The sequence below is a fragment of the Echeneis naucrates genome, chromosome 10, assembly GCF_900963305.1.
Source record: "Echeneis naucrates chromosome 10, fEcheNa1.1, whole genome shotgun sequence".
NCBI classification, from domain to species: domain Eukaryota; kingdom Metazoa; phylum Chordata; class Actinopteri; order Carangiformes; family Echeneidae; genus Echeneis; species Echeneis naucrates.
Window position 1 is genome coordinate 4050860 of NC_042520.1, and position 121422 is coordinate 4172281.

The window sequence follows — 121422 nt, forward strand, 5'->3', positions numbered from 1 at the left end:
CCCAAAAAATTTCTGGTGGCATCCACCTCGCTGCCCCTGGAACTTGGCTGGGGCTGGAACTTGAGCTTGTATTTGGGGATCCTCTTCGGGCTCCTCATACTCATGATGCTTCTTCTCTGGATGCTCCTCAAGCAGCTCAGAAACTCGGTGGCAAAATCTATGCTGCAGCCCGTCCGCTCTCTCAGGCAGCCTTGCTTTGAACAGAGGTTTCAGCAGGTGTTGTGAAAAATACAATGAGACGAATTGGCCAAAACACGGGACTGAGGCTGAGTCAGAGACATGATGGAGAGCTTGAATGTGCCTTTGCAGATTCATGTAAGAAACTGACTTTCAAGAATTGTTTGTTTTTAGGATGCATATGCTTCTATTCCTTCAGAAAATAAAAACTCGAGTTCTTATTTATAGGAATCATTGTCTATTCTTTTAACAACATTGCTTAAGCGTTATCTTGTCCATAATCTTTTTAGTAATTAAATATGTCAGAGCTAAATCTTTGTCTCAGATTAATCAAACATCTAAATTGCGAAGTAAAAGCACAAACTGAGATTAAATCTTAATTTTGATTCATGCTGATTAAAGCCATGCATTTGGGTGTGCAATTTGCACTCCCCTCCTCTTACTGGAGATTTGGAAAGAGGAATATTTAGGCTATGCCACTGATGAAAAATATGAAAGGAGCCATGGGCCACTTGGTTTCTTAACTCCGATGTCCTTTTTTTTAGGGGGGGCAATATAAATGGAGCCGTTGAGGCAAAAGGAAAAAAGTAAAAGAGCCCAGATGCTTGTTACTGCGCTGTTTCTTGGGTATTTCCAACACAGGTGATTAATCTGAACCCGAAAGGCTGCTCTTTTTCTTCGGTATGACCTTTATAAATACACCTTTTAATACATTTTACTTCTGCTTTTTTTCAATATCATTTACAAGCCACAGGGCTGTGTTTGATTGAATAGTCTGAGAGGAATCGATAGCCTCTTGGCCCCAAGGGGGGCATGTTAATTACAGCTCGACAGTTGATTTCCTCACCCCGCAACACTTTGGCTCAGACAGGAGTGTTTTCGTGTGATCCCTCTGCTCTCTTAATATTATAAAGGGTGTAAACACAGAAATGTTTCTGTAGGGGAAGAGACTATGCTTTAATTGAAACAATAAACTAATTAAAGTTTTTTATCTTTTTTTTTTTTAATTATTATTTATTTAAGGTGATGTGTATCTCACATGATGCACTCCATTCAACATGAAGCCACAGCCAGTAGCCTAGTTAGCTTATTTTAGCATGGAGACTGAAAACGGTGAAACAGATTACCTTGTTTTGACTGAGAGGCACTAACAGGCAGCATCTCTAAAGTTCACTGACTAACATAATGTTATTTGATAAATTTGTGCAGAGCTAAACTAGCCGACTGCTTCATATTTAGAGTAAAGTAAAAAGAGAGGAATCAAACTCCTCATGTGGCACCTGGCATATTTGTCAAAATGTGAACTCCAAATTATCAATTTATCATCCTGTCATTCAAAACGCAATGTCCTCGCATGAAAACCTAACAATAATCTAAACATCATGGCAATGTCTTTTGTATTCCAGCTGGGTTTCCTCTGCAAACTGTGGAAAGTCACAAAAAGATAAAAATTCTCAATGGGATATGGTGAGAAATGTTCTATGAAATGAAGCTAATAAAAAGGAGTTTGGAGATACTAAAATATAAACAGATTTTGAAACTATGCATCTGAGAAAGAGGAGAAATTATCCTTTTATAGTCTTGCGATGGCTGACATTTTGAGGGAATCACGTTACATTAGCAATAAACGGTGATACAGTTAAATTAATATTCCGTCATTGTTGACAATTTTTCTCATTGACACGTTATACATGACATTTTTTGTTCATCCACCTAATTGGGACACTTTGTTTAAAAAAAAAAAAAAAAATCAAAATCTGCCTTTATCCTGAAAATGTTGCTCATCATCTTTCATGGTTTTTGACATCAGCACTATGACCAGCTCAACAAATTGATATTCCCTAAATGTCGATGACATGGTGTTTTGAAATGGATTTTGGTGGATGTGCTGAAAAGGTCTAAGAAGCCAGGTAATATTTCTTGATTTGAAGTTACACTTTCTCAGTATAGCAGAAGACAGCCAATAGGGAAGATGAGTGGTGGCAGCGAGAGACCTTTGATTGATGTCGGAGGTTGTCTGTCAGTCAGCTTCTGACAAATTGAGCTGTCCACAGCTCTGTATACCAGCCTGTCCCTCGACGCTCTGCTCATCTCACTCTGAATCTAGCAACTCGATGATAGTAGGAAGTGAAAGAATCAGTCAGTAATTTGCTGCTTCAGCAACTTGGTTTCCAGAAATTGGAGTAATGTCGTAGCTCTTTCTCTTCTCGTGAGAAGGAAAATGTATTTTTAGCTTCATTGTTTAACCTGGAAACTGGACTAAACAAAATGAGGTCCATTCAGGAGTTGTTCTGCAGCTTTGGGTCGTATTACATGATCTTCCTCAGCAGATGGGGAAGTTTCCCTGTTATGTAGTTGTATTGTGAATGTAAACTCTCAGTGTAACATACAGTATGGGAAACTCTACTTCATCCAGAAAGCGCCACATTGTTCACACTTTCTGCACACAACAGCTTTTAGTCAGTCGACAGTGTGAGTAAAATGAAATTTACATCATCTACAAACTCGTGTCAACTACTAATATCATGTCCCATGCAAGTACTGACAAACTGAGATGGTAAGTAACATAAACACGAGTCCTCCTTAATATCAGCAGGGCCTTTTGTCGTTGTTAGCTCTGCGCTCTGCAACTATTTTGATAATTGGATGGTTGCTTAATAGACATTGAACACAATTTGATCATATAATGCTTTTGGCTGTTCAACACGATGGTAATTATCGTTTGTTCTCTCGGTCAGACAAAAGCAATAAAAGCCACCTTGGATTCTCCTAAATTGCAGTGGGCACTTTTCATGATTCTACAGACCAAACAATGAATTAAGAAATTATTAATAATGTAATTAGAAATGATGAATCGTTGATGAAAGTCATCGTTATACAACCGATATCAGACCAAAACCACCATGAGAGCACTTTACGCCACTGACCGGCTGCCAGTCAATCACTGGGATGACAGGCAGCCATTTACACTTATGGGGGCTTTCAGAGTCACCAGTTCACTTAACGTGCATGTGTTTGGACTGTGGGAGGCAGCCAGACGACCTGGGGGGGGGGACTCCATGCTTTTCTGTGAAGAGTGGACTGAAGCAGCATGCCGTTCTATGAGTGGAACAGTTAAACCAAATAGAAATGTCAGATTGTTGTATCAAGTAAATGTAGCTTTCGGGGGAAGGAACAAAATAAATTAGGATAGGATGAAGCAGCCGCATCATATTAAGTGCTTAAACTGAAGCATAATAAAATTCTTTTTATGTCGCTATCATCAAATTTATAGATTCTCTAAACTGAAAATCCAAAGAATGACAATCCATTCAGCATGGTCTGATTTTACAATTATGTCGAGGAGATACATTTCCACTTAATCTGATAGGTTTGTTATTAGCTGCTGGTACACTTGTTTATGTGCGCTTACAGGAAATTGGCTCCACGTCAGTCTGGTAGGCTGCAAGATGAAACAGCGAGCTTCTGTAACTGGATCACATCTGAGATGGTGTTCACACTTTCATCCTCTCACATGTGCTCACTTTAATTAAGGTTTGCAGGGATGACGACAGCAATCATGATATATGAGCTTCGTTCTGCTGAGCCCTCTGTTCCTCTCAAGCACCAAGCATTATCTGTCTTATCTGTTTCTGCCATAATACACATTTACGTACGATTAACTCTGCGGAAAAACATCTTGTCGTCAGAGAGGCAGAGCATGGATCACAGGGTGAATGACAGGGAGTAAAAGGGAAGGGGCACCTAATTAAAAATAGCATGTTGGATGATTTATCATTTGAAAAGAAGGACAACCTGTCCCACAGAATGATTCAGGACGTTGGACTAATTATAGACTTATGGTATTAATCACATAAAGACATTTCCTTGCAAAATATAATTCATGCTCAGTGATGAAAATTGAACCTAGTTTATTTACTGCCATAATATTTTAAGATAAATCTGAGAAAGTATTGTTTACAAATCCCAAAGGACTGGCTAGTCATTAGAGTGAGTTTGATAAGGTTCAGATCACCCATCCATCATAGGAGTGATGTAAAATGGCAGCTCTCCAACAAGAGCCTGAAGATAAACAGATACAAATACTTATCATGTCTGTCTAGGCAGAGAGGATCGGCCAGCTTTGACACACAGAATGCATCAATCATTAAGCATTGTCAGGGATAAACCTAACGGGAGGGTGGGAGCAGAAGAATGCCTCTTTACCCCATCACGATCATCCAGAACGGGAAGAGAAGAGTCTTATTATTCCAGACGACTGTTTTAGCTGTCTGCACCCACACCAAGTTGCTGCCCTCCATACCCTTTAGGAAACGACGCTTTATCAGTTTATCAGCTGACTGTTGCCGTCTGGGTTTTTTTTTTTTTTTTGGCAACCACAGAAGTGTGGAGCTGAAGAAGTGTGGTAGTTCAGTTTGACCTGTTTTGCAGTCTATCATGTTAGTCGCCGTTTCTGCTCCAGCCCAGTGCTGTCAATGGCCTAATGCACACGCCGGTTTATAGTCCATTTTCCCCGACGAGACCGTAAAATAAACATCACGTTGTACTGAAGCAGACTTGAAATTAGAGACTGAGACACCTAATTAAGAAAGTGTTTACTGGAGTAATAAATCAAGTGTAGCTTTCACAGCAGTCTGGACATTACAGAAAACAGCTGAATAGTCTGACCACCAGTTCATTTGGTATTTTTTATCCTTCGGCTGGTTAGTTCAGAGGCAACAGGTTAGGCAAACACAGACCAGCATATGTTATGTGCAATTACCTGGCCAGATCGGGTTTATCGTTGATTAGTTAGAATAAGTTAGAGTTGTTTTGAGAACTCCTTTCTTTTTTGCTGTTCTCTACACAGTCAGTTTATAAATCAATGCCCAAATATGCCCAAATTTTACGCATATATGAATATGCAAATGTGCCCTTTTATGTTTTTTGTTTTTTCTTTTTTAATTCTGTCAATCCTGATCAAGGATCCTCAATTGCAAAGAAACAAATCCTTTTGTAAAACTAACCTTTGTGGAAAGACTTTTGCATTAGCTGCCACTTAAAATGGAAGAAGCACAGCTGGAAAATATCATCCAATCTTAAAAAAAAAAAAAAAATTATATCCACCAACATAAACACTTATTCATTTGTTCTCAAACTTAGATTTGGAGAACACTTTAATCCTTGTCATGCTTTTGGAGGTGACACAACTGAGCACAGATGGATAAATTAGGTCACGAATCTCCAGCGTGACTGACAGTGAGTGAAAGATAACGCTGGATGAGGAAACGTGTCCTGTCAGCTTTCTCCTGTGACACTGCAGCCTCTGTGCCAGAGAATCAGGAGCGTCCACCTGAGCCACAGATCACCTGCGAGCGACACAAAGACACACACCTGCTGGTAAGATCCAAACCAAGCTGCTGTTACTTATACCTTTGTATTGATTCTGAATTGTACACAATTTCATGGTACGATGAATGTTTCTCTTTAACCTGTTCCATTCTCTTTACAATTTTCAGAAAGCTTACCTTCCATCAGCAAAAAGGATGGTAAGTGCTTTCTTTCTTTTAAATTAAATGCCTCCAAGATACAAGAAATAATTTGGCTTCTGTTTTGTATCGAATAGCTAAAATGAAGACGAGTGTGTTTGAGCCACAGCAGCAGAACTAACCCACATGTTTGTCTAATGAAGTGTGTCTCAACTCTTGTTGGTCACTGCCTTTACCAGCAACGGTGAAGCCCTGCACTGCATGATCAATCTGAAAGAATGCACATCGCAAATAGCTGCCAATACAATCCCCTGATTTACATGCAGCCTCCAACTTTTATTTTCCATAAATGGAACACAATTGCCAGGAACACAGAGTCCTCATTTTTCAAATTTTTGTCTTGCTGTGAACTTGCTGTGAAACCTGATTAGTGCAGCGACTCAGACTCCAGAAAGGACTGTCTGAGAAGATGCATTAGTTAAACATTCATACAACTTGTGCAGCAAGTAGCAGCATCACTTGATATCGTTGATTTGATTTCATTCTAATGAGCTTGTTAAGAGACTTGAGACTGTCTGATGAGGATAAGTTGATTTAAGGATTAAAGCAAGAGCACGAATTCAGTTTCAGTTGATCACGGCGGTCTAATTTGTGCCATATTGTATTACAATGTGGAAACTACAGGTATGAGTTTCTGTTGTCTCCTCACCAGGTTACAGTTTCGTCAACAGACAGCTTGGAGACAATGCACACTGATGGTGCTTTGAATGAGTGCTACACCTTTTAAAAAAGTAGAAAAAACAAAATAGCTTGAGATGAAGATGGGCTTTAACAGCTGATCCCTCAGATCTGCCCATTAGACGCACTTCACATTCGATGCTTAGTGCGAGTTTAAGGACACTGCTGGCTGCGAGGCAAGAATTAAGCAGGTGTTAAGTGTTCAGGAAATACGAATAAATACGTTTAAAAACTAAATCTAGCTTCCTGCTTTGCTTGCAGCTCTGCGTGTCATTTGCTGAATCTACTTTCTCTCCTGTATTCAATGTCCACATCGACATCCATGTCACAATCTGTCGAGCTGCAGAAATCCACAGACCTCATCGTGGAACTACTGTTGATGATGAAGTCAGTGAAACAAAGTCCAGAGACACTTGGACACATCCTCTGGGGAACATGAAAGTCTGTATAAAAATTTAATCCATCCGTCTATTTAATTGTTGTGAGGATGGACTATCGCTGCTCACGGAGCCACAAGATAAATGGTGGCGAGGGGGAATTTTTCCAGCTTGCACTGATGTCTTTGTAGAAGCTTAATGTTAAAAATAAAAGTTAAATAAGTGCTGATTCACCTCCTAGTGCTAAATTGGGGTTTAAAAATATCAAATGATGAATTCCCACTGCAGGTAAAAGTGTGTATTCATTTCCAAAGACAAACTGAAGTGTAATTTTCAGAACTCAAGACTGCGACACTTCAGTCTAAACATCCTGGTGTTGGCGGAAGAGGATGTTCTCTTGAATACATCACAACACACACAAGCTTGTCTGTGTTTGGAAACCTTGACTGCGAGGCGGTGGAAATAATATTCGCCCACCTGTGTTGAGGCTGCAGCTGCGGCTCATGTTTTATTGCTTTTTCTTCAAGTAGCATTTCCCCAGAGGACGATCAGGGCACCGACAACTGAGACCAGGCACCCATTTTTTCTTTTTCTATGAATAATCAGTTTGACACACATATTTAGGTAAAATCTTTGGTGCTTACAGTGCAGCCACCAACGGTCAACAACAGCAATTCTCAGTATTAATGTAAGTAATGCCCAAATATTGAAACACACATTATGTTAGTTTGGGAGATGCTTAAATGTCAAAACACCTAAAATGTCAGCTGAATTGCTGTTTTTTCATCATTTAAGTTGGTTTATTTTGCTGCTTTTAAGTTAAGGGTAAATTTGCTCAGAATAAAATGAAACAATGTGCAAAAAAATGGAAGGCCTCCAAATTCGAAAATTACCTTCCAATATTGGGTAAATATTTAAACAAGCCAACCTGTTGCTTTGGTGGAGTTGGCAGTTGCTGTGCGAAACAGGCAAATATTGAAATCACATTCTGTCCCCATGAAAAATGTTAGCCGTGGTAAAATAGCCTGAAGAAAAGAAGAAAGCTGCTTGATAAATATGCATTTGTTACTTATTTTGGTCTCTTCCCACAGACGTTCAGAGGCAGCGTGAGACCATTCGTTAACTTCAACGCCAAACATGATGCTGAGGTCCTCCATAAAGCCATGAAAGGAATTGGTTAGTTTTTTCATAGCATTTTAATATAAGAAAAAAAGCATTTATTAATCATTTAAAAACATAATCTCAATTCGGACTGGTCAGAAAACTCTCCATTGTCTCGGTACAATATCCACATTCAGATCCAAGTCATATCACCCTGCATAGAGAAAGGTTTTTTCATCCACTGATGGTCTGATGGTTAATGATGTCAGCACATCACCTGCATCAATTTTCACCCCTGCAGGACGTTTTTCAGAGCACAGACACGAGAAAACAGACCCATTACTGGTCCAGCTGTGCTGTTAGACCATTAACGCTGCAGGTACACTGATGGGAAGGCTGAGCTGCAGTCCTGAAGTTAAAAAAGACCCAATCACTGATCAAAGTGTCTCACACGGTGCTGCAGACACTTCAGCAGCACCAAATCGGGATGAGATGTGACAGATCTATTTAATCAGTTTGGACTGCAGCAAGCAGCTCTACGCGTGTGTGCTCTGTTGGTGCACGTGATGGCAGAGTTCCTCCATTTGTGAGCAACTCCACCAGCAGAGGAAAAATAGTCAATTAGCTCTAGCAAGTTCATTCAAATTGAATATATCAGTACATTTAGGTGGGAAAGCTATTTTAGTCACACATTTCAGACAGATTTATTTAATATGACTTTATGCAATGTAAATATTTACTAAATGCACTAAATCGCTTTAAAAAAGTTTAATTTGCTTCCCTCTAAATTCAGTACAACAATGAAACAAACAGCACGTCTGTCAGGAAATGCTTAACCACGTGCCTATCTCGACAACGCGTGCAATCCTCTGACACATGGAAGTAATTGTGCTTTAGGGTGTGTGGTCCAATTAGAGGTAAAGTGTCACCAAGTTTGAAATTTAAACTGTATACGAACATCCAAACAGAGTCCACAGTGCAAAGTTATGTCCACAAACTGCTGTGCAAAAAGGCAGTAATGAGCACTTACTGTGCCATCGCCATCATCACAGGGAGACAAATAAAAAACAATATGGGAGCACAAACAGAGAGTGGGCCAGCGAGCAATCCCAAACGCTAATTTACTGATGATAGATAATAATATGTAAATGTGACACTGAACAAAGACATTTTTAACTGAAGTAATGTGACGTGAGGGTTCACCGGTTAGAGTGGAGTTTTCTGTTTCCAGTTCAGGCCTGTTCTTCCAGCATTTTCATAGACGTTATTAATTTCATCGTAATGAGCAAACAGCTAATAATTACATTTAATCACGCTGTGTTCAGATGGCCGTTAGCTCTGTGCCCGCAGATGAAGCTCCCCCATTTCAGTTAAACGCAGCAGATCTGATGAAAGAGGCTTCCTGACGGACTCGAGCTCGACCTAACGCCATCACTGCAAAGCACAACATTTACCTCCGGTCGACCTTCCCATGGTCAAGAGAGGCAAAAAACAGCCGCTGCTTTCTGATAAGCCTTTAAAATACATTTCCTCATCTGATTTTCTTCCTCTCTCGGGTCCCTCCATTGCAGCTTTGCTCCTTTCAGTCTGTAAACAACTCCAAACCTGTCAATTTTATTTTCACGCTATCTTAAAATAATCCTCGCACGGCCATAAGTACAGATTTAAGTGGCCTTAATCACTCTTGTCCATTCTTTGCCAATTAATGTTAATCTCTGCAGGCATTTGCAAGAGATGAATCATTTTAATATTATGACAATGTCAGCATCTTGTGTCATGCGGTCTTTGTCTTGGCTGAGAGCTGTTCACATTTAATAAAGATTCATATTTAATTGTTTGGCCCTTGATCTCATTTTCTTTTCTCACGTGACCGATGTTTAATTGCAGAGATACACAATTAGAAACTCAAAACATCTTTCCTAAGTCATTAGTGGGAATCAATGGGCCCGATGACAATCGCTGAATTAAAGTTGTGCTGCAGGCGTGTTTCAGCTGATGCATCCCCAGTCTCATGTAACTCCACTGACCACGAGCAGCTTTTCTCCCTCTTTATCTTCGACTCCTGCTTCCTGCCGGTTGTGTTCCCTCGCAATTAAAATGTGCAATAAAAAAAAAGAAAAAGGAGTTTAGAGGAGGAGAACCATGTTAACCTACAGTCTGGCTGCCTTCCCAGATAAGTGTGCCGTAATTATCGTGGAGCAATTTTGAACCTTAACTGAAAATGTCACGTGCTGCTCTATTTTTTTTGTCCTCATAGTTTAACACCACAGGGTGTCAACATTATGAGATTGATGCAGGTGTAGCTGAATATTTTATTATTGCAGTGTGTGTGTGTGTGTCACCATCAGCAGCCCTCCCTGGAACCTAGTTTGTTGATCTTTATTGGGTGGAATGACCTTTGTGTGTCAGGGAGGGCAGTGCTACACCTCAGTGAATACGGGGGGGAATAAAGGACAGAAGACGTAGGAGGATGGACAGGGGAAGGGAAGCTGCTGGTGGAGTGAAGGATCCTGTGCTTTTCCTGCCACCTCACTCAGGATTAAGAGAGTCCAGAGGGTTTCTGTGTCGATGTCTGGAGCGGTGAGTGAAGGTGTCCCAAAAGAGGAGCTGAGTCAAAGACGGGCTACATAGTGATGGAATGAAAGAGCTGCTCAGCCCATTTTAGGCAGGATTCATCGATTCTTCATGACGTGACACCACACATGCATGTGGGAATTCCCTAAATACGAGTGAGACCATCACCAGGGCCCTCGGCTCCCCACGCTCCCCACCCTGTGTTGGGAGAGGCCGTGCTGCTCTGAAGCTTTTTTGTCCAGCTGAGCCGTTTTCCGCGAGGCGCTGGTGCCTTTCATTAGTTATTGATTACAAGATCATGGGTCTCTTAAGTCCTTAAATCCTCATCTCTTGCTTTAAAGGGTTGGCGCCTCATATGGGAATATATACCAACCAAATGAGTTGTTGGGTGTTAACACACTAATTTGCTATTAGCTCATTGTTTATGGGAAAATGAGTTTTGACCAAAGGGAGAGAGCCGAGGGAATTATTTAACGCCTCTTTGATTTTTTTTTTTTTGTCCAGGTACTGATGAAGATACCATCCTCATGCTCCTGGCGGCACGCAGCAACGATCAGCGCCAGCAAATTAAAGCTGCGTACAAAAAGGCCTATGGAAAGGTGAGGTTGGCCGTTGGGAATGGCAGCCAGCAGTCACATGGAGCATCTGTGTCCTCCTCAGCCTGAATGTCACGAAAGTGTAACAGCACAGAGGACACAGATGTGTGTTAACGTTGAGTTTATTATTTTTGCCTGCAACCCCATTATTAACCCAATTTGCTTAAATAAGAGGCTGTTGATGTTCTTTTTTTTTTTTTTTTTGCAGTTTCACAAAAAGTACAAATCCAGTCTTCCCAGTCAAGCTGACAATAATCAGCCATGCAGTCATGACAGAAATGCTGCCTAAGCATTGTGTGCAACTGTATATATTTATATAAATATATAGCATCCCTCCCCGGTGCCATTTGTCTGCAGAACGAACAGAGGCAGGAAGATCAATTTCCTCTTGGTCTCCATGGACCAGAGTGCGTCACATTCAGTTACACCATAAAGGCATTTCTCCGTCCCCTGTCTTTACTGTTCCAGCCGCTGTCAGGCCGTTTTATGACCACCTGTGGATTGAAAGCATCGAGTTAATTTGCTTTCTGTGGAGGTTATTGAAAAGCCTTTTACCAAATGTAATTGCTTCCTGGAGTATAAATAGATGATGCAGTTGGAACGATCTGAGGAACATCGGAGAAATCACAGAGGAGCCCCTGGAAGATCTCTGAGCATCGCCTGTATTTTTTCAAAACGAGCCACAGAATGAGCTCAATTTGCTTTTATCGCTAGTTCAGCGCGCTTTTATGGCAGGTCATAAAATGCAATAATTGCTCGAGACATGTCCTTAAACTGCTCACTCGCAATAACGTCAGAATCCAAACCCGGTGCAAGGAAGTTGAGAGATAAAGTGATAATGAACTCCATAACAATGATATCTGTTGGAGTTCAGTTTTCTGAATGTCTGTTTGGCTGTCTGGTGCACCTTTTTTACTCTGCCTCTAATTCCACTGACTTTCAAACCAAAATGGGATAAAAAAAAAAATAAAAAATGTAGAACTCAGTTTGTATGTTGAGGAGCTACGGCCAAGCACAGGAGATCATGGAGTTTATGCTGATATGATATACACCAATCAGCCATCACATTAAGTCTAACAATGTGTAGCTTCACCCTTTGAAGCCAGAACAGCTGCTGAACCATTAATACAGTATTGTTAACCTGCTGAGAGAGGCTGCTGCCATGAAGGAATACTGATTCAGTAAAGAGCTGGATTATTCTATAAGCTCTTGATCCTGCCTCTGGATCACCAGTTTTCCTTCTTTCGGCACATCCCAAAAGAGCTGCAGTGTCAGCTGTTCTCTCTCGCGTCCTCGTACTTTCCTAGTTTTTAACAACTTCATGACAAAAATGATCCCGTAATACCAAATCCACGTCCCCTGCAGGTGGTCATAATGTTATGGCTGATTTGACGCTGACGCTGATGTTTTCATTTAGGCTTCAGGTATGAACTGACGCCACGACACCAGCGTTTCTCATCACTGATTCTTCTGCTCCTGTTGTCATGAATCATTATTCGACCCCAGGACCTGCTCAGCGCGCTGAAATCGGAGCTCGGCGGGCTGTTGGAGAGTCTGATTGTGGCCTTGATGACTCCACCTCGATCTTATGATGCATCTCAGCTGCACAAGGCTCTCAAGGTATGTACAGTAGGTCCACCGTGATGCTGCACCTGCTGATTTCTGATGTATCGTCTGTATCTCAGTAGGTTCACAATCACACGCAGCATTGCTAATCTCAATTAGAAAAGAGAAAATCATCCATTCAACAGGCACCAGCAGCTCATCAGACTCATTACAGAAAGACAATTTTCAAGGTTTAATAGTATGAGCAAAGGTGAGGTCATAAACTGATTCATCAGAGACATAAAATATCCAAACAGAAAACAACCTTGTCAACAGGGGTGTTGTCGTTGAGGATAAAACCTAGAATGTTGACCCAGGTCTTCATATGTTGTTATTTCCATAAACTGATTCATCTGAACTTTCTTTTTGTGTCTCATTTAACCCTTTGTCAGAGGTTGTTCAGGACCTGAAAGCTCATCTTACTGCCCCTTTCATCTGGTTTTTAAACTCCATGACATCATTTTATTTTATTCTTTATACTATATTCTTTTTATGTCACATTCAAGGCTTATAAAGTTTGGAGGAAATGGGATTTTGCAAACTCTTTAAGATTACAGTGAGCTGTTTTTTTTTTTTTTTGCTCTCATTACTTTTTCAGCACATTTGCATCAGCAGTGAAATGAATGTTCAATCAAAGTCAAGGCCAGGCATCGAGCACCGGCCCTCAGTATTCCCATCACGCTCGCTGCTCCATTTGTTTTGGTATTTCAGACTTTTTTTTTTTTTTTTGCTTAAGTTAATTACAGCAAAGAGAGGAAAACCTCAAAGCGAACTACAGCACTGAACCTGTTCTTTCCCCGATTACAGAGCTCAACGGGGACTTCAGACTGCCTCCAATTTTCCACATTATCCCCAAAAATTAGATTTTTTATTTCGATCACATGTATAGTCAAGCCTGGAAGAACACACAGCCACAAAATTGCACGTTGTTTCATATTGAGCCCTTCCATATATCGTGTTTGGTTCCCAGGGCGCCGGGACTGATGACGACGTGCTGATTGAGATCTTGGCCTCCAGGACCGGAGAACAGGTCAAAGACGTCATCAAAGTGTACAAGAAAGGTGACTTCCTCAGCCGTGAAAGGCGAACACAAAAACAGATGGCACTTTTACTGTTTACTGTTTTTAATGGCCCTCAAGGAAGAGACAAAATTAATATATTTGGCTTTGCTTAGCTTCAGACACAAAAATAAGTTCAGACACATAAATGACTGACAATTGAAAGAAAACGACCCGATTAAGAACAGGAAATGATCTGATTGTTTGGTTAAATAAAACCACTGAAACAAACTGTTTAGAGGTTTAACACATTAAAATTTGTTTTCTTTCCATGAAAATGTCAGGGTTTCTCCACCAGAACAACTGACTATCCTGATTTGTTTTAAGAGTGATGCAAAACCAAGATATGAGTGTTGGACACTTAAATTTCAAGTTGTTTCCTGATGTTAAGGGTCTGAGATTACAACGACTGTAATAACAACTTCCCAGATCTGAGTTGAGCTTTTTAGCCGGTCACCATCTTTAATTCGTTCTGTTTGATATAATTTAGACCATCTCGTTCTGGTCGTGTCTCTGCTGTCTTTGGGTTCTATGGGGCAGAAGAAAAGTAGCTGACCTTTACATAGATTTTTTTGTTTCGTACAGCCTTTTAATATTGACCATATTTTCCCCACAGTAGAGCAGAAACAAGGCTTCTGTACGAGCACGAGAGCTATTTACAGTATAGATTATTGTATTGCTTTTCCAAGTTTGTCAGCGCTTTTCCATCAGAGTAATGAGCATGTCTCTCAACATTATTCATACTTAAATGCATCGCTGCAAGAACGTCTCTAAAATAGCAGCTTTAAATTGTAACAAGCCGCAAAGGAAAATTGAAGCCGACAACAAAGGCCCAAAGGCGAAGGGGCCAGTTTATTTGATCTGGACAAAAGAGAAGGCCATTCTGGCTGTTGGCTGACTAATCAAATCTTTGGTGTCAGACATCCAGCTGCAGAACAGAGGACGGCCCACGAGCTTCGATCCTAACCATTAGCGCCTGTAGTGAAGTGTAAGCAATCTTCTGCTCCTTTTTCTCTTCTTTCCTCCAGAGTTTGGCAGTAAGCTGGAGAAAGATGTCTGCGGCGACACCTCGGGACATTATCAGAAACTCCTGGTGATCCTGCTCCAGGTAGAAGAGTGTTTCCTTTTTCCCGATAATGAGAACCTCTGGTGATACCTCTCCAAACTCACGGGGTTCAGGTGTGGGTTTGGAAAGTGGAGGAGGGGTGGGAATGTGTTTTGGTTTACAGATGGAAATGCAATCCTCGCAGTTCGGGGGCACTTAGAGGATAATGTGCTCCCCCGGGGTTACCTGAGTTGACAGAAGGTCTCGGCTCACCCTGTTTCCATCCAAGCTGACCTATTTTTGCTCTCTGTTTGTCCACCTGCTCGTCTGTCTGTCTGTCTGGTTGACAGGGGAGCAGGGAGGAGGGAGTGGATGAGAGCAAGATCGAGAAGGATGCTCAGGTAGGGGGCAAGACTGTGAGAGAAAACCAGGACGGAGCAGAAAGAAATGTTGGCTTTATATATCTATAAGTTTGTGGTTATTGCAGGTGATCTGTTGTCTGAAATGTCTGACTCATACTCCACTTTTTTTATTTAAAATTGATGAGTCTTCTAAACAAATATCATGAATGCATGGTGGATCTTTTTATTACTTTTGGTAGAGCTATTAGACTTCAGATGTGTGTACACAACTCATTTGAACTGATTGATTTTGAATGATGGTTTTAATGGCAAGCAAAGTTTCAATCAACCGCGGAAATCTATTTTTTTTATTTTAAATCCAATTTTAAACTGAACGTATTGACCATCAGATTTTTCTTTTCTGCCACTGTCATATCTTGCAGCACAGTATCCATTCATAATGACCTTTTTGTGGTTATTCTTAAATTGAAAGAACTTGGTTAAGGTCTTGGAAAGAACCTGTTTTGTCTTTCATTGCCTCTGAACTTAATCCATCCAGAGTGGGTGACCACAGATTGGGGAACCATTTTGTATTACATTATAGTTTCTAGGAGAACATGTAGGTGCTAAATCTCCAAAAGAGTGGTAAAATATTTGCAATTATAAATTATCTTTGATGTTTCAAAAAACAAATAAGAACATATTTGAACAGTTAAAGCCACCGTATTATTTAAGCATCAAAATTCAACATGCTTCAAACAGTGAAAACGCAGGACGGACCTTTACAGCAGGTAGATGACCGCTGCACCAGATTTATCTTTATTTCATTTTCGTCTTTCAAATGTCAGCGTGCTGAGGATTTGATCATGTCTGTGAGCTTTTCTCCAAAGTGCAGTGAAGCTAAAGGCCAAGAAAGGCTTGAGCAGGTTTTTCCCAGAAGAACAGTCAATAGAATAGATTCATTAAGCTTCAGGACGGGAACATCCTGCTTCTCACGAACTATCCCATAATATCACCATCACATGTACACTTAGACACATGTATCTAAACGCACAACGCTTGTACTGTGGTATTGAACTGTTCTATTCAATCTATCTATTCAACTGAACGCTTAAATTTCAGTTACCTGATTACTGAAAACTACCTTCAAGGTTTCTGCAGAAGGACTTGAAATCTTTGCAAAACAAAGACAAAGTGAGGAGAAACAAACTTTTCTGTTTTTGTTTTTGTTTTTTTGTTTTTTGGCGCAGTAAAGGATCTTCTATCAGAGCTGTCATTCCTGCTCTGTCTGAGCCAACCAATAAGTCATGTCACAAGGTTGATGAGTGTGCTCGAGTGTGTATTTGCCCCAACAGGACTTGTATGCTGCCGGCGAGGGCAAGTTTGGCACCGATGAGGAAAAATTCATCACAATTCTTGGCAACAGGAGTGCAGAGCATCTCAGGAAAGGTGAGTTTGTTGGTGTCAGTGCGTCTGAATGTTGTGAATGTTGTCGGTCGCCTGCAGGAGAGAGGAAGGAAAAGTTACAACATGTTAAATATTATTTCCTAAAAAAAAAAAAAAAAAATCTGAATGGGCCAGATGCTGTTGAAATACATGTTTTACCGCATCAACATACCAGAGAAGAAATATGGAGGACACGTACATCCAGAAATGTAAGGGATTTTTTTTCACATAAGAATAAAGTAATAAAGAAACATAACTCACAAATATACTATTTTAATGGTAAATAGTGTGATAAGAGGTCAACAGAGACTGACAAAAGCTAAAACTTTCTCAAAAGTCCTCAGAACATGACACATTTCTATGATTGAGTTATAATTATAATGATAAACTCTGTTTAGTTGCAGGCTTTTTAGAACCCTTAGAGCCCTAATACGCTTTAAAATGTGTATTTGAAAATACACAATGTACATGGGTCTCTTATTCTGAAAGAGCAAAGCAGTAGTTCAGAGGTCACTGTGTAGTTTAGGCACACACGTACACACCCCTCCCATCTGGAAGTGAATGAATTCATATCGCCTTTGCAACAATACAAGTCCCTGGGACACGATTGTACGTAACGGTAGTTAACTGGGGACGTGCTGCTGCAGGTGAGCTGAGACGTGTTGACAGGATTCAAGCTTCTCACTCTTTTTGTGCTCCTGTAAAGCCTGCGCGTTGGAACTGAAATTAATTGGTCCGAGTCTCTTGCATTGGAGAGTTTGGTCCTTGAAAGTGTGGAAACCTTGTATGTCCTTGCCCAAACAAAGTTTTAGAGATGAAGCATAAAACAATATAATAAAATCAGACTCATAATTAGTACAGCAAAGATTACACAGAAAATGGAATAACATGACAACTTAAGAAAGGAAAAATAAAACTTTCAGCTGGAAAAAAATCTGATGAATTGATAATATATCCGATGTAATGGAGGAAAACTTTAGTCTCGGGCTTTAATGACCAAAACATCGATTTTAAATTTCTGTAATGTCTTCCCTAAAATATTTAACAAAAATATGATGAAAAAAACATGTTGAGTCAGGAGAGCATGAACGTTCGTTGTGTGTTTGAGCAAATGAGCGTCTGTTGTTTTCCTGCCTCACTCCAACATTCAGTCTTCCTCTTAATCCTCTCGAGGTGGTTTGGTGCCGTGTGGAAGCCCATTTCAACTACCCTGCTTCCCTTTTCACTGGACCTGAGGGAGTTTAAATTTAAATGTCACTTTTAAGGCTTTAGCAAATGCAGCATGTGGTTGTGTGTTTGGGTATTATACCATTATCAATACATGTAAAAGTGCTACGCAATGAAACGTAGAAAACGTTTGGTTAGCTTTCAATCACAACAACAAACCGTAAAGTGAAAAAGCACTTATGTTGAAAACAGCCCGACCTTTTTAATGCTGCAGTTGGAGCACATTTAAGCATCCCTGCTGTTTTGTTTTGTTTTGTTTTGTTTTGCTCTCCAGTGTTTGACGCCTACAAGAAGCTCTCTGGCTCAGATATAGAGGACAGCATTAAAGGAGAGACAACTGGGAATTTGGAGGGCTTGCTGCTTGCTGTTGGTAAGCCCCGTGATTTATCCAGATGATACTTTGCAGACCATAAACAGGAGACAGAGAGAAGTGACCTTTTTCTCTGATGTCCTTGTTAAAATGACATACAGCAGATTATAACACTTGACAGAAAAAAGAAGAAGAAAGAAACAACACAGATATCAGATTAACATGATAAACATACAGTGACTGGGTTCTGTTTTCCTCCACAGTGAAATGTGCCAAAAGCGTCCCTGAGTATTTTGCTGAAAGCCTGTATAAATCTATGAGGGTACGTGTTTTATTTCTCTCCATGAAAGGGTTTACTCCTCAATCAGACATCGATAACCCAGAATGCACAACGTATTCTGTCCCGTCAGTATGCATTTTCTGTCAGTGGTTTCTGCCATGAAAGAAAACAGTGCATGATGCATAACTTATGGTTAGGTCGCATTGTGTTAAGTTGTGTATGTCTACAGGACTTTACTGTGTGACTTAATACGTTGTTATTTTTGAATTTGGTTGAATGTTTAGCGCGCCGGGACCGATGACGACACGCTGATGAGGATAATGGTGTCCAGGAGCGAGGTGGACATGCTGGACATCAGAGCCTGCTTCAAGAAGATGTACGGGGAGTCACTGCACACCACCATCCAGGTACCGCTTCCTCAGAGGAGGTCTTATCAGCCTTCCTCAAGAGGATGTGATGTCATTCTCTTCACATCTGCCCTCCTGGCGTTCTGTTAACACACTCATGCATCTCACTGTCGGCCTTCAAAGCAGCAGATGTGTGTACGACGGCTTTGCTGCACGCACGTTATTCATTTCAGTGATGGAGCGGAGATTAGTCTTTATTTTTAAAGCCTTCTTCATCCTGATGAAACTGCTTCACTGCCTTTCCCACCAGCCAAAGTGAATAAATCTGATTCTTCTGGGGCCAGATGTTCCTACAGAGAGGAGTTACTTCCATTCTCCTGTGAAAAATGCTAATATTGAATAGTTAGATGAGCCTTTATGACAGAACCTTTTAATACAAGCTGTACAATATATCACTGAACCAAAATGTAATTTAACAGGTTTAGTAAAGTGCTTTTTATTTTATTGTGGCTATCATTGATTTAAATTTCAAGACTTTTCAATATTCAATATTCAATATTAATATTTCCGGCAAAAACCTTTTTATTGAAGTTTTATGACTTTTCATCAGAATAAGGTCAACCAAAGATGTTACAAATAACCTGACAGACAGCTGATGTGACGCTCATTTCATGGTATTACGCAGAACAAATGCTCTGAAATTATCAATATAATGATTTTCTACTATCATGCAATTATAATAAATAATATAAAAGTTGTCTAACTTCCATTCACATCAACATCCGTATCTTGAAACTTGGATTTCAACAATTTAAAAAAAAAAAAAAAGAGCTAAAAAAAAGAATCTTAAAGCTGCCTTGATACGTCTTGTGATCATAAGTGCCAGACATCGGAGACTTTCCCATCACCACGTTCCTTCTCTCCCACGAGCTGTAAATATCAGCAGTGAAAAGGTTTATTGTTTTAATTTTTCTGCCTCAACATTTTTCAGCCATATTCCATCTCTCCGAGCTCGTGGCAAACTGTAGGTCTGAGACACAGCGAGCTGAGAAAAAGAAACCAAACCGTCAGCTTGCCATGTATTTCATTGTTCAGGCTGCAGATGTGAGCTGCTGAGTGATGGAAAGTGTGCACTTCAGTCTCTGAGTTGTAATTCAGCTGTAAATCCATGAGCTGGAAGTGACACGTGGATAATTTGTAACAGCTAAAGATTTCCCACTTGCAAAAACAAGATGAGTCTAAGTAAGCTACAGAAAGTTATTAAAAAAAAAAAATATTATTCAAAAGCTCTACATTGAAAAAATAAATAAATAAAAATAAGATATGAAATCTTTATGACTCCTCTTGACTATGAACTACGACAAACGTAACACAAAAAAAGCAAAAGTAACTGAAATTGAAACTCCAGCAAGCAACATTCAATTAAAAATAAATGAACATAAAAAAAAGAGAAAGTAGAATAAATTAGCATTTAGTAAAACGATTAGATTGCTCTGGTATCAGATGGTCGTCATCTATCATCATGAAAAGCAATAAATGATGACAACAGAAGCAATTTGGAGTTCAGGAGAAATTCACCATTTCGAGAGGAGGAGCAGCAAATGTTGGAAAAATGGGCGACAGTTGGCGTGTTGAAAGACGGCACTGATGTCAGTGTATGAAAGGTCCTCACCGTACATGGGAGGGACTCTGATACGACCACGTCTGTTCTCTGCAGGAGGACACGAGCGGAGACTACCAGAAGGCTTTGCTCTACCTCTGCGGTGGGAATGACTGAGGCTGCACAGGAGAACTGGTTATTGATTCGGTTGTTGACTCTTTCTGACTTTAGTGTGTTACTGTTTGAATCATTGTCAAATATCCACCTGTCATTTGGAGATATGAATATATCTGCTGTGTTAACAGAGGTTGGTTTGTGTGTTTGCGGTGTTAACACTTGATGTTAATGTTGAGATTAACGATTTGAAATGACTGAATATTGGATCCATTTGAAAAAAAAGTTGTTGTTTGTTTGTTTTTCTTTGGTGTCATTTGGCTCCAGTATCGGCAGGTACTCGCCTTATTTGTGCACAGCTCTCACAGCTCGTGTTAAACGTGACTTAGAAAATGCAGCACTGCTGCTGAATTATTAAACCCTCCGTGCACTCCTGCTCTCATTAATCACAAATGAACCGATGAGCTGGACTTAAATTACTGTGCAGCTGTCAGTGATTAATAAATAATGGGACACTATTAGACATTTGTTGACTCATATAAAGACGTCGACAGCATCCATGTCATTCTGAATGGAGAGGCCTCGTGTCAAATTGGCTCCTTTGTGGACACGAAATTGGAAATGACTTCATTTTGCTGGAGTTGCACCACAGGATGGCAGCAGAGTTTGAAACCAGCAGGCTGTTTCATTTACAAGAGCAACCCTGAAGTGAAACATTCAACGTTGAATAAACTGATAATAATGTCATATAAAGAAATAATCTTTCCATGTAATTCTGCTGAAAGTAGGAGATTGAGAAATGCGTACAATTTTTCTTTTACGTTTGTAGATGTGTGATACTTTTTAGTATGTTTTTCTGTATATGATTTCTTCTGCAGCAGTTTGATATATCAAGTGAATATAAATATATTTCCCAATTATTTGTTCCGTTTTTATTTCTATGCTTCTCGAACAATTGCACCAGTTTCTCTGGATTTCTATATTTGCATTCAACACATGAAGCTCTTTGAAGGGAACACACCGGTTCGAACATTGAGCTTGTTTACTTTCTACACGCTCTGTGCTGTGAATAGAAATTTAAGTTTGCATTCATCACTTAGACATTGAGCTGGTCTGTGTGACGGAAAATAAAAGCTGAGTGGTGATTTCTGGGCACCTTCATGGTTCACAAGTACTCATTATGTTTATGTCCTGTCTGCCAGATGTTCAAAAACTACCTGAAGGTTAACGATGGAAATTTTTTTCATGTATTTACATGCTTTTTCCTTCCAGATTCCCAGTTTGTCTGCAGACACGGAATCCATCTCATCTCATGTTCCGGTCAGAAGCCGTAGTTGTATTTCTGAGCTCCTTATTGCAGTTGAGCTCTTACACATGATGAGATGAGAATCATGAATATACATATTGTTTTATATTAACGTTGGAGACTTACCTTAAGAAGGTCTCTGCATTGATGGTATTTTATCTATAAACTTTATGGACGAATCTATTCATGTGTCACAGAAAGAAAATACAGTTTAAAAGGAAGGAAAATGGAAAATGTCCAACTTTAATGTTTTCACTCCAAAATTACAATACAGCAAAGAGAGAGGAAAAAGTCCTCAGTTCACAGAAAACAACTCAAAATTTGAGAGGAATTGATTTACATTTGAATTTATGCTGAATATCTGATTCTCTCGTGCAGTGTGATACATGTGATACTGCAAACTGATCTTATGGGATTTATTTCAGCATTTTTTCAATCAGGACCCGTTCTAGTCCACGTAGTTACTGTAATACCTTACAAATTCAAACTAAAAGCTTCAACACAACACACCCTGTCCAATCCAGGATGAACAAAAACACAAAAACAACTTCGACATCTGATGATTTACTCCTCATTTAGATCACAGATGTTTTCGTTCACAGGCTCATTGTCGAACACCTCGGATGTGCTATGACACAAAAATCCGTGCAGGAGGTTTGTCAGCAGACTGGTTGTTTGGTTGTTAGTCTCGGAGCATGAGTCTGCACTTATGTGGCTGGTATCTGTGAAACCTGTCATAAATCACTTGTTGTCTGTCCTGGACTGTCGTTGAGAGAGAGATGCTGTTAACAAACCTCTGCTGTCACGTTTCATGTCCAAAACGACAAAAGGTGGAAAAATGTGTATTATTTTAATACCTGAGAGACTTCTGTTGAGTTTCTGCTGTAATTTTCTTGTTTTCTCAGCTCTGTTTTAAAGAGGTGACTTTATATCTCCCTACTTTGAGTTTAACCAAGCCCCACAGCTCTCAGCCAATCAGGAGCCACGAGCAGTCAGGCCACCGGAAGGTCTGCACCAGTCAAGGTTCACCAAGGAAAGATGATTTGGCTCCGCTAACGAAAAGGAAATGAATGTTTCTGCTTCCAGAGAAATATTCCTTTTCTAATATGTCTTTTTATAAGGCGTGAAGTCCGGAGATAAGAAGTTCCTCTTCTTATGTGCCACATTCTTTCATCATCATTTTTATCAAATCGTGGGTTGGCTGTTTATTGTGCTATCAAACGGTGATGCTTTTAGATGCCTCACCAGAGGCCGTCTCATGGCCACCATGTTGTTTTTCCTCAGCTCTTAAGATTACAGTAACAGCTCAATGCTTTCTATATTGCAGCAAACATAAACCATTAGTGGATGCTTTTAAAGCCAACTTGTCAATTCGGAATAAAAACTTCTGTCTTGATAAAGTTTTTATAGGAACACAAGATCATTGCATCGCATTTCACAAGCAGCCAGCAGAATCAGAGTGTTGTGTTTTCAGCAGCTTGGGTCTTAAAGTTTTGCCTGAAGGAATCAACTCCATAAATATACGACTGAACTCGCTGCACCACCTCAGTTATTTTGCGACTACCCTCTAATTAACCTTTTCTTCAGTGTGCCATATCTATCACCAGCCAAGAGCGTAGTGCAATTTGTTCGCCTTAGGCATATAACCACTGTTCTATAGTTACAAGTTCATCTACATTATCCGAGTACAGTTGCCTGGCTTTATGAATAGTTATGACAGGTTACATTGCCATGAAGGATATATTATGTCAATGCCTGCTATTTATCATGGTGCTTTGATCAATAAAGAAATACACGTAAAAGAATATTTTTCATGTCAAACACAACGTCAACCAGATATTATCAGGTTATCGTGGAAATTACGCCCATTAAAATACAGATTTAGTTTATTTGACAGACTGGGTATGATTTATTTAGCATCAGATTAGAGTTCAGATGAGAATTAAACAGGTTTATTAACACAATGCGGCATTTCACAGTGTGTTACTTTAGAAAAGGAGAAGAACAAACAGAAACTGACACAAGTGTCGGAACAACAACACCCAGCATCCTTTGCGTCTGCGCAGAGTCAGTCGTCGCATGCGGATGACGTCAGTCCCGCGGGGACCGTGTGTGTTAGAAAATTAATCATTTCTAATATTTATTTTTCACCTGTTTCGCCCCTTCTGTGACTTTTTTCCACGTCGGAAACATCAAGATTGAAAGTTTCTGCGACGGAAATCCAGGAAGTGGTGAGTTTGAGGAGTTTATCTGGACTTTACTGTGTCGATAGAAAAAACATGACCTGTTATTCATTTATTTATTTATTTATTTATTTGAATTTCGGCTCTCACCGACAGTCAGCAGATCAGTAGTCAGATATCGGTCACCTCATGGTGGATAAACTAACAAACTAAAGCCAGATGGACTTCCACTGGGTCTAACGTCTAACATCATCAATCAGCAGGTGGAAAATCACAATTTTACCAACATTTCATAGATTTCAATCCCAGTATTTTGTGATTTTAAGCTTTTACTTTGTTTAATTGGCTCCCTTGGATGACTTATAGAGTACTTAAAATGCTTCAGAAACCCAAAATGTGTTGATTATCACTTCACTTGGAGGGAACCCCCCCAATTTATTAGTGCATAATTTCAGCGATTCCATATGACAATGTGTTTATTCCAACATGGGATTTTCTGTAAGGCTGCTGAGAGGCTGAGCTTTAATGGATTTCAGCTGTGGGTGACGAATCAGCTTACAGCAGGAGATGGAGATGGAATCATCAAGATAACGACAGTCATTCCTCCTTCCTCTGCCCTGAGGCGGATCTGTGGGTGGAGGAAGCCGCCTCTGCCTCCTGACATTTATTTAGCTGAACAAGAGCTAGATATCATCAAAAGATTCGTGTGTCGTATCCAAGCAAACAAATAATGTGCTAAGCACCTTTTGAAGACGGCTTCCTCTCTGTGTGATTGTTGAATGTTGACACCGACGCCCGTCTGTTTGCTGTTGGTGTTTCTTTTTTTTTTTTTGGTTTTTTGTTTTTTGTTTGTGAGAAAAATCCTAAAGTGACATCAGATTATCAGCAAGAAATTCCCGAAACAAGTAAAAGACTTGTTTGTGTTACGAGACGGGTCGATTCAGAAAAACATTCATTAGTTTTTCACCACTTAGTCCAAATAACTCTTAACACAAAAAAAATCTGATTAAGTAGGTTTGAATATGTCAAAGTAAATGAGTTCAACTTGACAGAAAGTAGTAAACATTCCATTCCAAACTGTGTTATTAACATAATTTGACATGACCATAACTAGATTCACTATTGACTGAGTTCTTTTTATGATTTGGTGGGAAGTTTCTCTGAATGTGTTACAAATGCCAAGTGTAGCATTGAATTCCCTGCTGCCGGAGGTTTTTATGATTTCACAATGAGACAGTAAATTCAGAGGCTCGTCTGTGCCAAAGTATGCAAGCTAAGGCTTCAAAAATCACGTTCCCTCTGGTTAAATTACTCTGTCAATACCCACCATGCTCAAACGTCTAATCCCCTAATAAATACCTTTGATAGGAATGTACACGCACGTTGGGATGATCAGAAAGAGGCTTTGACACAGAAGGAGGTGTTTTAGAAGGACATCCCAGCTCTGGTAACGTTTTTGGAGAAGCTCAATGGAAAATAAATACCTTTAAACTAAATTATGCAGAAATCCATTGCAAAGAGATGCATTGATTGTACTCCAACGTGTATTTATTCAAAGCCTTATTATGTCTCATTATGTTTGGCTTTTGTGCAGTATTTTATTAGAAAAGCAAGTTATCGCCCCGTTAAATCTCTCTCTAATGGAAAAATCATTAAGCAACATTAAAAATAGATAAAAATTGTATTTAATAAGGCAATGAGCACTATTCACACACTAGATCTGTTACAAAGGTTTGCACATGCAAAATGCAACTATTCTTTTGAACTTTTTGCAAAGCAGAAAGCATCTGTAGAGTCTATGAGAAGAAGATATGTATTGATGTGACAGTGTAGGGAACTGAATATATTTTATGAGAGTAGTTCAGTTTAGTTCCCTTTTTTTCTGCATCAGCAATCATAATCCTGCACCATCGTAAAGAAGAAGGTGCAAAAACTCGACCAGTACTCCTCTGCCACCTTCTCGTGCCTGGATTGGCCGGATTTGGATTTGACAGCTCGGGGTGCCGGGGGTGAACTGTGCTTTATTTAATCTGAAATGAGCCTCTAGCAGCATTCCTGCACATCCCTGCCCTGACCAGTGCCGTGCCGTCCTTGCACAGCTTTCTCTGCTTCTTCAGCGCCCTGGCAATTTGCTTCCAGTAAAGTTTGTCATTCGAGGTGTACTGGGGACAGACGGAGGGCTGGGCAATGTATTCGCAGCTGAAGTTCTTGTTTCGCTTCTTGCAAGTGACGGTGAGGATGACGAGATTGTGGCCTGTCGCGGCCCACGTGCATTCAAACCTGCCTTTGGTGAGCAGATAAATTAGGATTAAGTGATCAGAACCGTAATCCCTTTCATTTCTTTTCTCACAGAGAATAATTTTAATCCCTTATTAAGCCTGTGGTTTAGGAGGAAACAACTGAGTTTCTTTCAAAAACATTTTGAGACAATTCAGTGCTTCACCCAAGACATGACTTGGTGTGAAGAAAAGCTATAAAACTCGTATATATTAGATAAAAAAATGAATACATCAGAAGGAATAGCAGAAAGAATTACAAATTTGAATAAATCTAAATTTATTCAGAGGCAAACTAAGCTTTAGTAGTGAACTTAATAGATAGTTTAGGATGGATGGTGACATCATTATGTTGAAGGAATATAATGTAAAATGTAATATTAATCATAATAAATCAGCACAGATAGACTCCTCCTACAGCAAGTGTGGAAGTAAGCGGAGAAAATATAATCAGTCATCTCAGTGAAAACTGAAATATCAGTCAGTTCAAGTTCCAAAAGTAAAAGCAAACAGTCAGTCTTATGTTGTTAATACTATAATGCATCCTATAATGGGATGCAAATATTTCCTCTTATAAACTGCCATTGTAGCATCATATTTTATAAGGTCCTTGTTTGTTCTGTACATAAAATCTTCTATATTATATTTTCCTTCAAATATAGTGAGTTATAAGTTTAATGTTGCATAAATAAAAACACTGAAGTAGAATTGGTCTCTGAAACTGTACCCGACGAGAATAATCACTCTTAGTTGCTTTCGTAGGATAATTACAGACACATTAAGGTAACTTATTGTTTTAATACATTTTAAAGGAGCTACTTAAATAAGAGAAAGCAAAATCTGATGAGATCCACTACCGAGCTGTAATAATATACTAATACCCAAGTGAGTATTAATCAGGAGAGACCAGCAGCAGATAAAACTGGTGCCTTACCTGAACCCTTCAGAGTAAACTTCAGTTCAGAACTGAGACACTTCTTAACCTGCAGCTACAGTTTGTTGCTGCAAAGTCAGACTCCCCCTTCTCTCTCTAACACACACACACACACACACACACACACACACACACACACACACACTGCTTTTTGAGATCAGATTGGTAAACCACTGAACCAGTCGATTTGTTTTCCTGAGATTACTGTTTGGGAAATATTTATATATTTTATGTTAATTGGTGTTAGAAACAAACCTGAAAGTCTTAGAATACAATTTTCAACATATAAAATTGAAATACACGTAACAAACTGCTCTTTTAACTAATTTCACTTTATTAGAGTAAAGAAACATTTTTGAACATTGCTTTTTCTCTTTATTCATCAAGATTTATCAGATTTAGTTGAAATGTCAGGATTTAAAGTAATTTGTGCCAGCTGTGAGAAGTGAAACCAGCTTTGTGATAAATTTGATTTATTTTAACGCCTTCATTAGACATCTACAGATGAGTCAAACACAAAATGACTTGAATCAAGTCAGACGTCCCCGCAGAGGGAAAAATCACTGACTGGACTCTGAAGTTTCTGAAACCAAAGCAACAGGGACACCTGAAGGTCCCACAGAGTACAGCAGGGGATTCTTCCAGCTTAAAAGTAACTCAAAGAGACATAATTTTTATATATGTTATACTTGTTGCACTTGTTGCAAACTTTCACTAGATGTGGTACACCTGAAATGTATGCAAGTCATTTCTCATATAGAGAGATCAATAAATGAAAACATTTGTCTGTTAAGTACTCCAGTACAGGAAAACACTGCCGTTATAGACCCAATTTAAAACCTAAGCTTTCTCCACAAAGAAATATTCAAGTTATTATTAACTGATACAATTAGATCATATATGAGTAAATACGCGTAAACACAAATATGCTTAATATTTATCTTGATCCCTGAACTTTTGAAAATGCATCATCTCAAGTTAAAGTGGTGGAAGTGGAACTGCATAATAATGATGATGATAATATTAATGATAATGACAAAAACAATAATAATCATAATCCCAACTAAAGCCAGGTGTTGGTGTTTTTCCGTCTGAGTATTTCACCGTAGACCGGCTCTGGACGGTGGATGATGACGGGTGTTAAGCTTCGGTGAGGAACATTTGTTTGAAAGTCATCGCAGTGTCATCCCTTCCCCTGAAGAGCGCGCTACAGTTCTATCCCGCCGCTTCTCTCCGAGGGCTGCTGTCTTCGGACATTAGTTGTTTATCCTCACCAGGATAGTGGATATGTGGAGTTAACAGGGAGTTCTCCATTCACCACCGTACTGTTGGAGTGGTCATAAAACAGCGTGATGAATGTTGTGTTTCTAGCGAGGATGAGTGCCTTTCTCATTCATTTTGAAACAACCCAATGAAAAAGGAGCAGAGGCCTTGAAGGGATTCCCAGCAGTGCTGCCGAGCCATCCTTTTGGCGTGGCTCTCCAGGGGGGGTGTTTGCGGTTTTGTAGTGGTTTCCTGCGTGGTGTTCACTCTTGGTGGGAGTTTAAAGGATTTTGTGGAAACTTGTCTCATGGTATCAGGCCTGGTAGGCTCATGTGTAAGTTGAGGTCTTGCAGGCTGCAGCGTTGGCCTTCGTGCTGTCCTTGAAGAATCGTCTGACCACGACTGGGTGAAGGAGGAAGATAAGAATACCATCTGAGCGGCATCGCTAGCTTTCCTGCACATGTGAGGTTTGATTTGCCTCGGCCCCTGGCAGGCGTTGTGGAGTTTTCTGAAGTCCCACATCATCTGGACAAAGAAGTGTCGAGGGTTTTTGTTGTAAGAGCGGCAGGTGTAAGGCTTCCCCTCGTACTCACACCAGTAGGAGCTCTTGCTGGCTTGGCATTTCAGCCTCAGCCTGGTGAGCTCTCCGTGACCGGCGATGACCATGGCACACAGGTCATCGGCCTTGGTGTTGAATTTGATCGGCTCATCCCAGATGCTTTGTCTCCTGCTGCCATCGCGCTGAGCCTCAGTCGACCAGAGGCAGCAGGCGAGCAGCAGCATCAGAGAGCTGGCCTGGGTCCACATGATAGAGAGTGGAAGTGCTGGACCTCCTGGTACCTCCTGCTATTTATTGGCCAAGCAGACGAAGAGGGAATTCAGACTATTAAAAAAAAAATGTAGTCAGACCAAAACAAAATTGCTGTTCAACAGCACCATCTGAAGAAACCAAATGCCACATGTCAAACCACCTGTTCATTTTTACCTAGTTGTTAGTTGTTATGTAAAAAAAAAAGAACATACTGAAAACATCAATTATGTCAATTGCACCTTATAGGACATTTTCCAGATGCATTTCTATGTTGCCGGAGGGTTCATGTCATCCTGCAAAACACCAGACTTCTCAGCAACCATCATGATGGTTTGCTCAACGCGTCTCAATTAAAACAGAAAATTGGCATGTCTGAGAATGTGCTGAAGTAAGCAAGCCTCCTCAGGCCCTCACATTCTTTCTGCTTTTAAAAGGCGTTCGTAACCAATCGTTTCCCTCCAAACGTAAACACCAGACCGCTCAACCGCATGGAAGTGTGAGCCGTCCGAGTTCAGCGTGGTAATTATTTTCTGAGGTAATTAAGAAAGAAGAGGAGATGCCTGTATTAGTCGTGGGCTGGGTGTGAGCATGGGCATATGTACATCTGTCTATAGTGGGTTTATTTTGTAGGCCTATATGGAGAAAGGCTGTGAATGATGTCAACATATCTGGAAGAGATTAGCTTCACTAAGAGGAGTGGAAAGAATTGTTAGATCTATTTCTTTTTCTTTTTACAAAAACACTGAATGCTCGTGCATCTGAATTTAAAATCACAATTTAGTTTTAGTTGGTTCTTTGACTAATTTTGGTGCAGTGCTGGATGCGGAGCAGATCCACCTTTTCTTTGTCAAACCACATTCAAAATCTTCACTCCCCGACCCTCCAGAGTGTTTCCCTGAGCCTGCAGCATGCTCAACAGCAGACTTTGTATAATGCTGCTTGGTGAGGTGCATGAAATTAAATCACATATTTTATTTTGCCAGTTTGCTGCGTAATTCACACGAAGAAGAAAATAGAAAATAACTCAAAGTGTGCTCCAGTTATAAATAAAGGTTAACTCACTTTCAGAGCAAATAGCCTGCGAAAGCTTGACAAATATATTAAGAAATACAATTTATTTCACTGCTGACTCTTAGTAAATGTATCAAACATTAATGTATAACTTAATATATAAATAAATTCAAATGACCAAAGAAGTGCATATTTTATCGACTTCCTGCGCTGCCCTTCGAGCTGAGGACTGATTATACAACCTGTGCAGAGCTCTGAGCCTCCGCTTCTGTTTTCGAATAGATTTGGTCTTACACAAGCGCTTTTTACAAGCAGTGCTGAGGTGCCATGTGGTTACGCTGGTGGTGTTTATTCACATGTTGTTAGACGCCTGAGAAAATATCAATCAATATGAAGCTTGTGGAAGGGGATAATAATCTCTGCTGATGACTAACACAACCCTGGTCAGAATTGGCAGCACCGCATAAGAATGTGGGGTCTTGTGTTAAAGTCTTAACATACATAATGAGCAAAATGTCTCATTTTTTAGTTTTCAGTAGTATATCAGATGAACTGGCTCAGGTTTTATCTCTATGAAGCAATAAAATAACAACAAACTGAAGTCCAAAGTTTATTCACAATTTGTACACTCTTTTTTTCACCACCACATAAAAAATTCCTCTTCAGTGGCTCCGTCAGTGTCCAGTTATGGAGCACCACAAGTTCAAACCAGTTACCACATCCGTCCTTTCAGCATCCATCCAGGGCTTTGTACAAAAGATCTAATTTAAGCACTTAATTAAATCACACCCCTTTTTCCTTTCCCTCTCAAGGATCACATCCAGCCTCTGTCAGACAAACCAATGATAGTCCGGTCAAAGTGTGTACACAGCTGCTTTAAAAAAAACAACAACAACAAAAAAATCAAATCCATCTGAACAAGAAACCCGGGACTGTAATGAGATAAAGTAAATAAAAAAAGAGTGGACTGTTTAAATTTAAGCTTTACGCACGAAGCTCTCACTTTGTGGACAACTTTAGGGAGCTACGTGCTGTAACTTGACTTTCTAAGTAGCTGCTGATGTTAATATTAGTAAATAAAATAACTTGTTTTCACGTCCCGAACTGAGTCTGCTGTGGCCTTGTTGGTGTAATCAATCAATCAATCAATCAATAGGAAAATCGGTTTCTTGATTAAAATGGACGTTATTTTTCCAGTGCTCATCCACACCAGCTGTGTAAAAGCACAAAGCATTGTTCAAGCTTGAATGGATTGTCTAATTCTTCACCATCATTACTAAACTGACAGCAGCTGCACTTCTAACCTGTAAACACGGAAGCGAGGTGGATGGGATAAACGGATAAATGGGTTAGCTTGCCCGATGCGTTTCAGTTACAGTTCAGCACATTTTTTTCAGCCAAAAGCCAAATGAAGCAATACAAAACAAAAATAGCTCTTGAATACATTCACTTATTCAGTATTTTTTTTTTTTTACGCATCCAAAGCTACTGTGGGGTCTTGAAAAGCTGAAACAAGTAGGCGCATAAATGATAGACCACTAAAAGACCTGAGACCTACGGTAAAAAACAAACAAAAGAAAAAAGGATTTGGCTTGAGAAAGTAATTCTCCACTTTAACTATGAAAGCAAGAAAGATCTCAGTGAAAACGTCATGTTAGTGAACTCAATATGAAGCTTTTTTTGTTAATCAATCCATCCTACACTTTAGCCGCGGCGTATTTATGAAGTCATTCTGCACCGAGTTTACTGTGTGGTTTAAAGGGAGAATCCACCTTAGGTACTTCCACTGTTAAAAAAACAGCACAATTTTTGATTTTTTTGATTTGTGTAGAAAATAAGAATAACTGTCTTCCTTTAGAATAAAGAGTAACTTCAGATCGCAATGGGTCAAAAAATAAATTGATTCCAAGATGATGAACTAGGCGGAAAAATTTGGATAATATTTCTGCTGTGCACCAATGAAATGTTAAACATTTAATGTTTTCATTTGAAGAAAATGATCAAACAAGTTTATCTTTGCAGAGAAAATTACTCTCCGGTGAAATTTCTTTCTGTTCGCTTCATTTTAAAGAGTTTTTCTGCAAAACAAAACCCAGCAATGTGCTCAAACTCTTTAGAAAATGAGTGGCTGAGAAGAAACAAGCATGGTGGCACAGCAGCAAACTCATTTCTGGGCTATTTAGAGGCATTATGGGAAATGTAGGAAACAAAAACGTTGCACAACAGTAGATGACACAGGTTGAGGTAAAATGGGTGATTATTTATATATATAAGTGACATATTGGTGATTTTAAACGGTGTAAGAACATCTGATGGTGGATTTTCCTTTTTTAAAGGAACATCTGTGAAAAACCAGCATAAAACATATTTCTGAAAGGCAACCATTCATTTTCAACGAGCTCCAAACCAGCACAGATGTCAAACTCTGGATGTTTTCTTATAATGTAAACAATTCGTGCCAGATTTCCTCCTTAGTAATCTTGAAAAGTCACCCAGCAACAACTTGCCTTTTTATTTTTACCCCTTTTGCTCAGTAAAATATCACACACCCACCATCTCATATGGCTGCAGTTAAAAAAGATGTGCCTTTTTCAACATAACACATTGTGTTTCGTCTCGCCCTCGCTTTGACAACTTTAGCTTGTGTTGAATCTCACACTTCCATTTTAAGTGCAGGAGAAAACAAAGCATTTCCTCTAGCAGCTTGACTTCAGGTGACCTCTCAGCCACTGTTTTCCTAAGCACAAACAAGTACATTAAAAATCAAACAGGCATCACATTTATCGTCATGTTCTCTGCTGAATACATTTTCAGCTCGGTTTTTTTGTGTCTGAACAAATGTAAACACAGACACAGCAGTTCTTTGAAAATGCAGAACGAGCCTGGCTCAGATTGATGCTGAGGGAGGAGAGTTTGATGTCCCGCAGGCAGTAACTTGGAGGGGACATCGAAGAGCAAGTAGCTGCACTGCTGTGTGACCGGCCCGGTAGAGTTTTTGAGTTGTTCTTTCACTGATCTTCGTCTGGCCGGAGGGATTATGAGACATACGGCTGAAAAATTAAAAAAGAAAGAAAGAAAAAAAAAAACAACAAAAAACAAGTTGTTGTATCAATTCGTGATAACGCACACATCGCATTACTCACAGCTAATCAATACTTGCATCGAAACAACAAATTACATTGATAAAATAAAAAATTCACGTTCTGGATGTTTTCCTCACATAAACTTAATTTGTATGAAAGTGTCAGCAGAAATGCGACAAACTCTTTTGGCAATCTTTTTCTATTTGTTGATTGCTGATTTGTTGACTCACTACAAGAATAAATTATTCGTTACAGCAACAAAATGGACTCATAGCAGCAGAGTCAAGTACACGGACACCATAAAAAGTGTGACGTGATAAAAACTTACTTTTTTAGTTCCAGTTTTCGAGGGCACTGGGAACACACATATTGGAGAAAAATGTATTTCAAGTTTTAAGAAATATAATTAAATATCATTCAAACATACAATTCAAAATATAATGCAATTCTTTTTCTTTCTTTTTGAAATGACCCAGGTGAATAATGCAGCTCTGGGAGGGTTGTGAAATAAAGAAGGGTTAGGAGAAACTTTCATGAAGATCCACAGAGGATTTCAAAGGACTGCTTTTTGCTTTTGCCAAAAACAGTTTGTACAGCAATCCCATAAAATCAGCTTTTCTTTGGGAATACTGCACCTCCCTAACATGTCATTTAAAAAGATATGTGAAATATGTGCGGTATGACTTTCAATAGTAAGTACTTTTTTGAAATCTACATAATTATACATATTTTTTGTCATATATATATATATACATATATATATATATCCTTAGATTTTTACCTGTGGATATTTTTATGGTTGTGTTCATTCCCATCAAACTATGTGAAACAAAATCAACAGCTCTGCACTACAACAGACCTTTTTCACAGAAGACAATTTGACAAACTGTTAACATCAGCTCTGCTCTGTTCGAGCGTCCCAGTGAGTCACGACAGAGCCAGCAAAATATGAGCATCGACGTGAAGCCATTTAAATATTTGAACTGCTTTGCCTGTTGTGACGAATCAAAAATGTTTTCTGTGAAAAAGTGTACATCAGCTACGGAGAAACTAAAGCTATGAAACAGCAAGTGCACCAGCCCCTTTTCTTTTACAGTTTAACACATATCATGTTCTCGTCATTTTTTTGTGAAATTTATATCAATACCCATGAACTGCTATCAATGTGAGCACAAGCAGAAACTGACATAGTGTGGACAAAGTGTGCCATCTTTAAAAAGACTCTTAGTACAAAAAAAAAAACATTTGGGAATTATCAAATACGTCATTGAGAAAGTGCAGTTGTAAGCAGAGCTCTTCCAATAAAGGCAGGAAATGATAAACAAAGCAGTTTTGAAGGCCAAATTATTCTTAATAAACGAAGTAATGGAGCTGAAGTAAGGAGGAACACACACATGCAGCTTTTCTCCTCTACAACACACTGACTAGGCAGGCACAAGTAGTCAGACATTAATACTGGGAAGACTTTTATGGCTCATTAGTGATTCCAAAGTTAGCAAATTCTCACCATGATGGTTCTCCTGCAAAGTCACTGTGAGCAGAAAAGGACTAAAACAAGCTGTAAAGAGGCGTTAGAGAGTTTTGTTAGTGTGGCGCTGAAGAAAGAACAAGAACGTTTAAAAACAGGACAGAGACAGATGGCGTGATGGCAGCAGACGAGATGACAGCTGTGTGAAGGGAAGGTGGCGTTAGAGAAACACGAGGCTGATTCATTTATTTTTTTAAACTTTTTTCCCTTTTAGTTTTCCGATACCTTTCAGGAGCCTGAACAAGAGCCGGCTCTCTGTCACCAGTCGATGTGCCTCGGAGGAGCCGAGGCCCGCGGAAACCTGTTCACCGTGTCATAGGTAGGGATGCTACCAGCATAAAAACACACACACACACAGGACACAACATTAACTGCACAGTCAGAATATTCAGCTATGTCCTTGTGAAACTTAGAAATCTACTTCATTCTTAAGATGAGCAGCAGGAGCAGATGAGGCAAAGAGCAGAACAGTTTCTTTAACGTCACGACAGCGAACATTTTGAGGCGAAGAGTTCAGTGTCAGCGTTAGAGGTCATATAATAGACCACAGAGTACCCCTATAAAACCTCAGTTTGAACTTGACAAATTCATTTTGGAAAAATGATTTGCAGACAAAGACGTAAAAATATCAAACAAATTCAAACTGGTAGATAGTTCCACTTTGAAGGAAATTCGAATACGCTTCAAAAGACGAAAACGTGTAAAAGGTGATATGGTGGATACTTCTGGAAACAAACATTTATCAGTGTCCTGTATCTTGACTGTTTTGCTCTCGGCCTGCAGCCACTGTTACATTAGGTTGGTTGGTCCAAAAGCAACTTAAAAGTATAAAACATGCAGTTAGACGTTGTGTTAAAATAAGGAGAAAAATCAAAGGAGCGGCGTTTTTCAGCATCACACCAAAGCTTGACATGCTTGCCTCTCTCTGAACAAAATGATCAGGTGTACATTCATCGGACTTTGGCTGACTCTAAACGAGAGGAAACAGGAAGATTTTTCTTCATTTCACACAACCATGCGAGCGCGTAGACAAGAGCGTGCAGCAAGAAAATTAAATGGTCAGTTCCCCCAAAACCACACAGACAGACATTTGGCAACAACACGGACAGAAGTAATGGTAGCAGAAACGCTGAAAAGGGACGAACTGAGCAGACAGCTTTACGGATAAATACAATATATTGTTGTTCATGTATTGTGTTGGCAACAAAATGTATCCAAAATGTTTGTTTTATGGTTATTTGAGAGTGAGATGAGAAGACTGACACCAATCCAACTTGTGTTTGTTACGCACAGAGCTGGAGCCATTTTAATGACTGTAAACACTAATTAATGTGTTAGATGTTGTATATTTAATCTGTCCTCACAAAACAGAGTCTGCAGCCACGCTAGTCCCCAGTACTTAGGCGCAACGATGTATTTAGTAATAAATTATACTTATTTACCACAAAATGATTTTTATTTTTAGGAAGTAAATTGGCGTTAATGAACTCAGAGCATTAAGTGTTTTGATATTTTGTCCTGATGCTGGTGCTGGATTAAAATAAAGGGATTCCTAAAGTCACCTCAGGCCACGGTGAAGGAAAACATGAATCTGTGTGAACAGTCAGTTGGTTCATTCTCTGGGGACCATGAAAGAAAGATGACAATTTGGTTCAGCGGGAGCTATGTGCAGGAATGTTTTCTTGGCACCACAGTTATTATGCCTGACACATGCTGTTTGATTAGTGATCTTTAGAGATAAGCTAGTCGTTGTTCAGTCTGGATGTTTAACTGAGATAATCAGCTCCTGGACCCAGCTCCTCTTCTCATCTAACTCTTGGAAGACAGTGAAAACGACCTTTATTGCATTTTATGACATGTTCCCAAACATGATTAAAAGTACTGTTAGTTTTTTCTGTACCAACACAACACATTAATATTAATATTGACTGAAGAGCTACCATTACTCGTCAGGCTGTTATGTAATTTGCTGACTTCCAGGTATGTCTATACATGTATATGAACTCTTTAAAAGCCATGCATTGTGTCTCCAGCTACATAATTATGCTCTTCATGCCTCCACTCCCCAACACATGCAGTCAACAGGATTAATTTGACGTTTACCTTGTCATCATAGGATTTGGGATACCTTGTGAACGCTCACTATGATAACCATTATTACCAATTTCCATACTGAAAACAAAATATTGTATACAAAATGGGGTGAAAAAATGTAATGTGTGAGACACGGCATGCTGATCAAATTTCAAGAGTAAAAATGTGTTATGTTAGAAGAATGTTCGGAGATATACATTTATTTTTTTGTATAAACGGGTGTCTTATTTACACTTTAACTTATACAAAAGAACAGGTGGACTTGTAAGGTAATGATTGCAAGAGCCCTTCGTGAAAGGTAAGGGGCACTTTTCAAAGGTAGCACGCAACAAGAAGCCACACCATCCACCCATAAGAGCAATTCCAAGCTTAAAAACATAAACCAGCACCAATAATTTAGTAAACAAGTCTATGTACAAGTTCCAAGAGAAAAGCACAGAGTGATAGTAGTTGAAAAGGAGGCGGTGGGAAAATGTCTTACGTTTTCATGGGAATTGTTTCAATGCTATAAAGATACACACACAAAAAAACAAAACAGAACAGCAAAAATAAAAATATTATTGATGAAGATTGCACCAGAAGGTTGCCTGGTCATATGGCAACTGTCATGTTTGTGCAAATCAATGACAAAATAAATCCAGAGATGGTGAACAAAAGCTCCATGAAGAAGTGACAAATGCATCAATGTTTCTTTTTTAAAGTGCCAAGTGCTTGACAGAGAGAATAATGAAACCAAAACAAAAAGGGATGTGGAAGATGGAAATAGTAGAAATGGTTATCACAAAGTAAAATGCCAAGTCCCAGAAACGGAGGAACTACAAGGGAAGAAAAAAACAAACAAAAACAAACCCAACAATAAACCAGTGAAGCTGACGGAGGCACTGCTGAAAAAGGTCACTCACCTTTGTACAGAAACTCAACACGGTCAAATAATAGTTCAGTTTAAAGTGCAGTTAGCAAACTACAAATGAAAAGTTTTCAGATTACTCTTAGCAGTGAGAATGAATGAACAAAAGGAAGGATGTCCTGCAACCATATGAAGTTTACTGGACAGTAAACGGGTCGGTGTCCACTCTGTATCAAATTATCTAGAGTATAAAACAAGTCCACACGAAAACAGAAAAATCAGAATAAGATTAAAAGCTACTCACTCGTCGTAAACATCCTCTGTGTCCATCCTGCGGTAATACTTGGCTAGTTTCACTGCCAGGATGATGCTCGGGAGCAGGAAGAGCGTGCTGCAGCCCAGGCCCATCCAAAAAGTGTTCTGATATTAAAGGCAAACTATTAGACCGGATGGGATTATTCCTCTAATCAAATAACAGAATATTATATGGAAACAATGTTGATAATCTATTAATCATTGAAATATATTCCTACAAAAATGGCAAAAAGTCTCTAACTCCAGATTTTTTATTTGTCTCGATAAAACTTTGACTGATGTACTAAAAACTGTTTAAATAATTTGTTATCCTTTTATTTGAATATTTTTGGTCTATATCACCGCTGCGGCAAATGTAAATTATATCAGCTGAGGTTTTAAAAAGCACCTGTGGGTTTAAATCCAGCTTTATAAAGATCATAACTAAGTCTCACACTGGCCATGATTTACCACGTTTATTTGCCGTCATGAGCCTAAAACAGTCACCGTATACTGAATAACCCAAATGATTGACAGGAAATTATGTTGTGATCCTGCATTAAGTGTGACAAGTATGTTTCCCTTTATCTCCAAAATCATTACCATAGAGTCCACCAAGAAGCTGCAGGTCATGATATCCACTGTGTCCACCATGTTGCTGAAGGGCTTGCATGGTGCAACCTCCAGAGCCAGCTTTAGAAGAAAGGACACAAACAGGGATGGTGAGCACATGCAGGATTCGGGAATACAAATTTTAATATACAAACAGTGACAATTTCACTTTACTCTGAGTGTCAAAATTTGGTTTCTGTTCGCCAGCATGAAGTTGTGTTATTGCTGTGTTGTTACTGTGTGTTCTTGGAAAAACACAGGAACAAACTTATTAAAATGAAAATTATGTGCTGAGAGCTCCAAGATTGACAAAACAGCTTCACATTTCAGCCACTTTGGTTCTTGGTTTGGTTAATTTTAATTTCTTAGCTCAACTACAAAAGAAACCGTGTGCCACAAAGCTAATTCCTTTAATTTACAGAGACTCTAACTTAAATTTTTCTTCTCTGTATCAACTCTGAAACTCTTATGTAACATTTAAAGCTTGTTTTTCTGTAACTCCCTGAGCTGCAGCAGTGTTTCCTTTTGATTTAATGTTTGAATGAATGTATCAGTCAACACTTTACAAACAAAGCAAAAGCACGAACCACGTCAGCTTAAGAAACACTTACAGATGTTTTGACCCATTCTATGTATTGACGGAAGTAGCCAACTATGGTCACGGTGTATTTTCCTGTTTCCTGAGGAAGATTATGACATAATGTGAGTCACAGATCCCTTACATACTGGAAAATTAAAAAAAAATAAAAAATGTGCTTACTCGATTAATTATATTAGTAGCGTTGTGGGAGATGAGATACTGGGCAGCTTCAATGGCATCGAGAACTGCCAAGACTTTGTTCTGCAGAGGAGGAATAATGAGTTTTCTGAATCTAATCCTAAATCTAACTCTAGATTTCAGATTTGAGAAATGGGAATGCTGCTTCACTTACAGGGAGATCTGAGGCCGTTCGCTCCAGGAACCTCATACTCTGATTTAAAGCACTCTTTAAAGTAAAAATCAAGAACACAAGTTAATGTCAGAAGTAAAAGTCTGTGAGTAATTTCTGTGCCTGGAAACAACTTGTCTGTGAAGCACAATGCGAGACCAGGAAAGACCCTAACTGACCAGCAATTGATGAGCAACATTATGTTTTCATTACAGGCATGCTGATGAATTTTGTGCCAAATTAAATATCCACCAAGCAAAGAAAGAGACTATTCAGTTTACTGTACTTTCATGGCTCACTTCTTACATACTGTAATGTGCTGTAACAACTTTCTCACCGATGCCGATGATGGAACGGATATGGTGGATTAAAACACTTCTTTTCTTAAAGTGGATATTTTTAGTATTTTGGTGCAAAACTCATCATGTGCAACACCAAATATGATCTTTATGTGAAGCACACACCGACACACACTCACACACATACGCATACACATATTATATCCTCCAAGACAATCCAAAATGAGAGATATTTTTTAAAAATGACTAAACTAAAGTTGAAATCTCTGTAAATGTTCCAAATAATGGAAATGGAAAAGATGGACACATTTCTGCTTACCCTTGCTCTAACATATTTCTTCGAGTTGAAAGAGGAAAAAAAAAAGCAAAGAAAAAGATGAAAAGAAATTGTAACTTTCTAGTGGAAATTCATTTTTAGTGTTATTCAAGAGAATAATTCATTGACTATGACATGTTTGATGACATATGCCCGAGGATCAAAAACTTGCATACTGATTCTGATTATTGTTACGTTACAATTACATTACATAAACTACATTTCACAATGCTTACAGTGAGTCCATTAGCTCAAAAGAGGCTAACATGCTTTTAATTTTTCCACATAGCAGCTTCATGTGATGCCCAGGCAACGTTCAGTATGTGCAGTGCAGGAAAACAACACAACGTGCCCTGTGACTGCATTGGATTCTATTATGCACAATTCTAGCTGCAGTGTAAACGTCACTACATGTTAGTCTTAGACCAGTTGTGTGCTGGATGAATTTTTAGATTTTGCCCAAATGCATCCTGAAAAAAGATGAAACCAAAGTAATTTAACCAAAAACCAGGAGTCCAATCAGACATGACGATCCGTACTGAAAAACAGAGACAGCGTATTACCATGGACTGCTCCATGGAGGTGATCTGCTGACTGTGGATCTGTCGCAGAGTGCCAATGTGGCCCTTCAAAGCGCTCTGCAGAGGACCCCTGGGCTGAAACAAACAGACACACGATGTTGGTGTGATATCATTAATGAGAGCAGTGGAAGAAATTCTGGCTCATGTAAGAATGATTTTTGTAATTTTCCCTTCACCCAAATATTTTTTCAAGTTCTCCGATTATCGAAAATTCCCCTCACATAGTCGTCGGTGGCATTAGAGGAGCTTTGCAGAACTTTGGGCATTGGTTTATAAATTATTTGTTTGAATTATGAAGAACGGGTAATTCTGTATGCAGCCCCATATGGTGCCATAACATTACTTATAGACAACGGAATATGAAATCAGACCCCATTGCTCTGAAAATAAGTAACTCCAAACGCCATCTTTCTGGCGGGTATATTGGACTATTCTGAGGTGAATAAATGTGTTGTGTGTCTTGAATCACCTGAAGGCATGGCATTGCAGTCAGACCTCTCTGAGAGAGAGTCTGTGTTTAGGCAGGTCTGCTGAGAGAGCAAGGACACCTGACCCAGCATCATACCCCCATGGCATTGTAAATAAACACACAAATCCAATTATGTGGCTGCTCGGAGTGGATGTTTGTGTGTCTGGTGGGCACCGAGGTGTTCTTACCATAAGATCTGTCTGGGCCTCCAGCTCTCTGGCAAATGCGAGCACGTCCACCACAGTCATTCCTTTATTCACCTAAAGATAATAATGTGTAAAGAGAAAAATATAATCCCAACATTGTGGTCTTGAATATCAAGGCTGGACAGTAGGAAAAGGATCAATTGATATTAAAAGGTTTTGGTCAATGTGTTGCTTCTTGTTTGTAAAAGCATCTTGGACCAAGCAATGAATAAAATAAATAAGTTTAATATGAAGAAGACTAAGGAGCAGGATTAAACATCTATTAAAATCACATCAATGCATGTTTCTCATAAAGAAACCTTACTATTCATCTTAATGAAATGCAAACATTTACTATTTAATTAACAAATTATTTAAAGCCTTTTCAACAACCCTAAAAACAAACAGAGCAGATTGAACTCAGTTTAAGTGTCCAATGCTGTATCAAATAAAACAAAGGAGCAAATGAAATGCCAATGAACTGTTGCTGTAAAAGCATACATGTTATCCTGATAAATAGTTTTATCTCCTCTCATAGGTTTCCTCCAAACAACAGTGGAAACAGTGTTTCACATGTGTCTGTGTTTGTCATCCATGTTTACAGTGTTTAAAATGCGAGGACAGAACAAGAATTTTTTATTTCTTCTTAGTCACATTAAATGCAACAGTACATGATTTCTCAGTATCATACATTTTCATCATCTTCAATTGTTTCTATCAATAAAAATCTTCCGGAAACACAGAGTCTGTGAGTCGTGTATCAGGATAGGTGATACTCTTGAATAAAGCCCTTAAAGCCTTTTTTTTCTGTCTTTCAGGAAATAAATCTAAGTGAACCTGACAGGTAATGTTGGAGAACACAGGGAATGACTCGTCCAGACCTGTTCCTACACACTCTTTGCCTTGGCAGGATGACTGCTGGATGATGAAGCTTCAGTGGTCCTCAACACAACCCAGTGTACTGTGTCATGTTGCAGCTCATATCAAATAAAGAATGAATGCCTGTGGTAAGTTACGTGACAGCAGAGCAGAACGTTTTTTAACTGAGCTATTTCTGGATTAAACTACAACTGTAATACAGTTAATATTAGAATATGTCCAGAACAACAAATTACATTTACATGGATGTTTCATATTATTGTTATTTAATGACCACATATATCTATCTCACCTGGCATAATTTTCTGCTGTGTATAGTTATATTTATTTTATTTTATTGTTTTTATATTTAAATATTTTTTATGCCCTTTTCTAAAGGTAGTATATACATATTTGTTCTCTTGCATCCCCAATGTATATATTTCCCTACTTTTTCATCTTTGATGTACATGTTTCACTTCTATCTTAAATCTGTCAGGAGCACCTGTGACACAAACCATTTCCCCCTGGGGATCAGTAGTTATTCTGATTCTGATAATTAACACAATGTAACAGAGATTTTTCTGTCAAAACACGATTTTTATTTAGATTTAGTCACTGAATATATGCACTTGTCTTTCCTTGTGTTTTATGTGTTGTAGCTCTTTCTAATTCCTGTCCCTTGCTATTTCTGTGTGTGTGGTTGTGTGTCCATGCCTGTCCCCTAATGTTTGTATTTTCCTGTTCATTCGTGCACATTTTGAGAGTATTCAGTCTGCCCTTTCATAGTTGTTGGTCTGTTCATTAAGATGTGTTGCTGTGTTTGTGTGTGTGTCACCTCTTCCAGGTAGTCAGCGTAGTTGATTTCTGACAGCCCGACTTCAGAGAAATCCAAGAGGTTCTGTTTCCCCTCTGCCTCTAACAGGATTATCCCTCTCAGGTCGATCTTAACGCTGTCTAGCTGACCCACCACATCCTTAGTTAACTGCAAACAAAAAACAGGTACAGCAATACGTTTGACTTGGCCTGGAGGTGCTGATCACAACTCTTTTCGATCATCTGCAAATCAAAAGTTTTTCTTCTTTTGCTAAGCGCCTTGCCTGTAAATGTTAACTTGTGTGTTTGTTTTTCTATTTTCTGAAACTATCATTTTTTTTGTACTATGACTATAATTAAGCTTCCAACTTTTATTGATGTTTGTTGCAAAATCTTGTATGTTAATCTCAATTTATATGTTGTCTATGTATTGTATATGTCAGTAAAATGAAAGCAAAACAAATGTTGTTACTTGTGTGATTACTTAAGTGGTTTTAGATTGAGGTCACTGGAGTTCTTTTTCTTAATTGATTTTCCAATTTCTCCTTGTTTTTACTCTAAATTGCAGCCCCTGTTGATGCGTTTGTGCACACAATCGTTTGTTATTATTGGAAAAAATAAATAGTTTTCTAAACTTTGTAAAATAATAACTTATTTCTTAATTGTTTGTCTGTTCTGACTGTAGACAGATGTAGGCTGCCAAATATGAGTTTGACAAAGGATGTCTGTAACAGAAATATAAAGTTTCACCACTGAAACATGAGACATAAGCTTTTGTGGCATTATTTAAAGGAAACCAAAAGAAAATACTGTCTTTATAATCTTGTTTTCTCATCAGATTACTGACGTGGTGACGTTGTATATTCAGACGGTTTGAATTTTAAACCATATTTTTTGTTTCATGTAAATAATATTTCAACCTCTTCAGTGTAAAAACTTGATATATTTACTTTATTAAAACTATTCATTAACTGATTAACTCGGCGTGTGCGAGTCTGCTGCGTCACTTCCGGTTAACGGGTTTTTTTTTTTTAGACACGGATGTAAAGAAAGTAACATAACGACATAAAAGTCTGGAGTTTTTTTGTATACGAGGCTTAAGTTTGTAAAATATTGCCCAAACTTTTATTCTCTGAACTCTGAATTAGGAAATAACTAGTTTTGTTCCGAAAGGCCGCGCCCCCCTGAATCTTATTGGTTGACAAGGCGAGCCAATCAAATCCAGCTAAAGTTTATTTTTAATTGAGCGGCAAAGTTAAGTGACTTTAAAAAGACAGTTTCTGTCAAATATATCACCAGATTTTAAGAAAACTGTTATTTTTTTTATATATATATCAGCCGTGGTTTACTTTTCTCGAGGATATTATTTTGTTTTTTTTTCCACTCTAAAGAAACAAATCGTAGCAACAAACCGGAAGGAAACAAAAAAAAGAAAAACGCTCCTCAACTGGGAATAATCCGATTTTCAAGTTATCTCCGATCGCCAGGTGATTAATTTGTGGTTATCAGTGTCTGTAAAGATATGTGGCTAAAACGAACAGCTAATAAACATTTCGGCGCATTTAATGTAAACATTGGCTAAGTAGGTTCGCGTTAGCTAGCTAGCGTTAGCTACCTTGTGTTAGCTAACCTGCTAGCATGACAGCACTTAGCCGAAATTTGTTGACATTTTAGAAAACTAAATCAACAAGACCTGATGGGCTGTGCAAGGAAAATTAATTCCACCAACTACACTAAATTAAGGGGTATTCAAACGATGGCCCCTTTGTATTGAGAGAACTGTATCATTTAGTAAGATTTTTTTTTTTGTAATTTGGAGCTTATATAGATGTTAAACTAACTGACACATTCATGTTGGACTTTTGGAATCTTAAACCATTTGCAGACATTAAATGAAGACAAAATGTGCTGAAACAGATGCAGCATGGGGGACATTATCAGCTGTTGGTTGAAATGAGCCAAGGCAGACCTTGCCAAGTTGGCAGGGAATTACTGAACATCTTAGGCAAGCAGAAGTAGCTGGCTCAGGGTCAGAAAGAAATAGAAACTTGCATCAGTGTACACAATGTGAGGTCAGGACTGAGGCAGGTTTCAGGTATTGGCTGTCAACGTATGTGCTGGTGTGTTAGTGAAGAAATCCACAGATAATGTTAACCAAATGCTTTCTTGTAGCCGAGGATGGAGAGCTGGACACCAAAGCCTCGAGTTTGCACATTGCACCATATTTAATTTCTTACTTACTGTGAGCTTGAGCTACAGTCTGCTGATTCATTGCACAGTAGCTTTTAATACTTAATGCAAATTGTGATGTCCATATATCCCGTATGTGTTTTAGAGATATGAATAATTAACAGACACAGATTCATTGTGCTTTGCAGTGAAACTTAAATTTGGAATTTGTGTTGGGCTTTTTATATTATCAGGTTCCACTGTTAGGTAAAGGAATAAATCAATACACGTATTGGGCCTACAGTATACGGCAAATACTAATGCAGTGTTTTGTGTTGACTGACCACTGTAGTGTTCAGGAAAGAGGAGATGTTGAAGACTTTATCCAGGCGCATGGCCAGGTAGATGCCTTTGTTCTCTTTGCAGGTACTAAAAAAGGCAAAGGCAAAGACAAACACAAGTGAAAGTTAAGTGTTGGGCAGAAAAGTTTTAGTGAAAATATTTGCTGCCACCAAGTGAAATTGGCTGGAAGTACACAACACACTTACAATGTTGACTGATAGAAAACAGCTAATGTTCCTGAAATGCTTGGATTAGTTTGTAATATCTCAAAGATAAATGTTCCTTGAAAATACCATATAGGCTCATATGCAGCAATATACACAGCATTAGCACTGCTCTCTTTTTAATATATGCAACACTGCTCTATTTGCAAACATAATGACTGCGGGTCTGCTATCGTAGTTATCAAGGTTATGCAGCTTCTCACTGGAGGGAAATGATGAAATCTGATGTAATCACTGAGAAAGAGGCTGAAGAAAAGAAGCACAGATAGTGCAGAAAAAATATGCTGATTAGCTAGTCGGGTTAATAGCAATTCTCACTCATTTGCATCCCTATCAGTTGGTATGAAATATTTATTTGCATGCTTGATGCCTTCATCAAAACAAAAAGCGAAATCAACATTATGTGCTTCTACAGACTAATTAAATAAATGGTTTATGTTTCTGCAATATCAGTTCAGCTTTTGCAGGGAATGCAAGCACCCAATATAGAAAAGACAGATATGGAATTTGGAGTAAAGAGAGTACTCCCCACCACAGAATTGGTTCTGGAAGGTGGCAAGGATAACACAGCCACATATAAAAAAATTGTTTGCTTTGCCTGTACAAGCTCTCTGCCGTCAGCTCGAGGTCGGAGTCATTGTACATATAGCCAGGGATGAAGTTCTTCCACTCGGGGTTTACAAGATATGGGGTGTCCAGAGCCTGGGAAGCCAAGAGCAGAATGTGTGACTTGTAATTCTCATGGGAAACACACTGGATTGATAGTAATACATATATATTTAAACACAATTGCCAGTTATCCAAAGCAGAATTTCAATGAAGACCAGGGTTTTTTCAGCCCAAGTTTTTCTGTTATGAAACAGGTGGAAACCTGAGAGATGGGGGGGGGGGGGGGGGGGGAGTTCCATTTATTTAAGTTTCATTCTCTCCAATTTCAATTTACTCAAACACTTCAAAATTAGTGTAAAATGAGAGTTCATGATGAGCTGACAGTTTTTATGTAATTGTCTAAATTGCACCTGCCTTATAAACCTGAGGAAAATATCTAGGTGGTGTAAGTGCAGCAGAATCCAAACTGAATAAATACAGCATCGTGCCACCAAACAAATGGGAGCAAGTGCTGTTCTCACAGGCCCACACAAGTCACACTAGCTTGTTTGCGGTAAATAGTATATAGAGGGAGAGCAGTATCCAAATTTAAGCTGTTTGACAGAGGTGCTCAGATAGGGGCTTATGAAAATGAGTGTGGTTCAGAGAGCCCAATACATTGTCTACCTATTTGAGGTTCTCTGTGAAATTAAATTACTGTTTGACATATACTTCCTGTTTCTGTGGTTCACACTTGACCATGGTATCATTTCTATCCAGACTCATTACTTGCCTTGAAGAGGTCTTTGCTGTGGAAGGGCTCACAGACGAGTTTCTCGATATTCCCTCCTGCCAGGAATAAGACGGTCACCACTCCCATGAGCACCCAGGAGAAGATGAAGCTAAATCCGACACCACTGGGGAGCAGAGCAGACACGATCTCAGGTACAGCAGATGAACAGAATAATAAGAGATAGAGGTGCAGCAGCTGTAGTGTGGGTGTATTGGGATTTTCGTTACAATAAGCAGTGTCAGTTTAATGTGACATGTAAGTGAGATATAGTATATTAAAAGGAGTAGCAGTAATTACAGAATCATGTAACTGTGTTGGACACACAGGCCATAATCTAAGACTTTAATATAAACTGGGGTTTTTGCTTTGTATGAATTTTAAATATATTACTTTGTCATCCTTTGGGGCATTATTATATTACTGTGTAAATTGTTTTGGGAACACAATGTTGTGTACAGGATTCTTACGGAAACAGGTTCTGCATGTTGTACCAGTGAGATCTGTATTAATTTGGTCATGTATTACTTTCCAGATGCTTTGTTTGCATAAACACTGCATAGTTTGTGTGTTCTTCACATATTTCATGTAATCATAATCAGATAAACTGGTCTTTACTTTTTTTTTAGAAGCCCTGAATCTTGTAACGCAAATAATGTAGTGGAGTAGCAGTAGAAGTGGCAGATATGTTGTTATAGTGGGATTATAGTCTCTTGTTTTGCCACTGCTTTCCTTGTTTTGGAACTTGAAGCTCACTGGGTTTGTCAGGTGCATCATTGACTTACGCCATGAGCATTGTTCCTCCTGTGTTGGAGATGCAGCCTCTTGTTGTAGGTGATGCGTGCTTGTCGTAGCCCAGGGTGCCACACAGCAGGCCTAGGTAGTTAAAGGCCAAGATGAGGACTACCATGCAGCAAAGAGCAATGCAGCCAATCCACCTGTGTGAAACAAGGCAAAGATGAACAGTTAGAGCTCCTACTGAAGGGCTTAAAATAGCAAATCAGGCGATATGATCCTATGAAACAGCTTTAGTGTCCTTAGCAAGACAGTGAAGGCCAAATCTTCATATTATAGGACAGCACATGTGTTAAATGGGGTGGGATGAAAAAGCAACTTACAACTGATATATTATCTTAGGTTTCTCCCTGCTGAGCTTTTAAAGTGAATTCATGTGGAAGGGAAATTAATATTTCATAAATGCAAAATATTAGTTCTGGGTAATAGGGTAGACATTAATTTTGCAGTAACTGAGGAGAACAGTCAGGCCAAGTCGGATATCATGACGCTAAAAATGACATTGTGTCCATTTAAAATTTTTTTGCTATTCAAATTTCCATGGTATATTGTTTAATAACGCTTCTTTTCTGCAATCGAAACTTGACTCCTCTGAGCTTTGCTAACAAATGAAGAAACTATAGCGTGAATGTTATCAGTGTACCTGTAGAAGTCCAGCTGGTCGATTTCCGGGTAGTAGTCCTCAATCTTAGCATGAGCGTGACTGATGAAGATGGTGAAGTTGGACAGGCAACTTTGTACTGGAAATGCCTTAGAAAAGCTGCTGATGTTATTGCCAATGCCATCCACCAAATTCTGCACATCTGAGAGACAGAACGATCAGTTCAAATTGTTTTTGTGAATAGTTTATGTATATAGCTTGTGTGTTGATGGGAAAAATAGCCATCAGCTGCATAAGGTAAAACATCCAACATAATAATAGTTTAATAGTTTGTCTTTCATCAGTTTTAAATTATATTGCAATAGGTGAGGGAGCTGGTAAATGTTGAAATTGATGAGGATTTCGGACTAAAGTCCGGATAATCTTGGGCAAACTCAGAAGCAGAAGAAGAATAATAGAGCTATGGAGAGTGCAAGGACAGCAAGAAACCCCCCAATGATTAATGAAATCACATTGGTGTAGTAAAAGGAACAGTTGTGATTAAATATTTGTGTTTTCTTTTCTGAAAAAAAAAAAAAAAGTGTAAAATATCACTTACTTTCTACAACACTTCTGGTCTGTTCAATCACCATCTGTGGAGTGTCATTCAAAGAGGAATAGCCCTATGAGAGGAAAAAGAAATTGTGTCACATTAGACATCTGGATATGTATTGACATCCCAAACTGTATCTGTCCTTAAATCATTCACACTCACTTTCTGGACAATGGTGCTGAGGTCTGTTTTCACAATGTCATTCATTTTTTCCAGCTGAGCATTCACTCTGGGAAGCTGAAATATAAATTGACATTAAAAGTAAATGATCCAAAAGAGGATATGTGTTAGAGGACAAAAGTTTGAAGAAATGAGCTTGTTCTTCTGGCAGCCATCATACTGTCTGCTCTGGAAACAGTCTGAAATAATTTTTTTAAAGTTGTTACATGAGCATCTCCTTCTCATCACATTTTTCCTAAATCATAATAATAATCTTGCAGTATCTTTAACCAAACTGCTAAAGCTTTCAGATCTGGACCACAGCTTTACTTAAACCGGCAGAATGTAGTCTGTACTTTAGGGGTGGGAATCTTTTACTACCTCATGATTCGATTCGATTCCGATTTTTGGGGCTGCGGTTCAATTTAAAATTGATTTTTGATTCAAAATAGTTTGAGTCATAATCATTTCTGCTTCAGTCTAAGGATCAGTGTGCAAAGGATCCTCATGATCTACTCCAGTCTGCTTTGCAAGACACAATGACAAATGGAGACATTAAAGTGTCTTTTTCACATTTATTAAGTTTTCAACATTTATCCCAATTGTTGCATAAAAACAATATCAATTATTGCTTAAGTAACAAAAATAAGTGTCTCTTTATAAAAAAAAAAAAAACAGTGCAGTAGAACATGGGTTCCTCATTTTGCAAGCCTTGCACACTGTGAAGTTCATGTCAAGCTCAGTCTTCTCAGGCATTCGGTAAATAGGGCCCGATAAAATCCACCATGAAAAACAGAATTCATTGAAAACACGGAATAACATGGAACTGGCCAACATTTTGCATCAACCCCCCAAGGGACAGCGACCCCCCCCTCCCCCCAGGACAGAGACCGGACCGGACCAGGCTAGACTACAACAAACCAGAGACTGGACCAGATCAGAGATGAGAACTCTGCAGAGAGTAGAGACTAGACCAGAGATGGGACCTCCCCAGAGACTAGGGTTAAATTTGCATAAAATGCTAAAAACAGAATTCTCAAAAATTAAAAACTTGAAGAAAAAAAAAATAAATGAAACGAATATGGGAAAAATTTTAATGGAATTTGGGAAAAAATAAAATGGATTTTATAGGGCTCTTGGTAACAGCCAAAATGAGTCCAAATCGTTGCCTTCAACGAGGACGGGGCCGGTTGAATCTCTTTCCTCCATTATTGTTTCCTCCTTGTTTTGGTGCTTACCGCGCATGTTCCAGAACCGGCTCTAAAATGGAGGCAGACAGCCTGCTGATTTGTTTTATTTAATTTTTTTTAATCGAGTTTGTGACATTGCAAATCGATTCTGAATCATAGTAAATGGGAATCGCAATTCTTATATGAATCGATTTTTTTCTTTTTTTTTTTTTTTTTTGGCACACCCCAGCTGTACATCTGTGTGTTTACTATTCAATTATGTACCCGAGTGAAGTTGGCGCTGATCTGCAACTGGGACAGTGACTGTCGGATGTTGCGGCACAGCTGGGCAGTGGTGGCGTCTGACTCCTCGTCATGACAGCCGGGGTCATTGAGTGTACGATTGATACTGGTCCGGACCAGGCTGAGGTTGAAGTTGAGTTTCCCTGTTCCCTCTTGGAGGACCTCCAGAGACACACTGACGTTCTCCAGGGCCTCCTTGGTTTCACGCATGGCTGTGTTGAAAGGGAAGAGAACGAATCATGAATAATGTAGTAGGATCCTTTGGTTGCGTCCTGGGACATTCTGTCAAAGTGTTGTAACAGGAAGTGCATGAATACAGATTTATATTCAGTGCACTGAAGGAAGTTTTTTTTTTTTTGCCCTAGTATCAGGCAAAAGCTTCTGGGTAATCTGCAAACTTCAACTCTAATAAGTAGTACAATCAAGTATTGACCGGTTTACTATCAAAGTGGCACAGTATTTTAGCTTATGGGTTTAGTTACAATGTGAGCATACGCAGAAAAAGGGAAGTTCATTTAGTATTACACCAAAAGAGACTCATACAAGAGACTCATACAGGACAAGAACTTGATTGTAAGGACCAGGCCTGAGCCATGAAGAGAAAGACTGAGTTTATGGTCCAAGCCTTGGTATTTGCAGTGCTTTCATATGCTGCTGTGACTCTAACTTCTAAAATTAGACTTGTGGCTGCCAAACATCTTTGCCTCTGGCAAACGACCAAACAAGAATGCTATGTGAGTTTGTTAGCTCCTATTAAAGATGTAGCTGTTGAGTAACAGACTCATTTGAGATGCATCACAAGACAATAACTAGTGTTGGTTAACGATGACAGTAGCCTGCAGCAGACTCTTAAACACGATTAAGATTGCCAAAAACCCTAGCATCCTAAAACAGCAGTATTAAACATGCAAGAATTTACCATTGTGTCACTAAATACTCAGCAGCTCAGCAGGAAATGAAGTGCTAAAAGCACAAGCATCGTATTTAACTTCTTTTTTCCCGTATTGGAAGATAGAATATATTAGTGAAGCTACAAATTTCATTCTTTAGCCTTGAAGCAGTTTTTCTACTCAATGAATCACTTAATATCTGCATAAGATTCTTGGACTGCTCAGCTCAGTCCTCATGGTAACACAGTAGTCCACAAAAATTAGGGACAAAAACCGAAACCACAGTCATATCTGAGCTCAGCCATTTTGTCTCCTGAACTATCGACATGCTTTCTGACAGTTGTTTTGTTTCTGTTGAGCCACAAGTGTGTATATTCCTTGAAGCCAAACACTCTTATACAGCTGTTTGCTGTAAATGATAGTCAGTAAATTAAATAATATTTAATTGATTATCCAAATGGTTGATTAAACTGAAGTATCTGGAAAAGCATAACTTTTTATGCTCACTTCACACTGGAGGAACACAACTGAAATAAAAGAACAAAAACAAACAAAACAAAAAAAGGGGAGATATCCAGGTACAGGTTGATGTCTGGTTTTATGGTAAGATCATGTGATTCCATTAACGTAAAACTGCACAAGGCAAGAATTTCGATGGACGTCATCTGGTGAGTTAAGTTTCAACAGAAATGTAATTGGGGATGCTTGAGGCAGGAGGTGGAGAATTTGACCTTAGGAGAAAATGGAAATTCAACACTGAGTCCAAAGCATGCAGCAGCCAAAGAAGACAGCAGAAGCTGCCTTAAAGGAATGGCAGGGATATCATCTTATATCGTCTCTGGATTTGTTGGGCACAACTTTGTCGACAATCACCAGAGTGAAAAATTGCATTGTGCAGTTTTAATGTATTAATTGGTTGTAAGGTTGTGATGGGTCCAAGTGCTCAAGGGAGATCACAAGGGAACAAAGTTCACAGGGTCAGAGGTCAAAGGATTGTGGGTCAGGGTTTATTTATTAAATTACTGTTACCTTTGATGGCTCTCTCGATTTTCACTTTACAAAAAAGCATAAAAAGAAGATTGGAGGGGGGAAAAAACTGAAAGATTATTCTCAATAACATTTAAGCACAATGTACATCTTCGATCATCTCACTGAACGTGAAAAAATAAAACAAAAAAACTAGCCACATATTTTATATGCCACAGTTTGTGATGCCTCTGCTTTGTGGGGCAGCCATATCCTGCATTCAGCAGCTGCCAGGAACCTGATTATATTGTAACTGAAAGAGGAAATTAAGAGTGAATGAATGCACCTCCAGCCATATTGAGCACTCTGTCCAAGGCGGGATGGACCTCCTTATCCAACTGATCGTGTATCCTTCCACCCAGCAATGGACCTATATCTGTAGAGGAGATAGCATCAGACCAACAGAAAAAAAAAAAACTAAAGAAAACAACAGATAATAGTGGATTTCATTTTTTTATGATATGTCTGCTGCTCTTTCTTCCACTTTCCTGGGTGTGCTCTTAATCCAGCCATCTGAACATCAGATCTAATACTTGTCTGTAAATGGAGACGTAATATTTTTGCTTCATATGAGCAGTTCAGCTCTTATAGGTCTTAACTTTCAGGAAAGCTTTGCCTGGATATCTAACACAGGAGAAAAGTAGGATGAATATTCAAGAGATCCTCTGTAACAGTCACTGGCGGAGCTGCGTAGACCCAGTTATGTCACAAATGTGCTATGAAAACAAATCATAGAAAGTAGACACAGTTCTTTCAGACTGTGAAGCGTAATATACACAGCCAGGAACAATTAACCACTGAGTTGTTTCTGTCTGCTTAATTCACTATCAAAGAGAGAAAGAAGGTCTACTTACGATTTAGGTCATAGATGACTTTTTTCTTGGCTGTGGCGTATTGGGATATTAGGTAATCAATTTGCTGCAAACAGGAAACAAAGCAGAACGGAATTGTTTTACAGATGGTTGCTTACTGAAAATTTGTTTATTAGCCTAGTCATAGACCCCAATGCCAGAGCAGAGTAATGGGCAATTTCAGTATTATATTAGTCATCATGCAAAAGATAAAATGCCCAAAAAATAGTGCAGGGCTTTATTTACATATAATGTTTTATAAGAAGCCACCAAACAACTATACGAGTGAGACTGAAAGTCTGGATTTCTGACATGTCATGGTATGAGAATTATGATTTTAGAAAGCAAATTTGTATCTGACGCACTTACAAGAGGTGAGAAAATTGTCTTTTACTCTGCTTGAAGGGATTACATGAAGAAGGCATGGTGAGAAACAGAAGCAGTCGTGATGCAGAAAAACACAAACTGCTATACTTTTGCCTTTAACCTCCACACCCTCAGATATCAAGAATATTTGTCTCTTGAATGAATTTGAAATTCCAACCATGACTGATTTTTTTTTTTTTTTTTTTTTTTGGACCAAATTATTTCATTCGCCTAAATTTAGCTGGTAGGTCACATAGAAGTCAAATGCTTGACTTTGTAACATACGATGTTACATAATTCAGTTCTGAGGGCTGTCACACAGTATGGTATGGTCACATTTGTTTTGTTAGCACATAATCATTTGTGTTCAAACTAAAGCAGAGTGATTGTGCTTTACTCAGACCCTTTGTAACTTCTGGCCTTACCATTGGTGTGTCGTTAACAAAGGTGTGCAAGTCCCTCATGTTGGTGTTGACCAGTCTGCGTATGTTCTTCACCTGAGAGCTGAGGTTTTGGTTGGCAGCATATGCACACAGCACGCCGATCCTATAAAGACATGACGAGCACAAACACTGTGACCTTTCTCTTACCAAGTGACCTTTTTTGCTTCTGCATCAGTCAAAACAGAAGCCCAAGGGTGTGTTTTAAAGAGCCAGGTGATAACATGCATTAACAGTAGGGGTCAGTATGCACCACCACATTTACTTTGACGTTTTCTTGGCAATGTCCAGAGTCTCCTAGTAGAAAGTAGAAATCTTCCAGTTAGGTATGTGCATAAAAATATACCAATATACAGAATGTAAAAGAGCTTATTAAAAATAAAGGTCATATTTACAAAATGAATGTCCCATTATTTGATTATGAACTCAGATCAGTAATGCACCAATAATAATGCATTGTTATTTCTTTGTTGATTATATTTTGCAATATTAATCTGAATCTGCATGTGCACAGCTGTATGTCACTGTCAGATGGTGTCAAGTACAATATTTGCCTCAAAATTTGTGAATGTAATTAGAAACTTCTCAGAGAATGGTGATGATGATTTTAAATTACTTGACAAACTGTCTAAACTGCTTCAAACTCTTCCATGCATTTAGTTGTGTTATTATTTTGACATAGCAAATAAACAGCGGGGTGAAAAAAAGAAGAAAAGAAGTATTTCCCAAGCAATTTGGCAAGTGAGCTCATAACAGGAAATGCAGGTGTATCTAGATTAAACTCAGCCCTATCTCTATAAAGTCCCTGGGTTGTAAACATATTCAAATTAAATGTGAAAACACCAAACTGCATAAAGCAGACCATTAAAGAGAGTCTCTTGAATACTTCAAACAGAACTGAGTAGCTCGGTACAAGGCTTAATTAGCTTGAGCAACATCAAGGGAAAGATGGCTCCATAATATTAAGCTGTTTCCATGACTCATTCTCATCCCAGATGAATTTGCTACTCAGCGCTTCACAGCTAGCACCACGCATGTTCAGTGTGCACATGTATGCTTTTATTGCTGCATGGATCTGTGAAAGTGAGCGGGGTTAGGATTCCTATGGTGAAAGTGAAGGGGAAAAAAAAACTCCTTGTATAACTCAGCAACTCTCGTTTATGGCAATGCTTGAGTAGAATAAGCAGCTTTATGAATGATGTAAGATGACTCCTAGAAAGGAATAACGAAAGGACTGACGCTCAGGCCACTGGGAAGGTTTATATCTATGGAGATGAATCAGCGTGTTGTGAGTCGCTGCATAATAAGGCAGGGGTCTCTGTTTCTGAGCTTGTGTATCTGTGGAGGCATGTACAACAGCTTGTGTGTATGTAAGTTACTGCAGCACAGGCAAAATGAGGTTATGCGCCATTCATGGTTATGTTGTAAAAGCGAGAGAAAGGTGAGGTCTGGCTGTGTGTGTGAGAGAGTATAGTTTTGTTTTTGTTTTTTTTTACAGTCCCATGATCTGCAGTTCTTGCTCGCTTTGTGGTTATAATCCTGTTAATCTAGTCTAATCTAACCTGCATTATGCAGCAGCCATTTTGGTCACGTTAGGAATTTAATAGCGTGTTTATAACCTAACAATCCAATATTGTTTGACACTTATTTTCAAGAATAACAACAGAGTATAAACCACACACTTAATTAATCTCTTCTCACTTTCATGGAAATCATGGAAATATATTTTGCCACTTTTGAGTAGAGCTGAGTGGGTTATTGATAAATAAATATTATATAATATATTGATAAATCATTTGTTTTGTCCAGTAATGAAATAACTAATCTATAAATAATATTATAAAGAGCATTTACTACAATTACAAGATATGGAAATTACCCCAAGATAACTTATAATTTATGATTCAGCAACATAAAAAAAACGCTGATTTGGAAATTTAAGATAAAAGATAAGATAAGATAAAAATGCCAAAAACGCAAAAGGTGGCAAGAATTTTTTTTTATTTTTTATTTTTTTATCAATGAACAGATAATTAACCATTAGAAACTGTGTTTAAAACTCAAACGCTATACTTTTGAAGGTACTCCTATTTTCTTTTTTGGAAAACATATGGTCCATATGTTAAGTGTAAGCAATTTGCTGTTAACAGCCTAAAACACAAGTAATCACTGGTACGGTCCTCAGAAAACACTTATGCTGAAGTGTGTTGCACTCCCCTGTTGCACCGATGATTGCCATAAATATTTAGTGGCTCTGACAGAAGAAACACTGTCATGGTATAAGTGGAGACTTGATGAGTAACCGGTCCAAACGTCTATGCGGGGGACACAGTGAAGTGGAGCCATCCAGAACCAGGGGAAGATTCAAAATGGCCACTTTCACAACAAAAGCCTTTTGTCCAGCACTTTCTTTGCCCTCTCTCACTCTCTTACACAAGTATACAGTTTACAAACACATGCAGCATTTTGTTCTGCCCCATCCACAAAGACAGACACCTTCCCTGTCACTGACAGTCTCTGGTTGTGTGTTTTTATCACCAAACCCCATATTTTTTCTGTCTCTCTAGCTGCCTCTAATCTGTCTTTGTTCCGACTCGTCTGTTTTCATGTATGTCTGTTCCACTACACTTGCATGTCTCCCTTACTCAGACTTTTTTAATGTTTTCCCTCTCACTACAACACATTCATTTTCCCACAGTTTTCTTTTTAGTCTTCCACTGTCTCATCTTTTGCCCTCAGTTACCTCTCTCTTCTTCACCTCCCTCTCTTTTCCTTTGTCTATTGCTCACTCCCTCTCCCCACTGGTGTCCAGCAAGGTTGCTGGAATCTGCAACCAAACAAAGACTCTTTGAGACAGACGACCAAGTGATTTCCCAACAAGTTGTGTAGCCCATAACTGCCCACCTAACTTCAGCAAAATCGAGTTATTCTCAGTTTGAGTTTGATAGTCTTGTTCAGTTCTAGTTTAGATTTGTTGACTGAGAAATTATGGAACAAAATCCAGATATGAAGAAGCAACGATGCACTTCTGTGGACCAATGACTCCCAAAGTGTCACTTTTATTCTACCGTAAATTTAATGGGAAATGAAATATTGCATGGGAGAGAATAATCCTGGACAATTTAAATTAAGGGGGAATGTACTGAATTTGTGTGTGTGTGTGTGTGTGTGTGTGAGTGTGACTATATACATATACATACATATATATATATATATATATATATATATATATATATATATATATATATATATATATATATTGAATTATTCCTTCTCAAATATCAATGTTTTCTTTGAAATACTTGCTCGAAATTATAACTATGAAAACACCAAATTCCTGTTGTGGGACTCTTAAAAAGATAAACAGTCAAAGTGTGAAGCTCTTATTTGACACAGCTTGAGCTGATTTAGCATTTTTACAGATTTCAAAGGACCCGACAAAGTGAGAGCCTGGAAATGAGAATAATTCACTATGCTGTACTATAGCAAACAAGGATGTGGGAAGCATCTGGCACCAGCTGACAGCCAGCCATATCAGGAAGCACGAACGGGTAGATGGGAGGCTGCTGGTGTCAAAACCAGCAATGTATGCCACCACTCATCTATCGCGGTAAAGGCTGGTTTAGATCCAATATGTGCAACTGATTGCATTATCATTTAATTTGATTTGAATCATTTAACGTTAAAAAAGCAGTGGAAACAACATTACAACTTTTCAGACCGTGCACGTTTATATCCTTAAATTCCCCAAATTGTTCTTATTTAATTTGCTGTCATGAACGCTAAAGGAAAAGCTGCAAGCCCTCACACTGAGTAGCTTAAATCACAAAGTTCTGCCACTGTCCTTGTTTTCAAAATATTGGACAATAACTTTCAGGTGACAGCTGCTCTTTAAAACCTCCATTGGCCTTTAAAGGCGTCATTTATCAATTCACCTGCTCCTCTGACAAAACGAGCCACTGGTCTGCTGTGTTGTTTTATCACGTTTCTCTGTTATCAGCAAAACCTGAACTGATCCTCCAGCTCAACCTGTAGCTAATGACTGGATGGCTGTGTGGTTGCTTGTTGATAGTGTGTCTCTTATTGACCACAGGGGACAAATCAAACACAGCGGGAGGAAGATTTGCCTCAAGCGGCTTTGAAAAAAGGACTAATTCCTGTTCGAGTAAAAGACAAATAACACACGAAACTCTCCCTCAGTGTGGAAACCTCACAAAAGCAGATAAAGAACAGCATCAAACTAGTGCAGTGCCCCTAGGATCTAGGCCACAACTCGGGGCTGGGGAGTGAGTGTTGCATGGTCTGGTGGCTCCATAGCTTTTACAAACTCTTAACAATGGCCTGCATTCAGTGTGATTGTAGTTATGATGCTGGGACAGTCGCCTCTCAGCCCCTCCCTGCTTTCACACTGCTGGAACTGGTTCTCTATTATCCTCTCTCTCTATAACAAAATCATCACCGTAGTCATTGTAATGACCTGGAACAAATATTATTGCTAATGATTTCATTTAAAAAACAGTTGATCTCAAAGTGTTAGCGACATTGCCTTAATGACCTGTATTCAAAGGCTCAGGAGAGCAGATAGATGAGAACATAGCAGCTTGTTTGTGTGTATGTAGGACAATAAATCAGCTGACTACAGGACCTACATGCATGGAAAGGGTAGTGCCAAAAACTAGTATGTCCTGACACATATTGCACTCGAGCAGTTATGGACCCTCACCCGTTTCTGACCACTTCATTCGGCCAGGCCTCTACTTAGCTTGCTTTTTTAATTAAACAGTTTTTGCCCTCAATTCGTCATATTTATGCTCCCTTAATTCACTTTTTCTTTTTCTTCTCAGAGCTTCTCAGGTCACAGTCGGAATCTAACTTCCTTGTGCCCATTGCCTCCTATAAAGAATTTAACCGGACAATGAATTCTTAAGCTGTCTGACTCCAAGGCCTTTGCTCCAGGCATGATAACCTGGTAGTGATGGTGCTATCTTAATCTGTTCCCTCCCCACACCTAGTAAGGATGATGGGAAAGCTCCTCTCTGTTCCAACTAAGTACTGGCTTCGGTGGTTTGGTGGGAGACGACAAACATTTATATCTGCAGTAAACAGTCCAGAAATGATATGAATGTTGAATTCAGAGCCAAACGGCCTCAGGGTTGTGCACCAAAGGTCATTGGATTTCTGTTGTGTTTTAAAAACACCATAAAGACTAAAAGTAGTTTTAAAATGCAATGATGTTAGTGAGATTTTGTGTTCATTTATTGTTGAGCGTAAGTTTGATGTATTTTTGGAGGGCGGCAGTTTCGGCCCGCCTTTTTTTTTTTTTTTGTGTGTGTGTGTTAGTGTATAATTATATTAGTCGAAGCACCTATTCTATCACTTTGTTCAAGCTCTGTGGGTCATTTATAGGCTCTATAGATTCTGCCTGGCCGATATGTTTCTTAGCAAATCACTTTACCCTAAAATGCCAGCCTCTCTATAATTTCTGAAGGAGAGAGACAGAGACCCTGCAGAGCTGCTTGATATTTAAAGACGTTGGTGCCATGACACATTTGTTTGGTTCAGTAAACCCTCTCTTGATAAAAGAAAGTTATAAAATGAATTAACCTTTTGGAGAAGAAAAAAAAAACCCTAAATAAAATCTGATTTGAGATTAAATGTCAGCTGTCTAAGAGAAATCAACTTGTGTAATAGGAATGATGAAGAATTTCTAAGGACAGCTAATTTACTCTGTCACCACTGATTTCATAACAACCTTTGAGATTGTATGAAGACTTGACCAATCAAACTTGCTGCTTGATGCTTTGAATCCAATTAGCTATGATTTACATTTTATTACTTTTCATAACTAGAAGGACTCATGAGAAGGACTCTCAGTCTAAAACTTTCTTTGTTGTCAGCACTGAAATTCAGTTTTCTCTGGAGTTCTATAAAGTTAGATACCAGCTGCATTGCAGTGATTGGTTTCAATAGAGTGGTCCTTTGCTATTAGCTGAGACTAGCATGGTGCAATCACCGGCAGATCCTGTGGTTTAATGTGTTTTCAGTCTACAGCACCTGAGCTCAGAATGATTAAACTCAATGTGAGCCAAGGAGCTTTGGATAAAAGTAATTCCACACTGTATAATAGACCAACGACATGGTCAGTGTGGGGCTTGGATTATTATTTTAAGGGGAACCTGCACAGACATGTAAATGAACAAAGAAACAGATCTATTCATTCAGACGGATGAGAGCAATGCCATTTGAAAGCCTGTCTCTGCATCTCTGTTCTTCGCCGTGTGAACTATGCTGTCTTTGCTTGTAGGATGTAACATTACAATATAATAAATAAATTGTGCCATTAAAAACTGGACTTGGCTTGTCCTGCTGTGAAAGTACATTAAGAACTAAAGTAGTCCCCACTGTGCACTTAATGGGTTGGATGAAGAAATATTGCATTATCAAATATTTAAAAAGGCCACGCTCTGAAATAGATCAGGTTACAAAGAAGGAAAAAAATGTTCAGAGCAGTCGCCTTGTCAGTTAATGCTGATAACATGATCTGTGCGATGATGGGGGTTGAGGGTTTTAACACCATTGATTTAGCAGCGGAGTGCTTCGGTATCACTGAGACGATCCAAACCTTTGCATCTAATGAAAAATACTTCCTTTGAAAACCTACCTGAACCTGAAAATTACTACTGAATTTCAAGACAAAAAAAAAAAAAAAAGTAAGAACTTTTTCTCTGCAGTGACAAAGCAAAGCATGATCAGATCCTCTGCAGGTGGCTCCTGTATTGGAAATATTGACATGCAGAGCCGAGAGCTGCAGCAGAAAAAAACCAAGACCTCACGCATCTGAGTCAACTCTCAGAAGCACAAGGTTGTCTCTGTGGGCATGAACAAAAGCCTTCCCAGTATATTAAGATCATTCTCAGAATTTCAACAGAAGAGAGACAAGAAATACAGACTGTGTAAAACTGCTGAAAAGTAAAGTCTTTTTTAAATAAAGACTGGAGCATGAAAGCTGATATCCACTGACTGAAAACTCCAAGCCAACATTTCCCATCATTTGGCTGCTGACTTGATTTTCCTTACACTTGTTGACCAGAAAGTTCAAATTTACTGACAGAAAGAAATGAAGGATGTCTCTATCGGCATTAGAAATGCTGCTATTTTTGGATTATGAATCAGCCCAGCCAACCGTCCCTGAGATAGAGAGCACCTCTCAGCTGCGAACCACATCACGGAGCCCTGCAGCTTTGCCTTCTCATTTCTTTTTCCACTCCTGTTAAAACAGTGTGTCACATCGTTGTTATCCTAACACAATTGTTTCCAATAAATTGGAAAGAAAGGCTCTGCGAGCTCTGAATGTGAATTAGTTTCACAATGTCAAATCCCTGTTAGAATATTTCGTGTGTTGATTTATATTTTGCTCACTACAAAAAGCCAAAAGACCCCAGGGTTTAGAGAAAAAAAAAAAAAGAAAGTGGATTTCACTTAAAAAGCAGAAATGAGGGAGAATTTGAATGATTAGTGAAAGTGATGTCTCTTCAGCAGATGCCATGCAGCAGATTCAAACAACAACCTCTCCAGTTAATTAGCTTGGCAGTGGTTTGAGCAAAATTGCCATTGTGGGGCGTCTGCGTGCTGGGCAGCGATCATGCATCTACTTGTACATTGTGTTTTGTGGACAGTGACAGACGGTGGGTGGACTGCAGCCCAGTTCACTCCATTAACGGAAACTTGAATGCAACAAAATACAATAAAGACGCAGGACGAAGTAGTCTCCTGATGTATAAATGTCTTGTGGCTGAATTTTTTCCTCAATAACAGCACAGTATAGTTTACTGGAATGAGATGCCGTGGTTATATAGCTGCTCCTGTATCTTGTGTACTTCCTTTGTCTGTGCCTGGCACTCGTACTCATTGAGTCCTTGCTGTTGGTGCTTGCTGTATCAGCTTTGCTCTCACGTTACATCAGTTGTGCTGCAGCATTGTCGCCGGTAACCGATTGAGACATTTTGTACAAGACCATTAAAATGCATTGGCCATGTAAAGTATGAAAGGCCCATGGAATATCCATTTTAATCTGAATATGGAGCTGTTACTTCACATCAGAAACTCCAGACTGTGTCAAACATATGAATCCCTGCCCAAATCTGTTTTCTTTTCAGAGTCATTTGAATATTGCTGGTGTTGTGCTGATTGGTAGCTGTTTGCCAGGTTGGAAAAATAATCAAGTCAACCAGTTTTTTGGAGGTAGTGTGGAGAGTAGGGATGTGGTCCTACTGTGCCCGAGCCAGTGATAAAAATTGCCTCAATAATATGAGCTGACACAGACATAAGAGTTGTTCATTCTGGGTATGTCTTTGATCCACTGCTTTTAGCACCTGCAAACCACTAACTGGAGCTTTTTATTCTTATTTTTATTCAGTGTAAAACACAGCACGTGTCACAGAACAAAGGAATCTACATAAAAAGACATATGTTTTACAGTAATTTTGCTTTTAGTTTATGGTTAAGGCTATAGGGGTGAATAATCATCTCTCAATGCCAGAATTTAGGTTCAAAACTACAGACTGATAATGGTAGCTGCCTCTTTGTCAACTTTAGCTTGAGGACAAAAGTAAGAACAGACAGACCAAGGGTTAGGGACACCAAGGATGATATAAAGTAAAATCAGATTCAACAAAGGTAAAGAACAAATAACAAGCAGAGATGCTTGATGTTGATCGATTTATAAATTCTGTATCTCCAAATGATTGAATATTCAGGGACTGAGAGAGGCTTGACGTCACGACTGACAGACAGAAAATTCTTCCAGTTTATCCTGGAGTACCTTTGAATCATTTCCACCCATAGACCATATTTTCTAAACATCTTCTGTAGAAATGCATAGTACAAGGAAATTTTAGTTATCTGTTAATAGAGGCTTCTTTCTGCACTAAAATTAGCCACAGCAATATTAATACAAGTGTCCCATTCATGATTTTGTTATTTTATTATTATCCTGTTTCTCTGAGGGGATGCCCCTGTTGAAGTGACAGCTCTGCAGACGGTATGACTTCCTTGGTGAAGACAAAGCTCGTCAAACCATTAATGAAAGCCCCCAAAAAAAAGCCCTGCGTGCGATGACTCGACAGCGAGGATGCTAACAGAGCACTGTGTGCGTTACAGGAGGCCATGGATTGTCTGAGAGGGTATTTTGCTGTGCTTGTCTATGACTAATTGCGCTTTTGTTTTTGTTTGAATATCTGAGACGTTGCGGTCATGTAATTGTGTGAGGAATAACTGTGATGCATTTCATCACAATTAGAAGACGCAGCAGATAAGTAATCTGACAATGTGCGACAACTTTATGCAACACAAAGTGTGAAACGTCTGGATCACTGCTGCTGACCTGTGTCTTTAGAATACATGATGTTCGTTGTCAAGTGAGTCATGTGAGTGTGTGCGAAGGAGTTAAAGCACATGTTTACATTTATTTTTGTGTAGGCTGGTATACAATTAAACAGTGTGAGGACAATTTGTTCCTGGACGTTGTCTGGGTCACTTTGTTAATAATTCAACAGAAGTAAGTGCTATTATCACTTATCATGTAAACACGAGTGAAAGTACTCCAAGGCTGGTTGGATTTGTGGGTTTTTTCCTCCAAAGCTCCGATACATTGTCTGAATCTAAATATTCTGAATGAATATAACCGTGAATGTAGCTAATAGTTAATACTTTGTGTAAACAGGTTGTGAAATGATTCCACACTGTCGAGTCCATAACTGGATGTTTTGGGTTTTTCTTTTGGTGGCATGTAGTTGCAGTGTCAGCACTGTTGCCTCACAATATGAACTTCACGGGTTTAATTCCTGGGCTTGGGGCCTTTCTGTGTGGTGTTTGCTTTTTCTCTCTGCATGCACCTGCATTGATTCCCACTGTGTACTCTTGCTTCCTCCCACAGCCCAAAGACGCACACTTTATTTAATGACTTGCAGTTATGAATGTGAGGGCGACTGGCTGTTAGTCTTTTGCAGCGGCAGTGTACCGATATAAGGAAAAATTGTGCAGTATCACCTCATGTTAGTTCTCCTCAGCTTTCTGGAAACTGATGTGTAAACGCTAAACACTTTGCGTGTGTATGGAGTCGACTGCACAAGAGCTCTTCACCCCTCCAACAGTGTTGTGATGATGTCTGGACAATGGTGCCTTGACAATTGGGTTGTTGTGTGCCAGTCGTACAGCAGGACAGTGACAGCGGTCACATCTACATGCAGTGACATCATGCGGGTTGTACATCAAGAATCAACGAATTGTATTAGCTAGGACATCTGGGGATGAAACATAAGTGGAAGAGCTACTTCCATCAAGTATTAAACTGGTTTATAATACAACATATTTGTCTTTTTAGGCACTTTTGATTTTTATGTTTGTTAATTAGTGAAGCTATGAGGAATGGCAAGAATCATTAAAAGTCTCCCACCCGTAGCTGAGTCAGTCATCTTACAGCCCCTTACAGATAGCACAGATCTCATTTGAAGACAAACTCCTTAAATCCAAACTGACTAAGACTAAAAGCACAGAGAGCTGAATGTGAATTAGACCACATATGATTAGCATGAATTACTGACCCTGTAACGTTGGAACCTTTTGCTTTAATAGTGTTGGACGTACAGTGACTGAAATAGGCCGCTGAAATGCATGTTGGGTAACAGCATGAGGCAGGGGTCTTCACTTGGCCTGAACAGAGGGAAGGATCTTCAGTCTGTCATTTTCTCATTAGCGATCCATGTGGGGGTCGTGTGGCATCAGAGCTCATTTGTGATGACTGAAATAGCTTCTGCTGTTCTTTTAACAATGTGTGTTGTGGTTTCACAACAACTTTCAGCCTTTTTTTTTTTTAAATTAACACAATGTTGTGTTAAGAAGCGGTTAACTACCACAGCATTGATAAAATTTGCCACTGGTTGGCTGCTGTTTGAGGAGGCTGCTTTAACGCTTCACTGTGAGTTACCAACATGTTTTCAGCTTGTGCGCCCAGTTTCATGGCTCTGAGGTAAATCAATCGAGGGCATTTATATGTCCGAGGAAGCACTGTATGCCTATTTAGATTTAAATTTTCATTCCCCCAATTTAACCTGGTGAGAGGGCTAATAAGATGGCTGCACTAATCAGAGAGTGTTAAATTAATCTGGATGTGATGAAATTGTTCCTGTTTATGTAAAATGTTCTGATCTTCGCAGCAGGTTAATCTCCACAGGGCTGAGCTTGATTTTCTGCCTCTTGCACACAGCATTTTAAAGAGGAACGGCAACACAGAGTAGAACTGAAGTGTACATCTGCTGTGTGTCGATCGCGCACTGACTGTGTCACTCAGGAGTGGATGTACTTTCAGCAAGACTGGCATCCATGTGAATCAAACCCCAAATCCCGACAGTGCTACGCTAACCCAGTAGAGATTACTCATTCATGCTTACAACTGCAGCTTTTTGGCAGCTCCTCTGAGATTTGACCTTGTCACCTTCACAGCACAGGGTTGATGCAAGGTTGAGATTATGTTCTCATTTTTCATTGTACAGATGAGTTTGTTCCCATTTCCACACAGTCCAATGTAATCAACCATATTGACTGTGAAAAACTGTGAAAAAGACAACTATGAAACAATCGTGCTATTTTGCTGACTGCAGTGTCTGGAAGCAGCCACGTGTTTCTATCCAATACATTTATAAAGATAATTACTGCTGCTGAACAACCATGATGTATGAAATAACGCATCTAAGGCTGGAGGATAAAAATAGGAAATGGGTATAAATCACCGCTGTTCAAAACAAACAGCTGTTGTTTGTGGTGGTCAGATAAAAGAGCTCTTCAGAGAGAGCAATATAAAGTCAGTATGTAGTAGTTATACGTAACATTTTGACAGCTATCTCAAAGTAAATTTAAGTAAGGAGATAAACTGGAAGACATTTCAGTCACCCTTTACATATTTTATTCTCTTGTGCTATAAGATGACTCTTATAACTATGAATGCTCTGGTCTCTGTGACTCATTATTTCTGTAGGACAGGCTGTGTCTTATCATTTACCCTCAGAAAAAGTTAAACACCTTCACGCGACAGTTAGAGGCTGATGTGACGTTTACGGTGGAGGAGATAAATTGGACTAACAACCAGTGTGCATCAGGTGGGAAAAAAAATGCATTAGTTCTGTTTGGCATAATTTCAAGAACTGATGAGTTGTAGAAAGTGAAAGCATAAAAGTGGGCTGTATGCAGAAAGTAAAAGTTCATCAGCAGAAAATCTCGCGGAAAAATATCAGTCATGCTCCCTTTTGCGCAGAACACAGGATTCTTGCGAAGTTCAGCGGTGAAACACGACAACTTTTTCTGCTTAGCCTGATTTTCAGACTGTGATATATATATATATTACAGTTTTCACTCATTTTATTGTCCTCACCCTTAACTTGGTGTCTCTTATCCCTCTTAATACGAAAAGGAAAATATCACCCCTGCCACTCCTGCGGCTGGACGTCAGCTTTCTAGTGGTGGTAGAAATCAGTCTTGGCCTGGCCTCAGTACTCATCCCTCTCCTGCCTGTAATTGCTTCATTAGAGCCTCTGCAGCGTCTTTGCCTGGTGGCTTGGGAGATTTAATAAGAGCTCAGAGGATGCTCTCAGACTCTTGCGTCTGGGCTGCTAGGATATTGCTGTGGAATTTCTAATATCCGGGCATCTTTCCAACAAAGGCAGAAAGTCAAGGAACATCAAACTAAGTACATTCCTGTGTCCCTTCAGTCGAGCTCAAGACAAAACACAGCTCTCCTGAGCCTTTTGTGCTGTGGCCTCATCCCCAGCGGCTACGGTTTCGTCTGCAGCTGAAACTAAAACAGCGAGTGGATTGAGTTTCCCATGGTCCATTTTCTGAGAGATGGGTTTTAGTGAGATGTGCTACAGCCAGTTCATGTAATGGGCTCTTATAGGAGAAACAAATCCGGAAACTTTCCTCCCAACCGTTTTTAGGCCTTTTCCATCCAACTTTTTCCATCTCTTTCCATTATCTTGAACAATTTGAGCCAAATCTCATCACTTGCTTCACTGCTGTTTCTCACTTTCCGGTAGTGCAGCTCTCCAGGTTTAAGGAAACAGTTTGCCCCTTTTGAGTTTGAGGACATCATCTACTGTTTTACTTTAACGCATGACCGACAGGTATGATTATCAATGCACAGATATGGACACAATCTAAAAACTTTTTTTTTTTTTTATGTATTAAAAAAACTGGATTTGCTGTAATAAAGCAGTGCCTGGTGAAAGGTTCAGTGAGATTTGCTGAGGGTGCATTTAAAAAAACAACAACCACAGAACACTTAATGCACACAAAAACAATTAATGAGAAAATAAACCATCAACACCAATAAAAAGAGGAAAACAGTCGCAGTAAAGAGCAGATTAGATCATGATCATGGCTTTAAAATGGCCGATTGACGTGTGGTTAGGTTCTACATGTCTGAATAGGACTACTAATAATGACCGTTGGACCAGTTTGCTAAAGGATTGACGTGTTGCCATCCACAGTTTTCTGAGATGCTCTCTTAGCAATAATGCTCATGAAGGGTGACATGATGAATTTAATGTTGGAGGCATCCATACATCACTATAATCCAGGACAGGCGATGCTGAGTGTGGGAAAATAATCTGTTTCTGTATACGCTTTTTAATCCAACCAAGATGTTTATACTCTGACCCTCTAAACACTAAGTCAGAGGTCGGCAACCCGTGGCTCCGGAGACAGATGCGGTGAGAAAATAATGTGAATAAATAATTTAATTTAATTAACTTTTTTTTTTTTTTTTTCAATGTAATCGTTGTGACTCTGGAGATTTAGGCGATCTGGTAACATTGAGATTAAATGTGTTTTAATATTTTGTCAATCAGAGAACGTAGTTCTTTTATGTTATAAATGCAACAAACTGTTCAAAGTGTCTTGAAACATGATTAAATATGATTTTCAGCTCCAGGTGGGTTTTCTTGCATGGAGACCGCCCAAATGGCTCTTTTTTATGCTGAAGGTTGCTGACCTGCACTAAGTGGAGGACGGTAATACCTGAACCACTGTTGAAATCATCATGCTCCTACCAAACATTTCACAATTTTCCATCAGCTCCTGTAAATTTTGGTCACAATCTTAACTCTTTTCTCTCTTCGTTTTTCCCTTTTGCCTGGATGGTGGAATTACAGTATGAAGAAGATTTGCCCTGAGGGCAGTCTGGAGGATATATGTCAGAAAATAGAAAATAGACAGTGACGGCTACAGCCTAGCTGGAGGACCATGGCTTTTTATTCAGATTTTCTTTTTTTTTTTTTTGTTTTTTTTTTTTTTTACTGAGGATCTACTCCAAAGTACAGCCAATGTTGGGTACTATCAGTGACCGCAATTTGGATCCACTGATCTAATATGAGAAGAGAGCAGAAAAATAACCCGTACTACTACTTCTGCTCCACTCAATGCATTTCTCAATACATGGGGTTCATCTTACATTGTGCATTTCAATTGAGGAAATGTGAGCTAGAGCAGTAATATCATGAACCCAGGGTGGAGGTACAGTTTGTGTTATACCGGAATCCATGCAGAATAGAGAGGTGAAGATGAAATTAGACCACTGAAGTGAATTTTAGTGAGGAAAGATCAGTTGAAATACTTATTAGTCAAGTAGATGCTTTGTGAGCTGTAAGTGACATTAGTTTTGACAATGACAATAATCATGAAGTCCCCTCAGATCAGTAAAACTCCACTGTGAATGCCCTGCAGATTACAATGACCATTTCTTAGATGGAGCACAAGTATATAGTATAGTGGGACTGTATGGAGAACAGTATGGGGGATGGGGATTGCAGGCTGATGACCAGCATTTGTTTGTGTGTGCGCATTCGTGTGGAAAGGGCATATAGATGACCAGTGTAGTATGTGTGCATGCGTACAAAACTGTAAATGAGGTGCTGCTTGGACGTAATCACAGCCTGTGTGTGTTTTGCGCATACAAAGAACGTTTCCACCAGAAAACACAGACCGATTTCTGTGTGTTTTGCTTGCGGGTATTCATGGGTGTGTATGTGTCATACTCACGTGATGACCAGTGAGGTGGAGAAGAGCAGCGTTCCCAGCAGGCCACGCCGGCAGTCCGCGTTCTTCCTCTGCCTCTGGTGCATCTCGCCACCACAGTTGTCGCAGCAGCGGCACATGCAGAAGAAGAGACCAACTATCGGCATCAGAACGGTGAAAAGCAGGCCCACCGCCGCACATACAAGGAAGCCTATTTCGTAGTAGATGGCCTGGGGTCAGCAGGGGAGGAATGACAAAGGAGAAAAGAAAAAAAAAATAGATGAAGAGTAAGGAAACATAATAGAGTGGTGGGGAGCATGGATATGAGATGAGGAGAAAAAGAGGCATCAGAGGTGAGAAAGAGAGAAACGCCAAATAACAAGAGGAGCAGATGAGGTGGGGATTGTCGAGAAAAAACAGGATTGGATTGGGAGAGCGGAGCCAAAGAGTTGGGGTGTGAGGGGAGACAAGAAAGGATAGATTAATAATGACATAAAAGAGAAGAAGGGAGGACATTCATACACACAAGGAGGCAGAGGATAAAATGAGCAACAGATCTAAAAATATCTGGTTGGATCCCACTGCAGGAAATTCTCTCCCTATTCTTTGTCCAAAGGGGATTTGCAGATAAACAATATAAATATTACGTAACACTACTCACTGCTGGAGAATCCTTTCTTTGCAGCTCTTAAACACAAGATAAATGTCGTGACTTTTAAAATCTGCTGGTTGGAACAAACAGTAAGGGATTCTTTAAGGTGTTTATTTTATTAATTTATTTATTTATTTATTTTTTTTACATACACTTAAAAATGATGGGACGATGGTGGGAAAACAACCCAAAGGAGTTTAGAGCTGTACATGTAGCCCTGCGGTGCATGAAAGGGAAAGACAGCATCCCTGATGAAAAACCTGCTTCAATGGGAATGGACTTCAAGGCAGTTAGTGCACTGCAGAAACTCGATCCAAAGAAGCCCCAGAAACAAGAAGAGAAATAAGCCCCCCGGGGTGAGATAATCACGCCCGTTTCGTTGAAGTTCATCCTTTTTAATGATTTCATTGCGGCATCTATCAGTTTCACAAAAAAATAAGTTGATCGCCTCAGTTGGTGATAAATTGGAGAAGATTGAGGCAGGCAAGGGAATTTAAGAAGCCATGGAATCGGTAAAATTATCTCTTGGCTGTGGCAGACTTCTGTTCAAAATGAGATTTTTTTTGACAAATTATGGCGTGAAAACCTCTCTACTCCAGTTTTACAGCTGAGCTTGACGAATTACATGGTTCAACTTACAAAGTGAAAAATACCAGTACATCCAGATGCAATCCAATAAAACAGTCCCACATCCTGGCTTTGTGGAGGTTGTAACATATCGACGAGGGCAGAACAAATATCAGGAAGATTTTTCAGTTAAGCGCAGCACCGTTCATCAAGTTACCATTATACCCTCGTCTAAAGAGGATTTATTACATGTCTGTTGTATTGGATGACATAAACTTTCAGTAGGTGTAGCTAATAAGCTGGAAAATTTGTACATTTCCTTTGGGCCATCGAAAAGAACAAATCAAAACATGACTGGACTGGAAATAGGATGCAAACTAATGAAGCTTATTTTGTTGTTCTCACCTGTAAATCAACGTTATAGGCACTCAGATTCACTTGAACAGAGGACAGTTGTTTGGGTTAAACAGCTAAAAGAGCAGAGTGGCCATGGAGCTAATTGACCGGTGAAGATCAGAGTGGTTAAATACATTAGGGTGTGTGTCAGTGAAGTCAGGACTGAGTGTAGGAGCACTGACAAAATTTTTTTGCATCGGGATTCACTCGTTTGTGAATAGTCACCCTCATCACAAAGTCTTCCTTGACATATATATTTATCCTACAAACGTTTCTTGATATATTGAGAGAGTAAAAATGCTGCTGTTGGCAGGTTCAGCTCTTCGACCTCCTCTTATCATGTACTACAGCTCTGCTGCTTAATGTGCGCTTATCTAAACCTCACTCAGCTCAGGCTTTGGAAATTCTAAAAACTGAATAGGGAATTGATAATTCCCACACCATATGTAACTTGTCACAATGAAGTTCAATAGCTTCTCATTATAAAGGGATCAAAGCGGCACTGATATCAGTGCTCCTGAATGGACGAACTCCTTTTTCAGCCGATTCACACCAGTCGCATTGCGCCCTTGTTGGTCAGTGACCCTGCCTTCTCCAGAGACTTTCAGCTTTTGCTTTTTAACATGCAGGGAAAAAAGAGTAAATGGTGTCTGAACATTAAAAAAAAAAAAAAAAATCTTCTCTGGTTCATTTAGAGCTCTTCAGGCGAACTTGGAAATTTCCAGTGGCGAGTATAATCCAAATTGTAAAAGGCAGTGTTTGGATAAGTGAGGATTCGGGCTGCGTGTGGAACATCTTTTACAAGGTAGAGGAATAAGGAAGACTTTTAGTCAGGGCCTTTCTAACCTGGAGGGGTTTCAGGGTCAGTGCAAACAGAGAGGGAAACATTGAAGATGCAGAAAAGTGAAAAAGAAGAAGCGATGCTTGGCTTGTGTGTGTGTGTGTGTGTGTCCCATGTCAACTAAAAGCACCAATGTGCACACAGTTGTTGAGGACATTGTGCAAATCTGAACGCTTGCATTGTCATTCTGCTTCTGGGCGTCACTTGTTATTGGGTGAATCCTGACAAAAACAAAAAATAAAAATAAATAAATAATGTTTTGGGTTTTTTTTTTTTTCTTTTTTTCTCTCCTCTCTCTTCTCTACCACGACTCGTCAAGTGCCTACAGCTTTGACTATTTTTGGACTATAGCTTTGTCTTGGCAAGTGCCCAAAAGAAGAAGGTGACCGGACCAGAACAAATTGGATGATGAGGTGGCAGCAAATCTGAGTGGTGAAGACGGCCATTTCTGTTACAGTACTTGGATCAGATTTAATCATAGCAGCAGCCCCAAGCTCTGCTGAAGTGTCCTCGGGCACAAATTGCTCATGGCTGTAGGTTGAATACCTGAGAGTCAGACTCTGAATGGTGAATTAGTGAATTAACTAAATGGTGGGATTTTTTTTATTTTTTTATTTTACCTTTTCTGATTCATTATTTTGACTCAGATCTTCGTGCTGAAGTAGAAAGGGAGTGGCTATGTATCTGCCTGAAGCTGCAATGGTTACATGATTTTCTTCTGTTATTTTTGGGCAAACAATAGGATTTTTGCAGCCAGGCAATCTCAAGGATCTTACTGCAGCCGTTTCTACTTTTTCTAAGAAAGCACATATTGAGTTGTTAAGTCTTTTTTGTTCTTCTCTCCTCTTTTTATACCACAGAAATTCAGCAAGACTGTAAACAGAGATTGTAGTTGTCATTTTCTTTGCACAGTTGAACCTGTCGCTTTTATGCTTTTGACAGTTAAGTCTTTGAATCTGTAAATTAAGAAACCTCTGACCACATTTAAATCCACTGTTTGCAGGATTTCCTTTTAAGAAGTTCAGTTAACACCACGCTGGACTGAACTCATAGAGATATTTTGTGGTTTATTCCAAAAAGCATGGCAGATGAAAGGTGCAGGATAAGATTGTTGAGCTGTGTGGTGCAGATTAACACTGCGACAGCATCTTTCCTTTTTTCTTTGTTGAAGAAAAGTTTGTTGTCAGCTCTGGGAATTGTTTCTTTTGATAAAGCAGCTAGAGTCATAAATCTAATACAAATAGCTGCACTGTAGACTTATGAGTGTGCCCAACCTGTTTGAGCGAAAACATCAGATTTCTCTTTTTTAAACCACTTAAATTATGAAGGATATTTTGACTGAAGGTGTGTTTTGTTTTTTTTTTTATTATCTTTAAGGAGTCAAGAGCATATGGATGAAGAGGTTTTGTTTTGATGAGATTTGTGAGTAAATTTAGTTGTAGCTCTGTGGTGCTCAGATGTTTTTTTATAAGGTCCTCTGCAGCCTCGGTGGTGCTCCACACTGTGTGTCAGTGTGTGAAGATTTAAAGTCATCAAAAGGGTTTTGTCAACATCAGCACACAAAACATCAGCTGTGCATTTGTGTGTGTCTGTGTTTGTGGTTTGATGCCTGGATTAAACTTGCTGTGGTTTGGAGGATAGCAGAGTGTTTAATACGCCTGAGAAGCAAATGAGATGGCTGTTTTCAAAGCAATTCAGTATGGCCACTGTGCTTTCATGCCGTTAGTCATAACTATCATGAGAACTCACAAACCAAAACACAAATTGATTGCACAAGTTAATGAAGAAAGAGAAAGCTGGCCTGACAATTTTCAAATCATGTCTGGTTTACTACGGCCCTGTTGGGAATGTGCTGCACCGTGTTACATGGTATCGCTCCAACTGAGCCACAAATCCTCAGATCCTCAGATCCTCAAATCCCAAGTACAAAGAAAACGTCGTATTATTTATGTCACAAAATATTTTCCACCAAATTTAGAAAAATATTGTGCTTTATACTGACTATATTAATTAACAACGAGGGAAGATGATAAAATTCAATGATAAGAAATCTCTGTATTGATGCAGGTCAGAGCTCTTTGTCTCTCTTTGTCTTTTACTCTGGCTTGAGTCCCTTTTCTGATTTTCTATCTAAAACTTTGAATTTAATTTCATTGCACTGATTACGTCTCGATGATGCAATCAGCATTGTTGCTCCATGAAGCTGGTCAGCTCTACATGACGACACAGGCGTCAAAACAAGGAGGTGTTTCAAGGTGATGGGTGGATGGGATGAATCGGTTAAAGGCAGAGGGCTGTACAACAAATCATGTTCACTACAACAATCAAAATATAACCAAAAAATTTGGCTGCTGTATGTTAAGAGACCAATGAATATTTAGAATTATTGTTGTGCAGCCCCTCTGACTGGGGACAGTGAAGTGGGATGAAACAGGAAACGGGTTTGACAGTGAATCCAATGTGCAGACTTTACCTGAAGGGTCAGCACTATGTTCTCTGGCTGAGGGAGGCCAGATCAGATGATGCAGTGCATGCAGAAGACAAAGGCAACTCAGCGTCAAAGAAAGAACAAAGCCACAAAACAAAACCATGTGGATGAAATAGAACAACAACAGAAAATAAATAAAGGAGGAAGAAATTAAAGAATTTAAAACTGGCATGCATATCCACGTTGACCTATGTAGTAAAATCCCACAAAGTTGAACAAAACACAGACTGTAATTTTTAGGACTCGGGGTGAATGGTCAAAGGGCATAAAGTCCAAGTTTTCACGTGATTTTTCTCTGTTCAAAATTCACAGGCTGTGCATCAAGCAGTTTTCTGGGGCGACAGTAAAAAGATGGCCTCGGCTTGGCTCGTAAAAGCTATTGACACCTTGTTCCAGAAGAGTCAGGGACTATAGAGAGTCTCTATGGTATGTTTCTTGTGTTATTTATCCAATTTCTTTCCTCAGTCTTAAAAACAGAATGCACTGAAAAGGTGCAACACAATGATCATTTACAAGTGCAACACAAAGAGACCCACACTTACCTTTTGATATTCCGTCTGAATGGCTCCAAACTTGTCCTTTGCCAGTTTGACAACAAGATCTGAAAAAACACAAAGAGAAGAAGCACTGTTTTTCTGCAGTGGAAACAACATGCATGGGTGAATGTTGAATCCAACAATTATGTTGTACAGTTCTAGCGTGGCTGGCACCAACTCTGATGTTGGACCCATTCATACATGTAAATCAAATCTATCCAGTAACTATTTGAGCACAGTTGATTACAGCCCAGGGCCTGCATTAAGATTATAATTCTGCAATTATAACATCTTAACTCTTACGATGTGACCAAACTCAAGAAAATTTATTGTCCACCATAGTTTATTTTTATATTTCAACATGTTTTTACATGTTGGGTTTAGAGTGGAAACTTTGCTTTTCCTTTCTTTTCCAACACCAGCAAACTGCAAAAATATTGAGGGACTTTATTTCTGTCAAGATGAGGCAGCAAGTTGACATTTTATATAAGATGGTGTCAGGAAATCCAGAGTCGCACTGTGACACTGCAGTGTCCCTTCATCCTTGTGTTTTCCCTCTGGGTTTAGAATGGGACAAGATTGACAGAGGGCCCAGCGCTCGTAATATTTATCAGTGGACTGACATGCTGAGAGCATCATTCATGTCCTGGATCACAGAGGTCCTTTGTTCAATAGCTAATAAAATGGCTGCAACTATTGATTGTTTTTATTGTTTGGTCTATAAAAAATAGTGAAATTTTCCTCAAACCAAAAGTGATGTCTTCAAATATATTTTTTTATCAAACCGCAATAGTTTAAACTGATTTGGACTAATATTATAAAAGCTATTAGAATCAGTGAATTGTTTGTTGTAAAGCTCAGATTTCTACTTATTTCTGGATAAATGTGGCAGTTCTATTAATTATTTATTTATTTATTTTATTTAGGGTCAGTTATGGTCAGTTCAGTGATGCAGTGTACGCTCATGTTTCTGATTATAATGACAAAAGGTTGTTATATCCTTAAACTTTGCGGTTTTGTCCAACAAACACTGCATTGTGTACTTGTTTCAAATACGGTCTGTATATGGTGAAAACTTTGAGTGCAGATAGAAAAGTTTACTTCACTTGGACCTGTTTGACTTTTCCGATGTGAGTAGTGTAAATGTGGGATGAATTTGAGAAGAAGGTGAATAAAAACCTTGTAAAGATTATAAATCATCCACAAGACTATTACACAAATTAAAAAAAAACAAAAAAAAAAACGGTGACAATAACTTATAACTGTCTTAAAATGATAAGCCACAGGCTTGGCCCCTATTGTATGGTATTTTGTGGCCAACATATGCATAAATGAATGACAAATAAAGATAGTTGCTGAAATCTTCTCTGGGTTTAAAGATGCCAGAAAACAACTCTCCCTCCCACATCTATACCTGGAGCAGTGCTGGGTGTGATTCATCATGTAATGATGACAGAGACAGTAAGTCTCCTCTGAGGCAAGAGGTTTCCAAAAATAAGATGCAAAAAAATGTGCTGGGGCTTTTCCTTCTCCTGCATTGCAGTGAAGAAACAGTATGTCCTGTAGTAGAACAGTTTGATTTATCACTACACAGACTAGTGATCTCCACCTTCTATCCAAAGCATGAGATTTGTATTAATAGGAAGGTGCTCCAGGCTTATACTGTCGCTGTTGAAAAAAAGAGAGGAGCTCAACATTTGGGATGCTCGTGTCTCATTGTCTTATATTAATAAATATTTATTAATGGAGGATTATTTGACTGAGAGCGCTGTGTACATCCAACACTTTCTCACACTTCATCTGCTTGGTATAATCGCAGGATTGTGCTGGCAGCAGATCTAGAGCAGGTTCAGCTTAATGTAAGTGCTTTGCTTTAAAACAAGTCTGAGACACACTTTCTGCCAATGGCTGAGGTTTGTGATATACTTTACCTGCTAGAATTTTCCCACCCTGTTCAGGCAAGTCCATTATATAGGTCAGTCTACCAACATCTTTAGCTTCTAGGTTATTTTCCCCATCCCAGGATGGCTGACAGCACTCACTATTGTGTGTTTCGTGTTGAGCTGAAAAACGATATGGCTTTTTGGACGTAAATAAAAGTACAGCAAGTTGAGCCCCGCTATCATCTTTTCGTGTTCTAGTCATTCTTTGTCTGTGCTTTAAAGACGTCCCTGCAACCACGGTAAACAAGGGCTCTGTAAAGAGGACGAGAAAGCCTCAAGAGTGCAAGAATATGTCATAATATGAGAAGCGTGTGTTCAGATTTGTTTTGACCTCCATTGGAGAGAATTAGACCTTCAACTGTTGATTTAGTCGGTCAGTAGATTTCATTCATTCATCTTCTACCGCTTATCCGTTTCCGTGTCGCAGGGTGTGCTGGAGCCGATCCCAGCTCAAAAAAATGTATCTACAATTTATAAATTTATTGAACATAAATGTGATATATTTACTGCTTCAGTTTTTCTGTGACTGTGTCTCTGGATTCATGTGAAGTCATGCTTCAGTCGGCGTAAAATCTTCAATATGTAATCAAGACCTAACCTTTCATGAAAATTTAACTAAGAGATCCTTTCCAGTAGTGTAATCTCTGTGGCAGTGCATTTTCTCTGAACCAAGACAGTCAATGCAAATTAGCTCTACATTACATTAATAAGATTATTGTAATATTCAGACACAAAACTAAAAACCCAGAACGACTTGTGTTGGCCATCTTAAAGTGGAGGGAAAGAGCAGGCTGGTGTCAGTGAGTGATGAAGACGGGATGAATGGAAAGTTGCTTTGGGTTGAGTCGATGGGGATGCTCAGCTAAACAGAGGCTGTGGGAGGATGGAGGAATAAAAGAGACGGGAAGGACGGAGAAAGATCAAAGACAGAAGGAGGAGTGTGGAGAAGAATGAAAGAGGTGAAAGACAGAAAAGCAGCAGGATGAGAGTGCTGGACTGGATCCAACCTTTGTTTCCTCTGAGAGGCGTTTAATCTGTCTCTATGAAGGAGAAGCTCACTGGACGCTTCCACCCACATTAACCCTCTCCTCCCCACTGTCTCTGCTGGTACTTGACCTTTTATGGACACACAGATGACCTTTAAAAATAAATCCGTTGTTTGTCATATTCCTCATAACTGGTTTCAGACTGATTCTCTGTGGATTATGAATTACTCTCTCGCCAAAAAGCTCGAACAGATTTCAAAATATAAACATAAATTGAGAATTAGTGTAAATGGAAATGCATAGCAGGAGTCGACTTTGGTAGCTTCTCAGCCCTGACCCGAATCGAGCCAGAGCCGTTACAGCAGATTTAATGAGGCTTTGCGGGAAGCTGAAGATAAAGCCAAAAGTGGAAAGATGAATTTTTCACCAGAAGGAAGCTGCCTGCCCAGAGGAATCCAGCAGGGCTCTATCTTGGTTCGGTTGCTCAGAATCCAAACAGCAGAGGTAAAAGTTATTTTGATGGCCATGAACAGAGGGGTGTCTCAGGCTATTGAATGTTTTCCTGGGCCCGAAGCTCACTCTCACCAGGGTGGAGCAATTCATTGTGCAATTACAGGCTCTGTAAAGTTGGTTTGGGTTTGTTTCTGCTGCCTAGGTACGTACAATGACTTTTAAATAGAACATGAGCTCAGCTAGCATGTTTAATTGAAGCCTTGTTTGATTCAGTGTGGCTACATGGAGTCAAAATAAATCTGATTCCAATCCATAAACCTTTATCGTAGCATAGGCATGGATTTGAGTGCTCTTTTCCCCCTTATTTACCATCTAAGCCTCAGGACATAATAATAATAATAAAAAGATCAATATGTTCAGCCCAGACTGCACTTTGTCCCAGATTGACTTCATTTTTGTTTGACTTTCCTTCTGTCTGCTGGATATTAGCATCCTGCTCACATTTGTTATAGATTATTTGCTGTAGTTGATTTAAATGTGGAAACGCGCATAGCTCGCATAGAAGATGTCTGAAACTTGCAGATAATCCTCCTACAACAAATTGAGTTTTGCAGCTAAAACTGACTCTTAGAAAGGCCACTGACATGCAAAGCAACACCTATAGGGATCGTATGCTGTACTGTAAGACTGTTTTTTTAAATTTGTTAATTAAAGAGACACAAGAGGAAAACAATCCCAGCAAACAAACTGCGATGTGTGACTGCTAATCCTCACAGCAACCCCTCTGGGTGTCCATGGAAATAAGAGGCGATTAGTGCCATGGATTAAATGATTTTACAGAATTGTTCAAGCCTGCGCCTTTGGTGACTGAACAAGATAAACGCACAGTTCATCTGTGCATTGATTGTTGGAAAGGCTCCTGTTTGATGAAAAACACACAGTGGTATTAAGCTACACTATCTGCTTCTGTGTGACTTTTTATTAAATGATAAATACAACTGAGGCTATACAGGAATGAAATCAAATTATTTCTCTGCACATAAACGTTTGAAAGGGCATGAGGAGCTTTTTATATACAGTCTATGATCAAGAGCTGTCAGATAAAATACACCACAGCAGGCTAATCTGAGGGGAGACACTATGTAGTAGCTTTGATTTGTTTGTTTCTGTCATCTAGAGCAACATGCCAGTAAACAATTACTTTATGTTTCTTTGCTTATCTTTGTCCAGCTTGTGTATCCCCCGTCAATATTTCTTCACTTTGTAAGTAAACTCAGACATTAAGAGTCAGACTCTGAATAATTTGGGGATTTGGTGCTTTGTGCATTCAATTACATCATATGATTTGTTATAGTGGACAATCATTGAAGCTTTTAGCCCCAACTGTGTTTTATTTTGACACTTACTGGATCCATAATGTGTTGAATTGTACTGAAACAATCGTGGGTTCTATTGTTTGTGATAAATTAGGATACACTCAAGACCATCATTTAAAACTGGTTGCTGTCCATTTTCATTTGTTAGTAATCAAAATTGCTACAGTTCTGGTCAACAGACTCTGGCTGTTCAGTGATATTTGTTTCCCCCTTGTCAATAGTTTGGATAGTGTTTGAAGGGAACAGCGATCCTTCTGTTATGAGACAGCCGCTGTGACCCAGAGGACATCCTGTAGTTGTTGCTGAAGCGGAGTTGTTGAGATAAGTGACCTTTTGTAAATGCTGTGCTCAGCCTTGAACAGCATCATCTATTCAGGAGTATCATGTAACATACAGACTATGAAGATGAAAAGCTTGTCCCTGTGGGAGATTTTCCATCTCAAATAAATGACACAAAATCACATCCAGTTGACAATGAAGCTGTGTGACGCAAGCTAGTTTACATCACTTTCCCACTGTTTACCCTGAAAACGAAATCCATTTCGTTTTTCTGCCAGACACCAGAAAGATAAGCCAATACTCCTATCGTCTGTTGTCAGTAGTCTGACTGTGACTCTCGGCCTCTCACTGTTCTGGACTGTGATGTTTGGAAACTTGGGATCAAAAATTCATCTGCTGCTTGAGGACCTTTTGAATCCACAGATGCAAAATTGTGTTGTGACTCCGAAACAATCATTGATTTGGTTGGCTCTGTGTTGTGGAGATTGTATCTCCATTTTGATCTACCTCTGATGCTCTTATATTGGATTTGAAGGGAGCACACCACCAGACATGTTGTTATATATTATTTAATCCAACTGAGACCAACTGGATCCTTAAGGCTGATATTTCTAAAAAAAAATATATATATATATATATATAAAAACTTAAAATAATCAACTTTTTCTGACCAGGATCCCTTAAAAAAATAAAAAAAGCTTTAATCTAAAATGCTGGCAGACTGGCCTTCGACATTTAAAAAGGCAGGAGGCCATTTCTTCTTCATTGTCAGATCTGGTGCCAGCTTAAGCCACAACAACCTGCAACTGGAGCACTAACAGAGATTTAGAAATTTTATACCAGTAGCAGCATAACTTGTAGCCTGGAGCAGAGATAAACAGCAGCCTTCACAGGTCTGGTAAGCTGCCCCACACCATATGATTTTTTTTTTTTTTTTTTTTTTTTTCTTTGCTCAGGTTTTTGAAGTGCACATCAAGAAGTAGTGAACAGACTCACGTGTAAAATTTGCTCAGTTCCCTTTCACAGTTGGTTTGTCAAGGATTTGGTAACTGGTAACTGGATGGGACATCTTACCCTAGAGAAATGATACTGGGAAAGCTCTGGTTTGGATAAACTAGCTAATGTGGGTGCCTAAAAATAATCACCTCAAAAATATATTACATACACCCATATTATCGATTAATAACCAAGCATGTGTTGTCTCCACGTATTACTGTTTAGTGTTGACTACAGCATGCAGTCTTTTATAATTTACAGTACAAATCAAAGAGTGGATCGAGACTCCAATGCTGAAGAGCCTTATAACTGCACTCTGTCCACTAGACATCAGGGGCCGACTCCACTGGGTGTGAAAAGAAGATCGTATGGAGCCTTTGATTTAATATCAGTAAACATTCTTTTCTCACAAGTTTATGTTTCTATTTTGAACCAGTGATTTTTAGTGGAAAATAGATGAAGAGTTGATATAATCAGAGTCGATCCCACAATCACTCCTGCTCAGCTCCTCCATCTCCTCTAAATGTGGCTTCTTCTGGTCTCACAAAAACCAAGTTGGTGAAAGGCCCAAATTACAACCTCAAAGCTTCAAAATGATAGCTCACAAACCGATTGGTGATTATCGTGGTTGGTTGAGGCTTGGCATAAATTGGAAGAGGAGGCATCAGATGTTGACAGAGGACACAGGCACCTGCTGTTAATTCTGCTGCTCTCAAAACCGAAGCTTATTTTACGCCTGCACTTATTTTAAGTTACTAAGCAGCTGAAATTGAAGAAAAGAAAGTGTAAAAGAAGAAGCGACAGACGGGGAGATTGGCAAGGGGGGAAAAAGGGACTCGGAACAGGAATAGATAGATGGATAAATAAAAAAAGAGTGTGGATACTAAGAGAGGTGTGTAAGGATGAATGAGTTGATGCAAGATTGATATATTTGTGGATATACAGAGAGATGATGGAGAAATGAATACAGTGATAGATCGTAGGTGGTCTGATGAAAGGAGATAAAAGTCGATGTCATGGAAACTGTGCTGTCAGTGCTGCTGTGCCTGACTAGTCTGCATTTACTGAGAAACACAATAAAGAGGAGAAAAATAACAACTTGCATTAAAAGCCACAAGCAGAATCAAAAAAACTCTGATATCCCCCCATACTAAGCTCCGGCAGGTGCCTGGGACAACATCCATTGCTAAAAGGCTTATTAAGAAATAAAGTAAGAAAGAAAAAGCCCGGCCATGCACGTCCACGCCTCAAAACTTCATACAGCCGTGCTCAGTTTGTAAGGAGCACGGTACAAAAGGGCTGATAGCTGGTTGGGTTTTCTCAGCTGAAGGACACTGTTGCTCCCTCCCTCAAGTTATTTGAGGACACTCACACAAAAGGAAGAGCACTTAATATTAGGAAATAAATTCAGCAGCGGTAGAGTTGTAAAACTAATGCATATTTGCTGCAGCATTCCTGTCACTGAAGTGACATTAAAAAGGTTTTTTTTAATACTCCAGTAATAACCAATGAGATTCAGATATTCATACAGATTCTTTCCTTCAAAGATGTTAATAATCTTCATTGTCAACAGGGAATCAAGTGATTATGTGCACGTTAAAGGTATTGCTGTAGTTACCTTGTTCATATGAACAATTCCTTGAGAGTAATTCAGCTCAAATACTACTCTACAGGCGCCCCGCATGGAGAGGATGTTCTGATTAGATTTTGGCGCAACTTACTGCATAAATTAGCCGAGGGGAAATTCAAACTCAATAAAAAGAAGGATAAAACAAAGAGCCGCCCACAGTGTTTGACACAGCACAGTCCAAAAATCACTTCAGCAATCAGAGCACAGTGACCCAGATGAAGGTGAAATGAAATACAAGAAAATTCCCGCTTTAATAACGACAACTTTCACGCCAGTTTCTTTTGCATTTGAGCCGTGCTGGTACTCAAAGATACCCCCTCACACCTTCAGGCGTCGTCACTGGGCCTCAGCGAATGTCTAGAAACTGAGGAAGAGCTCCCAGCGCTGAAGGATCTTATTTTATCCTTGTTGCTATGCAAAAAAAAAAAAAAAAAAAGACTTTTGGGTAACTTTAGGTAATGGCTTTGGTGATGTGTTTACTACAAGTGAATTCAAAGTGATGGCAGATGCCATGGTGGAACAACAAAACTGCGATAAAAGGAATTTCTCAAACTAAAGCAGCTCTAATTATTAAGGACTTAATTTTAGGGTCTCTTGACTCAACACTGACTCAGTGTTTGATGATGTTTAATTCAGTCTGTCAGCTTTGTTTTTAGTGACACAGCAACCTCTGGCCTCACGTTGTCTGAAAACAAATCACGGTTGAGATCACACAGAGCTGAATAATAATAATGTGAGAAAAGTCGGTGCTGCCGTTGGCTCTGCAGGAGGCAGAGACGGGCAGGATGGACAGAAATGAGCTGTTGAAATTGGTGGGAAAAAAACTTGGGTTAGTGCCTAGTTCAATGAATGCTAACATCCCTCCCTCCCCTTCCTGCAGCCCACCCCATCCTGTTTTCAAATGCCAGGTTCATGTCCTAGGATGTCAGGTTTGAAGATAAATCCAAATGCCTGCAATACAATTAATGTAATAGGAGAGAATGATAAATGTACCTCCATAAATCTTTTTCTTATTATTATTTTTATTCCTTACTTTTGTTGTTTCAAGTGGAAATTACATTACTCCATTTGGCAGTTTGAGGTGTAGGTGATTGTAACAAAGCATATCTACGCTATATCCTTGCATTGGAAAGATTCAACTACAACTAGCAGATGGAACTGATTTGCATTTCATATTCACATTTCACTCATGTAGCAGATACTTTTATTCAGGGAGAAGACTCTTGGACTTCGGTGCTGCAGCAGACTGTGGTCCAAGTTTTTAAGTATGACATCTATTCAATAAGCCAAACAGATCAGGTGCACAGTCAGAGCTACTCATATGATATTCATATTTATGCAGTGGTAACTAAAATATTAAAATAACTTATTGATAAAATTGCTACTCATTACTAGCAGATCTTGTGTAATTCAATAGTGCATGCTTGTGCATCTGTGTGTGTCGCTGTTTGTGTCAGAGCTAGTTTCCCATGAGCTCGGTGTAAAATCACCTCCACAAGGTAAACACTGTTACCATAGAATCTGTAACTATGGAGGGAAGAACGACACGATCAAAAGACAGGAGGGGAGGACACACAGCCACACACTCTCAACATCACAGGATGGAAAGGAATTCAATTTAGGACTGCTCACCTTCTTTACCCTGATTTTATTGTAAGAATGCTGCCATTAATGACATTTCCATTGTTAAAATGAAACGAGCAGCGTCCTCCTTCCACAGCAGCCGTGATGGTTTAACCAACAGAGAAGGAATTAGTTGGTCTGGAGACGACTTGGTCTGTCGTGACAAAGTCATTTTGACGTGTCAATTAACACAGAATATTCCTTCTGTTTCTTCCTCTGTGTCTCTAAAAGGGATCCTTCAGGATGTTTTCGTTCTGTGTACGTATGGTAAAAGTATATATGTGTGGGTGTGTGGAGAGCACTTTGCTGTGCCCTTTTGTGTAAACAGCTGACATGCGAACAAACTTATACTGCACACACAATCCCGTGTGCACGCTATTATAATAAACTTGACAGCCTCCCCTCCAGTGGAAATCACACTGATGGGTAGAAATGCATGGCACGCACACACACACACACACACACACACACACACACACACACACACACACACAGAAGTACATAAAAATAAATCTGTGCGACATGGGAACAAACACCAATAAAGCATTTTATATTGCACAGGGACTTTCTGCAATTGTGTCCACTGAATTAGAGAAATGACTATATGAATCTTGTGTATTGGGGCTCTGAATAATAAACAAACTCTGCAGTGACTTGGCTGCACAGATATGTGTAATCATCCGCTGTCTATCTTGTTACGTATTTGATTTACGTCTGAGATTTGTATATTTAGCTTCAGGCTTCAGACAATGTGACTGTGAGGTTCTAGGCAGCTGTTCTGAGGAAGAGCAACGAAGTGTTAAAACTTTAATATCAACATGTTAAAAAAAAAAAAAAAAGGCAGAAAATATTTTGTCTTCATCAGCAGGATGCTTTTTTCCTTGAGCTGTATATGTTTTGGAGCTAATGCTTTTCCTATTCAAAATCTGGGCGGGGTTACATCCAGAAGGTTTTTAACACCGAGCAGACGATCTGACGCTTACACCCACTGTTCGGATAGTGTGTGAAACTAAAACAAAGACTGAAACATCACAAATCCCTCGGAGAAGGAATGTTGTTGAATGGAGAGGAAATCTTTAAGTGTGGCCTTCTGGACCAACACTAACCTCCGATCAGGCTGCCTCAGCTGATCCTTAGTTGTGTAGGAGTCAGTTTGATCGGACAGCATGACAGACAGATAATTACATCAGCCTCAACACTAATTCATTGTGTGCTGATCTTGTACAGCCTGGATGGAAATTGTACAGCAATTAGATGACGTATCTTAAGAAACTTGCAAGACGGAGAAACCTAGTTACTAAAATCAGGATTTTGTTATAACTTTTGTTGTAACTTTGTTGTTGGATGGTGATCCTGTGGCCACAAGCCTGCTATTCTGACATTTAGCCTCAGTATTTAATTGGAAGTCCGTAAACAGGACAAGCAGTGTGCAGGGCAGTCTTGTCATCATGATGACCAATGGACACCCAAGAGGATTGTCTCTCTGCTGTCTGACACACACAAAAAAAAGAAAGCCCATCCCAGATTACCATCAGCTAATCAAGGCTGAAGACGTAATACTAAGGTGGCAGACAGGGCCGAGCAAGTGAGGAGATAATCTCACACCTGCAGACAGCGAGTTAAAGAGATATGATGTTGAAATGTTAGGAGCAGAATTTCGTCAGGAAGATTAAAACTCTGTCTTGACAGACTGCCAGAGATTCCCACACCTACAACTGACAGCCGGTCAGAATTTCTTTGCTAGAAAGAAAAACTCCTCATCATTTGATGAAGTCAGACAGGAGTGGTCAGTATTGATGCTAAGCCACAGACGGTCAGTGCTCCTTTCCTTCATCATGCAGATTTGACACACGGCTCATCGCTGCGAGCTAAATTACACACCAGAAAAGTCCCGTCTGAGTTGTGACGCACCCCATTCAGGGATAATTCCTCCGGACCGCTGAGCGAAGGCCATGAGGATCTTGAAAAGCAGCGTGACGAGTGGCGCCGAGGCTAAAAGCCATTTTGGAGAGGTGGGGGTGGCTGTTTAGAGTAGTCATCTCCGGCGTTGGCAGGTTGACCCCCCTCACTGCCACACTTCTGAATTTACAACTCACCATGTCCCCAGAGTCGACTTTTAGCGGGCACCACTGCAGCCGCCAATGAAGCGGAACAAAGAGACAGAGGATGCATGAGCTGCCTTCCATTCGGCAGGACTGAGCCGCTTGCTTCGCTTCGCCTCGCCCCTCGCCTCTTCCTGCTTGGCTACCCAGGCCTGACCCAAATAAAGCATCCCAGAATGAGACATGGCTTTAGCAGCAGTGGGAAGTGGGAAGCTCTTTTCTTCAACACATTCCCTTTTTTCCATTTCTTCACGCTTTTTTTTTTCCTCCCCCTTCTCTGCTTCTTTAAATAATCTGATGTCTTCTCAGCCTTTCTTGCTCCTGTGATCTTTTGATTTTCATCTCTACCTGTGCATTCACTCTTTCCACATTTTCCACATTTCTCACCCGCTCTCTGTGAGATAGCTAAAGCTTAAGCTGATGGTGGCATTATAATATTACCTTGAAATGTCTCCAATGTTCAACTTATCTTAATGCCATAGCTCTTATCTCCCCTTACTTAGTCTGCTAATGTGCCAACCCCGAGTGAAACAAGCTTAACTTGTATCAAAGAAAGATCCACCTTAATCATAAAGCATTTCTTTCAGGTGCTGGTAATTTGAATAGCAGCGACAAATAAACATCCGTTCCAACAATGCTAATGCACAAAAGGTTTTGTGTGTCTTATTGTGGATGACAGCTAATTTTGGTTTCTCGTTTAAAGGCAAAGTGACTTGCAGAAGCAATAACCAGGAAGAGAGAAGGAAAATGGTGTTGGCAACATGAGGGGGAAGAGACAACCTGAATAATCTGAATGAGATTCTACATTAATTCTTTAAGAGCATTTTGCTGATTTATTTGCAATTCATCTCTGAGGAGCACAGGACCATGAACTGCAGTGACCTTGGTGCATAATGTCACTCCCCCCCTCCTTTACCTGTCAGCTCTCTGGTGTCGTTCATTAGTTAAAGTCATCTAATTCCCCAAAAACCGTGTTAATGTCAGCTCTTTTCTTGGCCCATTTGTTTTGAAATATTTTTCAGTTATTATCTATGGTAAGAAATGTGTTTATTCTTAATGTGAATTCGGGCAGATCCTCAGGCAGCTCTGTGCTGGCAGGGGGCAGAGAGCTGAGTGTAAATGAACTGTCAACATCATTCACACATTTGCTTCCTAAAATAGAAAAGTATCCATCAAAAGTTATTTGATAATTTTTTTGACAGCACGGCTATAAGAACTTGCCTACTGAATAAAATTACAGGTTGAGGGGTAAAATTTTAGCTCATAGACATGAACTGCAGTAAAAGACGTCTGACTTCTGACCTTTTGATTCTCTGATCATCGGCCATGTCACTCATAAACAAAAGTGTGATGAGCCCATTAATGATAAATGTCTCATAAGCAATAATATAAAAGCTGAATGCATAGCTCTATCAACGTTAAAATAAAAGAAATGAGTCATTATTTAGCTGAGTTCTCAATTTTCTGCTGATTAAAATGTCATGAAGATCATAAAGTTAAATAGTAAATACACTCTGATTAGTTAAAGGTGAGTTAAATGTCCATAACATGCTGATTGTTGGACATGCAGCGAATGCTAAACTCATCCACCTCTTTGACTTTCACAACTTTCGTGATGGTTATTTTTTTATGCTGAACTCCACCCTGTCTCTGATTGCCATCTTCGTTATGCCGCCATTGTTTCCCACTTCAGCTGAACGTCTTCTCACCGACTCCCGGGTAGATTTTTAAGTTGCCACATTTCCAAATGGTGAAATAATTATTGTAGCCTGAAGTAGTTCCATTTTGCAGCTGGCCACCTCGTCTTTCAGGCTGAGCCTTTAGAAAGACTAATCCCAGATTTGTGGATCCATTTCAAGAGTAACAACATGGAGCTGAGGGCTATTTTGATATCTACTCACAGGACTGTCGCTGCAGGCAGGGAATTAAAGTGCTGTACAATATTACTTTTTGTCTTCTTATTATGCATCGTAATCCTCCCTCACAAAGCTGGAGCAGCAGCTTAAGTGTAAATGAATCTGAGGTGTGTCTGACGTGAGCATTACTGGTGTTTTTCTTTGACCTCATGGGTAGAAATGAAAGCCGTATTTGTTTACTTTTAACAATTTCAGTACAGAAGGTGACATCTTTAAATGTGTAACGTATATATTTTCAAACCAGCTTTTCAAACATATTTTCAATTGAGTGATACAAAGCGAGAGTAGTAAATACTTTAAATTAAATTAATGCTATCAACCGTTCTCTCTAACAAATGAAGCGAAAGTTGAACAACCTGATCCTCCAGGAGTGTGAAGCCGCTTCAGACGCAGCATCGTTGCACAGAAAGACTCCTATTTCGATGCAAATTTGCTATAGGCAGCACAAACTGATGCGCCTGTGAGCTTTGAAGATGATTGAAAATGAAGTGTTTCAAGGGCTGTATATTCTGACGCTTCATAAACATATAGAGACAAGAGGAAAATGAGAGGAAGTGGGAGAAATGACAGAAAGAACAGACCGATCTGTGTGACTGGTGGGGGCGATGGATGGACGAAAACACAAACCTGTGTGTTTTTTATGCACAGGTGGACTTAATCTATTCATTAGTATGATTAAATGAATGAGGTTATTCTGTTCTGAGTGTGTCACGTCATATTGCATCATTTGTAGACATGCACCAAATAATATTTTTCCTCAAATATGAGCCAAACTTGTTGATTAGTAGTCAGTTGTGCGTGACGGTGTATTCGCCTGTGATGGCCTCGTTCACCTCCTGATGAAAACCTTCACACTGCTGCAGTGACACGTTGCCTCTGGCAATCAACTGGCATTATGGTGTAGGAGGGTTAAGGCCGAGCCCGTGTGTGTCCTGAAGCGTCCCAGTGCCGACGGCCATCACTGTCAGCGCGGTGACATGACGGCATGTGACAGCACGAAAACACTGCAGAGGAACCGTATACATCACTGTCTGTCGTGCAGATGCTACTATAGTACGACTGGGTCGGGGAGTCGTGCAGAGATGCAGAATGACTGATCGGTTTATTTATAGCGTTTATACAAAATAGCTCGTATTTGCAAAGCATGCAGATCATCATAATGTCTGTTCCGTTAGATTGGTTCTATAATTGGATGATGTTGTAGCAACAGTCCAGCCACGCTTTGATTTGATGAATCATCTCACAATCACATTTGATCTTGTTTATAGCAGATGGAAGCTGTGAAAAGTTTAAAATATTGAGGGCTGACATGTTTGTGCTGTGGGCCTCGCAGCAGCTGTCTAATCCTGCAGAAAAATGAAAACGCGGCAACACGTTCCCATTTTCTCTCTTGAGTGTTTGAATTTGTGGACGTCACGCAGCAAACAAGACCCATTAGTTATGTTTCCGCCGAAGTGCTTTTTAAGAAACGTTCGAAACACCGTGCACAAATGAATTAACAAGCAACTGAGTCAGCCTGCCTGGAGACAAAAAGATAAATACGAAATATGCGTTGATAATGTTTCTGACTTGTAGCTGCCATTTTATCTGTTATCTGCTTTAGGTGGCGTCCACGCCAGAGGAGGGATTTAGACTGACGACAACAATGTCAAGCACTAATTAGACAACCCAGAGACTAAACTGTAGACAACCGGAGCAGTCTTCAGGCCCAGACGATGTGACAGCAGCACTGTCTAAAAGTGCAGCTTCCTCTTTCCCTTCACCCAGACGCCTGTGTTAGTAAAAGCTGGTGTGACACTGCACAACGCTCCAGAAAATCACAGGGTCATTCACCCAGGATGTTGATCCTGGTTCAGCATTTACTGTCACAGCAATGTCATGTGGCCAAGCCCCCCCCCCCGCCCCCCTCCACCTGGCCTGTGGCCGTCCAGTCATGTCTAAGTGTCAGTCGAGTTCGCTTTAGCATAGCTCGAGGCAGTTTAGAAGCTAATTATACAGGAATCAGGGCGAAAGACAGAAAACATCAAGTGATCTTGTTTGTTTTAGCTGCCTTTTAACCAGCACTGTTTCCAACAACCACTAAAATTCTGCTGGCTGAAGAAACGTTTACTTTATAAGGTTTATTTTTTTTCCCAGATGTTGACTAATGGACAGAAATTGGAGCTTGCTTTGTGTTTGGCTGATTTAATGAGACAGCAGTAAGCCTGAAGTGGTGCTCACCAGATACACACACACACACAATTCAAAGTTTTAATAAAACTTCAGAAGTCCAGTGTTCAGGAGGTTTAACATGCCATGAACTGACTTTGTATCAGATCTTCTGTAGTCCACCTGTTCTGTACTCTCCACTGATCCTGAAAACGTCACCAACACCATGGTGCTTTTGAACCAGACCAAATTGCTGCTTGTTGGTTAGATTCCACGTTTTTGCGTTAATGAATTGATCGTTTGCTTACCTTGCTGAAATCATGACAGTTTCAAATCAACTGCACTGTAACTGCCGTTCACAGATACTAAACCTGTGGAGCATGTTTCAGTTTCTCAGAAGGACGGATTAATATAATGCTCAGAGGGAGATTAAACTGTGCTACAGTCATTGGTGGGACGGAGGTTCTTGTGGTCGTCTGGTCACGACTTTGACTCGCTGTTTCCACAATAACTGCTCAGAGCTGTGAAATACAACCTGACACAAACTAGTAATGCTGTATCTCTTTGTCCCTTGTGTGTTTTTCCTCCCAGATGGCCTTTTGTTGGCGAGAATGTGCTGCTGCTGGGCCGTTGCCATCTGCGGCAAACCCTCCACAAACTGCTCACTACCCAGGAAAAATGTAGGTGGGTTTATATGCACAGCTGAAGTCAATATGACCTTTTAACCCCCCCTCTGCAGCAGGAGGAGAATCCTCAGGAGGACACACACATACGGGCCAGTAATAGGATTCACTCCGAGTTGTGGAAACATAATTAGAATATTTATTAGGACTTAACGATTGATATCTTTATTTTTCAACATCTACCAAAATAACACAGACATCAATTCTAGAAATTATTCTGCTGATGATGACAGAAATAGCAGAGTAAGACAGAAGCACGTACGTCATTCTCATGTAATGAATGGAGAAATGATTCAGACCCAGCAAACATTATGATTGCTAATGTAAACCCTTTTGGGGGATCATCTAGTGGTAATCTCCACAGATGTACACAGTGCTGAAGGCATTCTAATCGGGAAAATGTTTGCAACTGGCTGGAAGACTTGTGAAAAATAACCAGCGATGATTTTCCTCCACCTAAAATATTTGAGGTTGCAGTTGAGTGCGGGGTCGGCAGTAGATTAGCACTCATGCACTGAGTATGCGACTCAAGGACACTTCAGGAGGGAGGACTGGCTTTTAAGGGGCTCGGGCCGAGACCTTCCAGTTAAAGAACATTGGCTTTAATCACTTTACCGAAAAGTATAGCCACAGCTCAAAACCTGTGGCCAGAAATTTACTTCTTTCGCTTCAAATGTTTCCTCTGACTTTTTGCCGCAAGTTAGTTGAAGCACAGATGAGTTGGTGGCCTCAGTTCTGTTCAAGGTTAAATCAACAAAACCAAACTTAATCGAAAACCTGACAACCTTTCTCCCGTCAGTTCACTCACTTTGGCTATTAAACAGCCTCACAGAAGCTAAAGTGCCACGCTGGTTAAATGAGCTTCTGTTGCACAAATGGATGTGATCAGGCTGCTACACCGGACTCTTTCGTGTTAATACAGGGAGGCCACATCTGTGTCAACGATTCAATAAACACACAGCTGAAGACACCGAGGTTCATCATTTCTTGACATTTCTGCTTGAGCTGTAAAATGCTAAAAAGGCTCAGTGTGCAGCATAATCCACCAACGGTGATTTTCCATGGTTGTAATTGGTTCTTGTTTAGTTTAATAGACTATAATGATGTTAATAGGCTTTTGGAATAAATTATGAGCAGAAATTATGATATCATGTTGTAATTTGCAGAACTATGTAGATGTAAACGATAATTAACATGGTTGTTTTTGGATGCTTTCATATACCAGAGCTCTGGGTGGAAGGAGCCGTTGTGGCCACATGAAGTGCCACAACTCAGCCTGGGAAAACTGAGTTTATGGGAAATTAAAATTATATCGAAGCTTATCAGAACAGCAACCAGAATAAGCTTTATTGGCCAAGTGGGAATAGGAGTCTGGTTTAGCGTTGTGCTCTCAAGTACTTCCACAGAAAGTGACATTGAAATGAACATGAAGTTTAGGATGCAGTGCAAAGAAGAGACAATCCATCAGACGAGAGTCTGTTTGTCAAATGTACTTTAACAAGTATGTTATTCGGATTTTAGCTATAATTATCACATAATCACATTAGCAGACTCACAAACTGAAGTGTTGATGTCATACACATCTTCCACTTTGTGACAGATATGACCGGATTAATATCTCCTGAGGAGCTGCATGGGACATTTTGCTAGTGAGCTGGTTCACTTCGAGTTCCCAACTCAGAACCTTCCTTCTTTGGCTTTCAGACGATAGCTGCCTCAGGTTGATCCATGACTACACAGGCTTGCTAACTTCCTTCTTAACTGTCAGCAAACCTTCTTCTGGTTGAGAAAAGACCAAACTAAAACAAAACTTCCAATAAAGTCAGCCTTACTCTCCAGTATAATTTCGATGTATGGGTAGTTTGAACTCTAAAAGGTCTGTGTTTTATGAGGATGTCCTCAGGAGATGAAAGGCAACAAAATGTCTGCTAATTTTGAATTTCACTTGATATCTGATGCATTTCACGAAGTGCTTCAGCTTTCTTTTTGTCCTTGGATAGAAAATCTTTTGAAGTGTTTTCCTCTTCATTTTCTTTCATGTCTCCGCCTAAAGTCCCTTTATGCTTCTGTACCAGGGAAGAAGAAAAAACAAAAAACGCTCTGGACTCCCTTTTGATGAGTATCAAATAACAAACAGGAGGTGAGTTCATAAAACCCGAGCTGTGTGAATCTACTTTGCAAATTGCACCGTGATATTTTACCTTTGATCACACTTGGTGCATAGACGAGTTGAACTAAAACACGGCAGCCGCCATCCCTGCCGATGGGGTTTCCCTGGCAACTGGTACTTTCCTTGAATAAATGCCAGATTTTCGCCAGTCTTCTGTTGTCTGAATTCCACCTATGCATGGTTCCCTCCAAGAAGAGGGAGTGGAGACACTAATGAGAAACACTTTCCAACAGGGATCTGCTCCACAACAGTGGCATTGTCTCCCACAGGCGAGGAATCGTATGGTTAAAGCTGCAGAAGGAGCTTAATGCACCTCCGTCTTCAAATGACGGCTGACGTATGTCCAGATTAATTATTTGACACGAGAAAAAGGATCCTGGCATGTCCTAAATCGTTTCAGTATGTTTTTGCTTTTTTTTATTGACATAATTTAATTGATTTGGAGAGTAGTGAATGGAAACTGAGTTCCTTTTCTCTGTGGGCATCTTGCTTCTGATGTGTATCCGCCCACCAGCATGTTTTCTTGTATTCCTGAGCAAAATGAGGCAGCACTTAAGTCCAACTGGGCTGAAAATATAAAGTCCCTGTCTCAGTGCGAAAATACTGCAGTGTGTGCATCACACAGGAGCCACTAATGTCTGCACAAAACTTCATCAAGCATTCGTTTAGATATGTCGGCCTGGATTAGATATCCGTGTCTGCAGAACCTTTTTCAGTCACACTGATAATCTGACCAGCCAGCTCCCTTCTTATATTAAACTTTCATCCCTGACAACTGCAAGTATAAATAAATGAACGCCCAGCCAAACTGAATGTGGGCAAGCGGGGATTAAATGAGAGTCCCAACTTCAATTTGTGTTTGTGTCAGACTCGGTGTAACGGAGCAGGAGGAGGGTGAGCTTCCCTTTTTCTCTCACAACGCTCATCGATTACGGCTCCAACAGCCGAAAACCAAGTTTCAAATTCCAACAGAGATTTAGTTTGTGGGGGAAAAAACGCTCCTCTTCCTTCATCTCATTAAACTTTTCAACTTGCAGCTGCTTCCCGGTGGTTTCACACGTCGGGCACAAAATATTGCACCACAGCAGTTTCCGTTAAAGTCCCATCATATGTGAATAAAGAGCGGACATTTACGTAACAGTCAGCTGTGTCTGATGGACAAAAGGCCGGCGATGCGACATATTCCTGCTCTGAATGGGGATTAGGATGCTGCACATCAGTCTGCGTGTTGGCATGTAGCAGGAGGGTTGGGGCTCCTGCGGGTTTCCACACTGCAGTGATAAGCTGTTAGAAATGTTAGAGAGAATGTGTCACTGTTCGTTGGCTCCGCGTGGGCGTCGGTGATAGACATTTGTTGTTTCTTTGCTAATAACACCTCCTACAAAGTCGGAGCTCCGACAGCTTTACACAGAGAAAGAAGTCGTCAGCCATTCGTGACATGATAAATACGTCTCTCGATGTGAAGACGTGATGACATGGTGCTGCTAATTACACGGCAACAAAGCGCACAACTAACAGAGTCATCTGTGGGGTCAGACCGAGCTCAGGAGATTGGTGTTGATCAGAATGATGCGGTCTGACTGAGGGTGTGAACGTTTCCTCCTGGGACTGTCGGTTCATTTCATGTAGAGATACTCAAAGAGCAGATATTCAAGCCCCTGCAGTGTTTAAACCTCCAAAACTTTACCAGCGTTGTCTAAGTGTTGTGTTTTCAACCACAGCTTCAAACAAACACCATCTTAACTTTTACAACCCATCTGATGTTGTTTTTTTTTTAAATGATGATAAGATGTTAATTTTTTTGGCGTAAATCTACATTTTAATGTCCGCGAGCAAAAACAAATGTTTTTATATTCTCTGAGATTTTTGTTGATTGAAATTATGAATTCCATCACAGTAGTCCACATCTCACCATCCAGCCCTCCTTCTGTCCCCTCTTGTGTTTGTGGCTGATCTGTACCTTTGAAGACCAGCAGCAACATTTTATAAGCTCTTTCTTTTTTTTTCCCCCCTTTAGGATTTGGTGATTGATTATTAAAATGTCTGACACCGTGTCTGACTGCAGGCTGAACACTAAGCCCAGCTCCGCTCTGACATCTGCACCACCTCCAGCCACAAACCACCGAGGTGGAAACGATTCCACTGCTTCTTTTCCTCACTTGTCTTCCAGATTTTAATGCGACTCCGAGTTGTGGTTTCCAACAAGAGGCTTCAGTGCAGAAGGACTTCCTGCAACGTGTCGTTGCAGAACAGACAGACTCAGATCAGATCTGGTTGCTTCGCTGCAAAACCATCCTGAAAAACTTCAAACCTCTCGTGACAGGTCGCTGAATGTGTCGTGCACTGCTGCTGTTAATAAGCAGATGGCCTTTGCCTATTCCACTGAGACTGATGAGCCCAAACATAATAATGAATCCCTCCAGGCCTTTTCTAATCAGAGGAATGACAAAACGTGTTTACAAGCAGCTGAACGATTGTGCAGTTTCCACCTGATTTCCATTCTTAGTGCTGCATCATCAGTGGGCAGTGGGCAGTCTGCTTCGCGGGATTAGACCCCTGAGTGTTGGTGACAAACTGGAAACTAACAGGCCTACAGCATATGGCGCAAGGGTTTATGGGATTACCCAATTAACAAGGTGACTCAGAGAGCTGCTAATCTGCAGAGTGTTCCGCTGGAGTTTGGACGCGGCTGTGACGCACGGAGGGGGAGCGCATCTTTTGAGGATCCGCGGCCCAATTAAACACCTCATGTGTGTGTTTGTTGAGGCGGGCAGGTCTAATTGTATTAAATGTAGAGCCAGGCGGGCGTGAGAGGTGTGTGTGTGTGCGCGCGCGCTCCAACAGCCCTTCTATCCCCAATCCAAAAAAAAAAAAAAAAAAAACCAACAACAACACACAAACAAACAAACGAAAATGACTCTGTGCGTAAATTCGGCTACAGGGTACGACTACAGTGCGTGTAACTGCCCCGGCAGGATGGGGGGCCGGGGGCAGGAGGCCGGGGGCAGGGGGCAGGGGGCAACTACAGCACCTTCAAGTGCGCGTCACAAATCCGCCACCGCGCGCCTTCCGTCCCCGCACCCGAGGAGTCCAGTCCGAACCTCAGACCCCCCCCCCCCCCGGACCGGACCGGACCGGACTCTTACCTTGTGGGAAAGCGTTGGGCTGCACCACGTACAGGAAGGTGTGCACCATGTGGAACAGGATGCCTATCGGTCCCGGCTCGTAATGGGCCAGAGTCTCGTAAACACCCGCAGGGACGTAACCGAAATCCAACTTTCCCGGCGGGGGGAGTCTGCGCGGCTCCGTCTCCTGCTGGAGTTCACCGGCCGCCGAGAGCGCCGCCAGCAGCAGGAGGGACCCGGTGAGCCACATCCCGGTGAGACCCGGAGCAGAGGAGAGAGACGGGTGTGCGCTGGGAGCGGATTCTGGAGTCTGGTCTTCCTGATCAGGCGCGAAGGAGAACCGATCTGAAGTGTCCCGGTCGGATGGACCGCAGCTTTTTAAGTCGCGCAGGGCGCGGAGAGACTCTCGGCGGGCATCCTCCCCCCTCAGTCTGAGGCTCCCTGCTCGGTGGGATCCGGCTGAGCTCCGGTCTCCTCTCCGGTCTCCTCTCCGGTCTTCAGCCTGTCGCCGCCGCTCCGGATTCTGTGCGTCACGGGAGCGGGCGGGGTGCGCGCCGCCGCCGCCGCCGTGTCTGACCGGGGCGGACCAGCCCAGAGAGAAGCGCTCCTCCTGCCGGGAGAGGAGGACGGAGACAACAGCCACAGATTCTGATTTCATTATCTTTCATGTCAGTCTGCAGAGTCATTTATCATTCTGCATCACAGATCAACGGAGCGGACGGAAGCCTGGAAGGGAAAAGGGACAGATGTGACTTGTTGAACTTCTCGGTGATAATCATGTTTATCGACACTGTAAAAATAAAAGTCCCTCATTAGAAATAAACATCACACAGGGAAATCTGGTCAACTCACCAAAATAAAAGTACACAGACATCAGCTGACACTCTGTGATATTATTGGATGGATCGGCTTCTCTGGATGTGGAGCTGATTGTAATGTTTCATTATGTCAGACACAAACACATCTGCTGGAATATTTGTTGACAGAACATTGATCAGATTATGACTTTGTTTGAAAATGAGGATCGTCTCGGGTACATTTTTTGGTTACGACTAAAACAAGAAAAGAGGATGTCTCTTAAAGCAATCTTCCATATCTCGTCTAACAGGTGCTCTCCTTCTTCCCGACCTTTGACCTCTCCTTCACCTGAGGGCGGACAGAGGATACCCGAGGTGCTGCGCTGTGATTGGTGGAGCAGTGATCAGGTGGGCTTTCCTTCTGTCCCTCGGCACAATGACAGCTTTGTCCCCCTTCTCTGTACGTGGGGCCCCGGCTCCAGGAGACAAGGGGGCCTCCTGTCTGGAAACCTTTGATCACCTTTCCTCACTGATCACACTCTCATTAGAGCCGCAGACGGCAGCTGGGACTTTTCATACACTGAAACAGGAAACAATGTGACTGGTGGAGAACTTCCTTTGTCATTTGATTCGGAAGAAAAGACTCATAGAGTCGGCGTTTGGCTGAAAAGAATTCATCTTAAAACGGACATGAAATCACAAATCATTTTCTGTACTGTTAGAAACAACAAATTAGTTCTGTTGTCACATATTAAACTTAAAAGTCCAAAAGAAACTGAGAGGGATAGAAAGAGTTCACCAGAAAGACCCCTGCTGAAGAATAAGAGCTCTGATATATATATATATATATATATATATATATTTAGTTTACACTCAATCACAAACATGCTTTTGTTTATCACCTCAAATCAAAGCAGAGAGAAAAAATGTAAGCTGCCCTTGAAAACGTGTGTTTGGTATGTTGCTAATATCTCAACATGCCTCCTTGTAATTTATTTTCGTCTCCTTCGACTTAAATCACCTAAAAACTGAAGCTGGACTCTTTGTGAATACGCTTACTGCTGCTGATGTTGTTCTGTGTTGAGACGACTTCCCGTTCGTCTCCGTCCTGAGCGCTCTTAGCAGATTAGTCCTCTAAGAGTGTCTGCAGCAGATTTTCTCTCTCTGACCTCAGGACCGGGGAGGTAAACCTCGGCTTAGCGGCAGGGAAAAGACCTTCGCTGCTCCCCGTTATCAGAGTAAACACCTATAATCCTGTGTTTGATACGTTATCAACAGCAGGAAATATAGAGATCCATTTAGTTTAACAAAATACAAACTCAAGGTACACTTACTGGATTATTCTAAAGCTTTTGGCCCGACCACAAAGTTTCTATTTACAGCTGGACTCTCCTCTATTGACCTGACTGAAGTCAGCGTTTTTAGTGCGACTAGAAGGATCCAGTTTAAAGGCCCCTTTCTGCGAGCTTTCAGCTGCATCAGGTGATCCAGTACGTGATTGCTTTTAAACCTTCGCAAAACAAGCAGACGTCCACACGGTCACACTTATTTCAGCTCTACACCAGTTTAATAGTTTGTCCACTTCCTTCTTATTAATGAGAGCCCACTTAATGGCAGAAACAGCTGCTGCATCAGTCTCAGCTGGGTGTACCTAATAAACTGGTGGCTGAGCAGCAGTGACTGTGACTTTTACACTAAATGCTCCGAATGCTGCTGTTTTAGAAGATTTAAAGTTTTCCTGTCAGTGATTCACTGACAGCTGCTGTGTTGGGGGAAGGAAATACAACCTGCTGACAGCGAAATCACGTCTGAAGGAAGTCTGTCTTAAATGTGGACTGTGTGAAGTGTGAGGCTACAAAGGAGCCTAATCATCAAATGTACAACAAAAAATGTAGCGCTGCTTTATCGTTCTGTCGCGTCTTATCAGAGCAAAACACCAGACTTAAGAAATCATCTTTTTATTAATCCAAAAGAGCATTTTCATACATTATCAAGATAAGAATTAAATTAAGAACCAAACTGATGACACAAAGCAGGCAGTGTACTGGACCATCGCAGCTCGCCTAAGAACACTTCAGCCTCCTCTCTGTCAGCAGCTGAGGTTCAGTCAGACTCGACTTTGAATGTGACTGAGCTCAGAACAGCAGAGAGGAAAGGTTTGACATGACGGACCGGGTGGGGAGGTCACAACTTGTAGCTCCAAAAATAGAACCATCTTCCTTATTACAATGAACATTATAAAGAGAATGCATCAATGCTGATATGTTTAAACACTATATACATCTTCTTTCTGCTAAAAGTTAAATATGAGGCTCCGCTTTACATCCTGACAACATGAAATATATGTTGCACCAACAGGGCAGTATTTTAAATTCCCCAAATAAATTGAGAGTGCACCAGGAAGAGCCGAAGAATCATTTTCAACTCTAATACTTCTGGTACAAGTCATTTATGTCTCTATAATTCTGTTTAAAATACTCAAATCACTGCAAAGAGAAATCTCCTCTACAGAAGGCAGGAAGCATAAGGTGCTACATACACATCTGAATGTTTGTAATATTTGGCATGGCTGCAGGAAATAAAAGCCCTGGCTGTGATTATCGCACACTTCTATATAACGATAGGAATAGTAGAGTTAATTTACACTAAATCACAAACGGGCAGCAGGCGAACGCCTGATGACGTTTAACTGGCCTGTTAGATTTTGTCTTGACGGTAAAAGTTAAAATCACAGTAAATAACATGAAAAGGTCATTCGACAAAATGTAAAACATGCAAACAAGGCATTCTGCTGTGGAAATATTGCTTCTAGTCTTCTAAGATGTAAACATTTGAACATTGCTTGAGTTGAATGAGAAACTTGACCTGTCGTATTTAAGACAATACGGTCCATCAGTGCAAACGTTCTCCAGACGAATGAAACATTTCTGGAACAAAAATCACGATGAATGTCAATGCTGGGGGACAAAGGGACGACGCTTCTCTACTGATTATCTGCCTTGTTTCTAAATGATGAATTTCTAACAATCATTGGTCACCAAATATAGACACTCTAAAAGATTATTTTATTTTAAGAATCTGTGATTTCAGGATGCTGCAGATTTCCTTCCGGTACGTAGAAGTCAGAATGAAAGCAGCCAGACAGCGGCCGGTGGAAGCAGCTTCAGTTAATGTCGGACGCTGGCGGCTCCCTGCAGGCTGCAGACGAGTTTATCTGCCGGCTATGCAAACGAAACGCTACGCTTAAAGCTGCACTTTGTCATGTTCATGACGACATCAGATGGGGTTGGAAAGTTAAAGGACGCTTCGTTTTAAAATGCAAACTAGCTCCACTGAGGTATAAACTTTAATCTTCATCTGAACTGAGCAGTTAATGGAACAGGCAACAGAACATTTACTCGAAACAGTGTTTGACTGGTTATTGACGTTTTTTCCAAACCTCTTGGTTTGTGGCCTTCTGAAACAAATTGATGTCTGATTGCAGCTCCTCATCATGAGTTCTATGTTGATTAAATTCAGCCAAAAAAAGTCAAATTTTTGAAAAGAGAAAAGAAAAAATTATCCCGTGCTTCCAAAGAAAACAACAGATTTAGACATTTTAAAATTGGGTTGATGTTTGGACGCACAGCTAACATTTAAACACGAACCCGGCTTGTTTTTAAGAAGTCCTTTGTGAGGAGCGAGGAAACACGTGAACGTGTGTTTCCTTTAATGTGACAGTTTGAAAGTTTTATTGTTTTTCTGGCAGCTGAGCGAACTGTGAAACTTCTCTCCTGCTCTCACAGGAAGTGCTTGTGCGCTCACACACACACTCTAAATGTTGAACAGCCCTAACACCTGCGCACGCACGCACGCACGCACGCACGCACACACGCACACACGCACACACGCACACACGCACACACACACACACACCAGTTCATCCTGGCGTCTGGGCTGCCACACTCACCGCCTCTCTGCTGAACGCCTTCATCCTCGGCAGCAGCAGCAGCAGCATCGTCTCACACTGTCCGTGTCCACAATAACTTACTGTCTTGCCACCGACTTGAATAAATACTCAGCTTCCTGCTGCTGTTGGCCCGGAGACTCGGGCTGAGAGGCCTTTGCTCTCCGTCGTTCCTGAGTGGCGAATCGCTTCTTCAGCGGCTGCTGCTGGTTCAGTCAATGCGGTTACCACATATTGTGAAACGGTCGATCTCCAGCAGGTCTTTTTTGGGAGTCCTGTGCTTGAGTTCAGAGGCTGCCTGGGCCTCCCCCTCCTCCTCTTTGGGGGCAGAGGCTGCCGGTTGTTCAGGCTCAGGTGCTGGAGTCGGAGTCAGAGGACGGCTTGCTGGTGCGGCAGGAGGAGCGTCGGTGGGCGGGGGAGGAAGCGGGTCAGTCCTGGGAGTTGGCTGGGTGGTGACGGAGGAGGAGCAGGACGAGGATGGTGGGCTGCCGGGTGTGACTGGGATCTGCTCCGCCTTGGCTTCATCTGTAAACACACAACAAAAGCCGCCGGTGTCACTTGTCTGAACGTTGCCTTTGTATCTTTCAGATGTCACCATGTCCTGAGTTCTTTCAGACTAACTGTTAAGTGGTTTTTTTTTTCCCTTCAGGTTTCTGAAGACTGAATTTGATGTTTACATGTGTAAATACAAAAACGCACCGCTCCGTTCCATCAGAGACACGACATTGAACAGATTTCATTAAGTTCCTAACAGTCATCCTGTCAGTAAGAAGCTGCTGCGGCTGGTCAACTCCGGCTGGTGGATCAAGCTCTTTACTGAGTAATATAAATTTTATTGCTTTGGATTCATTATTTACTCAGCTACAAGAGCAAACGCTTCTATTACAGCTTCCTTTCTTATCTTAACATCTGAGAAGCTGGAACCACTGCGTGATTTATGTGTGGACACACAGATGACCCACACTGGGTGGAAAAAGATGGAGAGCAATAAACGGCAACAACACTGAATCAGTATTCTGATTATTGAACTTAAACTGGACGTCATCTCCTTTTGCAACATAGAAATACAAATTTAAACAGTTCTTCTCATTTTTCATTTTACTGTCAGCTTCATGTGTCACGATGAAAGTGTTCTCCCTGTCTGTATTAGATCTATAAAAACTGAAAGGGCCGCCTGAATCATCAAATGTGTAACGCAGGAGTTACACAAAAACAAAAGCTGGAGTGGTGAATACAGCCAAGAGGACTTCTCTTTATAATTACTTTTGAAGTAGCCAAGCGAGAAGGTGAGTGGAAGCGATTGAACCTGCAGCACCAGCGTTCAGTTTGTTTCTATTACAATCTGCTGCCTTATTTTAAGAGAGAACACAGAAAAGCCTTTTAACTTTGAATGCACACAGAGTTGAATTTAGAAGATAAACCAAACAGAATAATTCATCGTATCAGAGAGAATTGAGCGAAGCAGCGTTGGATATTAAAGACGACGGCCCAGCCTGAGGCTATCAGGCTACAACAAACTTCCAGATCTTATGCAAACAGAGCTGAACCTACACTTCACATCACAGCAACACACCGAGCAATATAGACTGTGTGTGTGTGTGTGTGTGTGTGTGTGTGTGTGTGTGTGTGTGTGTGTGTTGGGCAATAAACCCAACTTCAGATATCCCAGTGGTCATGAAAACAGACACTGGAGGCAGCAGAATATTAGAAAATACAGACTTTAGGTTTGATACAATATTATGTTCAGTTCTGAATAAATAATTCAGTGTTGAATGAGCTGAGAATTCCTAATATAACACACACACACACACGTCGTGCTCTCTGATTGATTGATTGATTTATTACGCTTGTTTATTTCGATTGGTTTATTTGAGATGCTGAAAATGAACAGAAAGACGTGTGCGACAGATTTTCTGATCAGGCTACACAGTTTGCTGCAAGTTAAGGTCATGTTATATTTTTTAAATAGTTCAACTGTTTTGTTGTTTGTTTGTTTTTGTTTTGTTTTGTTTTTTTTTTTTTGGGGGGGGGGTTTAGGGTTTTTTCTGAATGCCAATCCTGGCTTTACTTTTTCAGTGTGATGAAAACCTAATTCATGCTTTGGCTCTCTTAGCTCTTGCTTACTGTAGGTCATTATACTAAGTCAAGAAACTAGAAATCAGACTAATACAGAAGTTAATATCTAGAAAGATAGAATCCCTGGTCTGAAACAGTTCATATCCCCTCACATTTACAAACTGACGTGAATGCTGTCAAACACATTTCTTGCGTAAATGTGATGAGTTGTTCTGTAAATTTGTTGTGAAGAGCTGTATGGGGTTGGTTTACCAGAGTGAGCAGATGACTGATTAGTTCATGCTTTTGCTGGTGAAACCGCTCTAATCGTTATATTCATGTTAGAAAAGTTTTAAAATGGCGTAAACGTGGCTGCTGGTAGCTGCAGACTCACAATTATCACCCAAATGCAGCTCAGCTCAGCACAGCAGACACTCAGACTCTGCTCATTGCTTTGTTTTTATGAACTCTGCTGCTCAGGTTTAGTTTTATATCTCCTGTTTTTACTGAATAATGAGCCCAGAGCGCCAGAGCAGGCAAAAACTTCATGACAAGCTGGTGACCACAAGGGAGCAACCGAAACCAAAATAACTGGTTCTTTTTCTTGGAGAGCAGAAAGAATGGAAAATACTGAACTCTCTTGCGGCTGTTTTCTAACATTCACCATATCAATCCAAGAGCAGGACAATATGCTGATGCTGTTTGTTTACTCTGCCGTTAGCAAAGTGGCCAATAGAGATCAAAGAATTCGGGTTTAGCATCAGTCTTTTTTTGGACAATATTTACTTATCTGTTTACATACCCCCTTTTCTGGTGTTTTACTCTTTAAATAAGTAAAAGTACTTTATAGGAGCCTCAAGTGTTTACGTGACTAAATATTTTAGTTCAGTGTCTTTTGAGTCACAGAGTGAATACACACACTGAGTCGCTCACTTCTTCTGTGGAAGATATGTGATCTTTAATAAAAGTTTACTGCCATATGGCTCGAAATGGCTGACTCGAAACTGCTCATTACCCATTTCTGCCCTCTGGACAAAAACATGCAGCATGGACAGATGGCATGTCTTGGGTTCATATGAAACCAGATCATTGTGAAGACAAAGATGGCCCGATGAGCGAAATTGTGCAGTGAATCCGCTGGAGCAGCAGGTGAAGCTCGAGGCACGGACTAAAGCAGTTTAATGTCGGAAAAGTACGAACGTATCTGAGGTCACTGGTTCAACTCCCAGCAGCGAAACGTGTGGGAGGAAGAGGAAGAGACGCACATTACTTTTACCGCCACCTCACAGCACTCCTTATTACCATAATCTGTATGTTGCAGCGGAGAAACCAGATTCATTTGAAACACAAGCGGTGGCAGCAGCTTTGATGTCTGATACGACGTGATGCACCATCAGGATCTTTGTCGTATTAAAGCTCCTGGCTCAGCACAGCAGGCGGATCAGTGGCACACGGGAGAGAAAAAGATCTGCAGGGATTTTGGCTGTGGATGACAGGGAAATACTGCCACCTCGAAATCTGTGTCTGATTGTGTGCGTCTGTGAGTTTAAGTATGAAGTCAAATGAGGAAATTTATAAGTAAATAAATATCTGTGTGTGTGTAGCAAGGAGGGGTTGTTGTGTTTTTTTAAGGGCGGGCTGCAACTACAACACTGTCAAAATTAGCCTGCAGTTATTTCTTCCACTGTTGTAACATCTGTTTGTGATCTCCATGTCCATGACAACAAGACACAGAACTACTAACCAAGAAGTTCAACACAAGCTCATAACTCTTTTCTTTGTCAATGAATCTACTTTCAAGATTCTTTTATTAACTTCCAAGAGTTGCATAATGAGACTTCTCGCTAACGAGAAGGTCACAGGTTTCTTTGTGTTCCAGCAGACGAAGGACATTTGAGCTGCCTGAAGCCGGACACTGAGCTTCTACCTGCTGACAAATGTGTCTGGATGCAAGTGTCAGCTAAATGCCACAGTTATAAATTAAAGTGTCAGCTAAACGCCTAAAAATGTTAATAGAAACACGTGTCTTCACCAAGCAGGGCGGGGACGCTTTGGGAACAACAGACAAAGAGTGGATTTAGAAAGCAGCATTCAAATAATATGCGAGTCGTTACCAGCAACCTTTTTGTTAGATATAAATAACAGCAGAGCTTTGTCTTCCTTGTACATTTATTTTGAGACAATACTGTTTCAGTGAGAGATGAAAAATAAGTGAGTGAAGAGGAGGGCGAGATCAACATGCAGCATTATTTATGAGCGAGGTGAAATCCCAGGACATCTCATTTATCCGTTCCATCCTTCCTAAGCAGAGGGAGGCTGTTTTGTTTTTAGGTCTAACCCTCTGTTTCATATTGACAATACTTGTATTTTGGGAAAATAAAGAAATTTTTGTCTGGAAACGTCGAAACAGAAAGAAATCTGAGGTTTGGTACATCATAAGTAACAAGACATTAAAGTCCTGCTTTTTAGGGGAGTACAGTACTGATTCTAACGAAGTGAAAGGTATTAACAGAATTTCTTCTCTATATTTCATTATTCATAGCTGCCTGTGAGAGGGACAGAGTTATCGAGCAGAGATGTTTAATAATTATGTCATGGGATTGGGAACACTCTGCTGTAAGTGCATCAACCTGTTTGCTTCTCTTTCTGAAGAACAAGAGCTGATAATATTTCATTCATTGTCATTTTAGTGATGAAACAGAGAAAGCAGCTGGGAAAAAAAAAGATCCCTTCAGCTGATACAGTGAACCTCTCAGCAGTCTGTTATTTACATCAAATTGGTTATGGATTATTGCAGTATTGTTGGTTTTGAGTCATGTTTTTGTCCTGTGACAAGCATCAATCCAGTGCTCACTCTTTTTTCTGCTCTGTTTTTAGCCATCACCAACACACGAGGGAAATCTTCAGCTGTTGTCAGTTTGCAGTTTGGTGCTGAGCCAATTCAACCAGACAGCTGAGGGGAGCTGCAGATTTCAGGTGAAAATTCTGCGTAGGTCCTTTAACATGAGGAACTCCCTTTCTGGATTATAGCCACTTTAAGCATGACACAGGTATGTGACTGCTCCTACGATCTGAATTGTCTTAAGAGCTAAAAAAACAAACAAACAAACAAAAACCATTACATAAGAAAGTGCTAGTTCTATTCCACAATAGGGATGAATCACTGCACAAAAAAGCGATACTGAAGCAGTCTGTGCTTTACCTGAAGGACTGGGACATGTTGGCTGGTCAGTGTTGGAGCTCTTTGTGGAGGATGGAATCGTCGAAGGCGGCTCGAACAGTTTGTCCTCCATGTTGGCCCTCTTCACGTAAACACACGACTTCCCCAGGAGCACAATACTGTTCAACACTTTGAGTGTGACCAACCTACAGGGAAAGAAGGCCGCCATTAGGTGGTTCCATTTCTGACCAGACAGTTCTGAAAGAACTACAGCGCTGTTTCCGCTTTAAACTACTTGAGAAAAAAAAAACAAAACATAACAATAAGCCTCATTTAGGGCTACACAGCTTCAATTTACACAACCAACAATCTGAATATTGGCAAACAAAAAGTATAACAATTTGCTTTTCTGCAGTTTTTCTGTCATTTGGTTGATTTACTCAGCACCAACCTGTGCAGCCTGGCACATTTATATACACACACCTATATTACACCTAATAAATGAGCATTAAAACTGTGATTTAGCTCTGAGATGTAGCAGTTATCACAATGCTGTCTCGAGCTGGGCCACAGCTATAATGAATCTCCTCTGCCATCTGGTCCCAGTCACCTCTGCTCACATCCCACCACTGACACCAGGATGTTAATGTGCACCATCCTTCTGTGTTTCTGGGCTTCGCTATAAGGCCCAAACTCTGACACTGTGATGAGAGAAAGATGGGCACATTTGGGTCTGTGGACCACTGCTTGCTGTGACAGGGTGTTTCGGACGCCGAGCGTGTCAGCACAGCTGAATCCTTGCCAAGGCAGAGCATTCTGGTCAAGCCTGAGCTATTTTTAAATCAGGGGGTGGGGAAGGCCAGAGATGGCACTCGAGATGACAACATTGTATTCTTCACCCTGAGGGAAACTCTTTAATGGTACGAGCCCGATGGGATCCGGCAAATGAGATGAGCCGGGTTATCAGCAGCTCAGCACAGGGAGAATGTGAGGCCACAGGGTTAATCCTTATGTAACTGTGTATGTCTCTGAGTCTGAGTGTGTGTTTATGACAGCGCCTGTATGTGTTAGTGTGCATCCAAGAGACTCGTGAACACGAGTGAAAACCCGTGTCAGTCTCACACTCTTTATGTTGTTATGCTTCCTATCAATGGTAACAGTTATACAGTGTCAAGGTTAAAACTGACTGTGTTGGTTTAAGCCTGCAGTTTACTGATAAAGGGGAGGGGACACCTGCATATATCTTATCACCACATTAATGTGCAGGAAGCACCTTAACAAAATTCAGTTTGAGCTTTTAAACCTCATCTTGAGTTTATTTTATACAGTCTGATTAAACTATGGTCAGCAAATGTCAGATGAAAATCCCACACTGAGTACAACAAGCAGAGTAATATGAAGCTTAAAGGTTCCTGCAGTTCTGGATGCGGGGCAGGGCAAACTAGAAATATATCTGCTGCAACACAAGTAAAACAAAACTCAAGACTTACCCGAGATAAAAGAGGAACACACATGTGTAAGACAGTGCTCCCTGCACCTTCACCGAACTCATCACTACTCGGATAAGCTGTTGAGAAACACACATATAAACTGAAATGAGAAAATTAGAAAAAAGTTTTTTGTTTTTTTTTTTAGTTGTGGCTAATGTTTATATGCCAATGACTCATTCTTGTGGTATTTAGCCTCTGAATAACAACAGAGTGTAGTCTCTCTTACCAGAACAGCCAAAGGCAGAGGGATGAAGCCCATCCTTCTGGCCACTGAGTCACTGTAGTCAGTACAAGCCTACGCAGTGAAAAACCAGCATAGATGAAAGCACTCAACAAAACTGCATAGATTAGCTGTGTAGGCTCAGTGCCGTTTATGCAAGTGTAACGACGGCGACATGAAAAATAGAAACGCTCGCTTACATTTTTCTGCCGACTGCTGACGAGATCAAAGGCCAAACTGGCTCTGTATTCACTGTACACCTGAAGGGGAGGCGGGGAAAGTAATGTATGATAAAAATATGGTAAAAGTGGAAAGCAACAAATCATGTGCAGCGTTAAACATATACTGTGAGTGGATGAGACTGTTTTAGAAAAATGAACATCAAGTGTTCTTACATCTGCAGTGATGTCGTTGAATTTTGTGATGAAAGCGTGTTTGATAATGTCCACAGCAATTTCAGAGGTGACAACCATAAATACATCAGGGAACAACACCCACAGATGGTCTGAAGAAAAAAAGTGCACAAGAAACTTCATGTGGTACATGAAAATGATTTTTCACTGTAATTTATGCTCATTTATGCCATGGAAGAGTCTCCACTTATCAAGCAGCCCCCGATACTGTCTGAAAAACATTAAGCTCCAAATACAAGCAGTGCACTTCTGCTGGCAACATGGAGCACTTTCTGAGCTGTTACTCAATCGAGTGATGCAATCTTCAAGTTTTGCTAATACGAGACCTGAGAAACAAGGGTTGGGTTGAAAATTAATTTTAACCTAAATCATTCGATTTTAGCAACAGAGCAAAGCTGCTACAGATGAGATGGGTGACAGGTCATCACCATGAGTGACTTCTGGCACTCAAGTCCTGTCATAGAGCGAATCGGGGTGGAAAATTAGGATTTTCTTTTTTTTTTTTATGTGAAATTAAATCTACACCAAATGAAAAGGCTAAATAGTATCTGAAGTAACTGTATGCAGTGTCTGTATGCTGGTTTGCATGAAAAAACAAAACAAACAAACAAACCTGAGATTCTAACTAATATTTTTGCAAAATGCAGCCATCAAATTCTGAAATACTTGAAACAGCTTTGGCTATTTCTTCCTTTTTATGTATCAAGAAGTATTTAGTCTGTAATTAGCTGAGAGCAGGTGCTCCGTTTCTGCTCTACAATGTAAACAAATAAGCTCAGGCACCACGAACACAGCATGGAAGATAAGCAAATTACTGGGGACATGTGATCTGTTTACCTTTCTGGCAACAGAAGGCTGTAGCTCTGCTAGTATGAGTACATCAGTGTTATGAGTTTAGCTGACAGGCCACGTCTGTCATCAACTGTAGGAGCTGACTGTTTTCAGAAAGCTGTCACACAGAAACGCTCCACCCTAAGTCCTCCGTCTGTCTCATCAGGACTTGTGGGAGGTAAAACTCTCAGAGGTGCTGCAGTGGGTCATTTGGAATGTCAGAGAAGGAGCTGCACAGCATTTTGTCTTAATTTAATGACAAGCACTGGCTCGTTTTTTGTGTTTAAATCCCACAGTGAACAAACCTGGAGTAGCCTGATACGTTAGCTGTGATATAAAAAACTCTATGAAACTATAGTTTCATACACTAAAATAATTACCTGGGTTCCATGAGAACTGCTCCATATTCCTGAGACAGACGATGAGCAGGAGAACGTAGCTGGTGAAGCGCTCTTTGATATCTGTAAGATAAAATAATCAAGTTTCCACACACGGCCTCTCTTCTTTGGAACAACCTGGCTAAGAAAATGCGATTAGTAAAGATTACATCTCCATTTAGGACACAGCTGCATAAGAGCTGCACTCACCAACACTCCCTGTCCTAATCAGAGTCTCAGCTGGTTTAAACTGTAAATCTTTTTAATGCTGCACAGACTGAAATTCAATACTGACGCTGGCCAAAGTGAAAAAGTGAAAAGTGTATGAGAACAAGAGACAATATGGCTGAGAAGTATTTATTGCTTCATATGTTTTTCTAGGAGATTTGCAGTAATTACTATGAATTATTAGAGAGATTTAAACTGAATGGATAAGTGGCAGAAATCTGATGGGCAGACTCGTCATTTTGATATGTTTATTTAAAACTTTGTTAAAATCAAAACAAGAGTTTTTGTAAAGCAAATTTCAGACTTTTTAAAAATCTTTTTTCCTATTTTGTGGAAACCATTCAGTGCTTTTTCAAACATTTAAAGACCTGCATAGAGTATCATGAACTCTGTATTTTTCATTTTCTTTAAGTTTAGAATCTGTTGTATTTCAATGTGTTTGTGCTGTTTTTTTTTTTTTCGTGGCCCTGAAAGCTGCTAATGAACTTTAAATACGTCTGATCTGTCAGTTTAATGTTTTTTGCACTTTGCTTAAAAAAAAAAATTGCAGTTAAATAAAATTTGCCTTAAACTCAGTCAATATGGCACACTTTGACAATCTACTTCATGTAATGTTAAAAAAAAAAAAAAAACAGCTGTAAATGTTTTCCACCACATTATCTGCACCGTTAATACCATGGTAGTTAGAGCTACGCTCCGCTCTACAAACAGACAGTGATATAGAGAGAGTGAAATGGAAGCTCATTGAGGCTTATTATCTTCTACTTGCTTTACAATACAATTAGAGTGAATAAAATGAAAAACATGTTTCCTGCACAAATGCACAATTTATCTGATCCTTTAGGAATATCTGTGCTTGCCTCTCAAAGCTCTAATAGATAGATTCATAAAAGGATCTATCTAAAGAATTAAGCCGTAAACTGTTCCATGTTGTGAGTCTCTATTAAAGGTTGGTGATATTTTACCAAGAAATCAACTCTGTCCATAAACCATCTATTTTACCTTTAGGACTGTCTTACCACTATTGGACATTTGGAATAAGTTGTTCTTCTCAAATTTCTTGAACACGCTTCCTTTAATCTCCACAAACTGTTTGAGAGAGAACAGAAAAGCAGAGAAAGAAATGTGGTCAGCAGGATTCATGATACAGTACAGTACAAACTATAATGTTGCAGCTGCATTTCATCACTCATTTGAGAAGTGTCATTTTTCTGGGACACATCTGCAAGCAAATACGTTAAATGTAGTTTATCAGCACACATGCATACATTTTCTTTGTGCAGGTGTGAAGTTGCTTCAGCTATCACAAGAGAGAAGCTTGATGTTTACTACAGTGTCATAAGGTTGCATACAGATGTGTGCTGTGTGTGTACTTACATTGTTGGACATCATGATGGTGAGTAGGGACTTGTTGTGTGAGTTGAAGGCGACGTTGAGGGTGGAGGCTTGAACCATGATGAGGATGGAATGGAGGACTGAGAGACCACCATTCAGGAAATAAACTTATTTAAAAAGCAGGTTAACACTCAACACCACTCCAATAAAACCTGTCAGAGCAAAAACTAATCGATCTGAACTCGTAGAGTTTTGTGCAGCCAGAAGAAATTGAAAACAAATCTGATTCTGGCGCCTGTCATCCAAATTATACTTCATTTACTCAGAACTCAAAAAGGTCACAAAGAAAAAGTTGAGGATTAGTATGACTGATGGAACTATTTATCTGTTGTCATATATAAAAATTGCCTTCTGCTTTAAAAACCTCTCCCTTTAAAAACGTTTATATTGATTTGAAGCAAAAGGATACAGACGTAAAACACGGCCATTAAGAAGTGAGGGATGACGCCAATACTGTCTCTTTTCCGTTCTTTGGGCTCTGTGGCCGTCCAATACAGAGCATCCAGGATGTCCTGACCAAAGGAGGAGAAGAGTCGGTCTGCCACCTGAAAAAGGAAGCACAGATAAGCTTATTTCCTCTCTAGCCTTGGGAGGGTTATTGTATTATTAGGCACCATTTTACCATTACATCTGTTTATATGTCAGATATAAGTGTATGAACTGTGAGATACCTCCAACATGTTGTAGATGATGTACAGTTTGATGACAGACTGTCCTCTGATCAGGTGGTACATCATGGAGTAATCCACATAATGCATCATAGAGAAGCACAGCACCAGGATCAGGCCTTTCAGCACGTCACACACCTGAGCTGGCTGCAGCAGCCGCGACCCACTGACAACATACACACACAAAAAAACATCAACATGTGGTATGTGCACTGATGTGTAGCAACATTTAAAGAACACATTTGGTTATTTCAATGCAGACTTGCATGCTGACATACACAGTGCATTATGTCCGCAGGTAACATGCACATCAAATATTACACCGACTGAGTGAACGATTAAATGTGTTTACACCACAATAAAATAAATGAATACACAGTGAAGTACAAATCTTCAAACACTGGACCCCACTGCATGAGCTGACGAACACACATTTTTACCAAACAACACTATGACAGTGATTACATGAACAAAAATACATCTTTGCTGGTATATAATGAGGCCAAAGGAGCCATGTAATGAAGCAGTGGTACCACAGTTTGCTTGTTACTAAGCCTTCCAGTGATCTCTGCTATTCATCCCATGTGGGGAAACAGTAGGGCACCACATAATGAGATAAATAATTAATTTCTGTTCAAAATGAGACGACCGGAATAAAAGGAAACAAATAGAGCTGAAACAAAATCCATGTGATGAAATATTAAAGTTAGCATCTCCTTCATTCAAATCAGTCATTTCATGTGTAAGATTTATCTCCTTTAATATGTTTCTGTTTTGATTCAATGCCTGTTTTTATAAGATTGTATCTTAGTTCTTTTCTTTCTACTGCACACACTGTATATCGGAGCTATCGCCACGTAAATACACACACACACACATATATAAACTGAGTACATCATTTTGGACAAATGTGTCAAATAGTGCTGAACAATGAAATAAATGGAAGAAATGAAACAGGCTGAAGTCTTCACATACTGCAAGGACAAGAAAATGTGTCTTTTAATGGGTAATACTGTGATTCAAACATGTACAGCTTTCAAAATTAATGGTGCTGGCAGCTTGGGAGCATGTTAAGAGGAGGGCTGACAAATCCATAGAACCAGTTATTTCCTGTGACAGGGATAACTGGGAAGAGCCACAGAGAGCTTAAGACCAACACATCCTGCATATTTTCCACGTCAGCTGTGTGACTAGTCTGTATAACTACAACCAGCCCGAGGTACAGCAGAGAAAATAGGTTTCATCTAGTACCAAGCAGACTGAATCCTGACCAAAATCTGTTTTAACTGAGGATGGGTGCTTGCCTGCCATTAAAGCTGTGAAAACAACCCAATTACACACTCTCTTACTGAAGACTGTTTCCGTTTCCACACTGCAACAGACACTAATTGCCATCAGTAACAAAAATTTACCACAATTTTACAAGAATTACTGAAGAATTTTTCCACCACATAGGTGAGAGTACTTTACTAATGCATTAGTGCAAAAGAAATGGCAGTGCTATGAGAAAGAAATCTCACAGCCATTGTTCATGAATCTGCCATGAGATCAACAGGGCTACTCGTCACCCTTTAAACTGTTAAAAACATGACAGGTGAAATTATATTTCACAGGGAAGTGGTGGAGGGTGTGACAGGTGTGGCTATCTGAACTATTTTAGGAGCCGACTGCAAGCTGAGTGAGAAAAAAAGGGTCCAAGTTTAGAAAAATGTGTAAATGAGCTTAAGCAAGTGTTGCTGTCTTCTGAACCGATGTGCAGCTGACACAGAGCTGTGAAGAGAACGGGACGGGATGAACAACAACAGTAACACAAACGTTACTGTGATCATACAGTTACGCACTACGATGTAACCTGAATATACTTTATAATTATGCATCACCCATGTAATTCACAAGAAACAACACTTGGCACACAGTTTTTTTCTCTATGATGAAGAACACAATGAAGACAAAAATGCAAAAATAGTCTGATTGGTTCAATGAATTTTAAGGGTCCTCATGATCTGCTTTCTTAATTATGGCTCCATCCAGTGGTCATATCTGATGTCATTCATACTTAAGATGAGTAGGCCCAACATAAAAAAGCTTCAGTCCTTCACTACTTCATGTATTTGTATATTCAGTTTCTTCCATGTAATTTTAAGGTTTCTGTTCAGTGATGAGTGTAAAATCAGCAATTAACAAATAATTAAATAGACTTATGCTCTCTGATGTCAAAGAAAATGGACTCCAGAATACAGACAAGCAAGCTGATAGAGAGAGCATGACAGAAAACAGGACTGCTGCTGAAATACCGCAAAACTATTTTTAAGAACTGTTAATTAGGGTTAAAAAACTGCTAGAACTTGTTTTGTTTGTTCAATTCGTTATTTTTGCAACTAATGCATGAATCCTTAAACAAAGCTCCAATGACATTTCTAAATGTCTTTTTCTGTTTGACTAACAGTCAGAAAACCAAAGCTGAAACATGAAGACATAAGGTTTCCAGTGATATAAAACAGAGAGCAGGATTTTAAATTCAAGGAGTTATCAAAGTCGCTGTAGATCAACTAATCCAAATAATTAACTCATTGTTGCAGTTCTAATCCACTATATCACACTTCTTAAAAATGTGTGTTAGTAAAAAGTAGCATTATTGAGGTGGTTAAAGTGCTATCAGACGGAAACCTCCTCACGCAGCCTCTAATTCTCCACACATGGCTCTGTGGATGCCAAGCTGCTGCAGCCTGCACCAAGCACTCCTCACAATCTCTTTTCTATAAGCGTTATCTCCATTACACACATGAACATTATGTTTGAGTGCAGTCAGCTATGTGCTGCATTCCAAATAGCCATCACTATGTGGCTTGCATACTGTATTAGCCTGATGCACAGGATTAAAACTCAGGGACAGAAAAAGAAGAAAAGCTTAATTTCGGATAGAAAAACCCCGTCAGAGAAGCTGGATGCTGACTAGAACATGGCCAATTTTCTTGAGAACAGCTGGGGATTTCAGTTTTCCTCCCCCTTTAAAAATGACTGCAGATAGATGCCCTTAAACTGGACAGGTGAGAATCAAACTGCTCCAGAAAAGCTGCTCAGTGACCAACAGTGGAAGATTTGAATTTAGAAGCCAGCCCTCCACTTTGAGCATGAGCAGCTGTATCACTGACAAGCAACAAAGTGATCAGAATGAGCATGCACTCTCAGCAAACCTTCCCTGGATGTGGTAAATTAATGTGAAAAATTATGGGGAACCAACATGGCTGCTTTGTCTTGGAGAATGGGATATGATGTGCAGAGCCAAGCTGGATATTAACAAACACAATGGAGATGAAGACTGTTGAATAAATATTGAGGCCAGTTTAGGACATTGATAATCTGGCAGGCTGAAGGGAGCGTACCTGCTTCTTCTGCAGTAGGGGCATGTTCGTGCCCTGCAGGGGGGAGGAAGGCAAGGGGAGAATCAGACAGATCCAGAGAGGGTGAGGTGGGTAGGAGAAGAAGCAGTGCCCTTCTGAAGAGTTGTACCTGTTCTACTTTTTAAATTCATTATGCTTCTTAAAAGTACAGTTTCTTTACCTTTTTTGTAATGTTTTTAATTTTCCATGTATCACTACACCTGAACTGACAGAACTGATGTGGCTAAGTATTTGTGTTTGAGTGTGTGGGTGCGTTGAGGCTCTGACCTGAAGCCACAGCATGGCAGGGTGAGGAGGCGGAGCAGGGCCAGCAGCACCCTGAGGGGCAGCAGGGTGAAGACATACAGGAAGGCATCCACACACAGGAAGAAGCCAAAAATCATGAGCTGAAAAAGTCACACAGCAGCACGTCCAAGTCAAACAATGACTGTCAGTGTGTAGAAAAACCTTCAAATTAATTAATATCTCCAGTTGGAAATGTACATAGAGCAGCTTGAAGTCAAATGATCTTGAGAGAGCATTTCTCCTTCACATCAACGACAAAATGTGTAAATACATAAGATAGTGAAAAAAGGTATGTAAGCATCAGCTAGAGATGTTTCTTATACAATTTCTAGCTGAACAAATTTTCTTCACACATCTTTTGCCTCATTTCCATCAAAGGAAAAGAATAAAAACTAGCCCTAAACCCAATCACACATACCTTCACAGTCTCCCATATTCGAAGAGCCATTCCCTTTTCATTTTAAAAGTAATTTTTTTTTTTCTTCAAGAGACACATTTAAGCCATCTGATGTCGCCTCATTCTTTCTTGGACTGGAAAAGTATGAAGGCATTGGTGGAAGCTGGTGGGAGGATTTTTCTCTCATTGGTGGGCCATTCTGTGTGTTTCTTCTTAGGGCCTTGTCAGGTACCCATGAAGCTGGTCACACTGCTTAACACAGTGAAGTCACTGAGGTCTTAAATGTTTACCCACATTCCTCTCCTGCCCCTAAGGAGCTAAACCAGCTGGAGCTGTGTCGTTATGGGCTTGATTCACAAACCGTTTTTCTTCTGAAAGAGGGTCCACTAAACTTTCAAAATAATGTACAAAGACCTTAACACCACATGCAAACACAATTAGACGTAATCGAGTCACTGGGATCGGTCTTTATTTACTTCATTCATTTATTTGTGACTGTTCTCAGTTGTGAAAAATAAAAAAGGTATTTTTTCAGTTTTCTTTCAGTTTTGCAACCTCATTTCTGTCGGTGACCATAAAGGTTGAACCCCTTCATTTGACTAGAATGTATTTTGTTTTTGATTAAAATTTATTGCAAGACTGTTTATTGGCTTTTATTCTGGAGAGCCAAATACAGCTCACTGCAGCTCATGTATATAGGTTACTGACTGTCATCACTGAAATATGTGACAGATTCCTAGAAAGAAGAGGCGACTGAGGAGAGTCCATGTCTTATGAGTCAACACTGCCACCTGTTGGTTCTTGAAATCAACAAGTATACTAGTGTTCTTCTAAATTACAATTTTTTATATGATACTGTTTAACATAAACTTCTTGTCCAATTCAGAGCAAAGATATTGTTCAACAGATACTAAAGTGGGTGAACTGTTCATATAGCTTGTTGGATTGTCACTTGTCACAAAGTCATATCCATCAAAAAACAATGTCTACACAGTACATGTAAAATCTGATGCATAGTTTCTGTAGCTTTACCCTGATTTCCAAATCAATTTAGTGCCCTAGACAGAAACAAGCTGTAAATCAGCCTGTGCATGTTACATCAGTTTCACTGTTTGCATTTAACGTTTATTTTTATGATATTGAATATATGATGGATTCATTTATAAAACAAGCAACTTCTAAGACTTTAACCTGGGAATAGTCGACAAGGACAAACAATGAATAAATCATTAATCAATAATAATTGTTAATTAGTTCAGCACTGGTCCAGAATCAGCAGGGAGACTAAAGTTTTCAGATCAGTCTATAGTAGCTATGTGCTTTTTTTGGGCTTGTTAACATCTTCTGCTGATGAGAACCTGTTTAAATTGAACTTGTATAATACACTACCTTCTCCAGTTCCTTTGGAATACGCATGCATGTGTAAACTTTCTCCCTGCGCTCCGTGTACTTTGCCTCATTGTGTTCCAGGAAGTATCCTCTGGTGAGCTCTGTGCAAATGAAACGGGCCAACGATGGATCTGGAACAACATGAGAGCGACAGTGTTACCCCAAGCCTATTGTCTGCAACAATTACAAAGACAACTATCAACACAATGAGAGCAGCACTCTCATTGTGTGACTCTCAACCTTTGGAGAGTCACACTGCACAATGAGAGAGGAGAAAATTTCTCTGGGTGATTGAAAATTGGGAGTTCACAGTACTTTCACTTCACAGTCCACCTCATGGAACGTATTGTGAATGCTGACTGCGCTAAATCAAGTTTTTTGTTAAATGCAGTGAGCTTTCCATGGCTAACTAGAATCTTTGTAATGAGGAAACTTTAAATTACATAGATTAATTAATTAAGAGAAATTAATAGAAATGTAGTCTAAGATAATTGGAAATTGTATATTACTAAACATCTTTAATTCTGGACTATTGGTTGGACCAAATCAGTAAATAAATTAATTCATTAAAACATTTGAAGATGATCCCTTGGGCTGAATTTTTTGACATTTCATTAACAAAACAACATCAAAAAAAGATTGAGGAAATGATTGGCAGAGTAACTGGTAGTGAACATATAGTAAACATTATTTTCAGTCCTAAATATCACAAATAAGTCAAGGGAAACATAATTTGAGTTTTTGGTTATGTTGAATTGTTTAAGTTTTAATTGACCCGAAATGAACCCGTACTATCTTAAAATTCTTTCCACTTGACTTCGGCCTGTGAGAGCCTGACAAGCATGTCATGCTTAATAAAGTGAAAGCAAAGATGAGCTCCCTGCAAGCTGAACTTTCTTCACCTGGAATGATACTGTTGGCTCAGCTCGTAACAGTTTTGCTGTTAAAAGCACGGAGAACAAGCATCCTGAGTTCTTCTGTCTGGATTTATGGAGTCAGTTCATATTATTTATATCTATCAAAACATGAAGAGCAGCTCAAATTCTGGCGGTAGCCGCTGAGTGACTGTGTCATGCTCGCTCAGTTTGCTCAGCTCTCAGAGGATAAGGAAACAACCAAGCAGCACACTTAACATTCATGAACATTACGTTACACAGATCCAGGTTCTTCTGGTGACTCGCCATCAGAAAATAAGGATATTTTACTATTGCAGAGTTTATCTCATCATATCATGAGAAAAAAAAACAAACTAAAAAAAACTATGAAATCAACTTCTCTTCAGTCTCACCTGAGCAACCTTAACAGCCACAGTCTTTTAATTTTCCTGCAACTAATAGGAAACTGAGCTGAACGGGGAAATGACAATATGAGAAAAACACCTGCAGTTCCTGCTGAGGTTACAAAGTCTGAAGTCTGAGAAGTTTAAAAAGTGATTTCCAGACAGCTCGGGGATCCTGCAACAGATATTAGAGAACTAAAAAAAAAAAAATCATTTTGTCTTTGAAACGAACTGAGCAGAAAAGTTTGCTGCTGCTGCTGCTGTTGAACTTTAAGGAGCAAACTTTAGACAGGACTTCCAAAGTAGAGAGAAGCATGTCCAGAGAATTAACCTTTAAAAGCAGCCGCGTGTACGTGTTTGTTATTTTCTACAGGCGTGCTGGCTGATCCGAGTCTCAGCTGGTTGTTGGTGAACTAATCAAGCTAGCACCGACTGTAAACACCGGGCCGGGGCCGACCTTTGGAGCGGCTCCACATCACAGTGCACACGGCAGCATTGATACCGAAGGGTGGGGGGCGCCACGGAAGGCGTCGTCGGTGTCGTTGTTGTCGGACGGTTACCGGACGGTTACCTGCCGGGAACTCCCGCTGCTCCCGCCTCACGGCGCCGATGTCGTAAACTCCCAACGTCTCCGGAAGTCCCGCGCTTATTCCGATTTTGCCCGACTTGTGCAAACCATCCCACGGACGTCTCTGTCTTCTCCTGAGCTCATTTTCTGCCTCTTTTTCCTCTGACAGCTCGCTCCCCGGCAAGGCCGCCATCTTTACTTTGGCCTGGCAGCCGCGTCGCTCCGCGTGACGTCATCGTACGTCAGCGTCGGTAAATAATAATTAAAAAAAAAAAGCTGCGACGTCATAGCAACGCCCGTTACCAGGTAGATTTGGCAGTTTGTCGTTGTATTTTTATTTAATTTATGGATTTATGTTTGTTCTGTTGTTTCTTTTTATTTGCCCTTTATTTATATCTGTAATAGATATAATAGAATGCTTTTGTTAGCAAAATAAAATTCTAAAAAGAAATCAACGATTTATTCTAAGAGAATAATCCATTAAGTCGACAAGTAAACTTTATTTAAAGATTTATGTAGATATAAATTGTTTTCATTAAATATATAGACATCCATAAAACTATTGGTTACTTTTTTTGAGAAATCTATTCTGTGCTTTTTTTGGACCCGCATTTGTTATTTGTAAAAGTTTTACTGAAGTCAACTTTTGTTTATTTCATGACATTTTCCTCAACACCAGGCCTACACGATATAGATAAATTCATTATTTGAAGATAAAGTAAGCACGCCTAAAACTTGATACCTTAATTAGGTTTACTTCTTCCACAGTTGGTATACAATTCAGGGAGCTCTGCTAATTGGTTTATACAGATGTAACAACAGGCAGAGAAAATTCAAGACATGCACAAAATAGGAATATTCCTCTACAACTAATGATGTTTTTTTTTATGCCGTACATTTTATATATAAATATAAATCCCCATATAATATGTAGTGATCTATTTTTTTAAATACTGTATTCTGTAATATGATAACTACTAAACAGTACAATTAGAATTACACAAGTAATTAAGATTGAAAAATAGAAGCATAACAATAATAATAATAATAATAACAATAATAATAGGCTTTGCAGTGACCCTTTTTTCACTGGTTTATTAACAACTGTATATCTCAGCATGATGTCCCAGACAAGATTGAGAAATTACTCAGGGGATAATTGCAGTACCATTTCTTCCACTTGGTGTCGCCAAACTTCCACCAAATCGTCTTGGATTTAAAGTCTACCCAACAACAGCACAGTCTCATTTCTACTGAGGCGTCTGAAGAAGTTTTCTGAGGAGGACACACAGTACATACATATGTTCACATTTTTTTCTGGTTAGTTGGTTTGAAACAGGCCTCCCTAGATGTTGAGGAAACAATACAGAGAAGATGTATCAAATCAAAGGTTGATATAACACGATTTCTTGCAACCTGAAGATTTAATTTTCAAAAGCCTAAAATTTAAATCCAAAGTTATTCAATGCTGACATTTACCCGTTTATCAAACTGGTAAACAGGTCAGAGTCTAGCAGTTTGTATAACATTGAATCCACTCTGATATGCTCCTACATTATCAGATTTCAGAGCATCGTGATTTTTATTCAACCATGAATATAAGCGCAAATTAATGAACCCAGTCCAAGCAAGTTCATTCATATTTTGACATTCTGCACACATACAAAACACACCCTGTCTTGTGACGGCACTACATTTTGATATATTGAGGGTTTTTCGAAATGCTTTGTCTCATTTCTACCTCTTGTGCAATGGATATTTAAGTATGATTCTTATATGGCAGAAAATGGCAGCTGTGGATTATAAGCTTTTGCTTTATTGTTCTAAGCAAACTGATGCCAAACAATGATTTTCAGTGGAGAATTTTTCTTTTCAGCTTCATCACATATGCAGAAAATATTTTCTTTCACCAGAAATCATAAGGAAATACATTACAAAGCAACAACTTAGGTCTATGAAGCATTTCTTTCTTTTAAAATGAAGCCTGGAATGAAATTGTGTCTTCCTGGAAATCCACCTTCTGACAAGATCCCCCTTTTCAGAAAAATTTGATTTTCCAATTTACAAAAAAAAAAATCTCATCACAAGTCCTTTTTATACCTGTTCTGGAGCTTTCAGCTGTAATACATGATCTTCCACTGTAGAT

The 121422-nt window shown here is 39.9% G+C and overlaps 4 protein-coding genes across 9 annotated transcripts; 1 reads left to right on the plus strand and 3 right to left on the minus strand.

Moving 5' to 3' along the window:
- Nucleotides 1-5436: 5436 nt before the first annotated feature.
- On the plus strand, nucleotides 5437-20467 carry anxa5a (annexin A5a). The gene is made up of 13 exons (XM_029513224.1): nucleotides 5437-5556; nucleotides 5676-5705; nucleotides 7852-7936; nucleotides 10940-11034; nucleotides 12538-12651; nucleotides 13607-13697; nucleotides 14723-14802; nucleotides 15090-15140; nucleotides 16436-16529; nucleotides 18028-18123; nucleotides 18327-18385; nucleotides 18628-18750; nucleotides 20408-20467. Exons 1-13 carry the CDS (start codon nucleotides 5437-5439, stop codon nucleotides 20465-20467), a joined length of 1098 nt encoding a protein of 365 aa, XP_029369084.1.
- An 8025-nt stretch (nucleotides 20468-28492) lies between these two features.
- Nucleotides 28493-29173, minus strand: fgfbp2a (fibroblast growth factor binding protein 2a). The gene has a single exon (XM_029513225.1). The coding sequence runs from the start codon at nucleotides 29171-29173 to the stop codon at nucleotides 28493-28495; it is 681 nt and encodes a 226-aa protein (XP_029369085.1).
- Nucleotides 29174-30809: 1636 nt separating this feature from the next.
- On the minus strand, nucleotides 30810-101239 carry prom1a (prominin 1a). Of its 6 annotated transcripts, XM_029511968.1 has the most exons (29): nucleotides 101124-101239; nucleotides 96399-96987; nucleotides 74954-75012; nucleotides 74397-74423; nucleotides 69492-69697; nucleotides 54390-54510; nucleotides 53602-53665; nucleotides 53034-53123; nucleotides 50814-51043; nucleotides 49363-49437; nucleotides 49207-49270; nucleotides 48651-48810; nucleotides 47998-48150; nucleotides 47216-47339; nucleotides 46433-46536; nucleotides 45613-45697; nucleotides 43122-43268; nucleotides 41429-41500; nucleotides 40754-40846; nucleotides 39579-39632; nucleotides 39407-39487; nucleotides 39258-39326; nucleotides 38638-38727; nucleotides 38045-38160; nucleotides 37375-37398; nucleotides 36903-36971; nucleotides 35025-35127; nucleotides 33600-33625; nucleotides 30810-33238 (listed from the first exon to the last, which is right to left on the minus strand). In XM_029511968.1, the coding sequence occupies exons 1-27, from the start codon at nucleotides 101169-101171 to the stop codon at nucleotides 35058-35060; spliced, it is 3084 nt and encodes a 1027-aa protein (XP_029367828.1). In that variant the 5' UTR covers nucleotides 101172-101239; the 3' UTR covers nucleotides 30810-33238; nucleotides 33600-33625; nucleotides 35025-35057. The 6 variants fall into 6 exon arrangements, with proteins under 6 accessions (XP_029367828.1, XP_029367829.1, XP_029367830.1 ...); XM_029511969.1 differs by lacking the exon at nucleotides 74397-74423; XM_029511970.1 differs by lacking the exon at nucleotides 36903-36971.
- Nucleotides 99127-119468, minus strand: tapt1a (transmembrane anterior posterior transformation 1a). Its single transcript, XM_029511975.1, has 15 exons — nucleotides 119280-119468; nucleotides 117430-117560; nucleotides 115626-115744; nucleotides 115341-115373; nucleotides 111961-112123; nucleotides 111699-111834; nucleotides 111272-111369; nucleotides 110914-110983; nucleotides 109670-109750; nucleotides 108441-108550; nucleotides 108246-108305; nucleotides 108052-108120; nucleotides 107826-107902; nucleotides 106378-106541; nucleotides 99127-101645 (listed from the first exon to the last, which is right to left on the minus strand). Exons 2-15 carry the CDS (start codon nucleotides 117454-117456, stop codon nucleotides 101332-101334), a joined length of 1521 nt encoding a protein of 506 aa, XP_029367835.1. The 5' UTR covers nucleotides 117457-117560; nucleotides 119280-119468; the 3' UTR covers nucleotides 99127-101331.
- Nucleotides 119469-121422: the final 1954 nt, after the last annotated feature.

What these genes read in the sequence shown, in the direction of transcription:
- anxa5a (XM_029513224.1), top strand. Translation starts at nt 5,437, where the DNA reads ATGAGGAAACGTGTCCTGTCAGCTTTCTCCTGTGACACTGCAGCCTCT. An exon ending in GCCTGTATAAATCTATGAGG is followed by an intron (nt 18,386 to 18,627) that starts GTACGTGTTTTA and finishes TTGAATGTTTAG; the next exon opens with CGCGCCGGGACCGATGACGA. An exon ending in CACTGCACACCACCATCCAG is followed by an intron (nt 18,751 to 20,407) that starts GTACCGCTTCCT and finishes TGTTCTCTGCAG; the next exon opens with GAGGACACGAGCGGAGACTA.
- fgfbp2a (XM_029513225.1), bottom strand. Translation starts at nt 29,173, where the DNA reads ATGTGGACCCAGGCCAGCTCTCTGATGCTGCTGCTCGCCTGCTGCCTC.
- prom1a (XM_029511968.1), bottom strand. Translation starts at nt 101,171, where the DNA reads ATGCTGCTGCTGCTGCTGCCGAGGATGAAGGCGTTCAGCAGAGAGGCG. An exon ending in GCCCAACGCTTTCCCACAAG is followed by an intron (nt 75,013 to 96,398) that starts GTAAGAGTCCGG and finishes GTGTTTTTTCAG; the next exon opens with ATCTTGTTGTCAAACTGGCA. An exon ending in AGTGCTCAATATGGCTGGAG is followed by an intron (nt 51,044 to 53,033) that starts GTGCATTCATTC and finishes CTTTCAACACAG; the next exon opens with CCATGCGTGAAACCAAGGAG.
- tapt1a (XM_029511975.1), bottom strand. Translation starts at nt 117,456, where the DNA reads ATGCGTATTCCAAAGGAACTGGAGAAG. An exon ending in TCATCTACAACATGTTGGAG is followed by an intron (nt 111,835 to 111,960) that starts GTATCTCACAGT and finishes TTCCTTTTTCAG; the next exon opens with GTGGCAGACCGACTCTTCTC. An exon ending in ATTCCAAATGTCCAATAGTG is followed by an intron (nt 109,751 to 110,913) that starts GTAAGACAGTCC and finishes TTTATCTTACAG; the next exon opens with ATATCAAAGAGCGCTTCACC.